This window comes from Rousettus aegyptiacus, unplaced genomic scaffold (genome assembly GCF_014176215.1).
Source record: "Rousettus aegyptiacus isolate mRouAeg1 unplaced genomic scaffold, mRouAeg1.p scaffold_m13_p_9, whole genome shotgun sequence".
Lineage (NCBI taxonomy): Eukaryota > Metazoa > Chordata > Mammalia > Chiroptera > Pteropodidae > Rousettus > Rousettus aegyptiacus.
The window spans coordinates 49,646,407-49,790,585 of record NW_023416312.1 but is presented as its reverse complement, the minus strand read 5'-3'; the positions used below and the strand labels follow the sequence as shown (position 1 = coordinate 49,790,585).

Here is a 144,179-nt window from a genome sequence, read left to right as displayed (position 1 = left end):
TCTGAAGAACTTCATATAGAATAGTTGGCATGCCGATTAATAGAGTACCAAGACATTCTGGATGTGTAACAATCTGACATGGTTTTATTTCTGTTGGACAATTTAAATTTCTGTTAAAATTAATTATCAGTTAAAAAATAATATAAGCTTTATATTATTAAAAACAAATTTCACTTAATGTTCATTGCCAGCAAGACAGTATGCTCATAAATTTCAAAATTTTTTTGTAACAAATGAAAGAAAATATATTAGGGATATTTTTCAGTTTTGATTTATTATATATTAATTATCTATAGAATTGTTTCTGTAAATAATTGACAATTAGAAATTAGTTCAGTATATTTCTATAAGAAGTTTTCAGTAATTCACCCATTGACTAAATAGCTATCAGGCACCCACATTATGAAAAGCATTATGGTAGACAAACACCTGGAGTTAATACTTGGTTTCAAAACTAGACATAACAATGTGCGAAAGATTGCTTTAAATACTTTACTCACTGTGATGTCTATCGGTACAGATGGTAAGATGAGAGAGCATGAAATACTCACTAACTAGTATTACAGCAAAGAAATACTTCCCAGAAAACACTCCTCATAAAAGGTACAAGTTAGAAGAAACAGCTTAGGGAAAACATATCAACAAATGTGGTTGGAATAAATTAACCTCAAAGATTTTTTTTACAATTTACAGTAATCATTTTGTGTCATGCTGTTTAATTATCTTTCTTGTTTTAAATGTATTGTGAGATAGTCTAAATCTATAAAAGACAATATAAATAATAAGAGCATAAAAATATCCTCGTATGCAAACACAGTTTAAGAAATTAAACTTTACATTATTATTGAAGTTTATAGTACAAATATTCTGTTTGCAATTCCTTTCTTCCTCAGAGATAATAGTTATAATTTGTTCATTATCATTATCATGTCTTTCTTCATATTTCATTTTTCTTAACAATAAGTAACATGTTTCGCATTCTTTAAAAATTTTATGTGTAACTCTTTGGTCTCAGCCACAGAAGCGAGATGACGAAGGGAACATCATCATTCAGAAAGCGTCACAATAAGACCCACACATTATGATGCCGCTGTGTCTCTAAGGCCTACCACCTTCAGAAGTCTACCTGTGACAAATGTGGCTATCTTTCTAAGTAGAAGAGAAAGTATAACTGGAGTGCCAAGGCTAAAATGCGAAGTACCACTGGAACTGATTGAATGAGGCACCTAAAAATTGCATATTGCAGATTCAGGCATGGATTCCATGAAGGAACAACCACCTAAACACAAGAGGGCAACTGTTGCAGCATCCAGTTCATCTTAATGATTTCAGTGATTAGTCACACAATAAATGTTTTGATTAAAAAATTATTTTGGATATTAGCCCCTTATCAGAGATATTGTTTGCAAATATATTTTCCCATTTGAATGGTTCTCTTTTTACCTTGATGACAATTATTTTTGCTAAACAGAAGCTTTTTAGTTTGATGTATTCCTATTCATTTATTTTTGCTTTCGAGGTCAAATTCATAAAATCCTTTTTAATTCCGAGGTCCTTGAGTTTAGTTCCTATGTTTTCTTCTAAGCATTTTATTGTTTCAGGTCTCATATTTAGGTTCTTAATCCATTTTAAGTTAATTTTGGTGTGAGATGATAGACAACAGTCTAGTTTCATTCTTTTGCAGGCAGCTTTCCAGTTTTCTCAGCACCATTTATTGAAGAGGCTTTCCTTTCTCCACTGTACGTTTTTGGCATTTTTGTCAAAAATTATTTGCCTATATAAATAAGGGTTTACTTCTGGACTCTCAATTCTGTTCTACTGGTCCATGTGTCTGTTTTTTTCTGCAAATACCATGCCATTTTTATTACTGTTGCTTTGCAGTATAATTTGAAGTCGGGCATAGTGATGCCTCCAGCCTTGTTCTTTTTTTACAGATGGCTTTGGCAATTCAGGGTCTTTAGTGACTTCATACAAATCTGAAGATTTTTTGTTCTATTTCTTTTAAAAATGCCGATGATATTTTGATGAGGAATTACATTAAATCAGTATAATGCTTTAGGTAATATGATTATTTTAACTATGTTGATTCTTCCAATCCAAGAACACAGAATATCTTTCCATTTCTTTGTATTTTTTTCGATTTCTTTTAATAGTCTTATAGTTTTCATTATATAGATTCTTCACTTGTTTTGTTAAATTTATTTCTAGATATTTTATTCTTTTTGTTACAATTGAAAAAGGAATTATTTTTTCCACTTCTTTTTTCTTACACTTCATTATTTGAGTATAAGAACGCTATGAATTTTTCAACATTGATTTTGTATCCAGAGACTTTACTCGATTTACTTATTGATTCTAGCAGTGTTCTTGTGGAGTCTCTAGGGTTTTTTACCTAGAGAATCATAACATCCACAAATAGTGACAGTGTGACTTCTTTGTTTCCTATTCGGATGCCTTTTATACAACTCATTAACAACAAAAAATAAAATGATACAATAAAAAAAATGAGCAGAGGACCTGAATAGACGCTTCTTCCCAGAGGACATACAAATGGCCAATGCATATATGAAAAGATGCTCAACATCACCAGCTATTAGAGAAATGCAAATCAAGACCACAATGAGATACCATCTCATACCTGTTAGAATAGCTATAATCAACAGGGCAAGTAATAACAACTGTTGGAGAGGATGAGGAGAAAAAGGAACCCTCCTACACTGCTGGTGGGACTGCTAATTGATACAGCCACTATGGAAAACAGTATGGAGGTTCCTCAAAAAATTAAGAATTGATCTACCATCTGATCCAGCAATCCTTCTACTAAGCATTTACCCCAAAGACTTGAAAATCCATATTCTAAAGATATTTCCACACCGATGTTCATAGCAGCATTATTCACAGTGGCCAGGACATGGAAGCAACTGAAGTATCCTATGATAGATGATTAGCTAAAGAAGCAGTGGTACATATATACAATGGAATATTACTCAGCTATAAGAAGAGATAAAATACTGCCATTTGCAACAACATTGATGGACCTCGAGATAATCATGCTAAGTGAAATAAGCCAGACAGAAAAATCACATGATATCACTTATACGTGAGATATAAACCTAAAATCAACAAATGATCAGGACAAACAAACAGAGACTCATGTACATGGACTATAGGCTAGTGGTTACTAGAGCGGGGGAGGTAGATGGCGTAAAGGGGTTCAAATATAGGGTTTATAGAGATAGTGAAGTGGGCAAAGGGGATCAAATATATGATAGCTGAAGGAAACTGGACTTTGGGTGGCAAACACACAATAGAATATACAGGTGTCAAATTATAACGTACACCTGAAAATTATATAATTGTATTAACCAATATTACCCCAATAAACTTAATTAAAAGAATAAAAATAAAATAAAGTCCAAAAATGTTAAAAATACAAAAATAAAATAAAACAAATTTATATGTAAAATAATGTGCACTTTTTGCAATATGTTTTTAAAGTACACATTATTTTTATGAAAATCATCTACATTTGTAGGTATAGGAATATTTCATTCACTTACAATGTTGAATAGAATTCAATTATATAAGTATATTAGAATGTATTGATCTTTTCTCTATTAATGTAAAGTGATTTTTAGCTATTTGTAATTATGAAAATGCTGATATGGACATTGTTAAATATGTATTGCTAGACATATGCACATGTCTAGAATTGGAATTGTAGTAATATGTACATATTATATTCTACTAGAATTTGTCTTTATTTTCAAAATTAATTAACTTCCCCTCGGGAATTTCTAAGAACTTTTTTAGCTCCACATTATGGTCAAGACTTGGGTTTCAGACTTTCAAAAGTTAAGAATTATATTCACATGGTTCAAAAATCAAGAGAATATAAAAATTTATACATTGATGTATTAGTTGAAATTAGTTTAATGTAGAGCTGGAAACAAGCCAATCACTACAGATAGTTCATGTGGGAGTTGAATCCATTAAGCAGGAAGGAGAGAGCAGTGATAACATCCTTCAGGAAAGGATAAAATAGTAAATGGTGTATATTGAACTAGTTACTTCTGTAGGCAATTAGGGCTCAAACATGCTGGGAATCATAAGTTACCATGTAGAATATGTTTTAATATTGTCATATGGATGATTGAGAGCAGTCCTTGGGGACATTCTCTACTCCAATCTTGAGCTGAGGAATTTTACAGGTCTTCAAAGAAAATCTCCAGTGGAAACACACAGGCTTTAGGTGAGACTCTATCAATAGGCATAGAAGCTATCCAGTAGAGTTTAAGCTGAAATCAGAGGTTGGTCAAGATGGTACAGCATAGGATACCAACGTATCTATTACATCACTACTCTCTTTTTCATACCTAAAGCATTTTCTAACTCTTTTAACCATCCTTATCCTTAATAATTTTTTTGTATATCTTATTAATTTTGTATGCATGGCCAAGCAAAATGAATATATAGTTTGTTTTCCATTTCTCACATAAATCTTCTATAGAACAGCATATTTTGTATTTTTTCCATTAATACGTGGCAAATTTTCTTATTTTCTGAACAACTGCATTGAATGGATATATTATATTTTCTAACCAGTACATTATAGATGTTCAATTGCTTTTTTAAAAAAGACATATTTTCTATTATATTATTGTAGTAAATAACCTTATTCCTAAGACATTTCATAGGCACATATGTAAAATATATCCTCAGTAATGGGATTGTTGGATCCAAGGATAAATGCATTTACAATTTTGACAATTATTTTAGAACTGTGTACTAGGAGTTCATATCCTATGCTCCATAAGAAAAGTATGGAAGAACTTGTTTTAATATAGCTTCATCAGTAATTGTTATTGTTATGTTTGTATGTTTTTGTTAATCTCATGGATGAGAATGACATTTCAATGAAGATTTAAATTGCTTATATTTTATTATAAACAATGTGAAATTTCACATCTGCCTTATATATTTAAAGGACAATTGTGTTTTTTATAGCTGCTTACTTCTGCCTTTTATTTTTTTGGGTTATTTGTGTTTATTTTTCTGATATATAGATTAAAGGATAGCTAGAAAGATGGACAGGTAGGTAGATAATAAATGAAAGAGAGAGAGAGAGAGAGAGAGAGAGAGAGAGAGAGAGAGAGAGAGAGAGAGAGAGAGAGAATGAGCACAGACCTAGGGTTCTGCCTTTATTGGAGTATAGGGTATGGTGCCTAGGGTTTCGCAGGTTTACAGTTTATTGTTAATTTAGAACACAAGAGCAGGAATTAAGGCATGGGAAGGGAAAAGCAAGTGATCAGTAAAATAGTCAGTTATCTAGGTCACCCAGGGCTTTCCTAAAAGAGGAACTTTGTGGGTGGCCTGGCTCTTTACTAGTTGTATAGTTTGGCAATGGGGTTATTGAAAATAAATGTCTTTGAACTAGATGTCTTGGCGATCAAAAATTTAATGTCAGGAACATACATTAAAGTCAAAAGAGCTAATTGTCAGACACATTACAGTTGCACAAAATAATGTTTGTCTTTTGACTTTGGTGTTTTTCATCACAAATAAGTGTTCATTATTTTTATGTAGCTGAATTTATGAATCATTTTCCTATATATTGAGTCATAATTAGTAAGAACTTTTTCACACTAGATTTTCAAAGAATTTTTTTCAATTTTAGCCAATGCATTTATGAGTCTCTTTTTGTTACATTTGTATATTTTCTTTAGTAGAATTTCTCCTAGTGTACAGAAAGTATGAAGCCAACTAGTTGTCCCAACGTTATTTATTTAAGTGCCCACCTAATCCCTTAGGAAAATGCATAAATCATTCTTCTCATGCTTTGAGGAAGTAGGCATACTGGATTTATAATGCTGTATGGCATATCACCGCAAACTTTGTGGCTTAAAAAAACACATTTGTTATTTCATAGTATCTGTGATTCAAGAATTCAGCATATTTTTACTGAGTTTTCTTTTCAGAGTTTCACTGGACTAAAGTCACAGTATTGGCTGAGCTATGTCCTTATCTGGAGGCTAAATTAAGGAAATGTCTGCCTATACATTCCATCAGGTTTTTGGAAGAATTTATTTTCTTAGGATGGTAGACTGAGGTTCCATTGTTACTTTGGCTATTAGCAGAGGGCTGCTTTCAGAAACTAGAGACCACTATCAGGTGCTTGCCACATGGTCCCTTACATCTCAGTAATAAAGAAACCCCCATGCATCATACTCCTTTAATAACCTGAATCTCTCTGACTTCTCCTTCTGCAACTAGATATGATGGGGATAACATCAGAGAGTGGAGATCAGAGAGGCTCATTACATTTTTGCCTACCATACTGTTTATATTCTTCCGTGAGATGGTCAGTCAGGTGTGACCACAAGAGGGGACACAGAAGAACCACAGGATAAGGAAGTTTATTATACTCACAGGTCCTAGAGAGAAAGAGTCATTGCGTGCCATGGAGATGCCGCACAGAGAACGTTATTAAGGGAGTGGGCTCAACTAAGCAGGTAGGGAGCTTAAAGAGACAGGGTGGGAATCCTTGACAAGGGACTGCCTTTTCACATTGGTATACCTGGTCACTTGGGCATGGTGCACACAACCTATTTGTGGGGATGTTGAAAAAGCAGGAAAATGTCAAGTGTTACGATTTATAATACACTCATATATTTATCTAGACTACAGGAAGATGTAGAAAGTTTTTCCTGAAAGATTTCTTTGCTGATAAATGTATTATTCCTAGTTGTCAGTTTCATTGAGGATATGGGGTTTCAAAGGTGCTAGCTATTTGCAAAGCTTCAGTTACAGCACCCTGTTCTTCTCAGTTTTAAGTCTTTGTCTTGTGGCCATTATATCCATTGAAACAATGCTCTTAGTTACTCAGAGCCTCACACAACATCAAGGAAGGTGGATATGTTTTATTCCTCTGATTCCATGATTGTCTTTATTTTTGGACCATAGAATTTTATTTTTTACTTTTGTAAAACTATAGCTACACATTTAATGACGTTTTCTTTGTAGTCTTAGAAAGCTTTTGTTTTGGTTATCCATATTACTATAAGGTAGAAAACAGGAGTCTCAATCATGTTATTTCACTTCTATTATTACCTAGATTATATAAGTTTCTGCAAGTATATTGTGTTGCATTTATTTTAAAAATGTAGAAAAATAAATAAATAACCCTTTATTAAAAAAAAAAAATCTAAGAGCCATTTCACCAAACTCACATTTGCAGTAATACAAGTTTCAGGTGCTAACATATCCAGATTTCAAATGTAAATGAGCCTGTATTTGTTTTCCAGTGAGCATTTCAAGCCAGTATTTTTTTTTTCACATAGTAGTGCAAAAACAAAGTATCATTTGAAGTGAGTGAAATAGCTATGTTCTATTACAAATAAATTCAGAGGCTGGTTTCCAGTCATACCATCTCAGAATATTTTCAGTTTAGGAACCCTTTGGAAGATAGTAGCTGGCACATGTGTACATACACATTCGCATGCAAACACACACACAATTCCTATGAGGCAAACAAAGCTTTTTCAAGTTTTATCTTATAGAAATATTAGTTCTATCTACATGCAACTGAGACAAGTGGCAGAAAGTGAAATGGTTATTTGCATAAAAATTGCAACTATTCCATGAAAATTTGCTCATGTCTTACTTTGAGCCATATGAAATTGCTTTTTTTATAGTTTAAAGAATGTCAATTACTGGCTATTTCATGTAGTTTAAATATATTTCATATAATTACTATAATATCTATTAAACATTTACTGTCAAAGCATGAATCTCTTTATAATAAAAGCTATAGTGTTTTTAAAAAAATAAATTTATTTATTTAAATTAGTTTCAAGTATACAGTACATTGGTTAGACATCTATAATGTTCATAAAACGATTCCCCCAATTGTTCCCTCCCTCCCCTGGCCCTGCACTTAGCCATCATATTAACACTAACTGCATTCTGCTGCCATGCTCCCCATGCCCAATAATCAACTACTAATTTGTACTTAAACCATTCACTCCATACTCCCAGCCTCCCGACCCTCCTCCCCTCTGTCCGTCACCAAATTGTCAACTATATTTGTGAGTCTGTTTTTGATAGTTTGTTCTTTTTGAAGCTATAGTGTTTTAAAATCATGTCAACCATTTAAAATTTGGTTGTTCTGTCTATATTATGATAAAAAAAATGTGTGGATTGAAATATTCAAACAATTCTCTGGATATCTTATCTACTTAACAAATAATAGTACTTTTTTTTTTTACAATATTTGAATAATTATAGTTATGACTTGATGAAAAGTTTGCCCAAATATGCTTTGGGGCTCTGATTTATTGTCTAAATAATTTCTCTTCTATGTTTTGTTTAACACAACTGCCGAGACTGTTTAACTGTCCTAAATCCAGGTGTTGTACAAATGTGATCTTAAGGGTAAAGGCCTTGGTCTATAGCCCAAACTTATGAGGATTTTTGTTTGTTTGTTTGTTTGCTTTTAGAGGACCATATTTTGCTCTATATTTCTCATTTTATAATCATAGTACTATAAGTCTATACAACCTTTGGAAAGCTATAATTATTCTCAAGGTTTAACATCATTAATAAAGTGAATTGTTTGGAAAAGTTTATACATAATATATCTCAGTTCTAATATTGTGCTGATGTTCTGCCATCTCTACCATGTGCGCCATACTGGGGAGAAAAGAATTGGGTGATGTTACCTAATGCGTATAAAGCTATATATTCCTCAAATCCTAAAATATAATTTAAACCCTTCATTCTTCCATGGACTATTACCTGCAAAATAAGCTCCTTCAGCTTCTGATTCTAAAATAAAACTTTATACATATAAATGTATCAGGCTACTGATGTGTAATGATTATGGGATTTTTATAATAGAATTACATAGTGCCTTATGTTTTTTGCTACTTAATACTTCAATGCTTGTCATAAAGCAATTATTTGATGACTATCTTCTAAACGTTTGTAATATTTAAAATCTTTATATAAATTGAGAACTGCTTGTATAGGAATTGTATATTTGTAATTTTTTATGTTAATCAACGCAAATATATTTCATATTGGAAAAGTACACATGTATAATCAAATAAATTAGCCATGAACATACTTTATTTATTCTTGTGTGAAACATTTTCTTTTGTAAAAAGTTAATTAAAAATAATTTTATTCACAATATGTGGTTAAGTTTGAAAATCGTATACTTATAATTAAATGGAATCCAGATGACATTTTAAAAATAGAGTTTTAGATATTTTGTTCTCTCATTTGCACCTTATATAATAGTACAATAGAGCAAATAAACATCTATTATGTGTGTATTACTTTATGCCTTCATTAAAACAATTATTTTAAATAGAAAAATTAAATTGCCAGTGGTTGCAAGAAAAATGTTATTTTTATAGATATCTTAAGGTATACAGTTATAGCCTGATATATCTGTTCTAAAACAGATATATTTAAATAACATTATTGCCAAACAAATTTGAAAGAATTATTTCTACACTTCATCATGTGCTCTGCTCTCTCAGAGCCTTGGCCTGCATGGCCAAGGTTGACCTGGACATGCCCATACACTTTAATGTCTGATGTCCTGTAAGTATGTGTGGAGGCTGATATTATTTAAAAAGGTGTTTTCCATAAAAAATATAGGTTGAAAATGTATCCTGAAACAATACCACCAGAACTAGAAGTAAATTTAAAGATGATGAAAACATTTTTTAAAATTTATTTATTTAAATTAGTTTCAAGTATACAGTACACTGGTTAGACATCTATATAGTTCATAAAACAATCTCCCAATTGCTCCTTCCCTCCCCTGGCCCTCCACTTAACCTGAGGAAAACTTTTATAAATTTCATTTTCTCTGGAAAAGAACTAACCTTAAACTATAACCCTTCAGGCTAGAATCCAGATAGAGATATTGATAGATACAAAATATGGAACCATAGTTTTCCTTGAGAAAGAAAGATAAAGGTAGAAAGACTAAGGTAAAATTTCTGTGTTTATTTAGCTTAACTTTTGCCACTTTATCTCCTGTTCCTAAATCTACAAATATAAATATAAATACAAATATAAATATATATATATATCAGAGGTGTATCTCACAAGTTTCCTTAGACTTACCACTGGACTCTCTCTCAAACACATGAAAGTATAAGAGACTGTCAGAAGAGCAAGCTACTAACTATATTGTGTTATTCCATAAACACTATCAAAGAGATTAAGTTTGAAGGGAACTATTATTTTGTGTAAAATAAATAATCTTTAAATATTCACTTTTTGAATGTGTTATAAAACTGTTGCTTTTTATTCGCTTTCCTTAAATAATTTTTCCTATCAAATATTCTGTCTTATATTTGATGATCTAATGAATTATTGCCTCAGTGACACATACTGGAAACTAAATTTTATTCCCAAGAAAGTGTCTGTCGAATTAACCTTTTAATTACAAGTAATTTATAATGCTGAGGTTGGCCTCTGGCAATCTTAGAGAAAGAAATTTATGATTGTGAAAGTTTGTACTCCAATAAAATAATCCAAATCATCTTATGGTATTACTTTAAGAAATCAGTTTACCACTAGCTTTATGTTAGTTGAAAGTATTTTCCAAATTGCATCCTTATATTTTCTTTTGATCATTAGTAGTATTTATAGTTCAAGAGTGTAAGAGAACAAACATGCAGTGGGGACATGAATGATCTCTCTTAATAAATGTTTTGGCTTTTCAACATTAGAGTCATCTAAGTGATGGAGACAGAGTATAAGGTGTTTACTTCCAAATATAAAACGTTTCCCTTTAGGACAAAGAAAATTATAAGGAAGAGATAAAAATAGGGGTTTGAGACAGAAGATATATGTATCCTCTTGGTATGTAAATATATGTGCATTTATAATATATATGATGACACATAATATATAACATTATTAACATTATCATATATAATAATTTCAACTGGAAGAAGCCAGAAGGCTCCTGGGACATCTAATTTCTATTGACAGAATGTATTAAGGGTGTATTTTTCACCCTTAATACATTCTCTTAATCCTCATAAATGAAGCCACCTATCTGAATAGCACTTGGAAAAAGAAGTTATTTTCCTCTAGGAGAATAATCTTGTAGAAATTATAATAGGCAAACGATAGAAAATTATCAAGATTTTTATTGTTTTAACTGGAAAATATCAATGGGATATTTATTTTTATTTGTATTTTTTTACTGATGAAATATTTGTGTAATATTTCTCATCTTTGTATTCATATCTTCTCCTCTGGTCTCCAAAAAGAGGCTAAGAACTCCTGCCAAACCCATTCCACATGTGGCAGCCTTCATGCAAGAAGTATAATTGACTAAGTGTTCCAGCTGCTGTGCTGAAATCCACTGATGTGTTTGCACTGAGGCCATGCTTTCCATGGGCCACTGCCAGCAAAGAAAGACTGAATTCAACTGGGATGTTAAGGTTGTCTTATTCCTAGGTAATTGCAGGTTCCTCCGACAGGAAAATTTGGCTCTAGGACTCCCTGTTCATCTTTCTGATTTTTCCTTAGAACTCATTGCAGTCTAAGACACTTTTACCTAAGTTTCCTTTCTGCTCTTTTATTCCACGTCATGCTTTGAATAATTTTACCACAGTTTGACTGCATTCCCAACCTCTCTCAGGTCCCTCCCCTTTTTCTTTCATAGACATTTCTCTTATTAAATTTATTACACACATATATGATTTTGATTTCAAATTCTCAGAGCACCTGGACTAACACACTCAGTCTGTGATGTAATGAGATGAGATCTTCTCTATTCTATACTTCTTTATTCTCTAGAGCACATTGAATTAAAACAAACAGGCATGCAAGAATCCAAAGCTACTATCTCTATCAAGCACTGCTACTAGAGTTTATGGTTTTCATTCTTGACTACATTATTTTACATGTGAGGATGACAGTTTCTAGGACTCAATATATCATTGCCAGTTGTCCTTGATTTCTTGCCTTGGAGTCTAGTTCCATCTGATATGTTCTAAGATGTTTAGATGTTTTCTGGGAGCTAAAATAATTAAACAGGTACAATAAGATGTGTTTGGCAGGGATTGAGGGAATAAATACTCTAGCTGCCTCAAATAACAGTGCTCATGACCTGAAACTTACTGGATTTCATTAACCAAGGTCACCAAAACAAAATAAATACATAAAATAAAAAAAAAATTGTTCATGAAGTACAGAAATGACTATCAGTTTTTTTTCTTTTCTTTTTATTTTATGTTTTGACCTTTCACCCATTTCTTCCATCTATCTATCCCCAACCCCCATCTGTGTAAATCACCAATCTGTTCTCTTTATCTATGAGCTTGGTTTTGTTTCATATTCCACAGGTAAGAGAGACCATAGAGTATTTGTCTTTTTCTGTCTGACTTATTTCGTTTAACCAAATGCCCTCAAGTTTCATTCATGTTGCTGCAAATGGCAAGACTTCATTGCCCTTTATGGCTGAATAATATTGCTATGCATGTACCACAGTTTCCTTATCTATTTATCAATCGATAGATACATTTAGGTTATTTCCATTTCTTGACTATTGTAAATAATACTGCAGTGAGCATGAGAATGCATATATATATATATACACATATATATATAATTTTAGTTAATATTTTTGTTTCCTTTGGATAAATCCCCACAGGTGTGAGATGATATCTCATTGTGGTTTTGATTTGCATTTCCCTAATAGCTAGTGATGTTGAGCATCTTTTCATATATTCATTGGCCATTTGTATGTCCTCTGGGGAGAAGTATCTGTTCAGGTCCTCTGCCCATTTTTTTATTGGTTCATTTGTTTTGTTGTTGTTGTCGTTGTTGTTGTTGTTGTTGTTATTGAGTCCTATTAGTTCTTTGTATATTTTGGATAATAGGCCCTTATCGGACGTGTTCCTTGCAAATATATTTTCCAATTCAGAGGGTTGTCTCTTTACCTTGTTGACAATTTTTTTTTTTGCTGACCAGAAACTTTTGAATTTGATGTAGTCCCATTCATTTATTTTTGCTTTTACTTCTCTTGCTTTAGAGGTCAAATTCATAGAATCCTCTTTAATTCCAAGGTCCTTGAGTTTAATTCCTATGTTTTCATCTATGCATTTTATTGTTTCAGGCCTTATATTCAGGTCCTTAATGCATTTTGAGTTAATTTTCGTGTGTGGTGATAGAGAACAATCTAGTATCATTCTTTTGCGAGGGGCTTTCCAGTTTTCCCAGCACCATTTATTAAAGAGGCTTTCCTTTCTCCACTGTATATTTTTGGCTTTTTTTGTTGAAAATAATTTGCCCATATAAATACGAGTTTACTTCTGGACACTCGATTCTGTTCCACAGGTCCATGTGTCTGTCTTGCTGCCAATATCATGCATTTTGATTACTGTTGCTTTGTAATATAATTTGAAGTTGGGTAGCATGATGCCTCCAGCCTCGTTATTTTTCTCAGGATGGCTTTGGCAATTCATGGTCTTTTATTCTTCCATACAAATCTGATGATTTTTTGTTTTATTTCTTTAAAAAATGTCAATGTGATTTTGATGGGGATTGCATTAAATCTGTATAATGCTTTAAGTAATATGGTCATTTTAACTATGTTGATTCTTCCAATCCAAGACCACGAAGTATCTTTCCATTGCTTTGTATCTTCTTCGATTTCTATTAATAAAGTCTTGTAGTGTTCATTATATAGGTCCTTCACATGTTTCATTAAATTTATTCCTAGGTATTTTATTCTTTTTGTTGCAATTGCAAAAGGAATTATTTTTTCCACTTCTTTTTCTGACACTTCATTATTAGAGTATAGAAATGCTATGGATTTTTGAACATTGATTTTGTATCCAGAAATTTTATTGTGTTTGCTTATTGTTTCTAGTAGTGTTCATGTATAGTCTTTAGGGTTGTCTATGTAAAGAATCATGAATAATGGGTTATTTCTCTGCCTAGGCATTAATGAAAATGTATTCTGCTTTTTTTCCAGAAAGGAGATTTATTATATATGGTCTCTCTTTAGTCTGTTGCAAAGAAGGCACTTTTGTTGCTTTCTAGTAGGTGGTGACTAATCCTTTTGGATCCTTGCTTTATCTAAAGCCTTAATAATGCCTTTATATAATTCCTTTATTTCTCTGTAGATATTTAATCATGCTCGCTACCCTCAGTTTCAGTCCCTTTTGGTTTTAATCACAATTTTGGTAGAGTTTGCTCAGATTTCCCTGGGGATCTGCAGTGATCAGTCTCGGAGAGTATGGGAGTGAGGGGCCCTCTGAGATGGGAGTTGGGGGCTGTGGCTTAGCCTCAGTTTTGCAACCATGCCAGTAAAAATCAACTGCTGTTATTCTGCCATCTTCACTTCTCTGCCTTTTGTCCTGATGACTAGGCCCTGCCGTCTGCAGGGAGCTCACAGCTTTCCCAGGCAGGGAACTCACTGCTCCTTCTCTCCTCCCCTTCTTTTTACATGAAACTCTGGGGATGAGAGGTAGCCTCTCTATTTCTCCCAGTCCACTCTATGTGTTCTGATTGGAGAACTTACTACATTTACATTTAAAGTAATTATGGATAGGTAATGATTTACTATTGTCATTTCATTGATTGTTTTCTTAGTGTTTTATAATTTTTTGGTTCCTTTCCTTTCTTAATCTCTTGCTGTCTTTGTAATTGGATATATATTTTTTATATAGTTGAGTGTTTTGATTCCTTTCTCTTTTTCTTCAGTATATCTACTAGATATATATGTATATTTTTGCTTTGTGGTTATCATTAAATAAAACGTCTTATAATAATAACAGTCTACTTTAAGCTAATAACATCTTAACTTTGATCACATACGAAAGGTCTTCTTCTTTATCCTCTGTTGCCCACATTTTATACGTTTGATGTCATAAATTATACTTGTATATTGTACGTCCATTAAAAATTATTACAGCTATTGTTATTTTTAATATTTTTGTACTTTAACTTGTATACTTGAGTCAAAATTAATTTATGTACTACCATTAATTTTAGAGCATTCTATAAATTTGACTATGTATTTTTATATGTTTTCAGTCATTAATTGCCATTCTTTCATTTCGACCTGAAGAACTCCTTTTCTATTTCTTATAAGGCAGATCTGGGTGATAAAGTCAACTTTTGTTTGGGAAAGTCTTTCTCTCCTTAATTTCTTAAGGACAGCTTTCCTGCATATAGTAAGCTTGGTTATTATTTATTATTTATTTTTTTAGTATTTGGAATATATCATCCCACTCTATCTTGGAAAGCACAGTTTCCGCTGAGATATATGTTGATGGTTATGGGTATTCTCTTTTATGTGAAGAGTCACATTTCTCTTGCTGCTTTCAAAATTCCCTTTGTCTTTGACTTTTGATAATTTGACTATAATATGTCTTCCTGTAATCATCTTTAGATTATCCTGTTTGAGAAATTTTGGATTTCATGAACCTGGATGTCTATATTTCTCCCAAGATTTGGAAAGATTTTAACCATTGTTTCTTCAAATAAGTTTTCTGCCCATTTCTCTTTCCCCTCTCTTTCTAGAACTCTCATAATGTATATTCATTTGATGGTGTCCCATTAATCCTGCAGGATTTCTTTATTGCTTTTTGTTCTTTTTATCTTCTGACTGGATAATTTCTAAAGACTCCTCTTTTGGTTCACAGATTATTTCTTCTGATTGATTGAGTCTCCTCTTGAAATTCTCTATTTCACTTTTTAATTTCATTTATTATATTCTTTAACTTCAGAATTTCTGGGTTTTTTTTTTGTTTTTTTGTTTTTCGATTTCTATATCTTTCTGGACATCTTGTTTCCATGTATTGCTTCCCTGATTTTGTTTAATTGTCCCTTGGAGCTCACTAAACTTCCTTAAACAATTACTTTGATTTTTTTGTAAATCAATTCATAAATATCTATTTCTTTGGTGTCAGTTATTAGACTTTTATAAAGAATAATTAAATAATAATAATAATAAATTATTTTATTATGAATGTCATGTTTCCTTGATTTTTCATGTTTTTGTAATTTTGTGTTGCTATTTTTACATTTGAAGAAACAATCATCTCTTCTGGTAGTTACTGACTGGCTTTAGGAGAAAAAGGCCTTCACCAATCAATCCAGCTGGGGATTCTGGGGATCTCTCAGGCCTTTTCTACAGATACACATATTACACTCCTCTTTTTCCCTGTTGAGGGAAAGTTTTAGTATGTAAGCCTTCACTTCATCTCACAAAGTCAGCTCTAGTGCTGAAAGCCTCCTATTTATTTCTCCTAAAACAGCACCCTGTAGTATTCAAGGTCATACACCTTTACCCAGTCCAGCAGAGTTGGTCCAGCTATTTGTGTGTGCTTGTGCATTATCTACAGAGACTTCTGTATCCTTCTCTGGGGTAGATATAGGGTTCTGGCTACAAATGGAAAGGGCATGTGGAATGTTAGGGCCTTGCATTGGCTAGCAGGATGGTCTGCAGGTGATATTTTCTACAAGGTTTATTATCAAGTTTCTTGGAAGAATCCACAAAGTCATTCTTATCTGTGGGTAATTGTCAAAATAAGCGCTTCTGTGGGGAGATGAGGGCTAAAAACTTCTACTCCATCATTGTGTTGATGTCACTCTCTGGCTGGTTCACTTCTAATGTGAAATAAAACAATAACCTTTCTATGTAGCATAGTGGACAATAACTTTGATTCCACTTACTTGTTATAGCCTTAATTTATCCACATAGAGTTTATTTTTAATGACTATGATCAGGTTCTTCCAGGTGATACATAACCATTTGTTTGAAATGAATTTTGTCTAACTCAAAATTCATATGTTGAAGATATAACCCCCAATGCGATTCTATAAGGAGGGCCTTTAAAAGGTAATTAAGATTAAATGAATCAATTGGACTCAACAAGATGACCTGTCCCCAAAGTTGATATTTCATTTCATGTTCTTTACTTTAAAAGATAATCATTTTATGTTTTATTTAATTATAAAAGTAGCAGATGTACATTGCAAAAAAAAATTCGAATGGTACAAAAGGGTTATGAACTAAAAAAGTGAGAAAAGAAATATTAAATGAGTCAGAAGAGTAGAGCCCTAATTCAACATGACTGGTGTGTCTGTAAGAACACAATTAAGACTGTAACAGGGAATGACTCAGTATTTGCCTCAAGTGCTTAATAGAAGGAATCAGAAAAAAATGTCTTGTAATTCAGAAATAAAGCCAAAAACAGTGGTTTTTATTTCAAAGGATTTAAACTTACTTTTGAATTCTTGAGTGGATATACATGATACAAATGGAAACATTTTACAACACATTTTAAGGGTACATAGTAGTTCCTTGGATAGTAGTTTCGTTACTACTCTATTCCTTTTAATAAGGCACCCAACAAGTTCATACCTTTGTGTTAATAATATTTTGCTTACCATGGTGAGGTGACACAATTTAAAATTTGATATAAAAATAGATAATAAATATATACTAACTGTATTAGACTGACTTGATTTGTTATTCATCTAGATATACATTAAAAGGTGATTTTTGATTAGAGGAATCCATACACATCGAGATTTTTCAATGGTCCAAATTAAGCTCCAGCTTCAGAAAATATGCTTTGTAGCATCTCATTTTGGATATACAACAAAGAGGAAGCTATGTATTAAAGTATTAGAATAGCAATAATTGAATCCCCTATTTCTCTATGGCCATCTTTGGATAAGTGGCATAATGCAGAAGATTTATGTATAATTTTTTAAATTATATAAGTAGAAATAATTGTTACATTGAGTAGAAGCACTGGTCAATTTAGCTACTAGCAAGGGTAAGAAAGCCACCACTAACATAAATCTACCAGGTTTATTGTGCTAATTTAATAAGTCTGTGTTTAGTTATTACAAAGAAACAAAGTAATTTTTATCTACCCCAAAGGTTTTTAATATGCTATTCATTCTCATACTTTTTATAATTCAGGTCAAACCTCTCTCTGGAGACATTATAGAACATTGGGCTGCTGCAGTTAGCAAGGGCACAGTTATGACTTTAATCTAGTCCTTTAAGATGGTTCAGAGACTGGATTTTTGGAAGCGAAATTATTACCATATAATTTTTTTTTATTCATCTGTGTATATTCAGAGATGTCCTTACTTGTTAATCCTTCTTCCTATGATAAATGTTTGCTATATTGGCTTTCTACAGAACATATAAAGGTTATATTATTACATTTATTTAATCTACAGAGAAAATAAGGTTTGATAAGGACTTCTGTGGTATGCTTCAGTGGCCTTCATATCTCCATATTTATGTGACCTAATATATGACTTAATGATAATAAAGAATTATTTGGTTATTGCTTTTCCTTATTTATTTAGGAAGCAGTTTATGACAGAACAATTGTAATTTTAAAATAGTATAATTTTAAAATGTAGACAATTCTCAATATATTCATTGCCTAATAAATTTTTTAAAAAAAACTTTTATTCTGAGACTTAAGCCTTTTTTTTTTATTCCACTTCGAATTTCAGCATGGGCTTGTTATAAGTATTAGGGTACATTTATAAAATCTGACTCATTCTAATGATTGCCATGGAATTCTACTCTAATTTGGAATGGTGTTTTTATGTACTTTGGAATTCCTAGCTCTGGGAAAGCCTTTATATTGGAATACTACAAACTTTGTAGAGATGTGATTTTTGTAGAGGAAGATGAAAATGAGCATCAATCACATAGACACATATCATCGATAATGCACCTTGTCACAGCAGTAGCTCTTTGACACAACATATGGCAACAGAATTACCTTTGTACTACCCAACTGAGGGATATAATTTATCCAGTCTGAGGAACTGTTGCGACAGGTAATACATTCAATGCTGCACATGTTCGGCATTCAGACACACAGGTTATATGTTCACAAGGGCTAACTGCAACAATGTAGCTCTGTTGTTGTTACTGTAACTGATGAATCATGAGATTTTCCTTTTATGGAAAAAATATCATCACAGATTACTAAAACAGTTTGGAATATCATTAGCTCTGATAGACAGTAAGGAGAAGTGTCTCAGCTTTGTTAGCCGAAAGCAGCTGAGATTTATAAACCACCTATTTCATTACCTGCATGATTATAAGTTCCACTTATATGATTTTAATATCAAAGATCAGAGAAGGATGAACCCTGTCTGACTTTAGGTATGATTATAGTTGAGTCTGAAGTATAAGCAAGATTTATCAGAGGCACATATTTATGAACAGACAATTAATAAAAATTTTCCTGGAAAGCTATGCAATATCCCTAAATTATTCTATACAATGATTGATTTAATGTGATTATACTCTTTCTATGTTCTAGTCATCACCTTAAGTTAATTTTCAAGTTTCTTGTATCCTGTCAATAGGTCACTTGATCAAATAATATCTTGACATTTTCTGTTAAAGTCATATGGTATTTATACAGGAAAAATAACTTTTAAATTACGTTCCAAGATCCATATATGTTCATGACATCTGCTTTTAGAGTCTCTTGGTACTTCAGAATCTAGATATATTTGGCTTGAATCTTTGCAATCATTTTGCTTATTAAAGGTAAAATTCTTCTATCAGATTTTTATGAAATACCTAAGGGGTATCAACTGAACTTCTTTCACAGTGAAGATTCTGCTAATATGCTGTATTGACTCGGAAGTAAAGCCTGCTCTCTTGATGGAGTTTTTTATTCTCTCTCTCATATTCTCATTCTCTTTTTCTTTGTCTAACACACACACACACAGACACACACGTGCACACACACACCTGATGTCATTTAAATCCAACATTACAGTCCTTTTGTTCAGTAAACTCTACTAAATTCGTGGTTGGCTAAGAGGAAGCTATAAAAGAATTTCTAACATCGCCTCTGATATTTCTATTAAAAGTCAATTACTTTATAATTTTATATGCTACAACAATTTAATAAGGTATTTTGTTTTTATTTTAATTTTAGATTATTAATATTCTTCAATGTTCTAATAAGCAGATTGCACAAAACTTAATAAACTGGTGAAAATTTAGAAAACTGAAAATATCTTTCCTTAAGGATAAAACAGTGAAAATTTTTATCATGACATATATTTAACAATTAATGTTCATATTAGTTCTTTATATTGAACTTGCAGTAACATGCACCAAAGGCATTTTTATTCTTTGATATCTTTTATTAAAATTATCACTGATTTCAATATATTCTTATTCAATTTTTTTCTGTATTATAACCTCAAAAGCTAAGAAAAAACTTTATAATTCTTTAGGCTATCTTTGGAATAAAAAGGCAAGAACTTAAGAAGCATTTTCAAAAGGATAGTAATAGTGATAACTAATAATAAGAAATAATAAAATGTTTCATCATATTATATAGTGAGCCAAAGCACTTACTAATCTCCAGTCAGGATTTTAATATCTGAAAACTATCTTATCCCATAAGGAGCAATCACTTGTTATATATGAGTGTAACAAGGAATTGCAGGTGGCAATTTTTAGAATATTTAGTAGAAAAATATTGGTCATGCTTATTATTATCTTTTACGTATAAAAAAATGCAAACTTAAAAGTTCCAGATGTCACCAGTATCATTGAGCTAATGAGAATTGTTGAAACAAAATAAAAACATTACTGAAAATGAAAAGGAGTTTTTTTTAAAAAAGTCAAAATAAGGGAGATGTTTATCATATTAAAATGTTTATCACATTTCCAATTTACATTTTATAGAAAGTATTAAGAACCATTCTTCATTAAGCTTATAGATTATCCTGCCTGGCATTCTGCCTATTCACATAGTAGCAAAAACTATATTGTGAAAGGTCAGAGTTCGCCTCATGTGTTTCATGTTTGATGGTTTCCTGCCAGTATATCTTACAATTGATCATGGCATAGTTATTTATGATTTTTTGAAGTTTTTTATGATTATGTTTTAGTGTGTGCCAATCCTTGATGTTCTAAAAACACAAAGTAACCTTCCATAACTATGAAAAAATAGAATATAGTTATATGCCATCTTATACAAAAGATCATATTCTTTGACTTGCTAGCAATCTACTTTTTACCTACTCCAAAGGATGCGACTTCTTTTTAACATTCTGGAAGTCAGTGGATAAACCCATGCTTACCTTGCTCTTATTGTTCTTATTTTAGCAAGATGAAATAAAAAAGCCAAAAGATTTAGGGCATATTTTTTAACAATAAACACTTAAATAAAGAAGTATTTTTCAGAAAGAATGATACAGGTGTCTAGGTCCTTGAAATATAATATAAAATGCACAAAATAACTAAAATAAAACAAATATGTGTTGGAAAATATTTGAAAACCAAAAACAGATGCTTTAAGGAACTGACATAAGAAAATTTACTGGAATGACTCTATAATAATATACAAAATATGCCCTTGCTGACTGGAGAGATTAGCAGATAGACTGAATATAGTCTTTGTTTTAGTCTTCACTAAATAAAATATCCAGAAGAATCCAAATCCTGAGTTTTCTCTTCAATGAAATGCATTGCATATATTAGAGCACATTATAAAAACGTGCAAGGCATTCTAGACTTCATAAATAAATAAGCGAAGGAAAATCTCTGATATAGCAAGTTGTGCTCTTGAGAGATATGAAAGAACACAAGGATGAATATATCCCTTGTGACTAAATTAGAAATGTGCTCCTATACCTGAAGATTAAAATACATTAATGTGACATCCCTTTATAAGAATATTTTTAATATAAAATTATGGGAGTATACATTGATGAGTCTCGCTTCTTCATCATCTGAGACAGAGAGAAAACACTGAATAGAGCAACTTCATTCATAACCAATTATGCCTTATTCCTTCTTAGAACCACCCCTATGGATTTCCCATTTATCGTAAAACTTTCTACAACATATGTCTCACAGTCCACTGACATTAGTAGAAAGCTTTCTTTCCTAAGAAATAGCCAAATCAAGCTGTTTTCTCAATGCTACCTTCACCTTTTTATTTCTATAAGACTGTGGTGTTAGAAACTGATATTTTTTTTTCTTCTGTCAGGTTTTACATAGTTCTTAAACACAAGCAACATGGAATTGGTGGTTAGGTTTAAAAATTGAAGTTTCTTTAGAAAATTATTTCCATATCTCTCCACAGAGTGTAGTAGATTAAAACTTTCTAATTTTTACTCTTTGAAATAATGGTAATAGAGAAGCTGCAACTGCAAAGTGGTTAAAGTCTGGAGGAATGAGAGTGTATCATCCACATATTAAAATCAATAAAAAATTATTTGACAGAAACACAACAATAAAAATTCTTTTTAAATATATTTTTCTTAATTTAACTGAAACAAAAATGCCTCTTCCCCATGTTTGCAGAACAAAACCAAAGCAAAAACCAAAGACTAGTTGCAACCTACTTCCTTCCCATACAATGAAAACCACGCCACCATTGCATATGATCCATCATTACAATGTGCACAATGGAAATGTATGACTAGCACTGTCATCCCAGCATATTTCCCTTAGAAGTGGTTCTACAATAATCATTCCACAATAATTCTACATGATTCAGCTTCAGAGACAAGCTAGAAGAGGTTAGACGAGAAGAAATTTCCTTTTCCAGATCCCAGTAGTAAAGTTGAAATAGCAGCAGTTCATTTTCCACTGAGCCAGAGAAAAGCCTAGAGATCAAAAACCTCTTGGACATACAAGTGAGAAGACAAAGTAGTTAGGATCCAGAATTGTATAGACTGAGCCTAAAAATTTTCTTTCTCACACAGATAACAAGCTTCTTTTCCTTGAAGAAAAGCCTCCTATACCTCCATATGAAGAAAATGGCTCAGATGAGAGACTATGAAAAGTGGTATGGGAGCTTCATTGAGTGTTTTAGGGACCCTTCTGAGTGAGGCTATAAATAACATTTTTGCCCTTCTTCTTTCTAAATCTTCCTGAATCTTTGCATGCTTTAGAAATTTTAACTTACTTTAATGTTTCAGAAATGGCAGTTTTGAGAACCTGGACCTCTTTCCTTCCTGGTAAAGTACAAAATTATAATATCCAGAGTAATAACCTGTGATTATTGTTTATTAAGATGTTTAAAAAAGGTAGGGTGTTTGATATTGAAAATTGCCGATAATCAGATACTAATTTTAAAAAATGGAGACTAGAAGTAGAGACCAAGTATGATCTATTACACTCAGGGCTGAAGCAGAAACTGAGGATACAGTCCAATTTATAGCCTCAGATTCCTCAGGTTTTAGCTCTCTAAAATCATGAACTTAAATTACAGCTTTCTGGAGGAATAATTTTCTGTTCTTATTGAAAATCTGTCTGGACTTGGGGCAGTGGGAAGAGCTGCCTCTACAGGACAATGGGATTATTTCCAAGTGGGAGCTGCGTGAAGCCTTTGTCATTTTTATCTCTACCCCTACCAATCCAAACACTTTGAAAGGAAAAACATGTGTTAAAAGGTAAAAACAAGTCCAAACAAAACAAGGAAAACATTAAAATACATTATCTACTTTCCCCCCCTCATAAAATGTTAAAGAATGATTCTTTTTTCCCCTGTATTTTTAAATTATCTTCCTCTATTCTGTTTCTTAGGTGAAACTTTTGGTTATTTTTTCTGCTTTTCATTTTTTGTTGTTTTTACCTTTTTCCTCTGATGCTGAGAACTAAACTTATAAAAAGTATTCTCTAAAACCCACTATCCAACAATCAACAGCAGAAAATTACTATTTTGAATTTTATTATTTTTACTGAATTTTGTCTCTCATGCTTATAACCCTACACAAATAAATTAGCTACTCTTTAATATTAATAATCAATACAAAGGAAAACAAAGTTAAAACTTTCACAGAAACTTCAACATTAAAATGAGGCCAGTTCTGTAATAGCCTTTTTAAAAAAGCCTTTCTTTTCCATCATGATAATAAACAAGGAAAGTTAGAGAAGGGGAGAAAGGAAAGAGGATTGACTTGGTATCTGCAGCAGTCCTTGGACAAGAAAAGCCAAAACATTCTTATCTGAAAAAGTCTCAGCACTGTGTCTAGTCTCAAATGAATTGGTGTGATTGTCTAAAGTCTTTAAATCCAAAAGGAAGCAGAAGAAATGAGAAGAGATCTTTGCTGCCATGTGAATCATGATGACAAATTTGTATCTTCCATCTGGTAACACTGAAATATCTGGTAAAACTGAGTCCCGATAGCTATTAATAGTTCTCATAAAACCTTTAAATGGAACAAAATTTCTGTAGAAGGTAAAGTGGCAAATTAGTTATGCGAGCATAAATGGATCTACCACAATAGACAAGGACCGACAATTTGTTTTTTTAGGGACACAGGAAATCATGGATTGGGCTCTTGCTTCTTCCTTAGTTCCTGTTCTGCAGCCTTTTGTACAGCGGCATCGACCAGCAACTGGAAGCTGCTAAAATCCTTGAATTCCTCTGTTGACATGGGTTCAGGAGAAGAGATAAACAAGGGCCTGCTAGAAAAAATCTCAATATTTTCCTCTGACTTGGCTTTCGGAGTGAGCTTCTGGCCTGGGGCTAACTCTGAATCCAGCAGCTTTCCCCCTGGCTCCTGGACCATTGGCAGGAGGCTCAGGGCCATCTTTTGCATGTTTTCTGGCCCTCTAGGCCCTAACTTGATCTTGATAGATGGATTGGTGCTTTCCCCGTGTACCATATCTGCAGCCTTGCTTTTTCAATGGTAGATAGTGATCTGGTTGGGGTCGCCTCCATTCTGCTGAAGCGTTTCTGGAAGAACACGTCTGCGGGCATTGATGAACCAGTTGGAGATCTGCATAAAAGACAAATGGGTCTGCTCTGATAGCATTCGTTTCTCTACTCCTGAAGGATAAGCCTTAAACCGATGTTCAAACAGCCAGTTGCAGAGGATGATCACAGCTTTCGCCGGCAAGTGCAATCTCTTCTTCCTCTTGCCCTCTCTTGAGAGAAAAACTTTATTTGTACCAGTGTTACTACTCAACACGATTGAAGTGCCTTGGGTCAAATGTGGGGTCTCCATGGTGCTTTCTTCCGCGACCTCCATCTTCATGAGATTTGTTGTCACTACCTTGAGAACCAGGAATGGTTGAGTTAGGAGTAATGTTAGGTCTGAGAGAACCAGTGAAAAAAGCTTGGGCAAGTCTCCAAAGGCAAGTTTCCAGCGACAAGTCTCATCTTTTGCTTCTCAGTCAAATTAACTGCTAACAGTTTTGAGCCAGCAGGCTTTGTGACGTCACATCTTTTTTCCCGTTTGTGCTGCACCTCAACTCCCACTTCCTGGTCCCCTCTTTCCATTGCTCATGTTTCCCTCCTCTAAAGGTTCAAACCCATTTGTTTTAACCCCATCAGTTTATAGCTCTCCTGAATTTTATTTCTCTGCTGTTACTAGGTTTTATTTCTGTTAGTTAAATTTAGCTTATGCATAGCACCTCACTTTCTTTCTTTTCTAATTTACTTTGATCTTATTCACTCCTTATTCCTTATAATTGCATCATTGGCTCGTATACATACACCAGAAACAACTTATCTATTAGATATTAACTTAAAAAAAAATAAAAAGAAGAGGCTAAGTGGTCATAACCTGACACCTTCTGTCCATATTCAAAGGAAGCCAGCACTAAACTCCCTTATCTGAAGGAGTGGTGGCAAATTATGAGTAGGTAGTGGAAGATGTTTTTGCAAATTCAGTTAATAGGCCCTTATTTGGAGGGACAAAAATAGGAAGTGTAGCATGATAATAAGAGAAAGAGACCAGTGGCATCCTAGAACCTTAGCTGAAAGAATGGAAATGTGTGTGTGTGTGTGTGTGTGTGTATGTGTGTCTGTGTATGTGTGTTGTATATATATTATACACAATCTAGGTAGCTATCCTTTATTTATTTAGTTTTTCTAAGATACATATATATTTTATAAATATACATATTTATAGAAATATACATATATATTATTTTCCAAGATATATATCTTTCAAAAATTAAATAGATCAATATACAAGGAGGAAATAAGAAATAAAATAAAATATCAAAGAATTATTTTCCAATAAGAGATAGAGCTAACAGTTAAATATTTAAGATTTTTCATAGCACAGATGTAAAGTAAATGTTTTGAAATTCTTGTATAAATCTAGCATGATTCCAATATGAAAATCCCACAAATTATGATAAAAACTAATCATAGCATATTCGCTTATAAAATTATAAATCCTAAAATAAAATTTAGATTCATATAAAATATAAAACATGAACAAATGGACTTCAAAAATCCAATCATGGTTTAACATTAGACTATATGTTTATGTAATTCTCCATATTAACATTTGAAATAAAAAATATCTTGATGGCAGTTGAGAACTCTTTTACAGTATTTAAAATCAATTTCTAATAAACATGCTATAATGAAGTAGATAAGAATAGAAAAATGCTTTCTTAACATAACATAGATTCATAAGGAGGTAAAATCACTAATACCCAGCTTTATCTTTAATAGGAAAACAAAAATGATTCTTCCTAATTTCATGAGCAAGGCAAAGATATCTATTTTTATTACTATTACATTGTTTAGAAGTTGAAGCCAATGGAATTAATCAAACAAAAAATAAATGTAATACATATAAGTAAAGGAGGTAAAATAGTATTATTTGTTGATGGTATGATTAGCTACTTAGGATATTTAAATATTAGAAATATTTAAAAATTAATTGAGGAGCTATTAGAAATAATAAGAACTAGGTGAGATGGTCAGTTACAAATGAATAAATGATAAGCTTTAACATAGACCAAGAACCATAATTTAGAAAATATATAGGAGAAATTATTTAGTTCATAATCATAACAAGAATAAAAATATAAAACACTTAGGCATAAAATAAGAAAGCATTATGCAGGACCCATGCTAAGACAAATATAAAATCCTATTGAAGAACATAAAATTAGATGTTAATAAGTGGCAAAATACTTTTATTTCTTTGATAGGAAATCTTAATATTTTAATAGTGTTAATCCTCTTTAAATTTACCTATGTGTCTTTTATCTATCAACATCACAAATGTCCTCAGTCTCATTTAACCTCTCACCTTATAATACATGTTGAAAAATATTTCTAAAATTCATCTGAAAAGACAAATATGTGATATGCCATGGTATTTTTTTTTGTAAAAACAAACTGATGTAGAAACATTTTTCCTACTAGATAATATGCTGTTTTAAAGTAGCAAGTAATGAAAACAGTGTAATAAAAAAGTAGACATAAACACAGCATCGAAACAAACAGAATATGGCAAGGGCCTTAATGGTACTATGTACATAATAGGTATGGCTTTCCATATCATTGGTGAAGGATTCTGATTCACTCTGAAAATAATGAAGGTTATCAAGAACATGCCAGAAACTTTGGATGCTTTCTGCCAGATATTTTATAATTTTAAACAAATTGAAGAAAAACATGGGAACCATCTTTAAAGTCATTGTACTAAAAGAGTGGTAGGGATAGAAAGTGTAGAGAATCTTGGCAAATTCATATAATATGCTTTAATTAGGGGGGATTAAATTGAGAGTGGCCTGACCATGAGAGAAAGAACAAGATGGGACAAATGACTGGCCATTAGAAAAAAGGAATATATTGGTTTTAACATTAAGTATGAAGTTGGGTATTGGAGATTTTATATTATTAGTACTACTATAAATTCCACCTTAATTTGCATATATGTGTGTATTGTGTGTGTTGTGTGCATACATGTATTTATGCACAATCATAGAAAAAGTATCATAAGGGTAAAGATTATTAGATGTGATTGTATAAATATTAGAAACTTCTGTATGAATAAACCCAACTTGCAGAAAAACAAAAACCTTTATAAACATATTTTTTACTGGTAAGAAATTATTGGCAATATATATGACAGGAAAGGTTTTATTGCAGTCATCATTTCCACAACCCTTACAAATCAATAAAGAGCAGATCACTTTAATAGAAAAATGAGTAAATAATATGAACAATTTAACAAAGAAAAATACAAATGACCTATAAATAGATAAAATTTTGATTAGCTTTCATAGTATTTATTAGCATGCATATAAAGCAACATTGGGTATGATTTTTTCCTATCAAATAACCAAGGACCAAATAAATTCTAAAAATGGTATTGTTGAAGGTCTGTCTGTATGTTGAAAAAAGTGTACTGATATACTTCTGGTGGCAGTATAAAATGGTAGAGCCTTTTTAGAGCTGTTCTTACAGGATGAATCGAAGAAAAATTTAACCTGGGGATGTTATTTCAAGAAATTGATCAGAAGAAAATCATATGATAAGATTATAAAGATAAAATATACAAAATAATTTTTGTAGAAGTGACTAAAATTAAGAAAAATTAGGAACAAATTTTCAACATTATGGGATCAATTAAATAAGATACTTCCTTATAATTGAAAAGAATGTAGCAGTTAAAATTTATGGCATAAACATGCATTAACATGAAATTAGTTAACAATGGAAAAATAATTTTAAAATGTCATGCAGATGGTTATTTATTTTTTGGAAAAAGAAATGGAAGAGAAGTATAACAAAGTATATATGTACATATAAACATACAATGTTCTTATCTTTCTGTGTGTGTGCTTGTGAGTACAGAAAAGCCCAAGAATTTAAATCCTCATTATCTTGGGTGATATAAAATCAACTTTTTTGAGAAATCCTCAAGTATACTAACAAGGCTCAAGAAAGACTTTACACACTTAAATGCTATATTTCCAAATAAATATGAAGAGTGAAGCATTACAGAATCAAAGACTAACGACCTCTTGGTCTTCTGCAACTTTACTTGGCATCAGGAAGATGTCTGCCTAGCGGAACTGAGAACTCTTGAAAATATTTTAATAAAGGAAAAAGGGTTCGGGGAACTTACTGTGACTCTTGGCTGCCCCATAAATCTTCACCTGCATCAATAAGGACATACACACATGAAGTAAAATTGCTTGTTTCTCAAAATTTTTCAAGAGTTAGCTAGTGAAATAGAACTAATACCACTTTTTCTTAGGCTTCTATGCCAGTCATCAGGGTAAAGCAGACACCCTTAAAATCTGCCTTTTCCTAATATACAACTAAATCTTGCCATTATTATTTACTTTGAATATTTGAAAATAATTTTATTATGCCATCTATCCCTATATTCACCAGAAACTACAAGAAACTGGCAAAATCAGAATAAGGTTTGTAGCTATTAACATTGTACACATGTCAATGTCCTGGTTTTGATAATGCTCTATGATTTTTAAGTTGTTATCATTAGGGAAAGATGAGTAAAGAGTACACAGGAGTTCTGTAAAATTTTTCAACTTTCATAAGCTTTAAATTATTTCAAAATAAAATAAGAAAATAAGTGGGCAATCTGTTTTCCAAAACAATTACTCCATTTTACATTTTTAACAGCAGGATATTATAGTTCTGTTTGTTCTACATCGTCACCATCACATGGTATGGTCAGTTTTTTTAACTTTAATTATTCTAGGAGATGTGAAGTGGTATCTAATTAAAAAATGTATTCCCTTTCTAATTATAACATAAATAAGGATCAGCAAACATTTTATTGTAAAGACCCAGATAGTAAGTACATTTGGTTTGGGGAGTCATTAAGCCCTGTTGCACAAACACTCGATTCTGTAATTGTGCAAAAACAGCCATCAACAAGAAGTAAACAAATTAGACTAGAAATCATAACATAAAGATAGGTGGAAAATTGCAAAATTTGTGGATATTAAGCAATATTCCACTAAATAAGATATGGAAATAAGATATGGGTACAAGAAGAAGTCTCCAGAAAAATGTTTAAAAATATTTTGAACTAAAAGAAAATTACAATAAACATATCAAAATTTGTAGTATGTAGTGAAATTATTATTAGAAGGAAACTGATAGTTTAAAATGCATACAACAGGAAAAAATGGCCTAAACTAATATTCTCCATCAGAATGCTAGAAAAAGATCAATTTAAGCCTAAATTTAAAATTTTTAAAAAAGAAGTAATAAAATTATGAGGACAAGTGACATCAGCAAAATGACAAAGTAGGAGATAATGGCCTTAGTATCCCACTTCGCCCCCTGCAGCGGAAAGCAAAACAAACAAAACAAACAATTAGATAGCTATCCACAAATGAAAATAGCCATGGGAAGGTTCAAGTATCCAATTAAGAACCCACAGCCACATGGTGGAATAAAAAACTGAGAATAACCCCACAGAAAGAATTTTTGGGGAGATCAGCTTTGCCAAAACTTCTGGAGATGGCTAGGAGCAAAGAAAGGTGGGTAATATTAATGTCAGCCTCTTAGGCCAGTGCCTTTAACATCCCCAGTAGCCTGCTCTGCAGAGAATTCTGGCTGCCTTTGCTTCTGAGGACCTCATCAGACACTGAGAGTTGTAGACTCTCAGAAGCTTTCAAAGAAAGGACCCTATAGTATTCATGGATGAGCACCCCAACAGCTTACACAGCAGAGAACATCAGCATTTTTTGCCACTGAGGTAGCCAACAGCCATTGTGGCTGTGGACCCTGAAGTGAGAGACACTGCTCTAAGAGCATTTGAATGTACAAATAAATAGTTGTGAGTGGCAGAGGGCAGAAATTTCAGTTCTATAAATTGCAGGTTTACATCACAAAACATGTTAAAACTCCAATTCTTTAGTCCATGATTTTTGTTCCTGTTGTTAAAATATAACCCTGAATATTATTTAATTCTTCTAAGATGTATATCACAAACCAAATTAGCAAAATGTGCATATTGGATGTGAATACAAGGTTATCTAAAACATTGCCATCGTTTTGCATACTGACCCATGATGTTTACCAAGTAATGCACTCTACTCTTTGTGGAGGACAAAAACCCGTAACAAGATAAAGAAGAAAAACAACATACATAACACAGATTATTCAAAATAATTACCTTGATATTGAAATATTTAAGATACTTATTATAGTATCAAGTCGAATAATGAAACTGCAATGGGAAAGTTTGGAGGGAACTGGAAACTCTTTAGCTCCAACTACCATCATTTCTATCCCCACCTTCTGTCTCTACCCTGCAGTAACAGAAAATAGAAGACCACAGTCCTAAGAGGAATTCAGAGCATTAGCCTGAAAAAAAAAAGGTAGTTAATTGCTATAGTTACACATTTGAGCATTTAGTTTAAAAGAAAAAAAGTAGCTTCTTGTATCTTCTGGACAAAAAATAAATAAATAAATAAAACAAAAAAATAAACAGAGCACTTATCTAAGTATGAAAAAATATAAATGAATCTTGGTAGTATAAGCAATTACACTATTCTTGCTGATACCAAATTTGTCCATATCATATAAAAAGTGTATGTTAAAATTTTTTTTAAAGTTTTAAATTCAAAAGCACTATCATTTATAACATAATGACTACAAAGAGCAATACTTTTCATACTTAAATTAAGCAATTTTTGCCAAGATAATTTTTTAATAATCACTATATAATATAATTACAATACTGAGGTTATTAATGAGAGATAATGAAAACATATTTTTCTAAATGCAGTGAATTGAAATAGTGATATAAATTCACTAAGAATAAAGCCATTAATGTTAATTTCATGGCCATTAAAACATCCAAATATTAATTTACTAGGAGTAAAATGATTAATGGATAAATAAGTAGAAACCAATTCTCTAAAATTTGTCAGCATTTAAAGTATGCTTAGAATTATTTTTCATTTTATTGTGGGAATTTTAATTTCCATGAGTTTTTATAAAGAACTTTATTTCCTCTAGTAAATAAGGATATCAAATTGTCTTCAGTCTAATTATTGCATTGGATGCTGAGAAAAAAATGACCTTTTTAAAAACAAAATATTTCAGCATCTACATGTGAATTTTAATTAAACAATATGAATAGATACTGTATTTTCTGAAACTGTGGACACATAAAATTATAAATTCGAAAGTTGGAATATTAGCCTCTTTTAAATAAATAAATACACACCATCAAGTGGCCTCGCTTTGAGTATAATCTTTATTTTTCACAAGCAGGGGGAATTATGACAAAACTAGCAATCTGCAAGAGAAGCCCTAGAAGTCGCAATAATCTCTTTCCCTGACCAGCCGATGAAGCCACAGATAAGTGTAACAAGCAGGAGGGATGCAGGCATATTGAGGTCTATTCTCAGAAATGCATTTTGTTCCTGACATTACCTGATATTGCCACTCTTCACCTACAGATACCAGGGTAGCTAGAGAGCACCATTAGGAGAATCCCCCATAACAATCGGGACTTCCAGGTAAGCTTCCTCATTCCAGCTGGCCTGGGCCTCCCTTCTCCCACTGAGAGACACCCAGTGGCCAGCAGCAGCAGCGACAAGTGGGAGCCCCAATACCATCAGATAAACTAAACAGAATAAAGTGAGCAGAACAAAGTAATACCATAAAAGTTGTGAAAATTAAACTATCGTTAAAACCACAGATCAGAAATGTCATTCAGAACTGGCATGTTAAACATAAACAGAATGAAGACCTACCAAAATAAAAGATTGAAATAGAGACAAGAATTTCCTAGCATCGTAGATAAAATATCGAAGATACAATAAAAAATTGTTAATTGCACTGCAGAAGGACCTAATACAAGGACCCTCATATTATGGGTCTCATGGTGTCCCGAGCCTCACCTCTTCTTGCCCTATAGCTTGCAACCGCACACAGACTTAATATGTTTAATATGTTTTTTTTTTCTCTGATTCAAGCTGGTTTTGCTCCGATAATGGCACTATGATTCACTTATTTTACCCTCCCACCAAATTTATAATCTGTATGCCCGCTCCTTTAATCATTAATCCTTAGGACATAAGATTAACTGAACCTCAGGTCTAAATTCATGAGGACAATAAGTTTCCATTGACATTTAGACTAAGGATATCATCTTAGTTTTAGATGTGTTTCAGCCCCAGCCTCATTGAGGCAGAAGGTCATAGGATCAGACGGAATGGCTACATGGCTGATTCCAAAACTGGACACAACGATCAACTACCACGACTTCCTTTAGTTTCCAAACAGTAGCACCCACAACACAACTTCCTTAGTTTCCAAAATGACTGATTTTTCCCTATAAAACCTGTGCTTCTGAGATATTCTGGGAGCCAGGTCTTTGAGTGTTATCTTGCCTGTGTCTCCAGGACTTGCAACTTTCTAATAAATGCTTATACTAAATATCTCAATTATTATGTTGGTCTTTTGACTGAGTGGCACAGGCGGTACAAACCCTGGACTCTATTGCTCTTTGGTTTCAATGCCAAGAGCCAAGGCAATTAGATCTTGAATGAGAAAAGACAAGCAACTATTGCCAGCTTTGAAATAAATCATATGTTGGAAAGCACTGACAAAAATTTTAAAGTAGGAAGCCCATTTTGTGTTCCGTGTGTTGGGTTAAAGTTAATTAATCATAGTATAAATAAGAAGGGGGGATTTTCTCCCAAGAACAATAACAATCCATTTTCTCTTGTGCTTAATCTGGTTGATACTCCAAATGTAATGGCAGCCTAAACTTTTTACATTTTTGATTGACTACATTCTATGTTTTACAATTTATTTGAACTGTGGCGACATGTGCTTTTTATAATTTGCTTGATAGTAAATATTTTTATCACTAAATAGTATGAAAGAGATTGTATATTAGTAATAGAAGTTATATTCTGTCATATTTTACTATGGTTATAATACTTATTTTATACTTAATTAAAATGTCATTCCTGTATAAGCCAGGATACACTTAATTAGATAAGTGTGCTGAATAAGCTTAAAAATTCAAACCACTGAAAAATGCTAAATTCACATTATGCTGACATTGCAAGTTGGCTAAGTTTTAATTGTTAGATGTGATGAGCTTGTATAGAAGTGATTCACATGATACCATGACAGTAGCATTCAGTGAGCATGCTAATATAAAAATAAAATTTTAACACAAATCTGACTTTAGTAAAATACACCTTGCTGCATATAACTAACACTGTATTTTGAAAAAAATAACCTCAGAAAAGTATAACACAATGGATTATCAATTTATAAAATCGCCTTTAATTTGAAGTGTACTGAGCTATACAACTATTCTTTGAAGATGCCTGAGTTTTGCTAACAGTTTTCCTTAAAAACTTTGTTATCAGTTATCAGCTGCCATTCATCATCACATTAGAGAAGTTGTGGAACATACTAGCATGTCAATTTATCCACATATCAAGCAAAATATATTAAGATTTTTTTTCACTTTTTCCAGGAAAATTTATCTCGATCTTTAAATCTATTTCAGACTACCATTTGTTTTTACTAATCTGAAAAAATTGACATATTGTAAATCAGGCCAGTATTTATATGCACTTACATTTATAGTTCTGGTATAATTTTATATAGAAACTCTATAATAATTGACTTACTAGCAAACATAAAAGTTTACACTTAAAGTGTTGAAGTTGCAGGTGCAGGGTTTTTCTTTAATATATACCAACAATTTTGCTATGTACTTTTGGGGTATATAGTAAAGAATAATTAACTATAAGAATTCCAAGTAACCGTTTGTCTTGTTGTGTCTACTTAATTGTGAAAAAATTTGATGTGACCAAAAAAAAGCCATCTTGTTCGATTTGTCACAGCTTTTAACCTATTTCCCATTTCGAACAACAAGAAGATAAAAAGTGCAGCTTGCTGCTAGCATTAATTTAATTTTACATGAACGCACTCTTTGAGCCTAAAGCAAATCTATTTTTCAATGTGAAATAAAACATAAAGACTTTTTTTAGAGTTATTTCTAAACAGAACTTGTTTCAATCTTAATGTAACAGAAATGTATACATTCATTGGATTCATCAAATGAATCTTTGGCTAACAACTGTTGGAGTATGATATTATCATGTGTAGGAATGCTTTGTTGTCTAGAATTTGACATTTTTGGTGATTGAGAATTACTATATTTTGTAAATTGAAATACTAAAAACAGAATTCTATAAATAGAATGATGTCATTTGTTTCCAAAGACTATTGATATATTAGAGAGATGCAAAAATAATAATAAAAGTGTGGTACATTGTGGAAAAATTTGGAGGTAAGGTTAGGACTGTAATCTGTGGGTTATCTCAGGGTTAATGATGCAGTTGAAAATGCTGCCAGTGAGTATTCTTGGGGCAAATGGAAAATGGGTTAATAATGAACAGTGAACACATAACCTTCTATAGTAATGCATTTTGATTCAATAAAAGATAATTGAATCCAAAACTATGAACACAAAGTATTTTTATAGTAAAGATCCATCATTTGCCCATATTTGTCCAAACACTAATAAACTTTTTGCTTCTTTCAGAAATAAATTTTCTTGTAAATTGTTTGATTCATTTTTGAATGGCATGCATCCAACTGGCACCAAAGCGCACATCAAAAGGTACAAAGAAAAACTACTCTCCCCAGTACAACTTTCATATTCCACTGTAAAAAATACTAATATATTATTATTTGTTTTTGTTTTGTTTTGTTTCACTTAATTAAATTTGTTGGGTTATATAAGGTTTAAGTGTACAATTCAATAATACATCATATATGTGTGTGTGTGTGTGTATATATATATAAGCATTGTGTATTCATCACTCAAAGGTGAATTTCCTTCTGTCACCATATATTTGACCTCCTTTACCCCTATCTACCATCCTCAACTCGCCCTTCTTCCTGGTAACCACTAAAGGCATGGAAACAACCAAAGTGCTCTTCAATAGATGATTGGATAAAAAAATGGTACATATATACAATGGAATATTACTCAGCCATAGGAAAAAGTGAAGTATGCTATTTGCAACAACATGGATGGATCTTGAGATTGTCATGTTAAGTGAGATAAGTCAGACAGAAAAAGTTGAGAACTATATGATTTCACTCATATGTTGAGATATAAAACTGAAAGCAACAAACATGACAAACGGACAGAGACACGTGGACACAGATAGTTGATTAGTGGTTACCAGAGGGACGATGGGGAGAGGGGTAGTAGATAGCGGTAAAAGGAGTCACATAACTGATGATGGAAGGAAATTTAACTTTGGGTGGTGAATACACAATGCAATATACATATGATGTGTTATTGAATTGTACACTTGAAACATTTTATTTTATTAACCAATTTACCTCAGTAAGTTTAATTTAAAATTTAATTAATTAAAATTGAGCATTAAAAAAGAAGCACTTTTTAAGTGGCACATGGTATTTCAAGACCATATGGGTACCTGGTGTTCTCACTGCTTCTGGTTTTGCTATTATTTCTATTGTTTATCAGTGAGCAGGAAATATATATCTATAAATAGATAATATATATCAATATATTTTAAAAATTAAGAAATGACTTATAGAATCATAATGATATTTCAAATTCAAATTCAGATTTACCAAGGTTTTTCTTTACTTCTTCTGTATTATTTTTCTAATAATTTTTCTTTCATGCTAGGAATGTTATTTCTCAAAGACAAGAAGGATGGTGGCGTGAAAATATTTCCTAATGAGGTATCATCTATAATATCTGAGGACATCAGCATTTATTTCTGAAACAGCAATAATAAAATATTAGGATGTTATCAAAAAATCATTTTTAAATGCTCTGGAAAATGACCAAAAAAAAAAAAAAAAACGTATTTAGAAACATTTATTCAAGAAAATCTATTGTATCTTAGTAACAAAACAGAATAAAACAGTGGGAGTCTATGCACTTTATCAGAGGCTTTCCCATCTTATTTTCTTTCCCCTAAATCCATGTTGTGAGAATTTTACCTGGGCAAACCATGAGCACTGGCGGTCTGCTACTCTGATGGAAGGAGCTGACTTTATATTATGCAAATTATAGAAAATTCTATTCCCGAGAGCATGTTGAAAACAAAACAGCATAAATCTTATTGGGAAATTGTCGGGAAGCCTAACATCACAGCTAGCTTACATTCATGATATGACTGAAGAAAGCAAAAATAAATTTCAAAAAGATGGGAATAGAAAACTATATAGAAATTTTATAGTAATATCTGGGAATAAAGTCAAAAGGTGGAAACAATCCTAAAGTCCATCAACAGATGCATGGATAAACAAAGTGTGGTGCCACCACGTAATGGAATGTTATTTGGCCATTTAAAAAAATGAGTATTAATACATACTACAATACGAACAAACCTTGAAAACATTGTACGAAGTGAAATAAGCCAGTCAAAAAGTCTGCATATTATGTTTCATTTATATGAAATGTCCAGAGTAAAGAAATCTGTAGAGACAGAAAGTAGATTAGTGTTTGCTTAGGATGGTAGATAGGGTAAAAGATGGATTATAGCTAATGGGTAGAGTGTTTCTTATTGAGGTGATAAAAATAGTCTTAAATTGACTGTGGTTATGGTTGTACAATTCTGTGAATACAGTAAAAGACATCAAATTGTACACTTTAAATGGGTAAATTTCTGGTGTGGGAATTAGATAACAATAAGTAAGATAAAAATTGTTTAAAATGTTTAGAATAGTTAAATATATAGAAACAGAATACAAGTTTTTGGTTGTCTAAGGTTGAAGTTAGAGAGGAGATGAGAAGCAACTATTAATAAGTATGAGGTTTCTTTTAAGGGTGCTAAAAAAGTTCAAAGTTTATATTGTAGTGATGGTTCCATAATTCTGTGCATATGCTAAAGTTATTGAATGTACCCTTTAAATGGGTGGATTTTATAGTATGTAAATATACCTCAATACAGTGGTTAAGAAAGAAAGAAAGAAAGAAAGAAAGAAAGAAAGAAAGAAAGAAAGAAAGGAAGGAAGGAAGGAAGGAAGGAAGGAAGGAAGGAAGGAAGGAAGGAAGGGAAAAGGGAAGGGAAGAGAAAGAGAGGAAGAAGAATCAAAAGGAGAGAAAAGGAGAGGAGTGGGGAAAGGAGAGAGGAGAGAAAGAGGAAGGCAACAGAAGGGAGAAAAAAAAGCTGTTGCAAGCTATATTAACACCAAATCAAATAGGCTCCACCTCTAGGTGTATTATTAGTGAGTGGTACTACATAATGATCAAAGGGTTGATCCTTAAAAAGGCATAATCATACCGAGTGTGCATGCACATGAAAATAGAGCTTCAAAACACCAAAACGACAAATCTAAATTTTAGAAATGGACAAATTAGAGTTTTAATTGGATACTTCAACTATCATAACATAATTGTCATTTGGAAAGATATCTAACATTCTGTTCAAGTAGTCATGGACTATTTTCTAAGAGAAGCTATATGTTTGGTCATAAAAATCTTAATGCATTTCAAATAATAGAAATCACATAGCATATGTTCTGTGACCATAACTGTAAAGACAACAAAAATTGTTTCTAAAAATAAGGAAAAAATTGGGATAAAATATTTTAAATAACATGGGTTGAAATGAAACCATGGGAAAACTATAAATTACTTTATTCTAAATAATAATGAAAGCAACAGCATATCAAAATATGTTAGAAGTTAAAGCTGTCCCTAGAGGAAAATGGATATCAATAAATGCTTGTATTAGAAAGAAATGTTTAAAATCAAAGATCCAAATTTTCACTATAAAATTATAAAATGAGAAGAGCAAATTAATTCTAAAAGAAGTAGAAGGGAATAATAGTCATAATAGATATTAATAAACTTGAAAATTTTGTGAGTTAATTATCTAATTGCATAATATCAGTGTTTGCTGTCTGCCCGGTTGCACTTTTCCTAAGATTTTAGTTTCTCAAGCTTGAGTTACCTTAACAGTTAGCTCTCTAATCTATTTTATTAGATATTAGTGTTTGTTTGTTTTACCTATGTGTTTTTGCTTTTGTTTGTTTTTAATAAAGCTGAAAGCTAACTGATCATATTAAAAAGATTCATCATTGCCAATTGTTTTGTGTGTTGCTGACTCAGATTAAGTTGTGGTTTATCAAGTTAAAAATGTTCTTGATAAACCATATATTTGAAAATAGTTATATTTTTTCAGAGATGTATAAAATGTGTGGATTATAATTTCATGAGACTAATTGGTGATATACTTGTTCTGTTGTTTTGTGTGTTGGGGAGCTCATTTTTTTGTTTGCACAAAGTGTTTTTTTTTTGGCTCAAAGGATATGTAGCTTCACTAAGCTTTTTAATAGTAATAATAATAATAACAGTAAGCAATGAAATAGTAAGCAACAAAATAGACTTACTTCTATTGTTTTTTGTTTTTATCAAGTTTCCAACAGATAAGAAAATTGTGACTCTGAGAGAGCGAGATTGTAAGTAATACACTTAAACTGTGAATACATATTCATATTACTTTAAAGACGAGACGTAGAAGAGAAGAACTATGACAAAATAAAAATTCATAAATGCCCTAAATTAAATTACAGTGGGATGAAGAGTGAAAGAGACAAAAGCGATTAAATAGTAATAGCTGTGGGGCAGCCACCAAAAGACTGATCACATTTCTTGATGTATGTTGGAGCTCTGAATCAACTACTGTAATGACTAGCAGATGCTGCAGCATCTTGCTTAAGAATAAACTTTCAGGACTATTGCCATTATCAATCAAAAGTAGTAAATATTTCTTTCTTATGGACTATGCATCTATCCTAGAACTGTCCTGACTTCACTTTTTTCCACCCACTGTATCCATCGTCAATGCAATTTTTTTCAAAGCAACTTACATCTTTCTTCCTCAAAACACAATGTTCAAAAGGACTCATCCACTCCAGGACAGAGGACAAGTTGTCTTTCCCATCTAGCACCGAGATTTCATGTTTTAGGGCCTGGTCCTTTTCTAGTAGCATTTGGCTTAATAAACCCTTTCTTTCAGAAAAGCTTTTAGCTATGAACATTTTTTTGTTTAGCAACTATAGATACATGTACCTGGTAACAGACAAATGTATGCACCTATGTATATACACTTCCAAATCAAAATTTTGTGAGACATGAGAAGATCATCTCTTGGAAAAATTTGAGAGGAGCGATGTCAGAAACATGGCAGAGTGAGAGGCATTCCCAGATCTCTCCCCTTGAAACAACAATAAGCTGACCATCTAAAACTCAACAGGAAATACTCAAACTGCACAGAAGCACAATTGAGCATGGGAACTGCGCATAAGAGTTACCATAGGTCAGAACCCTAGGAGTCGTGCGGTGGACTGGGAGAAATAAAGAAGCTGCCTCCATAGCCACCAGGGCTACCTATAGGAGGAGGGGAAGAAGAAAAGGTGAGGTGAATTACCTGAACAACCCTGCCTGGGAGAGCTGTGACCTCCACACAGAGGCAGTGCCCAGGGATCAGGGCAGATAGCAGAGAAGTGGGCACAGCAGAAAAGAGGGGACTTCAGAGAAACAATAGATGATTGTTACCAGCACTGGTTGCTAAACACTAGGCTTAGCTGCAGTCCCTAACCACCAACACAGAGGGCACCTCCACCATATCCTCCAAGACCAAACACTGCACAACTCCAGGGGAATCTGAACAAATGCTACTGAAACTATCACTGACACTGAAAAGTACTGAAAATGAGGGTAGCGAGCATGACTGAATACCTATAAGAAAAAAGGCATATTAAGACTTTATATTAAGCAGGGATCCTAGAGGCTTAGATGCCACCTACTGGAAACCAAAAGAAAAATGCCATCTTTGCAACAGGCTAAAGAGAGACCATTATATAATAAATCTTTCTGAAAAAACAGCAGAATACACTTCCATTAATGCCCAAGCAGAGAAATAGTACATTAAACACCATGAACAACCAAGGTGACAAGGCATCTCAGAGTGAAAGAGAAAAAACTCCAGAAAATAAGGTTAAGGACATAGAAATATGCAACTTAAATGACAGAGAATTCAGGATGACACTTCTGAAAAAGCTCAGTGAGATCCAAAACAATTCATATCAACAATTTCAGGAACTGAAAAAAATAATTGGATTGGCACAACAAGTTCTTTAGCAAGGAGAATGAAACCCTCAATAAGAAACAAATAGAACTTCTGGAGATGAAGAACACACTGACAGAGAGAAAAAAATGAAATAACAAGCTTAGGAAATAGAGTTGACCAAATGGAGGAAAAGATCAGTGATATCAAAGACAGAAATCTAGAAATAAATCAAAAGAAGAGAGAAACAAAAGAAGAAAAGATAATGAAAGAGAAATACAAGAACTAGCTGATAAAATCAGGAAGGAAACCATAAGAATAATGGACATTCTCGAAGGAGAGGAAAAGGAGCAGGAGTAAGAGAGTGTTTTCAGATAAATAGTTGGCAAGAATTCCCAAATCTAAGAAGTATGCTGGAGCTTGGAATTCAAGAATTCAGCAGAACATTCAATTATCTCAATCTATAAAGGCCTTCTCCAAGACACATTGTATTAATATTATCAAAAATCAACAACAAAAAAAGAATTCTCAGAGCAGCCAGGGAAAAGAAGATGGTAACCTTTAAAGGAAAACCCATTAAATTATCATCTGACTTCTCAGCACAAATCTTTCAAGCCAGAAAGAAGTGGAATCAAATATTTAAACTATTAAATGAAAGAAACTACCAGCCAAGAATAATGTATCCAGTAAAGTTCTCCTTTAGATATGAAGGAGAAATAAAAACTTTTCCAGACATGCAAAAATTGAGAGAATTCTCCACTATGAGGCATGCATTACAGGAAATATGAAAATAGATTAGCTCACCTAAAACAAAATGACAAAAAAAGTACATAACTAGGAGTTAGGTGACTAGCAGGCAGTTAGAAGCAGAGAAGTGCAACCTTTAATAAGAACAGGACATTATAAGCTTAAACAATAAGAAGAGATTTTTTATTGCCAGATAGCAATGAATGTTTAGCACATATAGGGACATAGTGAGACAACAGTGTCAGAAAATAGAGGATTTAAAGATCTAAATTTTCAAAGGGGAATGGAGATAAGACACACAGAGAAGAAAATGGACAACTATATATGTATAACTATCTTTTACATATTTGTAATGGTAACCATGAGCCAAGATTCAGAACTGAACTATATAAGATAAAACAAGAAGAACCATAAGGAAAACCCACAAAACCCAAGTGTCAGCCCTGAGCAAATAGAGAAGGGAAGGTTTCAGTGATAAGACACTCAGTTGGAAGAATTCACAAAAAGCTGACATGAGAATGGAGTAGCATGCACCAACTTTACTCCAGGGAGTACGTTCCTGCTGCCGTTCTTCTTCTGCTCCTGTTCTTGTACTCCCCTTCTGTTCTCTAGGGAACTGCATGGCTTCACATATATCAGAGTACAATAGTGGCATTTAACTAATCATGCATGATACAATAAGCTGAATTATGTTTACATATTTTGGGTGCAATAATAATGTAACATTCTAAATTTAGGGTCCTATTCCTAGCTGCAAGACTGGATCACAGCTATATGTGGCACTACACAGGCCGAGGATCCATGCCATCAAAAAACCAAACTCTCCCCCCCAAAACAACAACAACAACAACAAAAAGAAGAAACACAAGGACAAAGAATCAATGAAAAGAATGAGCTATCAGAAAGCAAAAGATGAAATGGTTATAGGAAAACTTCACATTTTGATAATCAGCATAAATGTAAATAGACTGAACTCACCAATAAAAAGGCACAGAGGTTCAGATTGGATTAAAAAACAAAACTCAACCATGTGCTGCCTCCAGAAGACATATCTTATTTCCAAAGACAAATATAGACTCAAAGTGAAAGGGTGGAAAATAATATTTCAAGCAAATGACATTCAGGAGTAGTGGTATTATTATCAGACAAAATAGACTTCAAATAGAAAAGGTAATGAAAGATTCTGAAGGATACTTCATAAAAATAAAGGGAATCATGCACCAAGAAGATATAACATTTATTAATAATCATTCTCCCAATTGGGGAGCACTGAAATATGTAAAGCAATTATTAACAGAACTAAAGGGAGAAAGAAACCAAACACTATTGTAATAGGGGACCTAAATACTCCACTGTCAGATATGGAAAGATCATCAAAACAGGAAATCAATAAGGCAATAACATCTTTAAATGACACATTAGACCAATTGGACATAATTGACATTCACATAGCCTTCCATCCCAAAATAGCTGCTTTTACATTCTTCGCTAGTGCACATGGAATATTCTCAAGGTTGACCATATACTGGTACACAGAGATAACCTCAAAAAATATGAGAGTTGAAATCATACCAACCATATCCTCTGATCATAATGCTTTGAAACCTAGAGATCAACTGTGAAAGGAAAAAGGAAAGGTCCACAAATACATGGAAATTAATCAACATACTACTGAAGAATAACTGGGTCAGAGAAGAAACAAAAAGAGAGATCAAGAGATACATAGAAATGAATGATATTGAGAGCACAACATATCAAAACTTTTGCGACACAGCAAAAGTGGTCATAAGAGGAAAATCCATATCATTACAGACCTAGCTCTAAAAACAAGAACGAGACCAAATAAACAGCCTAATGTTTAATTTTACAAAACTATAAAAGGAAGAACAAATGAGACCTAAAGTCAGCAGAAGAAAATAATTAATCAAAATTATATCAGAAATAAACAAAATTGGAAACAACAGCAACAACAAAAAAAACGAAACAATAGAAAAAATAAATGAAAGAAAGACTGGTTCTTTGAGAAGGTTAATAAAATTGACAAACCCCTGGCTAGATTCGCTAAAGAAAAAAAGAGAAATTACACAAATAAACAAAATCAGGGATGAAAGAGGGGAAATTATGACTGACATCACAGAAATACAAAGGATCATATAAAATACTATGAAAAAGTATATAACACCACATTTAATAACCGAGAAGAAATGGACCAGTACTTAGAAAAATATAATCTTCCTAGACTGAATCAAGAAGATTGGAAAAATGTAAATAGACTGATCAGCAGTATGAAAATTGAAACAATCCTCAAAACCTACCAAAAAGTAAAAGTCCAGGACCACGTGGCTTCACCAATGCATTCTACCAAACATTCTAAGAAGATTTAATGCCTATTGTCCTCAAACTCTTTCAAAAAATCGAAGAGGAGGCAAGACTTCCTAATTCATCTTATAAGGACAATATTACCCTGATACTAAAACCTGGTAAAGATAACACAAGAAAAGAAAACTACAGACTGATAACTGTTATGAACACAGGTGCAAAAACCTTAAATAAGATACTATAAAAATGAATACAGCAACATATTAAAAAATATATATACCATGATCAAGTGGGATTCATCCCAAAGGCACAGGGATGGTTCGACATGCACAAATTGATTACTGTAATACACCACACAAACAAATTAAAAAATAGCAGTCATATGATCATACCAATAGATACATAAAAAGCCTTTTATAAGATACAACATCCATTTACGATCAACACACTTAAGAAAATAGGTATAAAAGGAAAGTACCTTAACATAATAAAGGGTATATATGACAGACACTTAGCCAACATTACGCTAAAAATGGTGAAAACCAGAAAACATTCCCTCTAAGATCAGGAACAAGACAAGGCTGTCCACTATCACCACTGTTATTCAATATAACATTGGAGGTCCTAGTAAGTGCAATCAGGCAGGAGAAAGATATAAAAGGCTTCCAAATCAAAAACGAAGAAGTCAAACTCATTATTTGTGGATGACATGATTCTCTACATAGAAAACCCTAAAGACTCCACAAGAACACTACTAGAAACAATAAGCAAATACAGTAAAGTTTCTGGATACAAAATCAATGTTTACACATCCATAGCCTTCCTATACTCTAATAATGAAGTGTCAGAAAAGAAAGTAGAAAAAATAATTACTTTTGTAATTGCAACAAAAAGGATAAAATATCTAGGGATAAATCTAACAAAATATGTGAAAGACCTATATAAATGAAAACTACGAGACTCTATTAAAATAAAGAAACTGAAGAAGATACAAAGAAATGGAAAGATGTTCCATGTTTTTGGATTGAAAGAATCAATGCTGTTAAAACGACCTTATTACCTAAAACATTATACAAATATCATGCAATCCCCATTAAAATCCCATCAGCATTTTTTAAAGAAATAGAACAAAAAAAATCATCATATTTGTAGGGAAGCACAAAATACCCCAAACTGCCAAAGCCATCCTGAGAAAAAAGAACGATGCTAGAGGCATCACTCTACCTTACTTCAAATTATACTAAGAATTGACAATAATCAAATGACATGATATTGTCAGATAAACAGACACACAGACTAGTGCAACAGAATTGAGAGTTCTGAAATAAACTTATGTTTGCATGGACAAATATTTTTTGACAAAAAAAAAAAAAAGCCAGAAACATACAGTGGAGAAAAGAAAGAATGGTACTGGGAAAACTGAAAAGCTACTTGCAAAAGAAACTAGACTGTTGTCTATCAGCACACACTAAAATTAACTCGAATGAATTAAGGACCTGAATATAAGACCTAAAACAATAAAATGCATAGAAGAAAAAAGAAGAATGAAACTCTGGGACCTTGGATTTAAAGAGGATTTTATGAATTTGACCTCAAAGGCAAGGGGAGTAAAAACAAAAATATTGGACTATATCAAACTAAAAATCTTCTGCACAGAAAGAGAAACATCAACAAGGTAAAGAGACAACCATCTGTATGGGAAAATATATTTGCAAGCAATGCTTCCAGTAAGGGCCTAATATCCAAAATATACAAATAACCCATACAACTCAATAATAACAACAACAACACAACAACAACAACAAATCCAATCATGAAATGAGAGGAGGAGCTGAAGAGACACTTCTCCCAAGAAGACATATAAATGAGCAACAAACATGAAACGATGCTCATCATCTCTAGCTATTAGGGACATGCAAATCAAAAGCATAATGAGATACCCTCTCATACATGTTAGAATAGCTGTTATCAACAGGACAAGTAATAACAAATGTTGGAGAGGTTATAGAAAAAAGAAACCCTCATACACTCATACACTCTTGGTGGGACTGAAAATCGGTACAGACACTATGGAAAACACTATGGAGGTTCCTCAAAAATCTAAGAATCTATATACCATATGATCCAGCAATCTCTCTACTGGATTTTTACTCCGAAGACTTGAAAACTCATCTCTTGAAAGATATTTGCACACCAATGTTCACTGCAGTATTTTTTCCAGTAGCCAGGACATAGAAGAAACAGAAATGTCCAATGATAGATAATTGGATGAAGAAGCTGTGGTACATGTATACAATGGAAGATTACTCAGCCATAAAAAGAGATGAAATACTGCCATTTGCAACAATATGGATGGACCTCAAGATAATCATGCTAAGCGAAGTAATCCAGACAGAAAAAAAGTTGAAAATCATATGATATCACTTATATTTGGGAAATAAACATAAAAGCAACATATGAAAAGGAGAAACAAACAGAGATTTATGGACATAGACAATAGACTAGTTGTTACCAAAGGGTAAGGGGAAGGTGGGAGGAGGGTGGTAGATGGGGTACGAGAGGTCAAATATATGGTGACAGATAGAAATCTAACTATAGGAGGTGAACACACAGTGAAATTTTTATACATATGCCTTACTGTTAAATTGTACACCAGAAAGTTAATGAATTTCATTAACCAATGTCGCCAAAAAAAATTAAGAAAAAAATTTAAATGAGGATGAAATTTATATTCACTGTCCATGACTGAACTTCACTCTCTATTCCATTCTTCTGATGTTCCCTGACTCATTAATGTGTTGTGTTGTAGTCCATAATTTAACAATTTATAATTATTTTTCTGATATCTTCATATAAATTTAATGGCTCATCTTCTGAACTCTTATATACGCTGATAAACTGACTGAATATTGAGGGAGATTAGAGTTTGCCATCTCTAAATATGCCTTTTGGGATATTGATTTAACTGGTTGCTTTTAAGGAATAGAAGACAGAAAGAATATGCAATCCTCTCCCTTACCTGACTAAAGGAATGCAAATAAAAAAACTGCTTTAAAAAGATAGCTATTCACCTTAGGTATTCACCTTAGCTGAAATGAATTAAGTGTGGAAGGCAGGAAGAATCTAGCAAAAGACTTCCCTCTGTGTCTCATTATTTTGGGTGGCTCAGCAAGATTTTGTTTACCACATATTTGCTCTTTCTCATATTCCTGTGAATTGCCTACTTTTCCTTTGAAATTCCAGACCCCTACCTCCCTCTCCTTATTCTAGAATGGCATAGAAGCCTCAACTGATACATGTATCCTCATGTCTCATATTCTTATAATACCCCCATATGTACATATGTAATGAATTTTGGATATTTTCTCTTATTAATGTGTCTCGTATTAGCTTGTTTATTAGCCCATACAGAAGAACTTAGAAAGGTCATCAGAAAATTACTTTTACACCCCCACAATATCATGCAATAATGGCTCAATGATTTCTATTTTGGATAATGCAGTTATATTCCAAGAGAAACATTCTGGTGGCATAATGCCACTGTATGAAAGGCAGAGAAGTATAAAAGTTTAACTGTATACGTGGAGGTATACTTATGTAGAAAAAATACAGAAAAGATACTGTTTAAATGTAGCCAAATATCAAGTATGTGATTTGGTTTTATTATTTACTTATTTATTTACTTCATCTGTTTTGGTGATATTCATATTGCTGAGAATACCTTTAAAATGATTACTCGGATAATACTTAGTTACTGGTTTTCTTACTGGAAATAAATGAACACAACGAATAAGCATCTAAGTTACCAAGAATTGGATATCTGAACAGTTTATTAAACTTGGTGAGTTCAAACAAGCTGTTCAAAATCTTTGCTTACCGTTAAATGTATCTTTCATTTTTCTCTACTATTTTACATCTTATAAGATTAAGAAAGCTATATGTTCTATATAGTGACCTGTTATTAAGTTAGTTTAGGTGAAAATATTTGTTTAATTATTTATACAATAGTATAAAAACATATTTCTTTTATATTGTTAATGATATTCTAAAAACTAAAATTATGCCATGACTTAAAATAACTACAAAAATTTTGGTGTATAAGAAGTTACATGCTACTTATTTTAGTTTATAAAATTTTATTCCATATGTTGAAAGTCTTTGCTTATACAAAAACCTCTGTGAACAAAGAAGGAAGTGTTGATTCTTAGCTTTTTTAATAGGGAGGGAGAAGAAAGAGGAACAGTTTCATTTCGGAAGTACATTCTATTGAATCTCAATGATTCAGTTCAACTGAAAACTCACTTTATTGATTCTGCTTATCTATACTTTCAAGAAAGAGAATAATTGTTAAGGAGTCCAATGTAGCATGTTTTAAATCTATATTTCTATTTGAAACTATGAAAATTCTAATTAATTGATTTAGAAAATTTAGTCTTATAACGTGAAATCAAATACACAAGAGATTTTAGTTCTTTGTTGTTGTTGTTGTTCTTAAAGCTCCTGGAGTATTGTCAACATTTTGAATTACCTCTTCTTACCATAAATTCCACTTTCCCTCCACTGTTTTAAATTTATTCAATTCCTTTTCTCCTGACCTTTTTGTTATTAAATGCCTTTAGAAGTAAAGTAAAATAGAAATGCATCTACACAATGCCAGAAAACTCAGTTTAAAAGAAAATATATAAAACAATTCTCTTCACAAGACATTTATACATTGTTTAATGAAATTTGTCTTTAACATAATGTTTTGATAAGATATATTTTTAAATGTAGGTAAGCTGCATTTTTCTAACTAAATTGTTGAAAACAAGTAATTTTTTGAATGTTTACATCACTGTGAGTGAAAAACCACCATGAGAAAACTTAACCAATTAATGTAAAGTAGTTTTATTTGTATGTCATCTATTCTCACAAAGAACATATAGATTTACCTCAACATATAATGTGGACTATCAAAACCACTCACTTTGCATTATCAGCAGCAATTTGAGAGTAATGATAGAAGTGGGTAGAAGATTAAACCTAGACTATAGGGCTAAAAATTAGTCTGCATGAACTAAGGTGATTCAGAGTCCTATAATTGTTGATTTTAGCATGGAAGATAAAACCCAGCCTCTGTTTTAACAAATGTAACAAGAAAAATTTCTATAAGAAAATCTTAAGTAAATAGGCAGACGAATCCCTCAACTTTTAACTGTGGAAAATGTAAAGATGAATAAAATTAAGAATAAGAAAAAATAGTGCTTGGAATAGAAAACATGCAAAATGATGTACATTTTGTGTTGGAAAATGTAACAAGGGAAAACCACATGCATTATTATCTCTTTAAAAGGAATATACCAGTGTTGACATATTTTAAAATGTTAACACTCAGTGCCAATTACCATCAGCAACAGAATCCATAATGTAGGCCGTTTCAACTTAAAATAAAATATATGGTGTTGTTTTTAAGTTAAAAATCTCTTCTTAGACTGGAACTCAAGTCATCATAATTCATAGACATAAGAATATGTAAAGAAGAAACGATCACGTTGCATATGAGAAAAGATGGTAGGCTCACATCACTGTATGCTTTAGAGAAGTAAAAGAATGTTTCTGTACTTTTTTACATAATGAGATTAAAAAAATAACATTTATAAGTTTTAGCTTTATAAAATTATTGTGAAGATAATAGAGAATACCTGTATACCACACATCCAGTTTACCCTATTCTTAACATAACAACTTACATTGGTATGGTACATTTCTCACTAATAATAAATCAATATTGATACATTATTACTAACTGGAGTCTATTCAAATTTTCTCCATTTTTTTCTTTTTTTTTTGTTCCAGGATTTCATTCAAGACACCACATTATATTTAGTCACTGTGTCTTATTAGAATCGTCTCAGCTATGACGTTTTCTCAGATTTATTTTTTGTTTTTAATGGATTTTACATTTTTTAGAAGAACTGGTCAGATATTTTGCATAATGTCTGTTGGAATTTTTCTGATGTTTTTCACATGATTAGACTGTAATAACATGTGAAAAGCTAGAGAGGTAAAACATCATCTTTCTCACATCATATTAAGGATACATATTCTCAACGTTATACATACTGTTAAAATTAACCTTGGTCACCTGTTTAGGTGATGTTATTCAGTTTTCTCTCCTGTAAAATTATTGGTTTTTTTTTCTATCTGTATTGTATTGTTTAGAAAATTGTTACTATATGAAGCTCACATTCACAGAATAAGGAATTGTGCATAATCCCCTTAAGAGCAGATTATCTACATAAATTATTTAAAATTCTTTTGCATGAAAGATTTTTCTATTTTTCCCATTCATTTATTTATTTATTCAATCATTTATTTAATTAATATGAACTTGTAAGTATTTTATACTTTGGTTTATAATCCAATACTAGTTAATTTATTTTGTTACTCAGTTTTTTAGCCTCAGCCATTGGGGTCTTCTACTGGGTATTATATTTCTTTGATCAATCCCACACTTTGTTAATCTTTAAAACACTTTCTTATTTTCTGGAGTGTCAAGATGCACCACACTTGTCTTGTGTATTTTCTGCCCTATGCCTAGAATGAGCCACTTCTTTAAGGAGAAATGATTCCTTTTATTGGAGAATTGTATTAAAAAACAAGATATGGGTACTTGGTGTGCTCCTTGCTACAAGGGTGTCATTGCTTCTAGGCTCTCTTATCTGACAGAGCAAGAAGATAAAGTTGCTAATACTAACCTGTGTATATACACATGTCTATAAATATTTTATATGTATTAATCTCAATCCATATTAAAATAAATGAGTTTATATGAATGTTTTCAACTTAAATCTGTTACCACATACATAATTATAGCCAACTCTGCTTGTTTATAGGTAATCTCTATTGCAATAACAAAAAAAAATATGGTTCTCACATTTCACCAACTACTTACTTAATTGCTCAATTCCAGTATACATGTATAGTGGTTTAAGAATTGTTAATTCTTAATCCTTATGAAAAATATATTTTTCCACTTATAAACTGTTTATGCACAGTTTCTTTTGCCTTTAGTCTTATAGACTTCAGTCATTTCCAAAGTCACTTAAGTCAAAATCTTTTTCTCCCTACTTCCTTGAGTAAGGTCATTTTGCACGTTTGTAATACATTTAGATTATTTTCTCATATTCTGAATTTTATTCCTGGAACCTCAACTTCATACACACACAATTTGTATAATTCAGAGTTATTATTTGTGCTGAAAACATTCTATGGGTCTTGATAAATGCTTAAGGTTACAAATTCATCATTACATACATACATAATAGTTTACATACATAATAGTTTCAGCACCCAAGAAAATTACTTCTACTATATCTATTCAAACCTAACTTTTCCATCTTAAGAAAAGAGAAAAATAGAAAGAAAGAAAAAGAAAGAAAGAAAGAAAGAAAGAAAGAAAGAAAGAAAGAATCTGAGCCCAAACCAAACAGAAGGAAGAAAATAACAAAAAGTAGAGTGCAATAAATAAAATAGAGAATAAAAGCAATAGAAAGAAATCAAATAAACCAAAGTTGGTTCTTTGGAAAATCAACACATTTGACAAACTTTTATTTTGAATGACAAAGGAAAAAAAATGACAAAAAGCTCAATTTATTAACATCATAAATGAAAGTGGGGATACTTTCACTGACAATACAGATATTTTTAAAAAAGGTTATAAAGGAATAGTATGAAAAAATGTATATCAAATATAAGATTATCTAGAAAAAATAAATAAATTCCTAGAAGAAATAAACTATATAAAAGACTAAAGAAGAAATAAAAAAGAATAGAGATATTACATTTTTAAAAGATTAAATTAACGATTTTTTAAAAGTCCCACCAAGAAAGTGGAGCCCCAAACATCTCTCCTGGTAAATTCTACCAAACACTGAAAGAGGCATTAACACCAAATTTTCACAAACTCTTCCCTAAAACTATAAGAGGAAAGAAATGTTTCAGTTCATTTTATGAGTCCAGTATTTTCCTGATGCCATAACCAGACAAATGCATTGTAAGAAAACTACAGACCAATATACCTTATAAATATATATGAAAAAATTCTCAATAAAATACTATTCAACTGAATTCTAATCAAGATGACAGAGTAAGACAAGTCTTTGTCTGTCTCTTCCCATGACCACATAAAAATTACAACTAAATTATAGAACAATCAACTTGGAGAATCATCTTAAGACTAACTGAACTTAAGTTCTGTAACTAAAGACATAAAGAGGAAGCCATGTCAAGACTGGAAGAAGAGACAGAGAAACAAAATGGGCTGGTCCCACACCTACATGTGGCAAGTGAAAATAGTGAAGGATATCTCAACTGCAGAGGTCACTTTTTATGAGCAAAGAGTTGTAGCCCCACACCAAACTCCCCAGCCCAGAGCACCAGTGCCAACAAATGGAGCCCATACAACATCTAGCTATGAAAATCAGTGAGTATTCTGGTAATCTGGGTGAGACAGAAGGCTGTTAGAAACCCAGACATCCCCTTAAAGGGTCTGTGCATCAACTCTCTAGCCCCCAGTCAATCACCCTGAGATCCAGCAGAGAAATGGCCATAGAGTTGAGCCCTTCTCCTGTGCAACCAGTGAGTGAGCACCATCTTTCCTGTCTTGTAGAGATCTACATAATAAAAAGAAATAAACACAGAGAGCCAGCCAAAATGAAAAGATAAATAAATGTGTTCCAAAATAATAATATTAACAATAATTAATAATAATAATAGAATAAAATAAAACAAGAAAAATACTCCAGGAAAAGAAAAGCTAAACAAAATGAAGGCAGACGATCTACCAGAAATAGTTCAAAACACTTGTTATAAGGATGCTCAAGGGACTTAGTGAAAATTTAAACAAAGAGATATTAAGCATGAAAAAGGACATAGAAACCATAAGACATAGAAAATACAAACTGTCAGAAATGATGAATACAATAACTGAAATAAAGAATTCATTAGAGGGAATCAAAAGATTAGATGAAGCAGAGGATTGAATCAGAGGTTTAGAAGATAAGGTAGCAGAAAACACCCAATCAAAACAGTGACAAAAAAAAATCATCCAAAAGAGAGAGGATAATTTAAGATGCCTCTGGGACAACATTAAGTATATATCATTCCCATATAAGGGTACCAGAAAGAGAAGAGAGACAGAATGAAATTGAAAAACTATCTGAAAGAAATGGCAGTAAACTTCTTTAACTTTCTGAAGGAAATAGACATATAAGCTCAGGAAGTGCAGAGAGCCTCGAACATGATGAATCCAAAAAGGCCACATCAAGACACGTCATGATTAAAATACTAAATGTTAAAGAGAATTCTAAAAGCAGCAAGAGAAAGGCAGATAGTTATTTTAAAAGGTACCTTCAGAAGACTGTCAGCTGATGTCTCAATAAAGACTTTGCAGGCCAGAAGGAATTGGCAGGAAATATTCAATGTGATGAAAAGCAAGGACCTTCAACCAAGATTACTCTGCCCAGCAAACCTATCACTTAGAACTGAAGAACAGATAAAGAGCTTTCTAAACAAGAGCGAGCTAAAAGAGTTCATTACCACCAACCCAGTATTACAAGAAATGTTGGACAGACTTCATTAAAAAGAAGAAGAAAGAAAAGAAGAAGAAAGAAGAAAAAGAAAGAAGAAGGAAAGAGGAAGGAGGAAGGAAATGGAGGAGGAGGAGAAGGAGGAGGAGGAGGAAGAGGAGGAGGAGGAGGAGAAGGAGGAAGAAGAAGAAGAAGAAGAAGAAGAAGAAGAAGAAGAAGAAGAAGAAGGAAGAAGAAGAAGAAGAAGAAGAAGAAGAAGAAGAAGGAAGGAAGGAAGGAAGGAAGGAAGGAAGGAAGGAAGGAAGGAAGGAAGGAAGGAAGGAAGGAAGGAAGAAAGAAAGAAAGAAAGAAAGAAAGAAAGAAAGAAAGAAAGAAAGAAAGAACAGTAAACAAAGCTCAAAATGACTAGAAGGAAAAAAAAAACAATAAAAATCAGAGTGGAGATAAATAAAGTAGAGTCTAAAAAAATACAAAAGATTAATGAAACCGAGAAACAGTTCTTTAAAAGATAATCAAAATTAATAAACTTTTAACTAGGCTCATAAAAAAAAGTGAGAGGATCCAAATAAATAAAACCAGAAAAAGAGGAAACATGACAATCAGCACCATCAAAGCACAAAAGATTATAAGAAATACTACAAACAATTATATACCAACAAATTTAACAACCTGGAAGAAATAAATAAATTCATAGACACATACAATCTTCCAAAAGTGAATGAAAAAGAAACAGAAAATCTGTACTGATTACTACTTATGAAATCAAGTTAGTAATCAAAAAACTCCCAAAAAAGGGAGGATAAATAAATGGCATAGATGATAGAAGCTCTGTTCATCCCTCTGACAACCAAATCAAAGTTGTGAAGGAAACAAGGAACAAGCAGCAAGGAAAAATCACCTGGGATCTAGATGAACAAGCCAAACAACTAGGAAAAAATCCAAGAAATCACCCTGCAATGGCAGAAGCTAGAATGTGGCGAGGACATGGGACTGACCAGGGTCGAGTTGCTGAATGAGATGGAGGCTGAGGCAGCAGTAGAAGCCTCTTAAAGGAGCTGCGTGCGCAAGCAGGTTTTCATGGTGATGGACCTTTTTGTTCTGAGCACCAGTGCCAATTAGGCTGTGCACAGGGGGCACCAGGGGCTCATAGGTAGACATTGTCAAAGTGAGGGCCGAGGTGAGACTTACTCTGTACAGGAATGCGGTGGTATCCATTTTTCCCTATTGAACCCTCCCCTGTCTCAGTGTGCCGGACACGGTGCCACCACAGTCATGAAGTTATCTAACTGGATAACAGAGGTTGCTCTGCCTAGAGGATTCCCTGAAACCCCGCGTACCCCAACTCACGGACCCACCCAAACCACATCCAAGTATATCCTCAGCAAGTCAGGTGCTCCTTGCTGAACAGTGTCTAGGCTTACACTGGAGACAGCTGGCCTTGGTTTCTGATGTGGCCTTTTGAAGCAACTATAAGCATAGTATCTGTGGATTGCTTGCTGAAACTTAACGGATGGCCCCGGAGGGGTAGAGGCTTAGGTTAAGTTTGGCCTGCAGCTGAACCCCTCTCAGGACTATGTCACTGAACATCTACTACAGAAATCCACACTAATAAGACCAGGAGACTTAGGAGCTTTGCTTAGTACATAGAAACAGACACAAAAAGTCAGCAAAAATGGGAAGACAAAGAAGCAGAAACCATATGAGAGAACAGAACAGAGATCCAGATATAATGGAGTCAAGTAATCTAACAGATGAAGAGTTGAAAACATTGGTTATAAAGATGCTCAATGAACTTTTGGGAAGTGTAGAGAACTTTAATAAAGAGATAAAAATGGAAATGGCAATTATAAAAGGGAACCAGTCTGAAATGAAGAACACATTATCTGAGATGAGAAGTATATTAAATGGAATAAACAAGGAATAAACAGAGTGAATAAAGAAAAGGATTAAATGCCTTATCTCGTGGATGAGAAAGTGAAGGACACTCAATCAGAATGGCAAGAGATAAGATGCCAAGACTTTAAAAATAATTTAAAGGACATATGGGACACTATTAAGGGTCCAAATATCCATCCGATCGGTGTAACTGAAGAAAATCAAGATGTTAAACAGTTGTTTGAAGAAATAATGATGGAAAACTTTCCTAACTCGGTGAAGGAAATGGACATAAAGCCCCAGGAAGCTCAGAGAATCCCCAAAACCAGGGATACAAACAGGCCCACGTTGACACATCATAATTAAAATGCCAAAGGTTAAACACAAAGAAAGAATCTTAAAAGCAGCAAGAGAGAAACAGATAGTTATCTATAAAGGAACACCCATAAGACTGGCAGGTGATTTCTCAAAAAAAAAAAAAAAACTATGCAAGAAAAGAGGGTTTGGCAAAAATTATTCAGCATGATGAAGACCCAGGATCTACAACAAAGGATATTTTAACTAGCAAAGCTATTATTTTGAGTTGAAGGACAGATAAAGAGCTACCAAGACAAAAATAAGCTAAAGGGATTTATCACCACCAAGCCAAGGTTACAGGAAATGTTGGAAGAACTTCTTTAAGAAGAAAAAACATGTATCAAAAACAAAAATAAAGAATGATAACAACTACATTCTTATCAATAAATACCTTAAATGGAAAAGAATTAAGTGCTCCAACCAAAGGATAGGGTGGCTAAATGGATAACAAAACAAGCCCCTTACATATGCCGGCTACAAAAGACTCACTTCAGATTAAAAGACACACACAGACTAAAAGGAAGAGGATGGAAAAACATACTTTTGATGGACCTAGAAGGTATTTAAGTCAGAGAAAGATAAACACTATATGATTTCACTTATATGCAGAACCTAAGGAATAAAAATAACAAACTAATCAAAACAGACTCATAAATATAGTGGACAATTTGGTGATGGACAGGGTGAGGGGGTTTGTGTGGACTTGGAGAATGGGGTGAAGGGTAAAGTACTTCAAATTAGTAGGTGATGAATGGTCATGAGAACGGGGAGCACGGCATAGGGAATACAGTTAGCATTACTATGTTGACTAGGTGGAAGATCAGGGGAGAGAGGGAGCAATTGGGGGGATCGTTTTACAAACTATATAGATGTCTAACCAATGTACTGCATACTTGAAACTAATTTAAATAAATAATTTTTTAAAATTCCCCAAAAACAAAAGTCCTGGACTGGATGACTTCACAGGTGAATATTACCAAACATTCAAAGAAGAATGAACACCTATACTTCTCAAGCTATTCCAAAAATTTCAAGAGAAGGGACAACAACAAAGCTAATTTTATGAGTCTAGCATTACCCTAAGTTCAAAACCAGACAAAAAAAAATACAGAAAAAAAATTATATGCCAATATACCTGATGAACATAAATGCAAAAACTCTCAATAAAATATTGGCAAATCAAATGTAGCAATTCGTTTTTAAAAATCATACATCATTATCAAGTGAGATTTATTCCTGGTATGCTGGATTGGACAATATCCACAAATCAATAAATGTGGTACACTACATAAAAAATTTGAGGGATAAAAATTATAAGATCAAATCAAATGCAAAAAAGTCATTTCACAAATCCAGTATTCATTTATGATAAAAAGTTTCAGCAAAGTGGAAATAGGAAGGAATATATCTCAACATAATAAAAGGCATATATGGCAAACTCACAGATAACATCACACTCAACAAGGAAAAGATAAAAGTGTTTTCCTTAAGGTCAGGAATGAGAAAAGGATGTCCACACTAGGAAAAAATGGCATCCAAATTTGAAAGAAAAAATTAAAGTTGTCATTATTTGCAGATGATATGATACCATATATAAAGAACCTTAAAGATTCCATACACACACACACACACACACACACACACACACACACACACACACACACAAACTGTTAGAACTGATAAATGAATTTAGTAAAGTAGCAAGATACAAAATTAATATTCAGAAGTTGGTTGCATTTTTACATACGATGATAAATTATCAAAAAGAGAAATCAAGGAAACAATCCTATTTATAATTGCATCGATAACAATAAAATACATACGAAAAAATTTAACCAAGGAGAAGAAAGACCTACACTGGGAAAATTATGTCATTGAAAAAAGAAATTGAAGAAAATACAAATAAAGGAAAGCATATACAATGGTGTTGGATAGAAAAAAAATCAGCATAATTAAAATATCCATACTACCCAGAGAAATCTGTAGATTCAGTGCAATCCCTATCAAAATACCAATGACATTGTTCACAGAAATCTAACAAATAATTCTAAAATTTATATGAAACTTCAAAAGACCCTGAATAGCTATAGCATTCTTGAGAAAGAAGAACAAAGCTGAAGGTGTCATGCTATATAACATCTAACTATACCACAAGGCTATAGTTATCAAAACAGTATGGTGCTGGCATAAAAACAGAAACAGATTAATGGAATAAAACAGAGAGCACAAAAACAAACCCACATGTACATGGTCACCTAATCTATGACAAAAAAGGCAAAAATATACAATGGAGTAAAGGCAGTTTATTTAATAAATGGTGTTGGGAATACTGAATAAATACATACAGAAAAGTGAAACTGGATCACCTTCTTACACCATATACAAGAATAAACTCAAAATGGATTACAGACTTAAATGTAAGACCTGAAACCATAAAATTCCCAGATGAAAACATAGGCAGTAAGCTCTCTGATACTGCTATTAATAATATTTTTTTTTCTGATATATCTCCTCAGGCTAGGAAAACAAAGAGAGAAAAATGGGACTATATCAAACTGAAAAGATTTTGCACTGTAAAGGAAACTATCAACAAAATGAAAGACAACCTACTGAATTGGAGAATATATTTACCAATGATACATCTGATAAGGGGTTTATATCCAAAATGTATAAAGAACTCCTACAACTCAACACCATAAAAACAAACAATCCAATTAAAAAATGGGCAGTGGACCTGAATAGACATTTCTCCAAAGATAAACGGATGGCTAATAGACATAAGAAAAGAGCTCAACATCACTAATCATCAGAGAAATGCAAATTCAAACCACAATGAGATGTCAAATCAAACCTATCAGAATAGCTATCATCAATAAATCAAAAAACAAGACACATTGGTGAGGATGTGGAAAGAAGAGAACCTTTGTGCACTTAGTTGGATTGAAAATTGGTACAGCCAATATGGAAAACAATTTGGAGGTTTCTCAAAAAATTAAAAATAGAACTATTGTATAACCCAGCAATTCCACTTTTGAGTATTTGTCTGAAGAAATCCAAAACACTACGATATATATACACCTTTATGCTTATTGCAGCATTATTTACAATAGTCAAGACATGGAAGCAACCTAAGCACCCCTCAACAAGCTATTGTATATTTAAAAAAAAAAAGTGGTACATATATCCAAAGGAATACTACTTAGACATGAAAAAGAATGAAAACTTACCATTTGCGACAACATAGATGGAATTTGAGGGTATTATGCTAAGTGAAATAAGATAGACAGAAAAAGACAAATGCCATATGATATCACTTATATGTGCAATCTAAAGAACTAAATAAATGAACAAACTAAACAGAAACAGACTTTTAGGTAGAGAGAATAACATAATGTTTGCTAGAATGGAGAGGGGTTGGGAGGTCTGGGTGAAACAGATGAGGAGATTAAGAAGTACAAACTAGAAGTTACAAAACAGTCGCAGTGATGTAATATACAGCATAGAGAATATAGTCAATAATATTGTAATAACTATGTATAGTGCCAGGTGGGTACTAGACTAATCAGGAGGAATCGCTTTGCAAATTACATAAATATCTAATGATTATACTGTATACCTGAAACTAATATAAAATAATATTCAACGTCAACTGTAATTTAAAATTAAAAAAATAAAAAAATATATTAGCCAACCAGATCAACAAAAATATTAATAGAAAATATTATGTACGATAACTAAGAAGATTTATCTGATGAATCCAAGGTTTTTTAGCATCCTAAAATAGTCAATACGATATCCATATTAATAGAATAAAAGACAAAAAACACATCATCTCAATAGATGCAGAAAAAGTATTAAATGAGTCAAACATACATTTATGATTTAGAAAAACTAGGAATAGAAGGGAATTTCCTTAACTCGATGAAGGACATCTATTAAAAAGTCATAACTAAGATGATACTAAACAATGTAAGACTAAAATTTTCCCCTAAATTAGTCATAAGTCAATGATTTCTGCTGCAACCACTTTTATTCAACATTGTACTCAAGGTTTTGGCCAGGATAACCTTTAGGAAAGAAAAATGAGTACAAACAAAACAAACAAAAAAAGAACCAAAACAAGAATTATCTGGTTGGTAAAGATAGACACAAGACTAATATTTGCACATGACATCCTAAGGAATGCATTTTGAATGACTGCCTAAGAAAATCCTAATGCATTCACTAAACCTTATTTGAGCCAGTGAATGAATTCGAAAGTATAAAAAATATAAGATCGTCATATAAAAATCAATTAAATAGTTATATACTGGCAATGAACAATAAAATAAAAGATAGACTAGAATACAATAGAATATTTAAGAATGAATTTAACGAAAGTGGTGCAAGATTTGCACACATAGTAATATGTATCATCAATAAAAGAAATTATATAAGATCTAAAGAAAGGGAAAGATATCCCAAATTCAGGAATTAAGATAGTTAATATTTTAAGATAACAATATACCCATATTTATGTACAGATTCAACAGCATCGCTATTAAAATCCCAGATTTTTTTCTTGCCAGAAATTGGCAAGATAATCCTAAAATCCAAATGAAAATGTGAGGGACCAAAAACAGCCAAAAACACTTCGAAAAAAATAAGATAAAATTGAAAGACTCACTTCCTGATTTCAAAACTTATTGCAAATCTACAATAATTAAGACTGGGTGTCATTCCAGTCAAGATGGCAGAGTAAGTAAATGCTGCACTTACCTCTTCTCGCAAACAGATCTAAATTACAACTAAACTACAGAACAACCATCATTAAGACTCACTTGAAATCTCAGTGAAAAGAAGTCCTATAACTGAGGATACTTGAGAGGCCACCTCAAGACCAGTAGAAGGGGCAGAGACACAGAACAGTCTGATTCCATACCCCAACATGGCAGTTGAGAACGGAGAGAAAGTCTGGGTTATATAGCTTCTCCTGAAGGAGTGAGGGGTCTCAGTCCCACATTGGGCTCCCCAGCCCAGGCTTTCAGTGTTCGGAAGAGAAGTCTCCACAACCTCTAGCTGTGAAAACCAGCAAATACTGTGGCTGACTGAGTGAGAGGGCTGCCTCTTTAGAGGCCCACATACTGAATTACTCACCAATGAACTCATTTTCTCTGAGCTCCAGCGGTAGAACATCAGTTTTGGGGGTGCTAGGGACATATAGGGAGTAACTGAGTTGTCTGGCTTCAGGACAAGAGTTGGAGGGACAGATTTCTCCTAGACAGAAGTGCTGGCAGAAGCCATTGTTTCTTTGTTGAGCCCTTCCCCTACCCAATTGCAGATGCAGGTAGCCACCATATCTGAGTCTCCATCAACCTGGCTGCAACAGGTTGGCCCACCCTGGTGATTACCTGAGATCCAGCCCCATCCAACTTGTGGGCCTACCCCAGCCTCTTCTAGTGGCTTTTGCATTCAAATGGTCTGTCTTGGCTCATGCTGCAGACTTCTCTAAAATCTCTCAAAGGTTCACGAAAACTAAGTAAGCATCGTCTAGCCTCAGCATGCCCTATATCTCTTGTTGAGCAGTCCCAAGCCTGGCACTAGCAACAACTGGCCTTGGTTCATTACTTGGCCTCTCAAGGCACCTCCAAGCCTTGTGCAGGTGACAGTCATCTGTGGATTGTTTGGTGGCTCACGCCAGGTGGCCCCACACAGGACACCAGCACTTTGGGTGGCCTGTTTTGGGCCACACTGGAGCGCCACATCCAAGGACAACATACCCAGAGGGTAGACTGGGCAGGCACCAGAGCCTTGCTAAAGTGAATCATGTTCTATAGGGTCAGCTCCTGCACAAAATCTCCTCCACTGGTCATGGTTAGTCCTCACATCCAACCAGCCCTAGGGTCAATCCCTCTCATTGATGTGCAAACAGCAACCAAGGCTCAACAATAACAGGAAGATACACTCAACCCATATGAGGGATACACTTGGAGTACCCAGTTTAGGTGACCAGGGAGACTGTGCCACTGTGTCTCACAGGACACCTACTCTGTAAGGCCACCCTACTAAGACCAGGAGACATAGCAGCTCTATCTAATACATAGAAACAAACAGAGGCAGCCAACATGGGAAGATGAAGGAACATGTCCCACATGAAAGAACAAAACAAAGAACTAAACAAAGAATTAAACAAAATAGAGACAAGAAAACTACCAGATGCAGAGTTCAAAACACTTGTTATAAGTATGCTCAGTGAATTGAGGGGAAGAGTAGATGAACTCAGTGAGGGTGTTAATAAAAAAATAGAAAACATTAAAATAGATATAGAAAACATAGTTAAATCCAGGCAGAAATGAAAAATACAATAGCTAAAATGAAGAACACATCAGAGGAAATTAACAGAGATTTGATGAAGCAGAGGATTGGATCAGCGATTTTGAAAATAAGGTAGCAGAAAATACCCAATCAGAACAGTAAAAAGAAAAAAGAAGCCGAAGAAAAATGAGAATAGTATAAGAGGCTTCTGAGACAATATCAAGCATAATATCATTGATAATATAGGGATACCAGAAGCAGAAGAGAGAAAGCAAGGAATTAAAAACATATTTGAAGAAATAATGACTGAAAACTTTCCTAATCTGGAAAATAAAATGGACATACAAGCCCAGAAAATGCAGAGAATCCAAAATAACATGAGCCCAAAGAGGCCTACACCAAGACACATCACTAAAATGCCAAAGGTTAAAGACAAAGAGAAAATCTTAAAAGTAGCAAGAGAAAAGAAATTAGTTATCTACAAGGGAGCATCCATAAGACTGCCAGGTTTTCTCAACAGAAACTTTGCAGGCAAGAAGTAAATTGGTGGGGAATATTCAAAGTGATGAAAAGCAAGGACTTAAAATCCTAGATTATCCAGCAAAGCTACCCTTTAGAATCAAAGGACAGATATTGAGCTTCCTGGACAAGAAAATGTTAAAAGAGGTTATCAACACCAAAATAATATTACGAGAAATGTTAGAGGGATTTCTTTATGAAGAAGAAAAAATAAGATTAAATATATGAATAATAAAATGGCGATAAATACTTATCTATCAACAAGTACTTTAAATATAAATGGATTACATGCTTCAACCTAAAGATAGGATGGCTCAGTGGATAAGAAAACAAGCCGCTTGCATATGCTTCCTTCAAGAGACTCACTTCAGATTGAAAGACAGACACAAACTGAAAGTAAAGGAATGGAAAAAGATATTTAATGAAAATGTAAACTAATGACCAAAAGAAGCTGTCATACCAATACTTATACCAAACAAAATAGATTTAAAACAAAAATCATAAGAAGGGACAAAGAAGGACCCAGTAATCTCACTTCTGGGTATTTATCCAAAGAAATTCAAAACACTATTTCAAAGGGATGTGTAAATCCATATGTTCATTAAAGCATTATTTACAACAGTTAAGATATGGAGGTAACCTGGGTGTCCATCAATGGGTGAATGGATAAAGACTAAGTGGTACATACATTTATCTATGCAATGGAATATTATTCAGCCATAAAAAAATAGAGTGAAATCTTACCATCTGCATCAACATAGATGAACCTAGAGGGTATTGTGCTGAGTGGAATAAGTCAGACAGAAAAAGACAAATGTCATATAATTTCACTTACATGTAAAATCTATAAAACAAAATAAACAAACAAAATAGAAAAAAATTCATAGATACAGAGAACATTTTGATGGTGTCCAGATTGGGGGGCAGTGGAAAAAGGGAAGGGATTAAGAAATACAAATTGCTAGTTATGAAATTGTAACGAGGATGTAAATATAACATAAGAAATATAGTCTATAATATTGTAATAACTAAGTATGATGTTAGATGGATACTAGATTTATCAGGGTGATCACTTTGTAAGGTATAGAAATGTCTACTCACTGTTATACACCTGAAACTTATAATATTGTGTGCCAACTGTAATTGAAAAATAAAATAAAATATTTTTAAAAAGTGATATGAATAAGGGAGAGTCTCTTATGTTGGTGTACTTTTTTTTATTCTAGTGGTCTTCAAATTAGACATAAACAATTTTTACTGGAAAGATGTCAAAATCATCAGATAATCTTTTCTAAGGAGGATGCATATTAGCTTGATTTTCCAGGAGTAGGGTATAATCAGTGTTACTTGGTTTTGAGGGATAAAAGGTGTAGATCATAATCCAAAGATCAGAGGTCAAAGATAGGAAGATAAGACATTTAGTCCCATAATTTCTTCAATTTATTAATCAATTCTAATCTTGAATTTGGGGATAGTTTTGTATACAAGCAGTAACAATACACTGACCTGGTGAAAGCAATGCTGTTAGCACACTTTTCACTTGTACTTAGATAGTAGCCTATGTAGAGAATCCACTCTGTCTTTTAAGGAATATTCAGATCAGGGCAGCTGCTATTTCAATATCAGGTATCCACTCTATGGTCAGAGGTAAGTCTTCTTACTAACTTCTGTGACCTAGAGTCTTGAGCTCCAGAGTCCATATTCTATTAATTAACTAAAATTATCAGTACACCATGATCCAGAGAAGGACAGAGGACATATTTCTGATACACATTGTTTCAGAGAAAGCTATCTTCCTACCAGAATTTATGGTCCTTCTATACAATAAAATTGTTATGGTGGAGTGGCTACTCAGTCATGAACAACACTTCTCAGATGCTTGTGAATCTACCTAGGTCAATATAATTAGTTCTTGCAGATAAAACATGAACGGAAGTGATTAGTGTCACTTTAGGGCAAAGGCACTTAAGAGGCCAGTGTGCCTCCACCTTACCTCTCTTTTCAAATAAGCCAGCTAGAGAGGGCTCAAAAGTCCTAAAGAAACACAGAAGATGCAACATGGAACAAGACTGGATCCCTAAAATAATACATACAATATAGCAGTCCATCTATTATAAACAAATACATCTAATTTTATATATAAAAATACATAAAATTCTATGTATATATGGCCCTGAAATATTACTCTTAGCTGTCTTGTGGGTATAGCAAATGCGATAGAAAACATTGCATAAATTTGGGACCACACTGAATTAGAAAATCTGAGCACTTCTGCACCTCAAAGAGTAGGAGGTAAATTGAAAGAGGATTTGAACAACAAAGATCCATTGAGAATTTTTAGTTAAACAAAGGAACTCATTTTTTCTGTGTAAATAAAGATCATATTAAGATCTTTCTGTTCTGGTCTGTTACTTCAGAAGACATTAAGGTTCAAGTCATCAAGTTTAAAGAGTTTCAAGGGAGCAAGAAGATCACAAAATAAATTGGGCTTGAAATGTATATCCAGGGGAAAAAATTTTTATATAGTTATTTACACATGAAATTAATTAAACAAAATATATGGAAAAGCTACTAAGGTTTTGAGGAAGTTTTTCCTAAGACATGACTGTTAACAGTAAAATACACAAATGTGTTTGTGCATTCCAAAGGAAATACATCTTCTCACATCTCAAAAAATGGAGACTAGTGATAGTAGGAGACAAAATACTTCTCAGAGTGTAGATCCAGGTATCAATGGAAAGAGAAACATCTCAGATTATAGAATCAAGCAAAACTTATACTATTGCAATATCATTAATAAATCCGGCCTTTGAAATATGTATATAAGATTAAGTTCCTTCCTTCTGGATCTGGATCTACTTCTGGTAGTCTCCAGTTCCAAACACATTGGTAGAATGTTTTGTTCTTCAAATGACAGATGAGTAGAATTTTTAGTGCCTGAATCTGGCATTATGAATAGATTTTCTGTTTTCCTCTATTCATTTCTGAGATGTATTAAGCATTATTAGATGCAAAGAAATAAAGGTATTCGAAAATTTCTAAAAGTGTCAATAGTAACCTATAGGATCACCATATTTCTACAACTTCACATTACTTCAAAATCAGTTGCCAACACAGACATAAAGGTGCCTGCGCAAAGACACTGATGATTCTTTGATATATATCATAAGCCATGATATTCCCAGGAAACTCTAGAATCTTATCTACAACTTTATATCTCCACTCAGGCATCAAAGAGATATCTAAAAGTTATTGTGTCCAAAATTTAGCCTCATAAAAGCTTTTTTTTTTTTTGCAGATTTTCTAATATCAATAAATGGAAACCCCATTTTTCTAGTTGATCAGGCCAGAATTCTTGATTCCTCTTTTTTTTCTTACACTCCACACCTGGACAATTAACAAAATCTGTTTTAGGCTCCAAAATTTTTAAGCATCTGACTCCTTCTCACTATCTCCATTACTATTTTCCTAGACCAAGTCGCCATCATATATCTCCTGAATTACTGCAGCCTTCCAATTGATCTCTCTGATTGTGTACTAGCTTCTTTTTGGTTTATTCCTAAAATATATGTAAAGTCATTCCTTTAATACATAAATCATATTATATTATTTCTCATAAAATATCCAATGTTTTTTTTTTTTTATCATACAAAAACTAAAAATCAGAGTCACTATAATGACTTAATAACTTAATCTGGCTACTGCTTCACTCTGTAAATTTGTAACCCTATAACTTTATTTCTTATTATGGTACTACACTACTCCAATCTTGATCAAACATGACACTGATGCTGCTATTAAATTTATTTAAAATTGCTGGTCCCTCTGCCTAAATGATTTATCCTTAAACAGTCATTTCATAGATTGTCCTTAAAGAGTCATTTCATATAGTCTTTCCTTAATTTTATTCTTCTTAGCGCTTAAAGATTTTGAATATACTGCATACTTTATTTACCTTATTTATTTATGTTTGTTCATTTATAGTATGCATTAGAATGGATATTCCATGAAGATGTGCATTCCTGTTTCTTTTGTTCACTAGATGAACTTCAGTACATAGAACAATAATTGATATGTAGTAGGCACTCTATGAATATCATTTCTTTCTAATTACCACAGTTCTCTGGTTCTGTTGTCTGAATAGCTACCTATTCCTATTAGTTCTAATTTAAAATCAGATAAATTTTTCTTAATTCTCTGAAATATGTATTTTCGAACAGTCAAAATGAGTACAGCCTCTGCACAAATTAAAATTTTAGTTTTTGAAAAATCAGGGTCCATGAATTTAGTACCTGTTTTCTTTTATGTAATGTATTGTTTCAGGTCTTATATTTAAGCTTTTGATCCATTTTGAGTTAATTTTGGTGTATGGTAACAGATATAAATATAGTTTCATTCGTTTGCACAGGACTTTCCAGGTTTCCCAGAACTATTTATTGAAGAGGCTATCTTTTCTCCATTGTATGTTTTTGACTCCTTTGTCAAATATTATTTGTCCATATATATGTGGGTTTATTTCTGGGCTCTCAATCTGTTCCACTGGTCTGTGTGTCTTTTGTTGTTTTGTTTTTTTTTGTTTTGTTTTGTCTTTTGTTTTGTTTTGTTTTGTTTTGTTTCCAGTACCATGATATTTTGGTTATTGTTGCTTCGTAGTATAATTTGAAGTCAGGCAGTATGATATCTCTGGTCTTGTGTTTTGTTTTGTTTTGTTTTTCTCCTCAGGATTGCTTTATCTCTTTGGAGTCTTTTGTGATTCCCTATAAATATGATGATTTTTTTTTGTTTTATTTCTTTAAAAAAGTACCATAGGAGTTTTGATGGGGATTACATTATATATTGTTCTGGATAACATGGCCATTTTAACTACGTCGATTCTTTCAATCCATAAATATTTTTCTGTTTATTTGCTTTAGAGAAGTTTTTGTGAATTTAACCTTGAAGGCAAGAGAAGAAAGAGTGAAAATAGATGAATGGGACTATATCAAGCTAAAAAACTTCTGCACAGTAAAATAAACAATCAGCAAAACAAAGAGGCAACCAACTGATTGGGAAAAGATATTTGTAAGCAATGTCTCTGATAAGGGGCTAATATCCAAAATATACGAAGAACTCATACAACTCAATAACAAAAAAAAATCAATCAAATTATAAATCAGCAGAAGACCTGAACAGACGCTTCCCCCAAGAAGACATACAAACAGCCAATAGAAATATGAAAAGATGTTCAACTTCACTAGCTATTAAGGAAAATGCAAACCAAAACAACGAGATATCACCTCACACATGTAAGAATAGCTATTATCAACAAGACAAGGAAGAACAAGTGTTGGAGAGGTGATGTGGTATAAGGAACTCTCATACACTGCTGGTGGGAATGTAAATTGGTACAACCACCATAAAAAACAAAATGGAGGCCCCTCAAAAAAGTTAAGAATAGAATTATCATATATCCAAGCAATCCCCGTTTTACATATCTATCCCTCAAATTTGAAAACATTTATCCATAAAATATATGTACCTCAATGTTCACTGCAGCACTATTCACAGTGGCCAAGACATGGAAACAATCAAAGTCTCCTACTATAGATGATTGGATAATAAGACGGTACATATGTACAATGGAATATTACTCAGCCATAAGAAGAGATTAAATACTGCCATTATGACAACATTGATAGATCTTAAAGTAATCATGGTAAGGAAAATAAGACAGATATAGTTGAGAATCATATGATTTCACTCGTACGTGGAATAGAAAACTGAAAACAACAAATGAACAAGACAAACTAACAAAACCTCATAGACAGAGACAATAGTTCAGTGGTTACAGAGGGAAAGAGGGCAGTGAAAAGGTAGATAAGGGTAAAGGGGGTATGTAATATAGTGATAGAAGAAGATTTGACTTGGGGTGATGAACACACAAATTTACAGATGATGTATCATAGAATTGTACACTCGAAACCTATATAATTTTACTAACCAATGTTATCTCAATGAACTTAATAAAAAGAAAAAATACATTTTCTTAGCTTTTAGTTTAAAATTACTTAATTTTTATTTTGAAAAATTCAAAAATAAGGTGTTTTGAAAATAGAAATAACATGCTAGTTTTGAAATTAGTGTGCTCTTTTATTTCTAGGTTCTTAAGGTATAACTTTAGGTTATTTATTTGATACCTTTCATCTTTTATAATGTATGTGTTTCCAGCTATAAATTTAACTCTGAGCACTGCTTTTGCTATATCTCATAAGTTTCTCTATATTATTTCACTGGCAAATAAATTATATCCATTCGGCAATAGAATCCAGAAATCAGACTCTCTGGGTTTGAATCCTGTTTTTATATTAACAGATGTGTAAATCTGAAATAATTATTTATCCTCTTTATATCATAAGTTCTGCATCTGAAATGTAAGGTTGTTGGAAGGGCTAGATGATATGGTATCTTAGTCACTACCCATAGGCAAATACATGAAGTTCAGTGATGAATTATCAACTGAAAAGAGAAGTAGTGCCTTTATATACACAGGTTAAACGATAGTGGCACAAGGCCAAGTTATAGGAGCCCAAGCATGCTGACAGAGCACTTAGTTACATAAGGGGAGAAATGCCGACTCACTTCCGCTCGGAAGTGTTGGGAGACAGCCTGACTTGTAGCCTTCTTTCTCCTCACCAACCCTCAGCTGTTAATGATTGACATCATTATCTTAACTCAGATTTTCTGTTTCTATGTTTTGTATTCTTTCTCAATATTCTATCTTTCTTTCATCAATTAGAAAGCGTGTGACCTTAGGAAAGTCACTTGATTTTACTGAGCCTCATTTTCGACATGTCAAATGAAAATAAGAATGCTTATTCTACAAAATTGTAATGAAAATTAAATAACATATATAAAACATATAGAAAATGTTTTACTCAGTCTATGTTATATAAGAAATGCTGAATAAATACTGACTTACTTGTAGGAAAGCTCTTTAAGTACTTGATAATTAAATTTATTAAGAATAGGTTAACCCTGGAAAGTGGAATATATATAAAGTAAAATTTATGGTTTTACATAATTATTGTTTCCTAAATATAAATTGTATTTCTATATTTTTACTGTGGTGAAAACACAACATAGCATTTACCATATTAATGACTTTTGAGTGTACAATACAGTTGTGTTAATTATATGGATCTTATTGTGCAGAAAATATCTAGAAATTTTTCATCTTGCAAAACTGAAACTCTATACTTATTGAACAACAAATCACCTTTTATCCCTTTCTCCAGCCCCTGGCAACTATCAATTAACTTTTCATTTCTAAGCAATAGACAACATCAGATCCTTCGTATAAGTTGAATCATGCAGAATTTGTCTTTTTGTGACTGGCTTATTTCACTTAGTGTAATGCCTTCAAGTTTCATTCATGTTGTAGCATATGGAGTAATCTCTTTTTTAAAGCTAAATAATATTCCATTGTATGTCTATATCACTTTTTCTTTATCTATTTAATCATGGATAAACATTAAGGTTGTTGTTGCAAAAAATATGAGTGTGCAAAAATCTCTTTAAGATCCTGATTTTAATTCCATCTAATTAATATTCAGATGTGAGATTGCAGTATCATATTGTAACTTTATTTTTAATTCTTTGAGGAACCTCCATACTGTTTTCCACAGTGGTTGCACCATTTCACATTCTCACCAAAAGTGTACAAGGATTCCAGTTTATCCACTTCCTTACCAATAGTTGCTATTTCCTGTGCTTTTGGTAATAATCATTCTAATGAACATAAATTAGTATCTCATTGTGTTCTGTTTTTCCTTTTTATGCTGATATACACACTTTATTAGTAGGAAGCCATGGTCTGGAAGAGGGGAGGCTGGAATGGACTAGACTTGTTTCTGTCTCTGGAGGTTTTCCTGGACATCAGGTATTCCATACAGGTCTAGAAGAAACACCACCATGAATGAAATCCTCAAAAGGCAGCTAGCTCTGTGACTGCCAAGGAGCAAGGGTAGGAGGGGCACTCTAGGTACAGCTGGGCCCCTGGGACAGCAAGACTTGGATATCAGGCTCCATGTTGATGGTTGGATGGTAGGAAAATATCCGGGCCCATCAGGAACTTCTTGAAGTCCCAAGCAATATCATCACAACACACCAGAGACCAGGTAGTAATCTTAGGGTCAGTCATTAATGAAGTGGCATTCTCAATGGATATGGGCAGAGACTTCCCTAAGAAGGCAAAGAGTAGGTGTACCTGAGAGCTATTCACGTCGCACTTCTTAAACCTTAATTAAAATAACATGAAGTGTGGTGCGGGGTGGAGTAAAAGTATAGAGTTTTTGTATGTAATTAAAGTTAACTTGTTATCAATTTAAAACAGATAGTTACAAGTACAAGATAATTTATGTAAGCCTCAAAGTAACCAAAAAGAAAAAAAAAACAATAGTTACACAAAAGATGAAGACAAAACAACAAAGAAAATTACTACCATAAATTATCAAATAGTGAAAAACATAAAGCAAGGAAGAGAACAAAATAACTGCAAAATCTAGAGAAAACAATTAACAAAATGGCAATAGTAAGTGCTTACCTATCAATAATTACTTTAAATGTAAATGGATTAAACTCTGCAATCAAAATAAATATAGTGGCTGAATGCATATAAAAAATATTTAGCTATATTTTGTCTATAGAATAATTTAATTATATTTAAGGGCACATATAATGGCTGAATGTAAAAGGATGGAAAATGTGATTCTATGTAAATACTAACCAAAAGGCAGCAGAAATGACTATATATATATCAGATGAAAGTATCTTGAGACTAAAGAAAACAAAAATGTAGCATATCAAAAATTTTGGGATGCAGCAAAAGCACTATGAAGAAAATTTGTTGTGATAAATGTCTATATTAAAAAAGAAAAAAATACCTCAAATAAGCAACCTGAATTCAAACCTCAAGGAACTGAAAACATAACAAATGAAGCTCAAAATTAGCAGAAATAAATTAAATAGACAAAAAAAATTAAAAATTAATAAAACTAAAAGTTGGTGTTTGAAAAGGTAAACAAAACCCACAAACCTTTAGCTGGTCTAAGGGAAAAAAAGAAGACTCAAATAAATAAAATCAGAAATAAAAGATGAGACATTACAATGAAAATTAAAAGCATGATAAAGGACTATTATGTTTAACTATTTGCCAACAAACTGGATAACCTAGAAAGATGGATAAATTTCTAGAAACATACAAACTTCTAAAAGGAAATCAAGAAGAAATAGAAAACCTAAACAATCAAGTAAAAAATGAGGAGATTGAATCACTAATCAAAATCCTCTCAACAAAGAGAAACTCAGAAATAGACAGATTGGCAGGTGAATTATACCAAATATTTAAAGAATTAATATAAATCTTTACACTCTTCCAGAAAATAGAAGAGAGAACAAATTCAAATTCATTTTAAGAGGCCAGGATCACCCTGATGACACCAGAAATAGACCCCAAAAGGAAAGTACAAGTGAGTATACCTAATAAACATAGATGCAAAAATTCTTAATAAAATATCAACAAATAGAATTCAACAATACATTAAAAGAATTATGCATCGTGATGAAGTGGGGTTTATCCCTAGGATGCAAAAATAGTTCGACATACACGAATTAGTCAATGAAATAAACCCTATTAACAATGAAAGACTCCATATTAACAATAAAAGAAAAAAACACATTATATTATCAATAGATAAAGAAAAAATATTGACAAAAGCCAATATTCATTAATGGAAAAAGTCTCAACAAAATAGTTATACAAGGAATATAATTCAACACAGTAAAGGCCATATATGAAAAGGTCGTAGCTAACATTATAATCAATGGGGGGAAAAAACTGAACCTTTACCTCCAAGATCTGATACAAGACAAAAAAAATCACACTTCCTTTATTTCTACTCAACATAGTACTGGAAATCCTAGCCACAGCAATTAGATAAAAATAATAAATAAAAAGCATCCAGATTAAAAAGAAAGAAGTCCCAACAACAATAACAACAAAAACTGTTAGAATAATAAACGAATTTAGTAAAGTTCCAGTGTATAAAATCAACTTACACAAATCAGCCACATTTCTATACACAAATAACAAATTGGCCAAAAATAAAGAAAAACAATCTCATTAACAAAAAGAATAAAATGCTTAAGAATAAACTGAACATAAAAGATGAAAATTATGAAATATTAATGAAGAAAATTAAAGAAGACATAGTAAATGGAAAGGCAGACTATGTTGAAAGATTGAAATAATTAATGTATTTTAAATGTTTATATTAGCCAACGATATTTACAGATTTCATCTAATCTCTATAAAAATTCCAATGGCCTTATTTACAGAAAGAGAAATAAATTTTAAAATTGATATGGAACCACATTAGATCCAAAAAGGTCAAAATAATCTTGGGAAAGAAGAACAAAGCTGGAGGCATCATACTTCCTGATTTCAAAGTATACCACAAAGGTATAGTCATCCAAACAATATGTTGCTGGCTGGCATTAAAACAGATATATCAACCAATGGAACAGAAAAGAAATTCCAGAAATAAATCCACACATTTACAGTTAGCTGATATTTGAAAGGGTGTCAAGAACACAGAATGGGGAAAAGAAAGTCTCTTCAATAAACAGTGTTGTAAAAAGTGAATATCCACACAAAACATAATTCATCTAGACCTTTATAACATACCACATACAAAAATCAACTCAAAATGGACCAAAGACTTAAAGACCAGGGACTTTAAAACTTTCACAAGGAAGCATAGAGAAAAAGCTTCTTGACATTGGTCTGGGCAATATATATATATATCAATATGATGCAAAAAGCTCAGGTAACAATAGCAAAAATAGACATGTGGGATTGCATCAATCAAACTAAAAAACTTCTGCACGGCAAAGGAAACAAGAGAGTGGGAAGGCAATGGGAGAAACTATTTGTGAATCATATAACCTATGAGGGGTTAGCATTCAAAATGCATGACATTTTATAATGCAAGAGTAAAACAAAAACAAAAATAAAAACAAAACAATAAAAAAAAAAAAACGGGCAAAGTACTTGAATAGATATATTTCAAAGAAGACATACAAATGACCAACAGGTACATATAAAGGTGTTCACATAACTAATCATCAAGAAAATGCAAATTAAAACTGCAATAATATATCATCTCACACCTGTTAGGATGGCTATTATCAAAAAGGCAAAAGATAACAAGCGGTGGCAAGGACGCGGAGAGAAGTGAACCCTTGTATAATGTTGGTGGGATGTCAATTTGTATATCCATTATGAAAAACAATAGATTACTCAAAAAATTAAAAAAAAATAGAAGTACCTTATCATCTAGCAATCCCACTTCTCTATATCTATATGATGAAAATAAAATCAACATCTCAAAAAAAATCTTCACTCCCGTGATCATTGCATTATTATTTATAATAGCCAATATCTATCTATTATCTATCTAGCATCTTCCATCTATCTATCTATCTATCTATCTATCTATCTATCTATCTATCTATCATCTTTTTCCCTATGTCTATCTGATTTTTCCTGTTTAATTTAGTAGTTAGTGTGTGTGTGTGTGTGTGTGTATTTCGTAGTTAGTTTATATATATATATATATATAAATCGATAGATAGATAGATAGATATAGATATAATCTATCAATCTGCACTCTGCAGACACACATACACATACACGCAAAATGTTATAGGAGCCAGTCTTTTTTAAAAAAAGAAAGAAATCTTGTGATTTGCAGCAACATGGAAGAACCTGAAGGACACTATGTTAAATGAAGTATGCCAGGCACAGAAAGACAAATGCTGTATGAGCTCATATGTGAAACCTATAATAGTCAAATTTCATAAAGTGCAGAGTAGAATGGTGGTTATCAGGTACTGGGGGATGAGAAAATTAGGAGATTTAAAATGATGAGTATGAAATTTTATTTATCCAAGATGAATATGTTCTGGAGATCTAATGTATAGTAATGAGACTATAGGTAATAATATTCTTACTACATACTTGAAATTGCTAAATGGGGTAGATCTTTAAAGTTCTCACCACAAAAAAGGTAAGAAAATGTTAGCTGTGTGCGATGATGGGTATGTTAATTAGTTTGATTGTGGGAATTATTTCACAGTGTATATGCATATCAAAACACTGAGTTGTACACCTTAAACATATACAATTTTTATTCATTAATTACATCTCAATAAAGTCGGAAGAAAAATAAAACAGGAAAAATTATATAGACATATTTCCTAACCACCCCATGCTTAAATCGTAGTCCCTTTTCCCTAATTAATCTTGCACTTCTCTAATGATGTTCTTATTCTATATAATTGATACATTTTACTGCTTTTTTTAATCTACTACTAGACTGAATGTTCCTCAAGGGGAAAAAAAAGCTCTAGTCACACTTATTCTCCATAATGTAGTAGAGTACCTAGTTCAATAAAGGTTTCTCGAACTAAAATAAATGAACATAATACTAATAGAACTACTTTTACGAAACAAAAATGGAACTTGTCCTTGTGTTCGGTAGCTAGTCAGACATGTGTGACAGGGGAAACAAAGGGATATGGGTCCAACCTAGACACTGCCCAAAGAACATCCTATTGATAGAGAATCCTTCCTGCGTCCCAGGGGACCAAGGACAGGAGGGTCATAGTCTTAGCTAGCCTAATCTGGCTACAGAAGCCCTTGCAGAATTTACTACCCTAATTTGCCTACAATTTAAATTTCATTATAATACTATTTTTATGCCTGGAAGTTTATGAATCTAGTTATAACAGACTGCATTCTGGGTAACCACATGCTCACTAGGTGAAAAGTTATACAGCAGCCAGAAAATCAAAATGACCTCACTTGCTAATCACCAAGGAATGCTTTTGGAACCACCTATTAAGGCTCAAATATAAGGCAAACATTCCCACTTCTGGGTCACTCTTTTTTATGGTATTTTTGTGGCCTTTTTGTGCCCCCTTTGTATTGGTTACAGCACTGAGATCATGTGTCTCCTTGGGGGATACTTTGTCTTTATACATGTACCTCCTTGGAGCATTCTTTGTCTTTCTAAAATATACTTTTAATAAATCTTTTCTAAATCTCAGTGACCTGTAATTCTTCACTGCTTCCTCAATTGAGGAAAAACAGGGAAAATGGTAACTACATTTCTACGCAGTCATTACCCCTTTCCCTCCCACCCCTCTGCCACTGGGGTAGCACCAAACTCCAAGTGGTCCTAACGGTAACACTTGGAAGGATAAAAATTTGTATCAAATGTTTTCACTGAAATGAAAGAATGTATATTTTTAGTTATTGTAATTAGTTAGTTGTAATGTTACCAGATAGCATTCCAGCAAAAAAACTTTAACGAAAGACTTGGTTAAGCCTTATCTAAATTTAAACAAAAAATTACTAATTTCTTCCCTATACATTATAATATTCCTAATAAAATACAAAAACAGTTCTGCGTAGTTTATAAGTTTGCATTAACTTTAATACAATGTCAGCTACACATAGCAAGAAGAATGTTAAGCAAAACATGCCATTTTGACTTTTAATATCATTACATGAGCCTCATTGAGAGGTTCATAAATCATATCTAAGAAATGTGTCATTATTCTGACAAGTCCAGTATCACTCAAAGCTTGGAAGCAAGAAAATATTTAATATTTGATAATACAATAATTGTTTGAAGAAAAATAAGTAAATAATAAAAGTGACATTATAAATTAGTTTATTCATCTTTTTAAATTTTTATTTCAAATAAACCATTTTAAGAAAAGAAATATTAATTGTATATTTATTAAAATATTATATGAAAATAAACACCACATTAATGCATATACGTACTCTCAAACTTTATATCCCATTTAGTTACCACAAGTTCAATAATTAATAATTATATGCTAATAAATTTTAAGGCCACTATCTATGTCAACCTTAATTGATATATTTAAACTTAATGAAAAACAAAATATTAATACAATTGACACCCCTATGTATTGATTGAAATTTTCTAACTCCTAAGTATTTATAGTCCTGATATAAACACCATCCCCCAAACAAAAAGAATAGACTGGTAATATCACTGTTAATATCACTTTAATTTCAAAAGTATTTGCCCATTTCTATAGTTAGCAAAATTTATAATGTCTATTATTGCAAAATGTCTTTCCAAGATTTCACTGAGATGTGGCTATCACAATCAAACACAGATTGAATCTGAAAAGATGTATTGCAGAATTAGGATATCAGTATGACCTCTACTTTATTCAGTTCATTTTCTATAATTTGTCATCCGACATTCTCCTGAATAAACTTTTATTATTGTAGCAATGTAAGTGAAACAGAAAATTCTCCAGTCTAAAGGTTGTTCAATAGTAATGTTTTTCTTTTAAAATAATAGATATGCTATGATTTTAAAAACATTGTAAATGATATTGTAGCTTGGGCTGTGGATTTGAAGTTACTTGGGTTATAATTTAAGAGATATTAAGTAAGTTAAAAAACCTTCCTTGTTTTGCTTGTTCACTTAATTGTAGATCAATATTTAAAACTAGCATGCTTCACAGAGATAACAGCTGCTCTTCATTAGTTTTCAAATTAATTCCCATTAATTAATTATTTGATATCAATTATGTATTGTGATGCCATTAAGTAAAAAAATTTAATTGTACTACAATGAAGCGGATATTCAGAACTTTGAGTAATTGTTTCAGATATCTGTTCTAAGCGGGGGACATAGATATTTACAGTGATGTATGTTTACAATAATCAATCTGAGGGCACAATATTTCTCAATATTGCTTTTAGGTCAGCATAAAATACCTGAAATATAGTATATTAAAGAAGGGCAGTGTTTGTGTGTGTTATTCTATGATAAGATTTTCGAAGGGATAATGAATATGAAAAATTGAGTCCCAAGCCTACAGATTTTCCTTTGAAATATTTCTGTTACTCATTAATTTAAGCAATTTTTACATCTCTGAACATTTCTACTTATTTCAGATATTCAATTGCAATGCAAGCAGCTTGAGTCAGGACAATAGTACATGTCCCCCGAGCCCCTCCCTCACTGGAAGCTTTGAATATAGGTAATCGATTTGTTATTTTTATCATAGTAAGAATTTTTGAGAGTGACATCAGGAAAGATGGTAGAGTAGGAAATGCAAAATCTGTCTCTACCAGATAACAAATGTACTGCCCAAAGCTGCAGTTTTTTACTATTGTGAATAAAGCTGCTGTCGTCAATACATGCTATTGCATGTATTGTCATTCATTCCTTTTCATTTCTGAGTTGTGACCTCTTATATAGATTTATCAATTTGTTTGTTCATTAATTATTTTATGGGCTGTTTCCAGTTTTTAGATATTATCAAAGCACTTTTCTGAAAACATTTATGTTTATCTTAAGTATATTTCTAGCAGTAGAATTGCTGAGTAAACCTGCATATATTTTCATTGTAGCAACATATACATAACATTATATTTATTTATCTATCTATTTATTTATTTTTAAATTAAGTTTATTGGAGTGACATTGGTTAATACAATTATATAATTTTCAGGTGTACATTATTATTTCACATCTGTAAATTCTATTGTGTGTCCACCATCCAAAGTCCAGTTTCCTTCAGCTACCATATATTTGATCCCCTTTACCCACTTCGCCCTCTCCCCACCCTCCCCCCTATATTTGACCCCTTTTATCCTGTCTATCATCCTCCCTCCTCCCCCACCCCACTAGTAACCACTAGTCTATAGTCCTCTGGTAACCACTAGACTATAGTTCATGTCCATGAGTCTCTGTTTGTTTGTCCTGTTTGTTACCTTTAGGTTTATATCCCACATATGAGTGATATTATGTGATTTTCAACATTTTCTGTCTGGCTTTATGTTGCTTAGAATGATTATCTCAAGGTCCATCCATGTTGTCACAGATAGCAGTATTTTCTCTCTTCTAATGGCTGAGTAATGTTCCATTGTATATATGTACTACAGTTTCTTTAGTCCATCATCTATCATAGGGCATGTCAGTTGCTTCCATGTCCTAGCCACTGTGAATAATGCTGCTATGAACATTGGTGTACAAATATCTTTTCAGATATGGGTTTTCAATACTTTGGGTAAATGCCCAGTAGAGGGATTGCTGGATCATATGGTAGACCAATTCTTAGTTTTCTGAGGAACCTCTACATTGTTTTCCATAGTAGCTGTACCAATTTGCAATTCCACCAGCAGTGTATGAGGATTCCTATTTCTCCATATCCTCTCCAATATTTGTTATTGCTTGTACTGTTGATTATAGCCATTCTAACAGGTGTGAGATGGTATTTCATTATGGTTTTGATTTGCATTTCCCTAATAGCTAGCGATGTTGAGGATCTTTTCATATATTTGTTGGCCATTTATATGTCCTCTAGGGAGAAGTGCCTGTTCAGGTCCTCTGCCCATTTCTTGATTGTATAGTTTTTTTGCGTGTGTGTTGTTATTGAGTCGTATGAGTTCTTTGTATATTTTGAATACTAGACCCTATTGGAGGCATTGCTTGCAAATATAATTACCCATTCAGATGGTTGTCTCTTTACCTTGTTGATGGTGTCTTTTGCTGAGTTGCATTCATTTATTTTTACTTTTACTTCCCTTGCCTTTGAGGTCAAATTCATAAAATCCTCTTTAAGTCTAAATTCCGTGAGTTTAGTTCCTGTGTTTTTTTTTCTATGAATTTTATTCTTTCGGGTCTTATATTCAGATCCTGAATCAACTTTGAGTTCATTTTGGTGTGTGGTGATAGAAAATAGTCTAGTTTCATTCTTTTGCAGGTGGCTTTTTAGGTTTCCCAGTGCCATTTATTGAAGAGGCTTTCCTTTCTCCATTGTATGTTTTTGGCTTCTGTGTCAAAAATTATTTGCCCATATAAATATGGGTTTACTTCTGGACTCCTGATTCTATTCCACTGGTCTGTGTGTCTGTTTTTCTGCCAATACCATGCTGTTTTGATTACTGTTGCTTTGAAGTATAATTTGAAGTCGGGCAGAATGATGCCTCCAGCCACATTCTTTTATTTTTCAGGATGGCTTTGGCAATTCGAGGTCTTTTGTGCTTCCATACAAATCTGATGACTTCTTGTTCCATTGCTTTAAAAAATGCCAATGAAATTTTGATGGAGATTGCATTGAATTTGTATAATACTTTAGGTAATATGGTCATTTTAACTATGTTGATCCTGCCAATCCAAGAATACAAAATATTTTTCCATTTCTTTGTATCTTCTTTGATTTCTTTTAATAGGGTCTTGTAGTTTTCATTATGTAGGTCTTTCACATGTTTCGTTACATTTATTCCTAGATATTGTGTTATTTTTGTTGCAATTGCAAAAGGAAGTATTTTTTTCTAATTCTTATTCTGACACTTCATTATTTGAGTATAGGAATGCTATAAATTTGTAAAAGTTTATTTTGTATCCAGAGACTTCGATATATTGGCATATTATTTCTAGTGGTGTCCTTGTGGAGTCTTTAGAGTTTTCTATATAGAGAATTCTTTCCTCCACAAATAGTGACACTTTGACGTCTTCATTTCTTATTTGGATGTTTTTTATATCTTTCTCTTCTCTGATTGCACTTGCTAGAACCTCCAATGTTATATTGTATAAGAGTTGTGATAGTGGACAGTCTTGCCTTGTTCGTGATCTTAGAGAAAAGGTTTTTAGTTTTTCACCATTAAGTATAATATTGGCTGAGGGTTTGTCATAGATGACCTTTATTATGTTAACATACTCTCTATGCCAATTTTGTGAAGTGTTTTGATTATAAATGGATGTTGTATCTTGTTAAAGGCTTTTTCTGCATCTACTGATATGATCATATGATTCTTATTTTTTAATTTGTTTATGTGGTGTATCTTATCAATTTGCGTATGTTGAACCATCCTTGTGTCCCTGTGATGAGGCCCACTTGATTGTGGTGTATAGTCTTTTTAATATGTTGCTGTATTCAGTTCGCGAGTATCGTATTTAGAATTTTTGCATCTGTGTTCATAAAATATACCAGTCTGCAGTTTTTTCTGTGTGTGTGTTATCCTTATGAGGTTTGGTATCAGAGTAATATTGGCCTCATAAAAAGAGATGGGAAGTATTGCCTCCTCTTCAATTTTTTGAAAGAGTTTGAGAATAAGTATTAAATCTTCTTGGAATGTTTGGTAGAATGCACTGCTGAAGCCATCTGGTCCTGGACTTTTACTTTTCGGTAGGTTTTTGATGATTGTTTCAATTTCCGTACGGCTAATTAGTCTTTTTAGATTTTCCAGTTCTTCTTGATTCAGTCTAGGAAGGTTGTATTTTTCTAAGTACTGGTCCATTTCTTCTAGGTTATTAAATTTGGTGTTATATACTTTTTCATAGTATTCTTGTATGATCCTTTGTATTTCTGTGATATCAGTCGTACTTTCCCATCTTTCATATCTGATTTTGTTTATTTGTATCCTTTCTCTTTTTTCTTTAGTGAGTCTAGCCAGAGGTTTGGCAATTTTATTGACCTTCTCAAAGAATCAGCTCTTCGTTGAATTTATTTTTTCTGTTGTCCTTTTGTTTTCAATTTCTGTTATTTCTGCTTTAATTTTGTTGACTTCTTTCCTTCTGCTGACTTTAGGCTTCATTTGTTCTCCTTTTTCTAGTATGTTTTTAAAGATGAAGCATTAGGTTATTTATTTGTTCTCTTTCTTGGTTTTGAAGGTAAGCCTGTAATGATATGAACTTTCCTCTTATGACTGCTTTTGCCATGTTTCAAAAGTTTTGATATGTTGTACTATCATAATCATTCATTTCTGTGTATCTCTTGATCTCTGTTTTTATTTATTCTGTGATCCAATTATTCTTCAATAGCATGTTGTTTAATTGTCATGTATTTGTAGTTCTTACTGATTTCCTTTTGCAGTTGATCTCTAGTTTCAAAACATTATGACCAAAGGATATAATTGGTACAATTTCAACCCTCTTATATTTCATGAGGCTATCTCTGTGTCCCAGTATGTGGTCGATTCTTGAGAATGTTACATGTGTACTAGAGAAGAATATATAAGCAGTTGTTTTGGGATGGAAGCCTCTGTAAATGTCATTTATGTCTAGTTAGATTAAAGTGTGATGTAAGGATGTTATTGCATTATTAATTTTCTGTTTGGATTATCTGTCCATATCTGGCAGTTGGGTATTTAGGTCCCCAACTACGGTGGTGTTTTGGTCTGTTTCTCCCTTTAGTTCTGTTCGTAATTGCTTTACATAGTTCAAAGCTCCCTGATCGGGAGCATAGATATTAATAAGTGTTATGTCTTCTTGGTGTGCAAGATTCCCTTTATCATCATGAGGTGGCCCTCAGTATCTTCCTTTATCTTTTTTATTTTGAAGTCAATTTCGTCTGATATTAGTACCACTATTCCTGCTTTTCTCCGAATGCCATTCGCTTGAAAAATCTTTTTCTATCCTTTCATTTTGAGTCTATATTTATCTTTGGAGCTGAGAAGTGTCTCCTGGAGGCAGCATATTATTGGGTTTTGTTTTTTGATCAATTCTGCAACTCTGTGCCTTTTTATTGGTGAGTTGGATCCATTTACATTAAGGATGATTATTGAAATATAAGGTCTTCTTCTAGCCATTTTATCTTTTGCTTTCTGGTAGCTTAGTGTTTCCATTGTTTCCTTGTCTATGTGTTTCTGTTTTCTTTATTTTGGTTGATTTTTGTGGGTTCTGCTTCTGGTTCTTCTTGTTTCATGTTATATATTTCAAAATAGTTCTGAATCTTTGGCGTATGCTTACCATTATGAATATGTAAAGGATAGTTATATAAATACAGTCACCCATTTTCTTCTGCATGTGTCTTATCTCCATTCCCCTTTGCAAATTTGGATCTTTGAGTCTTCCCCTTTTCAGTCATTGTTGTCTCAATTTGTTCCTATGTATGCTGAATGTTCATTACTATCTTGTTATAACAATTCATTTCTTATTATTTAAGCTATAATATCCTGCTCTTAAAGAGGGTTGCACTCTTCTGCTTCTATTTGTCTGATAGTCACCTTACTCCTAATTATTCATTTTTGTTGTTATTTTGTTTTAGCTGAGCTGACTCCTTTTAGTTTTTCCTATAGTACAGGTCTCGTAGTGGAGAATTCCTTCAATTATTTTATGTCTGGAATGGTATTGATTTCTCCTTTATATCTAAAAGAGAGCTTAGCTGGATACATTATTCTAGGCTGGTAGTTCCTTTCACTTAATAGTTTAAATAGTTGGTTCCATTTCTTTTTGGCTTGTAAGGTCTGTGCTGAGAAGTCCGATGAAAATCTATTGGGTTTTCCTTTATACTTTACTGTGTTCTTCTTCCTGGCTGCCTTGAGAATTCTATCTTTGTCATAGATTTTGATAATTTTAATACAATCTGTCTTGGTGAAGGTCTTTTTGGGTTGAGATAATTGGGTGTTCTGTTAACTTCTTGAATTTCAAGCTCTAGCTCATTCCTTAGATTTGGGAAATTCTCGTCCATTATTTGTCTAAAAATGCTTTCTAGTACCTCTTCTTTTTCCTTGCCTTCAGTAATGCCCATTATTCTTATGTTTCCTCTCCTGATGGTATCAGCTTGTTCTTGTATTCCTCTTTCATTATTTTTCATTCTTCGGTTTCTCTCTTCTTCCTTCTAATTTATTTCTAGATTTGCGTCTTCGATATCACTGATCTTTTCCTCCATTTTGTTGACTCTCTTTCTCAAGCTTACTATTTCATTTTTTAACGTTTGCAGTGTGTTCTTCATCTCCAGAAGTTCTATTCTGTTCTTCTTGAGGTTTTCAATCTTTTTGCTCTGCTCATCTAGCTGTTTTTTTTTTTAATTTCTAAAGTGGTTGATATGATTTATTTTGGATCTCATTGAGTTTTTTCAGAAGTACCGTTCTGAAGTCTCTGTCATTTAAGTTGCATAATTCTATGTCTGTAAGCTTATTTTCTGGAGATTTTTCTTTTTCTTTCTGAGATACCTTGTAGCCTTGATTGTTTGTGGTGTTTAATGGACTATTTCTCTACCTGGGCATTAATAGAAGTATATTCTGCTGTTTTTTTTCCAGAAAGAAGACTTATTAAATAAAGATTTCTCTTTAGCCTGTTGCAAAGAAGGCGCTTTTCTTTGGTTTCCAGTAGGTGGCGTCTAAAGCCTCTTGGATCCCCAGCAGTTTCTGTAGCATTTGATCAGTTTCCCCTGGGGCTCTCAGGTGATAGGTCTCAGAGGGTATGGAGTTGGGGGCTGTGGCTCAGCCTCAGTTTTGCAACTTCTGTCAGCAAAAATCAACTGTTGTTTCTCTGCCTTTCCACCCCATGCCTCTGTTTTCTGCCTGATACTGGGCCCTCCGGTTGGCTGCGTACAAGCACTTCCAGGCAGGATTGTTCAGGAAAGTCGCTGCACCTTCACGCATCCCACTCCTCCTACAGGGATCTCTGGCAGCTGCAAGAGGCAGCTTCTTTATTACTTTAAGTCTACTGGAAGACCCCCTGGGGTTCTGACCTGTGGTAGCTCTTATGCATAGATCCCACACTCAGACGTGTTGGTGTGCAGTTTGGTGTTTTTTTTGTTGCGTTTTAGATGTTCAGCTTATTGTGGTTTTAATGAGAGAGATTTAGGGACCTCTCTGACTCAGACATATTTCTGCCGAATCCTAACATAATATTTATAATATTAACTATTTGTAAGTGTAAATTTAGCTACATTAAATATATTCACAATGTTGTATAACATTCCTCACTATCTCAATACATAAAACTTTTTAAATTATTTTTCAACAAAAATTCTGTATCCCTTAAGAAAGAACTCTTAATTTCCACCCCTCGGTAATAAATCTTTCATTGTATGTATACACAATAATTTTTAAAAAATAATAATATGCATGGGTTTACTCAGCAATTCCACTGCTAGGTATATAGTCAAGAGAAATGAAAACATTTGACCACAAAAGTGCTTTGATACTAGTCAAAAATGGGAAACTCCCCATAAAGAAGTGAATAGATAAACAAACTGTGATACATTCTTACAAGGGGACACTACTCAGTAAAAAAAAGGAATGAACTACTGATACATGCCATAGCGTGTAGTGTATGAATCTCAAGAACATTGTATCTAAGAAAGAACAAATACAATAAACAAAATACATTTCATTATTCATTTATTTGAATTGTTAGAATAAGCAAAACGAGTCTATTTTTAGATAGATTAGAAAATCCATTACCTATGGCATGTTGCAATGACTAGAAGATGAAACAAGCCAATTGTCCAGAAGCTCAAAATAATTGATATCTTAAATGGGGTAGATGTTGGTTACATGGTGTAAAAATTTTCAAAACTCATCAAATTATGTAATCATAATCTGTGCTTTGTACACTGTATAAATTTTAACTCAATATAATTATTGTAGATAACATGAAAATAACAATCAAAATATTTTTTGCATATGCATCCCAGTATTGTTTTTCTATTTTAGGGAAACATTGGGAGAAATGCTATAAGATCTATCACACAAATTCTCTCCTTGAGGAAATCATATTATCTATCACCAGACATGGATGGATGCTGAAAAACTTCGTATTACTTCTCTGAGAGTGGCTTATAAATCCTTGCCATGAGAGAGAAATTATTAAGTACTCTTTGAGGAACTGTTGGAACCCTCGGGGAGTTTCTTGTCCTATCCTTCCTCATTCCTTCTATTCTCCTTTGAGACACAGCATCTGGATTTGAAGATTAGTATAAGAAGACTTTTGCCACAAGCCCATGGAAAGGTGTCAGAGAATTACTTCAGGAATACATGACTATTTCAGAAGCCATTCGAATTTAGATTGGTGGCATATGGAATAAACAGTTGATTCATTATTCCAGAAAGCATCAAATAAAAAAGTCTAGGGCATTCTATTTAACACCCCCCTAGTACATGATCCAAACTTATTGCTTGAGATTACTCTCCATTTTTTACAAGCTTACACCGGAAGTATAGTTATAATTAACCTGGACTTCTTTTGTTTTGAAGAGGAATTATAATGGTGAGAGACATGTGAAGCAATAGAGATATTTACAATTTGTTGACTCTCACATATGCATAAGGTGAACTAGGAGAGTAGAGCAGGGGTATATACATAAGACTAAGCAGTAAAGAAAGGCTTCCAGAGGAGATAACATTATCCGAGTCTTTAAGGATAGGAATCAATGTACATAAATTGGTATCACAATTTATGTGCTTATATGCATTTGTCCTCACTAAAATGTGTTTTGTATAGACAGCTGTTGTATATTATCTAGCTTTACATATTATTATCAATGTCCGTACATGAAGAGTTTTTATAAATGTTTGTTGAATGATAATATGAAATTTTAAAAATTCATATGAATACTGGATCAAAATTCAGTCTGTTAACTTGTTTGATAAACAAAACACTAAATATCCCAGTAGCTTAATTTTGGTAAATACTGTTATATCCAAATAATCCTTCCAATTTTGATGAAAAATATCACATTATTTAAAAAAACAATGCCACTATATGAAGTTGTATGCTATGATATTTTCATCTCCTCTCTAACTTACACATTCATCCCCTTGTAATTATTAGAGCAAACATTACACATTGATTTAGTAAATCCTCAATGATAAACAGGTGCAATCAAATATTTATGCTTAGAGATAGACTGCTGACAGAAATATGTGGTTGAAAATATAATTATACTGCTCAAACAAGCTATCAAGATTCTATGATAACAAAAAAAAATTCTAAGAAATTTTAGAATGCAAAATACAGACAGGTTTCACATATATTTTTAATATCTGACAATTATATACTAAGCAAAAATAGAAAATGAAACTACATAAAATTTAAAAACTTCTGCACAGCAAAACAAACAACATAGGGAAAGGTGACCTACAGAATGAAAGAATGGGAGAAAATAATTGCAAATCATCTGTCTGATAACTAGTTAATATCTAGAATATAAGGAACTTCAACTCAAAAACAAATAAACAAAAAAAAATCCAATTTAAAAATGGCCAAATGACGTTAATAGACATCTTTCTGAAGATGACATATGATCTTTCTTTCTTTCTTTCTTTCTTTCTTTCTTTCTTTCTTTCTTTCTTTCTTTCTTTCTTTCTTTCTTTCTTTCTTTCTTTTCTTTCTTTCTTTCTTTCTTTCCACATCTGGTCTTCCTAGGTGGTCTCCCATCCAAGTACTAACCAGGCTCAACCGTGCTTAGCTTCCGAGATCAGATGAGATCGGACTTGTTCAAGGTAGCATGGTCATAGACTTTATTTATTTTTAATTTATGAGATATTGGTTAATAATATTATATAAAGAGAGTTGGGGGAGGACAAATTGAGTAAAGGGTGTCAAATATATGGTAATGGAAGGAAACTAGATTTTTGGTGGTGAGCATACAATAAAGTATTCAGATATTGAATTACAAAAGCTATAAAAAATGTATTGCCCCAATCATTAAGTCCCTGCTCATTTTTTCATGTATTTATATAATTTCAATGTAATCAAAAAATCCAAATTAAAATCGAAGTAAAGCCTTTAAAAAAATCCTATTGTATTATCTGCTTTTATTGTTTAGTCTTTTTGGCACTAAAAGAAATTTTCAGTGTGAATATGTGTCTATATATATGCCTATATACATGCTTATTTTCATATATATATATACATGCATACATATATATTTTATGTATTATATGAACTTGTGGTTGTAACTAGTAATAATTCTAACTGAGACATTATTACTGAGTCAGAAATGTAAAATTAATGTACCAATATCATTATCTGTCTTTTGCTAGATGAATTTGGTCTTAATTAATATTAATATATTTATATTAATCTTCATTGTTGCTGAAATTTCAAAATAGAATCAAACTATAAAATTTTATATTATCCTTTTCTTTGCACTGTTTCTTTTCTCTAACTCAGAAAACAATATATTTCTATCCTAAAAAAATCATTTGAGCTAAGTATATTGAATATTTTCAATATTCAGTGAAAAAGGAAACAATGAAATCAAACACTTTATGCTGTTTGTGTATAAAAAAATAAATACAGAGATGCTAATAATATTCTACAAGTCTGTTATGCCTCTTTTATAATGATGTCTTTATAATCACAAATTCAGAGATCTTTATTTGAATGGTTTTGGATTGATCAGTGACTGAGATTTCTAGATTCTCTATCCCACATCTGATATAAATAATTTTGCTAAAATTAAATACAAGAGGATGTAGAAATTTTTTTGACGTAATAGTATAATGTGAAACATTTTTATAATTATCATTGTTTTCACTGTTTAAATGTTAAGAATAATACAGAAATGATTATTATAAAGTCCATTATGCATGCATCATCATGTTTTCAAAATCACTGAACAAATATAATTTTCATATATCTCAATGTTTATAACATTTTTATAAAGTGGGAAAGGGATTAATTTTCATTTCTGAACATATGAAACCTAGTCAAAGAGGCATTATGTGACCTGTATAGAGACTAATGAAGAGGAAGTAGCAGAACTTTTAGAACTAAGACTTATGTTCTCCTTAAGTGTGACTAAAAACTGCACCCAAATATTGGACAACTAATTTAATAGTTAGGCTAGATTTCCAGATGTATGCTAAATTATTATTTTTTTCTAGCAGAATATGAACTGGGTTAAATTATGTTTGTGGGACATCTTAATTATTGTGGTCTGTTAAAACTAAAACAATTTTCTAAGCATCTGTTTAAATGATGCTTAACTATTTAAGCAATGAATACTGGTATTGTTTTCCAAAACAAAATATTAAACATTCCCAGGGATATATATTCTATAGTCACCTCTCTATTCAACTGCTTGGGTAAATTGGTGGAAAAGAACACAAAGTATTATATTGTTTACTTAGCTTAAATATAATGAAGTCTATTTCATAAGTTTAGAGTTTATTTGTATAGCAGAATGATTAAGAGCAGGTATATATTAACTATGAGACCCTGGGCAAATTACTTAAATTATCTGTATTTCAGTAACGTCATCTATAAAATTGGAATATTAATAGCAATGATAACAATAATAATATCACAGTGTTGCCATGAAGGTTAAGTGAAGTATCAAAGTGTTAACACAGTGCCTCTTATGTATTAAATATGCTATAAATTTTAGTTTTATAATTTGTTTTTAAAAATCTAATTTTGACTATCTTAGAATTAAAAATCTTTGAATTCCTAAATAATAAATTTCCACCTTCGAGATATCAAGGATCACATCGTGTATGTGTGTGTGGCTAAATTTGTATTACACTTGAACTGTGTTATTTTATCATAGAAAACTGGACTTTGAAGACTTTCAGATTATTCCTTTCAAAATCTTTGTTATGCGAGCAATAAATTCAACTGTTTGTGGGTCTCAGATGATGTTACTTAATCTTCTTCTTTACTGTTATAATTTCAACAAAGTTTGTTGTCCTAATGAGGCAATTTCTATCTGCTTAGACAATTAAGAGATAGATATGTACTTAAAACCCTTTAGACTGAGGGGAAGATTGTCCACTATAGGAAATATAAGTCATTCTCTATAGCTTTCTGTGTATCATCTTCTCTATTACAAGTGTGGGCAAAAAAATTATACATCACTACTATAGTAATAATAATTGTGCCTTTTTAACAATGTTTTTACATACCTTTCTAAATACCTTGTTGCCAAATAGTTGGAATTTCTATGCCCCACTCCTCACGTAGTTCTTTCAACTCACCCATCTAACAGAGATCCATATGCAAATTCACCTTGGTGTTACTATTCCTTGCTCTTTTTCTCTTTAAGGTACAGGTATGCAGTTTAGTTTCATTTCAGTTACACATTTTTATCTGATATTGATTTATCACTCAATTGTAGTCAAAGATTTCTTAGTCTGTATTTCCAACCTAAGAATGCTCCTTGAGAATAGAGGGAGTTTTTTTTTTCATTGATTTCCCTAATCTCTAATACAGCAGGTTTTGTTAATTTAATTAAAGGTTAATTATCAATTTCCAAAAATAGAACTTAGAGGACAACATATTTTTTTTCTATGTAGTTGTGTCGACTTTTCATGGACACTCAAATTCCCAAAGTATGAACAAAAGCACAAACAATTTGCAAAATCACCTTGTAACCACTTCAACTCTGAGGGGAAGAAGGGAAGAGTCCTCAGGCAGGCCAAGAGTGGAATTGGGAGTTCCATTTTTTTTCCACTCCAAGCAAAGCATGGTTGGTGCATATAGCATAATGGAAATGAAGATGTTAATGTTATCTAATTTTCTATGAGCAGTCAGAGGTATTAGTCATCATCATTTTAACAAGAGAGAAACATAATTTTCTTGGTGAGTTTCTTGCCGGTGTAACAGCAATGGCAGAGGATGATAAGATATTCTGTCTCATTCTGCTGCCTAAGAGAGAGGCCTATCAGCCCACAATTCCACAGCTTATATTTACTTCTTTATGAGCTAGCTTAATATAATTACACTTTTTCTTTTGGGATATACATGATAAATTTTATAAAAGATGACCAGGAACATAAATATTGAGATATTTAAATGTACCAGAGGTTTTCTGAGAGTCATAATCACTGTTTTAAGAACCTTGAGGTAAGTAATCTTCTCATAAATATCTGGAAACTAGAAGGTAGAATTCAAACATTGGCAGCATAATTTCTCAGTCCAAAAGTTTGATCACTACACTGTACTGCCTCCTGTTAGCCAATGTTATAAAAAGGTTGTTGATTAAAAATGGTCAAAATGGAATAAATTTATAACAAGTTTCACTTATACACAAACATCCACTGTCATTAAAATAATACTAAAATATTATTTTTGAAAACAACCAAAGTATCCTTTGACAGGTGATTAAATAAAGAAGATGTACATATATACAATAGAATATTACTCAGCCATAAGAAAAGATTACATACTGCCATTTGCAACAAGATGGATGGATCTTGAGATTATCAGTCTAAGTGAAATAAGTCAGACAGAAAACGTTGAGAATCACATGATTTTATTCATATGTAGGATATACAACCAAAGGCAACAAATGAACAAGACAAATAAACAAAAGTTCATGGACACAGACAGTGAATCAGTGGTTACCAGAGGGAAGGGGAGCATGGAGGAGTTAGACTGGAGTATCTAATATTTGATGACAGAAGGAGATTTAATTTCGGTGGTAAACACACAATGCAATATACATATGATGTATTATTGAATTGTACTCTTGAAATCTATTTGCTTTTATTAACCAATCTCACCCCAATAATTTTAATTTAAAAATGAATCACTTACTTTAGAATTCACTTTCAAAAATCATAAAATAAACTTTAAAAAAAAGAAACTTGGACAACAAAAGCTACATATCCTAAAATATTATTTTTAATAGGTGTTTTGGATAAATAAGTGCACTAAAATATGGGATAATTTAATATGTATCCTTCTTATAACTCTCTTAATAAAGAAAGTCTCATTAGAAAAAGATACTATACTCTTATCTGTATTCTCTATCAATACTTTATTTTCAAAACCTAATATTGTTGGGTAGTGATATTAATTTTATCTATCAGTAATAATGAGCACAACTATATATATATATATATTTCTTTTAAAGTATAATAAAAACCAGCTATAGTTAACACTGATCTATATGTTGACAAATAAATTCATATCTAACTGATTAAAATTGTTTTAATTGAATCGCAAAAATATTTCAATAATTACATTATATGAAAATGATCCTGTTTCCAATTCACATGTCACATTTACTAAAATGAAATTGCTATATTGTTTTTATAAAACAACATTTTTACTTCTCAATGGAAATGTACAACCTCCTAATACTTGATTTTTTTTTTTTTTGGTGATTTGGATATGTGTTGCTGTCACAAAGTTTGATAGAATCAGGTCTACAGTAAGAAACAATTATCTTAAAATTCAACCCAGGCAGTATCAATCAGATAGTATCAAGAGAGGTCTGATATAAAATGTGATGCGAATGTTAAATTTTAAATATTAATTTTAAATTTAAGTTATAGTACAATTTTAAGGGACTTGTTTATTCTACAAGCCCTCATGTGGAATTTTCACTTGACTTTTTCAGTAAATCATTAATATCTCCATGCTTTTTGCTTCATGCTTGTCCCATTTGCTAAAACGCTGGCTTCATAAAACTGACTTAGTAAATACAATAAAAGTATTTTTACAACTGTGAAATTTATTTTTATAACAAATATTTTGGATGTTTCCAAATACAAACTTATATTTAGGAAGCTGACATATCAACTGTAACATTGATAAAAGTTTAAAACATATATACATGGAAGAAAAACTTACACATTCTTGAAAACCACTGGTAATAACTGGTGGTGTCAGACCTTAAAACAATGCCATCTATAATATAATTTATCTGAAAAAATTTTAAAAAGTTTTCTTATTGTTATAGTTTTCTACAATGTCTTCAAAAATAAGGAATGCTTAATCTTAGTGAAATTACTTGGAAAATCTCCACAAAGTTGGCAAAGTTCACCCAAATTTTTGGTATAAAATTAAAATCATTTTCTGTGGCTTTATTCTTCATAGGGTAAAGCTATATACATGAATGTGCTCATAATGAATTTATCACAGTTAGATCTCTTATTCAGTTTTCAAAAAAACTAGGTAGTTGATAGTACATATATATATATTAAGTATACCTATATATGCATATGTAGTATATTATGTATGTATATCTCAAGATGACAGAATAAATCTGTCATATATTTCAGAACTGGTTACCTCTCATTATTTATATGAGTATGAAATTAAATTTTTCTCCATTAGAATGATTTTTATTTGTGCATTTTTGTATCATTTCAGCTTTACTCTAATCAAAAGTGATGCAAATAGGAGATCCTTCGGAAACATGGCAGAGTGAGAGACACCCTCAGATCTCTCCACTTGAAACAACAATATAAGCTGATTATCTAAAACTCAACCAAAAAACACTCAAACTGCACACCAGCATGTCTGAGTGAGGGATCTGTGCATAAGAGTTACCACAGGTCAGAACCCTGAGTATCAGATGGTGGACTGGGAATAATAAAAATACTTCCTCTCACAGCTGCTGGAGCTCCTTGCAGAAGGAGGGGGAGGGATGAAGGTACAGAAACTTCCCTGATCAGACTGCCTGGAAGTGCTAGAACTTCTAGCAGCTGGCAGAAGGATCCACAGTCATCAGGGCAGAAATCAGAATAGTGGGATGGGAATGCAGAGGAACAACAGTTGATTTTTACCAGACCTGGTGGCAAAACCAAGGCCCCAACCCCCAACCCGGAGGGCCCCTCCCACATGCCCTCCAAGACTGATCACCACAGAGCCCCAGGGGAATCTGAGCAAACACTACTGAAACTGTTGCTAACACTGACAGTGATTGAAACTGAGAGTAGAAAATGTGATTAAGTATGTACAAGAAAACAAAAAAGACATTTACGCTTTATATAAAGCAGGGATCCAAGAGACTTAGATGCCACCTACTGGAAACCAAAAGAAAAGCTCCTTCTTTCTGGAAAAACAGCAGAATACACTTCCATTAAGGCCCAGGTGGAGAAATGGTCCATTAAACAATATGAACAACCAAGATGAAAAGGCATCTTAGAAAGAAAGAGAAAAATCTACAGAAAATATACTTACGGACACAGAAATATGCAACTTAAATGATAGAGACTTCAGAATGGTACTTCTGAAAAAACTCAATAAGATCCAAAACAAATCATATCAATAATTTTGGGACTTAAAAAAAATAGCTAGATGTGCAGAGCAAGGAGATTGAAAACCTCAAGGGGAACCAAATATAACTTCTGGAAATGAAGAACACACTGTAAGACTTGAAAAATGAAATAGCAGGCTTGGGAAATAGAATCAACCAAATGGAGGAAAGGATCAATGATGTCGAAGACACAAATCTAGAAATAAATCAAAAGGAAGAAGAGAGAAACCGAAGAATGAAAAATAATGAAAGAGAAATACAAGAACAAGCTGATACCATCAGGAGAGGAAACATAAGATTAATGGGCATTACCAAATATAAGGAAAAGACGCAGGGATTAGAAAGCATTTTCAGACAAATAGTGGACAAGAATTTCCCTAATCTAAGGAATGAACTAGAGCTTGGAATTCAAGAAGTCAACAGAACACCCAATTATGTCAATCTAAAAAGGTCTTCACCGAGACATATTGTATTAGTTACCAAAAATCGACAAAGACAGAATTCTCAAGGCAGCCAGGGAAAAATAGATGGTAACTTATAAAAGAAAACCCATTAGATTACCATGAGACTTCTCAACGCAAACCTTACAAGCCAGAAAAGAATGGAATTAAATATTTAAACTATTAAGTGAAAGGGACTACCAGCCTAGAATAAAGTATCCAGCTAAGCTCTCCTTTAGATATGAAGGAGAAATAAAGACCTTTCCATATGTACAAAAATTGAGGGAATCACAGTTAGACGAGCCCTACACTACAGGAAATGCTGAAAGGTGTCAGCTCGTTTAAAACAAAATAATAACAACAACAAAAATACATAATTAGGAGTAAAGTAACTATCGGGCAAATAGAAGCAGAGGAGTGCAACCCTTACTAAGAAAAGGGCAATATAAACTTAAATGATAACAAGAGAATTGCTATAGCAAGATAGTAATGAACGTTCAACATGTATAGGAACAAATTGAGATGACAATGACTGAAAAGGAGAGGATTCAAAGATCCAAATTCACAAAGGGAAAAAGAGATAAGGCACACGCAGAAGAAAATATATGACTGTGTATATATATGTGTGTGTGTATATATATATATTTTCTTATATATATATAAGACAAAATATATATATAAGAAAATATATGTATACACACACACATATATATACATATATATGTGTATGTGTATGTGTATGTGTATATATACATATATATATAAAACTATCCTTTATATATTCATAAAGATAACCACACACCAAAAATTCAGAACTGAAATATATAACATAAAACAATAAGAACCAGAGGCAAAACCCACAAAAGCCAACCAAAATAAAGAAAACAGAAACACAAGGACAAAGAAACAATGGAAACACTGAGCTACCAGAAAGCAAAAAATAAAATGGCTATAAGAAAACCTCATATTTCAATAATCACACTAAATGCATATGGACTGAACTCACCGATAAAAAGATACAGAGTTGCAGAATGGATCAAAAAACAAAACCCAATAATATGCTGCCTCCAGAAGACACATCTCAGTTCCAAAGACAAAGATAGACTCAAAATGAATGGGTGGAAAATGTTATTTCAAGCAAATGGCATTCAGAGAGAAATGGGAATAGCGGTACTAACATCAGACAAAATAGACTTCAGAATAAAAAAGGTAAAGAAAGATACTGAGAGACACTTCACAATGATAAAGGGAATCTTGCACCAAGAAGATATAACATTTATTAATATTTATGCTCCCAAACAGGGAGCCTTGAAATATGAAAAGCAATTACTAACAAAATTAAAGAGAGGAACAAAACAAAACACTATCATAAGTAGGGGATGTAAATACCTAACTGTCAGTTATGGACAGATCATCCAAACAAAAATCAATAAGAAAATAAATTCCTTAAATGACATATCAGAGCAACTGGACATAATTGACATTAACAGAGCTTTCCATCCCAAAACAGCTGTTTATACATTCTCCTCTAGTGCACATGAAACATTCTCAAGGATTGACTGTTATTTTAAGAGGGTTAAAAATATATTAACCATATTCTATGATCATGATGCTTTAAACTAGAGATCAACTGCAAAAAGAAATCAGTAAGAACCACAAATACATGGAGATTAAACAATATGCTACTGCAGAATAACTGGGTCACAGAAGAAATAAAAACAGAGATCAAGAGATACATAGAAACAAATGATAATGATAATACAACATATCAAAACTTGTAAGATATGGCAAAAGCGGTCATAAGAGGAAAGTTCATATCATTACAGGCCTATCTCCCAAAACAAGAATGAGCCCAAATAAACAACCCAATGCTTCATCTTAAAAAATTAGAAAAGGAACAACGAATGAAGCCTATAGTTAGCAGAAGGAAGGAAAGCGTCAAAATTAAAGCAGAAATAAATGAAATTGAAAACAAACAAACAAAAAAAAGAAAAAAAAACCAAATACAACAAAGAGCTGGTTCTTGGAGAAGGTTAATAAAATTGACAAACCCTTGGCTAGACTCACTAAAGAAAAAGGAGAAAGGAAACAAATAAATAAAATTAGGGATGAAAGACAGGAAATTACGACTGACATTGTAGAAATACAAAGAATCATGCAAGAATACTATAAAAAAGTATATAACACCAAATTTAATAACCTAGAAGAAATGGACCAGTACTTAGAAAAATACAACCTTCCTAGACTGAATCAAAAAGAACTGGAAAATCTAAAAAGACTAATCAGCAGTATGGAAATTGAAACAATCATCAAAAACCTACCAAAAAATCAATGTCCAGGATGAGATGGCTCCACCAGTGAATTCTACCAAATATTCCAAGAAGATTTAATACCTATTCTCCTCAAATGCTTCCAAAAAATGAAGAGGAGGCAATACTTCCCAACTCATATTATGAAGCTAATAATACTCTGATATCAAAACCTGATTAAGATAACACACACAAAAAAGAAAACTGCAGACTGATATCTCTCATGGACACAGATTCAAAAAATCCTAAATAAGATCCTTGCCAGCTGAATATAGCAACATATTAAAAAGAGTATACACCATGATCAGGTGGGCTTCATCCTGGGGGCATAGGGATAGTTCAACATATGGAAATCGATTAATGTGATACACCACATAAACAAATAAAAAAAATAAGAATCATATGATCATATCAATTGATGCAGAAAAAACCTTCAACAAGATACAGCATCCATTTATGATCAAAACACTTCACAAAATTGATATAGAAGGAAAGTACCTTAACATAATAATGGCCATATATGACAAACCTTCAGCCAAAATTATACTTAATGGTGAAAAACTGAAAACCTACCCTCTAAGATCAGGAACAAGGCAAGGCTTTTCAGTATCACCACTGTTATCCAATGTAACATTTGAGGTCCTAGCAAGTGCAATCAGGCAAGAGAATGATATAAAAGGCATCCAAATAAGAAATGAAGAAGTCAAATTGTCACTATTTGCAGATGACATGATTCTCTATATAGAAAACCCCAAAGACTCCACAAGAACACTACTTGAAACAATAAGCAAATACAGTAATGTCTCTGGATACAAAATTACTGTTAAAAAAATCCATAGGGTTCCTATACTCTAATAATGAAGTGTCAGAAAAAGAAGTGGAAAAAAATTATCCCTTTTGCAATTGCAACAAAAAGAATAAAATACGCAAGAATAAATTTAATGAAACATGTGAATGGTCTACATGATGAAAACTACAAGACCCTATTAAAAGAAATCGAAGAAGATACAAAGAAATGGAAAGATATTTTGTGTTCTTAGATCAGAACAATCAACATAGTTAAAATGACCATATTACCTAAAGCATTTCCATGAAAACTTAATTTTTCCATTCTCGTATTAATGAAACTTAAAAGCATTTCTATAGTAATCTGGTCTATGTCAGGTTAATATACCTCTATATTAAATAGCTGAGCATTATTTCACTGAAGATTTTCAAATACGAAGATTCCAAAGTATCATTCAGGTGTTCATTACATAGGTAGCTAAAAATTCTTCCTCAGACATCAAATTAAACCAAGCTTCCCTTAGCTCATTTCTGCATGTTTATTATTCCAGAGATATAGAGATTAACTCATAAATATTCTCACCAATTTTCACACATATGAAACTCGGTATCGCTTACTGATATTTGGCCTTTCTTTTTTTTCAAAATAAATAAAACCGATTGATTAAAATTATTATTTTTTTTATTTCCAAAGAAGTTTTTATTTCTCACAAAGCTGGCCATATTTTCCTCTTCTACAATTCCAAATTATAAACTTTTTTATTTGAGGTCATTGACCACAGCTCAAAACCATTTCCTATATGCTCTTTTCATTCATTTAAAGCATTATTTTGAGCCCTCTTCAGAACAAACATTGTTATACTTATTGACATGTGATCTGAACTTGCAACCTAATGTCCAATTCTATTGTTTATTGTCAAAGAACTGAGCTGACCTTACTTTATCACTCAGAATGCAGAACATTTTTGGTTATACTGGCCAACAATATCTATAGACAATCATCGGGTTTGCCTTTCAGCTACAATGTTCAGTAATATAGAGTACGAGGGCAATCCATGCTATTGTGTGTCTTTGAAAAGTCTTTTTAAAACTTTCCTTTTCAAAATCAGCTTCCTTCATCACACATACTGGCTAAACAAAGTAGATTTAAATTTTCAAATGTTCATGAGTTAATGGCATTTTATTTACCTTGTGCTTCAAATCTTGAAGTTACTTTTCCGATATTTAACAACAGAAGTTCTTTTTTAAAAAACCTTTTTCTCTATCTTTAATCTCATATTGGACTTGATTTTTAGGCATAGGAATTGATGTCAGTGTGAAAACGGAAGAGGAAATTTGTCAGGAATATATAATCTTGTAGATATGTTGGGTTAAACAGCCTTTTTTTTTCTTCACTAAATATTTGAATAGACTACTACCCTGAAAAAGTAACAGATATAACTTATTTTGTTTTTAATATGAACATTGAGTAAATTGATGATTGCCTTGGTACATTTTTGCCCCATTTATAGTCCTGGAAGTGATCTCGCACATTGTACTATCTTTCAAGTAGATGATTCAGTTAAAAGAGGCCTTACTTCAAGGAACTATGGAGCTTATTCTCTCTGTATTAGATGTGAGATATGGACAGCTGGAAACTTACACATGTGGATGCTTTATTTACCAATGTGGTATTCAATTACAGTTTGCTTTTCTTTTTCATTTCCGCTTAAATGCATAAATGAAAATGTGTTCTGCTCGCCCAAGTAGGAAGATTGGATGCAGCCATCATTAAAGTAGCGCAAACTCTGTACCAACTGCTGCAACTAGTCCCAACTTTCAATGGATTTTTTTTCCTAGTAGTTTTTGATTTAGAGTACTACCTATTCACTTTAATTACACATTTTTGAATTTTGCATATTTTAAGTTTCTAGCCTCAAGAAACTACAATATAATGTAAATAAGTTATTTCTGTATTTTCTTCTGAATTAAAAATAATTCACAACATATGTGTCTAAATTGGTGTGATGGACTAAAGAAGTGGCATTTCACATTTGTTTTCTACAAGCCATTATATTAAAATAATTTGAAATATTAAATGTAGTCAAAATAAAAATTTAATGCATTCTAATTTATCAGCTGAAATATTTTCCCAGTCAATAGATGAAACAATTAATATTGCTTGAATAGACAGTCATAAAACAACCACAGACTAAAAGACAAAAAATTAAATTTGGCTAGACATTTGTTTCTGTGTTTGTTTGTTTATTTTGTTAGGTTTTATTTTTTATCAATTAATTTTTAGAATTGTTATTTTAAAATGTGCTGCTGATAACACCCTTACCTAATGATTAGAATAATGTTAAATTACTACCATTTAAAACTCAACAGTTGTCATATATGAAGATGCTTTAATATAGTTTTTTAAAAAATATATCAAGATATTTATGTTAGAATAAGAAAATATATGTGTGCCTAAGGGCTAATCACTATTGTCGGTTCTTTTCTAATTATTGGTAAATTCAAAATGAAAAAAATATAGATGTATTTGTTTTCTAAGGAGCATCCCTTACTATTCGGTTTATTTGATACTACCAATGATTAGAGAAAAGATCATTTATTTGGGTTTATAGTTGAAAATCCTACTACTTGACTTAGTTCCAATGAACAATGCTCTTGAAACATCTAAGTAGAAATCCTCATGGTTCATATATATAAGTTTAGCTAAACTTGTTATTTAATATGATAATTAAGTGCTTTAATTCAGAGTGTGCAGCCTTTGATTGAATTTAGGCTATTGGCAAATTCGTCTTCTTTTTTATCTGCATTCTGCCTGAAGAACATAAGCATAAATAATTATAATCAGAGATTATGATGTATTGTCAGCACTGCTAGTATCAACCATTATGATTAAGATGCATTGAAATTTTCGACCATCAAGCCTAATAGTTTTCTTTACACAAATGACAATTTATGTATTACTGATTCTTTTTATGACTTTTATTTCCACATAACAACTGATTTTAGAAATGTTTCCCTTTCAGAATATAATAAAACATATAAATCTATGTACTTCCCGTTAATAGGTGCATAATATTTTACTGTATGAATTTGTCAAAGCTGACTCATAATCCTATTGAAAAATATCTAAGCTTTTCCTTGAGCTTGAGCAAGTATTAGCAATGACACATAAAATGTAACTGTATACTTATATATTGCATACATGTCTGCATGCATCTGTAGAAGAAATTCCCATGTATTAATTGCTTTATCAAAGGCTATGTACTTTTTAAATGTTACAAAATTGTCTTTAAAAGGTCTTTCCAACATACAGGTCTACGTATAATACGCATTTTCTCACTCATAACAGAAAATGTTTTTAAGCCTTTAATATGTCAATATGATGAATGAATGTTATATTAAACGTGATTTGGACTTATTTTTCATTAAGAATAAATTTCAATTATTTAATAATAATTAAATTATTGGCCTACTATATTTACATTTCAACTTACATTTCATCTTAATAATCCCTATGAATCTGGCAAGTTTTCCCTTATGATCTCTGAGGCAATTTTTTTGGCTTCATGCATATTTATTATAATTTAATAGCTGTTTTTGATTATATAATTTAGTATTAAAAAGAACTAAATAAACCAAAAACAAAGTCTAAGAGCAAATTAGGAAACTGAAAATATAAACTTAAAAGTCAAAAGCTCTGAAACAGAAGAATAAAAATATGGGTTTAGAGTAATGGTAATATATGGTACAATTTTCTAAATGTAGAATTCCAGCTACTGTGGTTCATTTATATAATAATTTAATATCTCCTGTCAGGATGGGAAAAGCTCCCTGAAGTGAAGTACAACAAACAAAAGCTTGATAAGAATTCTTCTAAAAACTTTATTATGAAGCATCAGGAAAAATAAAAGTATGTGTGGTGTGAAGACTGGAGGTCAAGGGGTTATTCAGAGACACATTTTTGTAATTTTACATATTTGTATTTGTAATTTTACATAAGAAATTTCCTCAAATACCTATAGCTAGTTTAAATTTAGAAATCGACTCATATAATTATGCAATTGTCGGGGTTGGCAACTTTGAAATCCTAAGGGAAGGGTGGCAGGTTAGAGATTCTGGCAAGAATTAACATTGCAGTTTTGAGTTTGAAGGCCAAATTTTTATGTTGCAGTCTGGAGGTATAAATTTTTTTTCTTTAGAGGTCTTCAGTCATTATTCTTAAGGCCTTTGACTAATTAGATGAGGCCCACCCATAGTATGGAGTATAATCTGCTTTACTCAAAGTCTACTATTTTAATGTTAATTACATCTAAAAAACATATTCACAGCAACATCTAGACTGGTGTTTGATCAAAGAACTGGGAACCAAAGTCTAGTCAAGTTGACATAAAATTAAGCATCACACTGGATTTTTGATTCATTATATCAGAAGGCAAATGCTGACAGAGTTTATTTAGATTATTTGGATAAGATGATATAGGCCATATTTTCCCACTGTGAAGCTTAAATTTTACTCTTTGTAAAATTAACTTGTGGGTATATACTTTGAGATGAGAGAAATATACTATTACTTTTTAAATTTTTAGACATTAGTTTTATCATCATTTATGTTTGACTAAATTAATTAATAGTAAAATGGCTAGGAAACACTGATTTTTTCCAATTTCATCACTTATTCAACATTCGATAGTTCCTTTAGCTATTATTAGGGAGAACTTACTTTTGGTTCCATTCATTTATTTATTAATTTATTTATATCAATGTGGACTCATGAGTACTTACTTTATTTAAAGTAAGATAGCAAGGACAAATTCCTTAGTATTATTATTTCTTTCAATACTCAATGCATCCCCAATGTAACAAGTGGGAGCAGCCCCCTTAAGATGGTTCTTGTGTCTTTCTAATGATTCTTTGAGCACACACTTATTTTTTAATTGATATAACATAAATTTTGCCAATTCAGTCTCTTTTTTTTGTATATTTTTTATGTTGCACCACCATGACCACTCTCTTATGCTAGTTAATTTCCATCACCCCAGAAAGAACTACACATCTCTTAGCTGTCAGTTTTAATATCCCCTATTTTTATTATTTGACAACCATTAATCTACTCTGTATGGATTTGCTCATTCTGGAGATTTCATATAAATGATATCATAAATCCAGACACATCTTTGTGTTCGATTTCTTTCACTTGGTATAATGCTTTAAAGGTTTATCCATGTTATAGTATTTCATTCCATTTTATAGCTAAATGATAATCAATTGTATGCATATGCTACATTTTGTTTATCTTTACAAGAATAGATATATAGTGGGGTCATTTTCACTTATTTTCTATTATGAATAGTACTGTTATAAATATCGGTATACATGTTTTTGTAAGAACATATGTTTTTAATTATTTTGGACATATACCTAGGAGTAGAATGAGTCTTAAGGTAACCCTACATTTAACTTTTTGAGAAACTTTTTTACCTTTTTAGCTGAAGATGTTTTAGGCTCATTTTGTATTGTCCCTGCCCAGCCGTGGAGTCAGTTTTTCTTCAAGAAGCTTGTGATAGGCAGTATGATCCCCCAAAGGCATTCACTTTCTAATCTCCAGAACCTATAACTATTATTCAAATTGTGAAAGGTTCTTGACATCCTTTGTTGACTTGAAGACAAAGAGTACCATGTGTCAAGAAAATGGATATTTCGATCCCCTAGTCACAAGGAACTGAATTTTACCAAGAAATTAAATGAGCCAAGAAGTATGTTTTCTTCCTAAGACTACAAATAACTGACCAGGCCTTGTGAGATTCTAAACAAAGAACCCAGTTAAACCATGTGTGTGTGCGTGTGTGTGTGTGTGTGGGGTGTGTGTGCATGCATTTACATGTGCCTACACACACCCACAATTTCTATCTTTTTCTATATATCTACATATATGCATATATTTAAATCCCGTGGATAACCAGTGATAATTCCATTTCCAATACAACAAGCAGAGATGATTCTACGATTTTCTTTTTCTATATTGGTTAAAAACTCTTTTCTCTCACAATGTGAAACCTAGCTACAATAATCCAAAATATGTTGATGTATTGTTTCAGTCCCATAGTGTACAAAAAGTAGTTTCAGAATTATCTTATGTGGCAAAAAATAAACCAGCAGTTAGAGTTAAATATTTGCCTAGAGCTGTTTTTTTTGTTGTTTTCTGAGAGAATATAATATAACTAATGCATTTAACTATTACTTGAGTTAATTAACTATTTTTATTTTTTATTTTAATAAAATGTTATAAAATCTTTTGACAAATTTTAGTCTTGCCTATAATTTGAATCTCAGTAAAATATTTCAGTAGAGACACAAAATGTATAGTCTTTCATAATTCCACCATATTCATGACTTCAAAATATTTAAAAAAAATAAACTTGAGAAATGCAAAATTGGTGTTTTGGGTTGAATTGTGTCTTCCAAAAAGATATGTTGAAGGTATAATTTCTAGTATCTCGGAATGTGACCTTATTTGAAAATAAGATTATTTCTAATGTGATTAGTTAAGATTAAGTCATATTGTAGTAGAATGGGATATTAATCTAATATTACTGGTGTCCTTATGATAAGAGAAGAAACACAGAGGAACATACACATGATGTGAGAATGACATTTGGTGACAGACACATGATAGGAGAATGACATTTGGTGACAGAAGCGCCAAGCCAAGGAACACTAAGAATTGTAAGCAAACCACCAAAAGGTAGAAAAGGAAAGGAATGATTTTCCCCTATGTGTTTCAGAGGGAGCATGGCCCTACCAACACCTTGACTTTAGACTTCTAGCCTCCAGAACTGTGAAATAATAAATTTTTATTGTTTAAAGCAAAGGAAAAAAACACAAAAAATATTAATAATATAGATTTCAGTACATGGAAGAGGGGTGTTGCTGTAACAAAATGCTAAAAATGCAGAAGTTAATTTAGAGCTGGATAATAAATAGAGGCTGCCAGAGTATGGAGGCACTTGATAGAGGGTGCTTAGACTGCCTTGGAGAGATTGGTGGCAAAAATATGGATGTTGACAGCATTTCTGATAAGGGCACGAAAATAAATGGAGAAGAGCTGCAGAGACAACTTATATCATATTAGAGAATACATATATCATTATAAACATAATGTTGCTATAAATATGAATGATAAGGTATTTCTGGTGAATTTTTAAATATAAATGAGGAATATATTACTGCATGCTATAGGAAAGGTGATGCTTATTATAAAATGGCAGAAAACTTGTATAAAAGTAGAATTTGCAAGTGATGAAATTTGATATTTGGCTGTGGAGAATCCCAAGAAGAATATGGAAGATTTTTCTCACTGCTTGCTATGGATTAAATTTTGTCCCCATAAATTCATATATCAAAGCCTTAATCCCCAATGTGTTGTTATTTGGAGATTGAACCTTTGAGAGATACTTACATTTAGATGCGGTCTTGAGGATGAGGCCATCATGATGGAATCAGTACTTTTATAAAAAAAGAAACACCAGGATCTCTCTAATTGCCATTTGAGGAAACAATGAGAAGGCAGCCATCTGGAAAACAGGAAGAGAGCGCTCACAAAAATCAAATCAGCCAAAAGCTTGATCTTGGACTTCCCAGCTTTGAGAACTGTGAGAAAATAAATTTCTGTTCTTTAAGCCAAACATTCTATGATATTTCGTTATGGCAACCTGAGCTGACTAAAACTGCACTTATAATAAAATGTAAGAGAAAAGACATAAATTGAGAAAGAAAGCATTGAGAAGAAAGGAAACAACATATTATGATTTGGAAAGTTTCAGCCAATTCAGATAGGATGATCCGGAAATAGGTCCAAGGGTATGGATGAACCACCATGTACAACCATGTGCTAAGGGTGGAGTCATGTGACTCATGGATCTAAACAACCATTTCAGTAGAAGCCAGAAATAGAGATGTGGTTAGCCAGGAAAGATCTGTGAATGACCCTCTTGTCTGATTTCTTGAAACTTGACTTACACAAGAGAACAAGGTTTTTGAGAATTTTATACCTGCAGAAATACTATAGACTAGATTGGAAAGTATAGAGACATGAAATGAAGAAAGAATGACTCAAAAGACAGAGCCATAGATGCATAGGCCTTGGAGCAATGGGACATTTTTTGGCCAGGAGTGCAGGGCTACCATTTCTGTGGGCTTAAGGAATGCAGCCCTGGTAGGTCAAGAAGATGGAGCTGTCCCAGAGGGCCAAAAGAGCAGGGCCATCAAATTAGCAAGCCCAGGGCTTATTCTCAAGCCTTTAAATCTAATAGAATTTGCCTTGATGGGTTTCATATTTACTTGAAACCTGTGATCATTTATTTTCTCCTTAATTCTCCATTTTGGAAGCAGATAACTTGTTTTCTGGTTTTGCAGATTCACAGATGGAAAGAAATTTTGTCCCAGGATGGACAATACCCAGAATCTCACTCATGTTTGATTTAGACCAGGTGTCCCCAACCCCCGGGCTGTGTAGACTGGCACTGGTCAGGGACTGTTAGAAATAGGGCTGCATAGCAGGAGGTAAGCAGTGAGAGAGCAAGCAAAGCTTCATTTGTATTTGCAGCTGCTCCCCAGCACTAGCATCACTGCCTCAGCTACACCTCAGATCATCAGGCATTAGATTTTCATAGGAGCCCTGGTCTCTGGTGCCTGAAAAGTTGGGGACCACTCATTTAGACTATTTTGATAGTGAGATTGGGAACTTTCTGAGTTTTTCGCACTTAAATGAAATTTTGGAGACTGTTATTTGTTGAATTGAGTCCCCCCAAAAAGAAATGTCCTAACTCCCAGTACTGCAGACTGTAAGTTTATGTGGAAATAAGGTTATTACAGACATAATTACTTAAAATGAACTTTCGGAATCCAGAACCATGAGACCATAAATTTCCGTGGTTTTACCCTACCCTCTCCCAAAAAACTAATATAGCTGGTCTACATTTAAAAGTTGTATTGACATGTAACACACACCCAAGACAATTCACTCATTCAAAATATACAATTTAATGTTTCTCAGCATATTTGGCCTTTACTAGGGTGATAGAACATTTGAGAAGAGGACAAATCATACATTTTGGGTATTACCGGGCATTAGCCCTGAATAAACACTAATTCCAGGAGACCCAAAATATCACTGTAATCCACAAGTTAGTCAGAGTAAGAGGATATGGAAATCAGGTGATCAATGGACTTTTATCTCAGGTTCATCTCACAGTGGATCCAATCATTCCCCAAATCCAATCTGTTGTTATTTCCTCAGCTCCAGAATGCGTAGTTGAAAGAGATTTACTTGACTCCTGGCAAAAGCCTTACATTGGTTCTCTAACATGTGTAGAGGGGACTTTTAACACAGTGAAGACCAAGTGAAAGCCACTATAACTGTTTCTACCTGTGAAAATTATAACCTAAGAGCAATACTGCACTCTTGAAGGGATTGAAAATTAGTGTTACTATCAAGGACTTAAAAAATGCAGGTGGTAATTCCCACCACATGTTCATTTAACTTGCCCCTTTAACATGTGCTAGGTACAAACAGATCTTGGAGAATGATGGTGATTATCAAAAAGCTTAATTAGGTGGTGCCTTCAATTGTGTCAGCTCTACTAGATGTGGTTTTATTGCTTGAGAAAATTGACACACCTGTTATGCAGCTATTAATGTAGCAAATGCCTCTCTCCATTCCTATCAATAGGAACACAAGAAGCAGTTTTCTTTTAGCTGGCAAGGCCAGCAATGCACATACACTGTCCTACTTCAGGGGTGTAATCAACTTTCCAGTATTATGTCATAATTTAGTTCACAGAGATATTTTACTATTTTAATGTTCAATTACAATTGACATTTAATATTATTTTATAATAGTTTCAGGTGTACAGCATAGTGGTTAGACATTTATATAATTTACAAAGTGATCCTCCCAATTAGTCTAGTACACATCTGGCACTATACATGGTTATTACAATATTATTGATTATGCTATTAGTTCAGAGAGATCTTGATCATCTTTCCCATTCATAGGTATCACACTGGTTCATTACCTTGCTAACATGCTATGAGATCAGACCTACTGATGAAGAAGTAGCAACTACTCTAGACTTACTGGTAAGAAATTTGCATGTTAGAATGTAGGGAGTAAATCTAACTAAAATTCAGGGGCCTTCTACCTCAGTGACATTTCTAGGTGTCCAGTGTTTTGGGATATGTTGGGATATACTTTCTAAGATAAAAGATAAGTGTTTGTGTCAAGCCCCTCCTACAACCAAAAAAAAGCACTATAACTAATGGCCTTCTGGATTTTCGAGGAAACATATTGTTCATTTGGGTGTGTTACTTTGGCTCATTTACTGAGTGACCTAAAAACAGTTAGTTTTGAGTGGGGCACAGAAAAAAAAATAAGGGTTTGCAGTAGGTCCTGGCCTCTGTGAAAACTTGGATCATATGACTCAGAAGATCCAGTGATGCTTGAAGTGCCAGCAACACATAGGGATGTAGTTTGGAGCCTTTGGCATTGCCCTGTAGGTGAATTGTAGTATGGACCTTTAAGATTTTGGAGCAAAACCCTTCAATCATCTACAGGTTAACTACTCTCCTTTTTGAAAAATAGCTGTTGTCCTGCTATTAGGTCTTAGTAGAGTTTGAATACTTAACCACAGTTCACCAAGTTACCATGCAAGCTGAGCTGCCCATCAACAACTGGGTGTTTTCTGACCCATCAAGCCATAAAGTTGAGCATGCATAACACCATTACCATCAAATGGATTTGATACACACACACACACACACACACAATTAGGCCCTGAGGGCACAAGTCAGTTACAGGAAAAAGTAGTTCAGATGCTCATGGTCCTCACTCCTGTGACATTAGCTTCTCTTACTCAGCCTGCACTTATGACCTCATAGAGAGTTTTGTATAATCAATTGACAGAGTTTAAACAAAAAGACTCTGGCCTGGTTTACATGACATGCTGACACCACTTAAAAGTGAGTAGCTGTATCACTACAGCCCCTTTCTGGAACATTCCTGAAGGACGGTAGTAAAAAGATATACTCCAAGTGGGCAGTACTTTGAGCAGTGCATGTGGCTATTTACTTTGGAAGAAGAAATGACCATAAATGCAGTTATATATTGATTCATGTGCTATGGCTAATGTTTTAGCTGAATGGTCAGGGACTTGGAAGGAATATAACAGGAAAATCGATAACAAGGAACTTAGGAAAATAAACTTGTAGATAGACTAAAGACGCTTGGACTCAGGGACCCCCATCACCCAAGCCGAGCCCAGGGTAACACTCCAAGTGGCAGGTAAGTCTATTGATTTCCTGATAGATACGGGGGCTACTTATTTGGTTCTCTCCTCATTTGCAGGGCCTCTAACTCCTTCCCAGATCTCAGTTATGGGGATCGACGGGATTACTACCAAACCCCTCCAGACCGGGCCACTGCTCTGTCAGCTCAGGGATCTCCTTTTTTCTCATTCCTTCCTAATCATCCCTTCTTGCCCAACTCCCCTGTTAGGAAGAGGCGTCCTGTCCAAAGTTCAAATGACTTTACAGTTTCCCTGCTTCCAGACACCCTCCGAGGTCCCCTTGCTGATGGCCATGATTGACTGCTCTTCCTCTTCCCCAACACCCTCATCCCCGGTTCCCAAATCCTCCCAACCCATTGACCCCATCATTTGGGATACTTCCACCCCCATCATCGTGGCTCACCATGACCCCGTCCTCATCAGGCCAAAGAACCCTTCCTTTCTCATGTTCTCCATAATCAGGAATTTTCTTCCGCTTCATCCTTGGACTCTGAGGGGGAAATGAGTTCTCTCAGGACCCAACCTATGTCATCGATCCTTGAAATGTGCACACCCAGTGAGGTTACAAATACTGATGATGGGGAAATATGAGTGTGTGCATGGCCTCTGATCTATATTTGTCTGTGTTATATGTAATATGGTAGTTCAGTTAAGAATTCTAATTACGATGGAAAAGAAAATATGTTTTTAGTAACAGAAGGTATAAAGTATGGAGATTTATTTTGAAGAGAATTGAAGGAAAGGTGTTTGTCTTAAAGTTGGTTATTTCTGAGTGAGTGAGAAGAGGCAAACTGAAGGAATGAAGAAAGTGGTAGAAAGTTTGTGAAGAGAAATCCTGAGAGGAAAATAAAGGACAAGAACATAAGTGAATGAACATATGAAGTTGTAAAGGAAAAGAGAAAGAGAAAATCTTGTTTTAAACAGTCAAGTTGGCTAAAATTAAACGTATTTAAAATGAACTTTAATATCAACAGTGTACTGACACAAAACTAGAGTTTGGATTATTGGTCTGTAAAAGATTTTCCTTTACCTGTGAGCAATACACTAAAGAAGCAAAGATTCTATATTTTATAAAAATAATTTATTTTACCTTATAGTCTTTATTATATCTGCTCCAGCTCTTGTTAAACAATATTTTTCTAAGTTCCGAGACACCCTGGCCTCGGCACACTCTCTCACCCTACCTAACCCCTCTGGACCCTTCCACTTATTCACTGATCAACGTTACCTGTAATTCCCCAACCACTGATCTCTTATCTACCTTCTCTCTCTCTCCTCCGGAGCTTACTCAGGCAGCATGGAGACTCGTGCCTCCCAGCCCCTACAACAGACCCAGCTACTAGACCAGCTTCCTCAAATAGTGATCTTCTGTCTCCAGGGGACCAGATACTCCTCAAGGAGCTACAGCCTGGGGCACTAGAACCTCAGTGGTCAGGTCCACACACTGTTATCCTGACCAAACTGACAGCTGCCGAACTCCTTGGTCATCAGTGCTGGTACCACCTCAGTCGCCTGAAGCGTGCTCCACCCTGCGATGCATGGAACACATCCACGACATCTCCCGGATCACAGTGAACCAGCTACTTTTACATCCATATGCTCACCTCCTCACTGAAGTCCCGGCCTCAGACCTCCCCAACCACTTTGCCCCTTCTCAGTAGGAAGTAGCTATAGATTGAGTTGGCACCCTATTACACCAAACAGGGTGGGATGTAAGGCCAGCGCTCCCAGAAAAGACCCCAGAGGCAAGTCCCCACCCCTAGCTCCTGCCTTCTGGCCACCTGAGGCCCATGGACCAATCCACGGGTGCCAGGACTACACCCATGGCACCAAACCGCTGCACCAATGAAAGAGCCCCACGCTATGCTTTTGTCTTTTTTGAATCTTCCCCTTCCTGGACACGACCCTTAAAACCCTGCCCTGCCCCTGCCCAGGTGTGACTTCTTTGGCCCCTTTCCTCGGGACCAGAGAACCTCACCCGGGACCGCTTGCCTTTCAATAAAGGATGCCTGTTATTCCTGAGTCAGACTCTGTCTGTTAAGCGGCCAAACGTTTGTGGTCATCTGGTACCTCCTGTTGAACACCTTCTGGGCTATCTCCACAAGTTGAGTTCATCCCTGAAAAACCTTCTAATTTTTGTAACTTATGCTGGATATCAGGGGTTTCCTGAGTAGCAAAGGCTACATTAATTACCCGCTGGTTCTCAGGGACCTCAGGATCAATGGGGGTGTATACCCGGTATGCCTCATGTAGCCATTCAAGAAATGCCCCAGGAGATTCCTGAGGTCCCTGTATACCTTCAGTCACCTTAGAAAGGTTAGTTGGCTGGTGAGCAGCCATCCTAATTCCTCCAATTAGAATCTGGTGGTACCGATCTAATGCCATTCTCCCTGCCTGAGAATTGTGTCCCCAGTCTGGGCAGGTAGAGGGAAATTCCTCCTCAATCTGTTCCCATGCTTCCTCAACTCCCCTTTCTCCTGCAACTATCTTTTGTGCTTCTGCCCAAATGCCACCGTGCTCCTCCGCAGTGAAGAGAGTAACTAAGAGCTGTTGAAAATCATCCCAGGGGGGCGGTGAGTCTGAAAGACACTCTCTAAGAGTCACATTAATGCCTAGGGTTTCTCAGAGAAAGGCGGATTCTGTGCCTTCCAGTTGTACAGATCACTAGTTGAGAAAGGCACATAAACCACCATAAAGGACCTGTCTGCGTGCTGCCCCTGGGGCAGCGCTTCTCGCAAGGGGAGAACGGCCAGGGTGGTGGTGTGGGCTGGTGTCCTGCCTGGAGCGGGAGCAGGAGGCCCATAGGGGTTACCTGCTGGCCATCCGAGGAGGTAAGGCGGTGCTATTTGGCCTCTGTTGTCCTGGATTATAGGGTTGGGGAAGGACACTGTCCTCCAGTGGAGATTGGAGGACGGAGGGACTGGGCTGTTTTGGAGATTCAGTTGCTGCCTGTCTTGGGGTGCCCACAACTAAAACCTGTGCCCCTAGAGAGAGAGCACACCGGCAGAGCCAAGGAGGGAGGTTCTGAACAAGGTGTAACCATTTATCAATGCAGGGAAACTGATCAGGATGTCCCAGGTCTCCCGTGACAACTTTCCAAACATTCCTCACCAAACCCTTATCGAAAGAGCCCTCTGGTTGGCAGTTTACACCAAAAGCCAGCCACTCACCTTCACACAATGTCCTTAGTCTACCTGGAGAAAACTTTATGCCATAGTCAGCCCCCTCTACAAACCTCATCGCTTGCGCAGAAAACACAAAACAGACAACACAAAACAGACACTCAGACAAGAGCAATTACTGAGGTGCAGGTGGACCCAGAGAAATCTGCCACCTACAACCTAGACAGGACCAGAGACAATAAACAGAACCCGACAGCCGTGCACAGGAGGCAGCATCCCATGGCCTGGCCATGGTCCAGGAGATATGACTGCATCCAGTCTCTCCACGGACCCCCAACGACTGCTCAACAGAACCAGGAAGGTACCTTTTATCCAGACACCGAGGCCTCAGAGATTCCAGATTCCTGTTGGGACCAGGAACAAAGAGTGTGTCCTGAAAGTTGCGTCCCTGTCAACTGCATTAACCCCATCATGGCATTCAAGGGCCCTGTAACATCTCAGGTTGGCCACCCCTTTGAATCTGTGACAGAGACAGCAACCGCTTTGGAGGCTGATCCGGTCATAGATCTCAGGGCCACTCCCTGAGATATTGCTGGGGCCTCCAAATGTTGGAGCCGCCAGCCCCCGTAAGATTACCGGACCAACAGAACTCAGTGAGTGAGTTATAGGAAACACTCTTTATTCAGCCAGCTGGGTCTGCCAGGGGTACACAGACCCCAAATTAAGCAGCCCCGTAATGTAGAGGTGCAGGGTTTTTAAGCCCCAAATCCCATTCTTCATTCTGTCTAAACACAAAGGTCTATTTTTCTTCTATTCACTACCTGTCAACTCACAGGTCAGGTGTGTAAGCAGGGGTGCAGAAGTAGAAAGCTTGTTTAGAATGTTATGTTCTTATAATCAAAGGCCTACGTGCCCATAGTGATAATCAAACAGCAATTTCCAGTAAGAGTCAATTTTTCAGCCACCACATTCCCACCTTATTTCCTTGAAATTTTGTATCCAGCTGGCTATGCTCCTGCAATTAATTTTAAGTAAGAAAACTCCAGGGAGTTAAAGTGGAGAGGATTCCCCTTCCACCTGGCTAGTATAATTTTACTTTGGTTAGGTTCTTATCCTTGGAGAATAGACTAGGCCTTTGTTCTGGAGAAGGCTCTGGGCTTGTATTATCGCCTTTACTGTTTCCAGAGCCATGAAGGGTTAATTTTTGGATTTTAACTATGAGAATCTGCCAGGTGTACCTGAAGAAAAGCTACTGAAAGCATGGAAGTCTCCTTTGTGGCTACGGTGTCCAGGAGATTATTAATCTCAGATTAGTTCACATTTAAGGTGCTAGCAACTTGTTAGCATTACCATTCAAAATCTATTAGTTAACTGCTCCAACAGCTACTGTTTCAGGCAGGCATATCTTAGTCGCTCTAACTCTCTGGATATGCCTGTTTTTCCAGTTCTGAGTGTTATGGTGCGATAAAATCCAAGACCCACGGAGCCAATTGTGAGCCTTTATTAGCTGGCCTGCGAATGACTCTCTACCAGGCAGGGTTAGAAAAGATCAGCCCCAAGCTCCCAGAAGAGGCAGTTTATATAGCCACCAGCACATCCCTGAGCACATCACCACACCCTGGGTAACAGTTGGCCGTCGGCATATCCTTGATCAGATTACCCTGGTTAACAGCATCTCCTTGATTAGATTACCACACCCTGGTTAACGGAATCCCTGATCAGATTACCACATCCTGGTTAACAGAATCAGAAGTAAATATTTAATACTGGCTTACTGGAAAATTGTCCACCCATAACATTCCCCACTGGTTTTCTAGGGGAATTCAAATCATTGAACAGTAGGTCTAGGCCTCATCTAAAGCCATACAAAGACCCCCTCATTTTAGGACGGAGAGAATCAAGACAGTCCAGACTGGACCCTTGATAGTCTTATTTTAGTGGGTACTCTGTCCGATGCAGAGTCCATTGTTCCGATGTCTGTTGTGGATGCACAGCCTTGATTCTGATATGGTGAATCCAATGACGGCGTCCAGCTACCTTGGCCGCGGTTGGTGTTGTGAGGATGACAGGAAAAGGTCCGTCCCAGTGGGGCTCAAGAGAAGCAGGCTGTACCTTTCTCACCCAGATCCAATCACCTGGAGCATAGTTGTGTGGCAGGACTAGATATTGAGCAGTTGTTCTGGTGGCAGAGACCAGTTGGTGGGTCTCCTGCCATACAAGAGAGAGCTTGCAAAGATTTAAGCAGTGAAAAATTACGAATTTCCGTTAGCTTTTCCTCCCCTAACTTGGGGAAGAGAGGTGGGGGTCTTCCAAACATTTCATAAGATGTGAAGCCCTTACAATAGGGTGTGCACCATGCTCTTAAAAGGGCAAAGGGGAGGAGACTCATTCAGTTTTCGCCAGTTTCCAGCTTGAACTTAGTTAAGGTTTCTTTCAAGGTCCTATTCATCCTTTCTACCTGTCCTGAACTCTGAGGCCTATAAATGCAATGCAATTTCCAATTGATCCCTAATGCCTTTGCTAGAGATTGGCTGGTCTGGGCAATGAACGCCGCGCCATTATCAGACCCCAGTGTTATGGGCAGGCCAAATCGAGGCACTATTTCTTTGCTACCACCTGAGCGGTCTCCTGCTTTGTAGGGAAGGCTTCAGTCCATCCTGAGTTGGTGTCTATGAACATAAGCAAGTACTTGAATCTGAAGTTTCCTGGGCTGACCTCAGTGAAATCCAACTCCCAATGTTCCCCTGGTGCTTGTCCATGAAGTCTCGTCCCTTGTTGTATTTCCTTGAAGGGCTCTGGCTTCACTTGTGCGCAGATGTGGAACCAGGCTGATATCTGCTTGGCCATTCATTGCAGCCCCGGAATGTAATAGTCTCTTTTTAACAGTTCAGTTAACTTGGTTCCTCCCAAGTGTGTGTGTGTGCGTGTGTGTGTCCATATATACACACACACATATATATTCTCCCAGGGAATTTGTCAAAAAATATAAAGACAAATTTTTAAGATCGATAGGGCTTTCTGTAAGCTCAGAAAAGATGTGAAAAAGCCTTAAATCCTCATTTTGGGCTAGCCTTCAGTATCTATGAAAGCAGAAAGTAAAGGCTAAGACAGATCTGTAAACTGACTGAGTATAACACAACATACACACAAACTGGGTAACTTATTAGTCTCAAATGTTTAAGGAAATCTATATCCAATCATTAGCTGATGACTGAGCTAACTGAGCTAAGTGGTCACGGGCAAAAAATACAGAAATTTCAGCATTAGTTCATTAAAGTCAACACACATACAAAAAACAAAAACACTAATAAAAACAAAAATATTAAATATGGAAAGAGAGGGAATCCGATTTCTAAAGTTGTCACTTCACATGACTTAAAATATCTAAATTTCAATAAATAATATATCTGAAAAAACAAGAAGCTATGTCCAATTAATAAAAAAATAAAAGAGACAATAAACAAATATGTGGAACTTAGACAGTATGCTTGTAAATTACAAATAGGTTAAAAATAAATCACAGAAAAATAGAAAATACCTTGAAATTAATAAAATTAAAACACAAATATCAAAAATGGGATGCAGTTAAAGCAATGCTTAGAAGAGACTTTACAGATGTAGATTTCATAAAAAATTGAGAAACATATCAAAACAATAAACTGACCCTCCACTTTAAGAAACTAGAAAAACAGAGCAAACTAAACTCAAATTTTACAAAAAGAATGAAATAATGACTATTAAAGGGGAAATAAAAGAAAATAGAAAAACAACAAAAAAGTATTCATGAAAGAAGTTTCCTTAAACATAGCAACAAAATTAGCAATCTTTTAGTTAGATGATTAGAAGTGAAAGAGAAAAAAAAATATTTAATAAGTAATGAAAGGTGACATAACACTACTGAACTTACAAAAATAAAATATATCATAAAGAAACGCTATGAAAAACTGTATGCCAACAAATGATCTAACCCAAGTAAAAAGAATAAATTGCTAAAATCCAGTAACAGAATGAATTTATTGATGAATTGTACGAAATATTTGGATAAAATTGAAGTAAATTCTTCACAAAATCTTCCAGAAATAAAAGAAGTAGAGACATTCTTCAATTGAATTTATGAAATAGGTGTTAACTGATACTAAACCCAGAAAAAGACTTTATTAAAAAAAAATGATAACTGACTTTCTGAGAACAAATTGATGATTGCCAGATGGGAGGAGGGTTGGGGATGCTGAGAGAAAATGAATAAAAGATTAAGAAGTACAAATTAGTAGTTACAAAATAGTTACAGGGATATGAAGTAAAGCATAGGGAATAGTGTCGATAATATTATAATAACTATGTATTGTGCCAGATGGGTACTAGACTAATTAGGAGGATAACTTTGTAAACTATATGTGTTAACCACTATGATGTACACTTAAAACTAATATAAAATAATATTGAATGTTAACACTAATTTAAAAATAAAAACAAAAAAATCTACTAACCAATATCTTTTATGGATAAAGATGCAAAAATTCTAAAAAAAATACAAGCTTACTGAATCATTCAACATATAAAAAATGTCATACAACATGACTCAGTGAGATTTATTCCAGAGCTGTACTTAATATACAATTAATCAGTGAAATATATCATAATAATAGAATGACAGAAAAAATAAAATAAAGAACAAAAAAGATTCATAATCATCATAATTTAGAAAAAAAGAGAACATGCAAAAATGCATTTGACAAAATAAAATGTTATTTCATTATAAAAACACACAACAAGCAGGAAGAGAGGAGAAATTCTTCATCCTGATAAAGACATATACAAAAAATTCCAAAGCTAGCATTCATGCTTAATAGCAAAATTCTGACTGTTTCTCCATTAAGATCAACAATAGGAAAGGAAAGTGCATTCTCGCCACTTTTATTCGAGATTGTACTAAAGTTTTTAGCCATGGCAGTAAGATAATAAAAGAACAAAAGCATTTTGATTGAAATGGATGTAACAAAAGTATCTACATTTATATATGCTTTGATCTTGTATATAAAATTTCTAAGGACAACACAAGAAAATGCATTAAAACTCATAAACATGTTTAGCAAGGTTGAAAAATATAGGATCAATATATACAAAAAACTGTTGTGTGTCTATACATTATCAATAATCAATCAATATGAAAACAATAAACAATTTCATTTACACTAACACCAAAAATTAGTAAATATTTAGAAATTATTTTAACAAAAATTGTAAAACTTCTACATTAAAATCTAAAGCAAAAGATTATTAAAAGGAATTAAAGAAGATCTTAATGTGCAAAAACATCCTATGTTCATGAATTGGAAAACTTAATATTGTTAAAATGGCAATAATCCCCATGAATTAAGAAGGACTGGCACATTTCCAAAGCTGAACACTTACTTAGAAAAAAATCTCAGAAAACCCTACTTTGGCAGACTTTTAGACTTCACTCTAGCAAAAAGTGAAGGCCATGGCAGAATTGCAAATAGTCTGGGTAATAATTGAAAGAATGTCCCAACACAGTTAATCTGAAAAAAAATAAGAAAGTGTTGTAGTTGTTTGTTGTTGTTATTGTTGTTGCTGTTGTTGTTGTGGTGGTGGTGGTGTTGACTCCAGGGATTTAAGAAAACTTCTTCAAATCACTAGATAATCATGTGCAAATGGAACTTCACACATGACAAAAAAATCGTTTTTACCAAATTAGTTTTTAAAAGTCACTGAACACACAACCGCATCCTACAACAACAAAAAATAACCTGAAAAGGGAGAGACTTGAACTGCCAGACTTACCACATCATTATATGAAAAAATCCAGTATTCGACAAGGAATCACAAGGCAAAGAAATAGTAAAATATAAGGCAGTCATAAGAAAGAAGTAAATCAGTTAATATAAACTGTCCCTGAAGAAGCCCAGACATTAGATTTACTAGACACAGATTTTAAATCAATTTATTTTAATATGCTTTAATAGAAAACCATGGTCAAATAACCAAAGAGAAATAGGTCTCCCTATAAGGAGTATATCAATAATTAAATGCAAATTATAAAAAAGGACTAAATAGAAATTCCAGAACTGAGAATTACAGATAAAATGAGAAATTCACAAGAGGTGACTAACAGTAGATTGAGCAGACAGACAAAATGTTGGGAAATTTGAACATTGGTTAATTAAGATTATCCAGTCTGAGAAAAAGAAAAAAAAAAGCATGAACAATAAACATAATCCAAGACTTGTGGAACACTATATATATATATATATATATATATATATATATATATATGAGTCATAGATACATAGAAGAGAGAAAAGGGGGCACAGAGTATTGAAATAAATGGCATACGTTTCCCAAATCGATGAAAAATTAGAATCTACATATCCAAGCTCAGCAAACTCCAAGAAGGATAAACTCAAAAAGTCAATCATAATCAAACTGCAGGAAGCCAAAAACAGATTTCACTCATACGTAGATATAAAACTAAAAGTAACAAACTTGACAAACAATCAGAGACTCATGGACAAAGACAGAGGATTTGTGGTTACTAGAGGGAAGGGGGAGGGGGAGGTAGGTAAGGGTAAGGGAGGGTCAAATATTTGGTGGCAGAAGGAAATTTAACTTTGGGTGATGAATGCACAGTGCAATATATGTATGACATGTTATTGAATTGTACACTTGAAACCTATTTGATTTTACTAAGCAATATCATCACAATAATTTTAATGAAAAAGCCAAATAATTTTATAAAGCAGCAAGAGAAAAAATGACTCCTAACATATGAGAAATTTCCAAAGATCAAAGGCTAATTACTCATTATAAATCATAGAAGTCAGAAGGCTGCGAGATCACAAATCAAAAGTAATAAAAGAAAAAAAGAAACTGTCAATGAAGACTTTGTTTTGAAGAAAAAATTAAGATATTCCTAGGTTTTTTAAAAAATCTCAGGGAGTCTGTTGCCAGCAAACCTACTGAGTTAGAAATACTTAAGGGAATCATAGGAGCAGATATAGAAGCCCACTAGAAAGTAACTAAAACTTATAAAAAGAAATAAAGAACACTGGGAAAGGTAATTTCATAGTTAAATGTAAAAGCCAGCATTATTGTATTTTGCATTGGTTTATTTTTATTAGTTATTAAGTACCTTTTCAAATTTTCTCCATGTGATTTAAAATACACATAAAATAAAAATGCATGAAACAATAATGATAAATTTATGTTAATAGGCACATAAATTATAAAAATATGTTTTTACAAAACAACTTAAAAAAATAGAAACTATGTAGGGTAGAGTTTTCCCTATTATTAAACCTAAGATAGTAGTAATTTAAACTACATTGTTGTAGATTTGAATTATTAAGTCTAATCCCCAGAGTATCCACAAATAAAGTAACTAAAATATACTGGAAATTAGAATAAGAACATATTTAAGATGATAAAAAGTATAAAAAATATATAATAAACATAAAATAAGTAAGTATGATGAAACTAAGAAACAAAAAATAAAAAATATATAGGAAACAAAAAAATGGCAGAAGTCCTTTCTTATCAGTAATTACTAAAAATATAAATGGATTAAAATTTCCAATTTAAAGTTAGAGTTTTCAAAATAAGGAAAAAATACAAAATCCAACTATGTATTATATACGAAGATTCCATTTAGACTTAAAGACACAAGTAAGAGCAATATAAAAGAGTAGAAAATATATTTCATAAAAAAGTAAACAAAAGAGATAGGTGGCAGTTATATTAATGTCAAACAAAACACATTTTAAATTTTAAAAAAATAGATGAGAGAAAGAAATTATACATTCATAGAAGGGACAATTCACCAAGAAGATATAACAATTAAAAATATAAAGGGAATGAGTTTAGTATCATGGTGACATGAGTTGTTCCTCTTTTCTTTCTCCTTTTCTTCTGATGATTAGACATAGTGTATCATTATATTTATTTTAGTCTTTTTAAATATTTCTTATTAATGTTGTGTAGTTTACAAAACATAAAATTTTATATACTTTGTTAGATTTATACCTTATATAGATTTTTACTATCTATGTAGATTTGTGTTCTTGATATGCATAGTATTATTTTTAGTTTCAACTTTTAGTTGTTTGTTGCTAATATATAAAAATAAAATGATAATTTTATATTTACATTTTATGTTGGCAACATACAAAAAATTTTAATATGTGTTTTTATGGATTCTTTGAGGTTTACTACATAGACAATAATGGTTTTAAGAGCTAAGTAATCGAGAAATAATCAAAATGCACTAAACCAAAATAGTAGGGATTCCACATGGAATTACATGGTGAGTATACTTGAGAATAACATATAAACCAGGGAAGTGTTTTATAACGTTTTCGAGGAAACCACATGAAGTCAGAGAATCATTGATTGGCTAGGTCTCAGGATTCTAAATAACACAAAGGAGAAGCTCCTTACTAAACAATAATAAGTGGGAGTGAAATTCATCTTGATCAAGAGAGGGATGCTATGAGTGGAGAAAAGTAGTGATTGAGAAAATAAAAGTGTAAAATATGTGAGAAATATTTTACAGCATATAAATTACTGGATAGTTAAAATTAGGAGTCATATGTGTATTGCTTTATCATGATAGTAGAAGAAGTTCTAGAACAATGCATACACAAATGCTCACATTGTTGAGCCTGCCACCACCCTCTACTCTCTCTATAGGAATCTCATATAAAAAAAGGAAACCTCATCTCTTATAGCTATGAAAATAAGTGAATGATTTTGTTCAAATTTTACACAAACACAATTTTAGAATAGTGGGATTAATTATATAAAAAATGTAAAATATAAAACTATAAACCAAAAACTATAAAAGTTTTATCTATGGGTTTAGTGTAATCTCTATCAAAATTCTAGCGAGGTGTTTTATTAGACTTAGACAAACATAATAAAATTTATATGGAAAGGCATTGGTCCTAGAATAGATAAAATGATCTTAACAAAGAAGAATAAAGTATTAATAAATGTATTACCTGATATTAAAGCTTACCATCAATCTGTAGTAATCACAACAGTGAGATATTTGCAGAAGTCAATGGAACACAATAGAGGATGCAGAAATAGACCCACATAAATTTGCCCAACTGTTTTTTGATAAAGTTATAATATCAAGTCAATGAAAAATAGAGAACCTATTTAACACGCGTTGCTCAAACAATTGTACATTGGTGGGCAAAAAATACATTTCAAGCTAAGTTTTACTTCTTATTAAAAATTAACTAAAAATGAATTATAGACATAAATATAAAACATGAAACTAAATAGTTTTTAAAGAATAAGTGTAGAAGAACAACATCTAGATCTAGGGACAGACAAAAAGTTCTTAAACTTGAGGAAAAAGTATAATTACAAAAAGAAAAATACAGATAAATTATAAATTTTTAAATTTTTTGTTCCATGTAAGATTATGTTAAAAGGATTAAAAGAAAATGTCCATGTTGGGGGAGAAATATTCTAAAATATATATCTGACAAAAGACTAGTAACTGGAATATATTTCTTAAAAACATTAAAATGTCAATTAAAAAGAAATTCAGCTAAAAAATGAGAAAATAAAATGACCAGATATTTTCTAGAAGAGCATACATAAATGGCAAATAAAAACATAAAAAGGTGTTCAATGTCATTAACCATTAGGGAAATATAAGTTAAAAAGTACACAACTATTGGAAAGGCTAAAATAAAATTAACTGTGATAACATCAAACACTGACAAGGAGGCAGAGAAATTGAATCACTCATAAATTGCTGGTAGGAATGAAAGTAGTACAGCTACCTTGAAAAACATTTTGGAACATTCTTATGAAACTGACACGCAACTACGACATGATCTAGCAATTGCAGTCTTAGACGTTTATTGCAGTGAAATGAAAAATTTATGTTTTCACAAAATCCTGTACATAAATGTTCATACCAGCTTTACTAGTATTAAACAAAAAACGAAAATAATATAGATGTTCTTCAACAGGTGGATTGTTAAACAAACTGTGGTACAAGTATTTAATAGAATACTAATCAGTAATAAAAATGAACAAATGGTAGAGCTAACTTTTGAACAACGCAGGGGTTAGGGGCACATGCACAGTCAAAAATTCACACATAACTACAGTAAACCCTCTGCATGTGTAAACTTTCAGTAGTGGAGTTGACCCTAAAACAACATGAGTTTGAACTACACAGGTCAATGGAACTGCAGTCAATTGAACTGTGTAGGTCAATTGAAACAAATCCCCATAAGTGGACCTGTGAAGTTCAAAGGCATTTAAGGGTCAGCCATACATGCAATAATAACCTGAATGAATCTCCAGGGAATCCTGCTAAGTGGAAAAAGAAAAAAAAAAAGACAATCTCCAGTATTATAATTTTATTTGCATAAGATTCTTGACATGGCAAAAATTATATAAATGGAGACCAGATTAACAGTTGACAGGGATTAGTTATGGTGGATAGGTAGAGTGGCTGTTAAAGAGTACCACAAGGTGTCTTTGAGGTGATGGAACTGTTCTCAATTGCATTGGTGTATACATAAATCTACATATGTAAGGTAATTGTATAGAACTAAATACACACACAAATTAAGCACAAGTAAAACAGAAATTCTCAACAGACTGGCAGTTTTATTAATGTTATTTCAGTTGTAATAGTGTGCTACTGTTTTGTAAATGTACCATTGGTGGGTAAAATGTACATGTCAGCTCCATTATTTCTTACACTGTATAATTAGGTATGAATCTACAATGATCTCAATGAAAGATTTAAGTAAAATATTACTGAGTAAGAAAAGATTTGAGACTTAGGTAGAAGCCAATGACAAAAATATACAGATAAATAAGATAAAAATTAAATACAAATTATTTTTCAGGTCTTTCATGTAAGGAGCTTGGAAGCCATCAACCACATTCTCACAGGGGAAAAAAAAGCTGAATAGACTAAAAATCAAAAACTCCTCTTAGACTTATCAGAGCATTTAATGTCATAAGGCAAATTGCTACCCCCAAAATTGAAGAGACAGACAGGAAGATAGAGAATTGCAACTTACCAAAGAATAAAGCCAGGGGCAGACCTATGGTGACCAGTACAAGGGTAGAAAAAAACTGAACTATAATCAATGAATTGCTGAAGTCTCAGTGTGGACAACTCCAGATAGTTAAAAACTTCGGGGGAGGGGCAGTTTTAGGGATATGTCACAGTTTTGTGAGTTTACCTTCAGGAGCCATACTGGGTTCTTACAGAGAAGATTAGATAAAAAGAGTCCTCATGCTCTTCCGGCAGGGAGAGGGAGAAAGTAACTATTTTGAAATATACTTGGAGCACCTTTTTTTTCTTTTTTTTTTAAACAAGGCCTGCCCTTAAGAGAAACTCTTTACGGTACAAGAGGCTATCTAACTGGAGTTTTACCAGAGTCTAACTGACCAGAAAGAAGGGAAAAATCTTATAGCTTTCTCTTGCTTTCCATGTAGGGGAAGAGAAATACACAGCTCCAGTCACTCTTAGTTTTCCTGTCTCACCTAAGGAGAAAACAAAGCGAAATGAAACTGGAAATCATTTGGGGAAGACACTGTCAGCATGGGCTCACTGAAAGATTGACACATAATCATAGGACAATAGAATGTCCACCATACCACCACATTAATAGGTCTCTTGTATAATATAATTGGGATGCAACCAAAAGAACTCCGTGTCTTTAAGAAGTCTTTAAGAAAATTAAGAAAAAAATCAATGGAAAATTTTAAATAGGTCACCAGAGAAAATTTATCCACTGAAACCTACAACTACAACATAGAGCAAACAACCTAACATCAAGATGGCTAAAAAGCCCCAAAGCCTATTTACTTCAGGTTTTTTCCCCAGTACATTACAGTCAACTTTCACCAGAAAGTACAAAACATACTATAGACAAAAAAAAAAATGTTTGAAGAGAGAAAGCTAATATCAAAACCAGACTTAGATATGGCAGAAGTATTAAAATGATCAAATTATGGATTTAAAACAACCATGACTATTATGGTAAAAACTCTAATGGAAATGGTAAAATCATGTTAAAACACATGAGTAATATAATAATAGAGAGATGGAAACTCTAACAAAAGATCAGAAGGAAATGCTAAAAATAAAATAAAATAAAAACTATAATAAAAATAAAGAATACTTTTGATGACTTGATGGCTCTTCAATAGATTGGGCTTTGGCCAATATAAGGATCAGTGAGCTTGGGAGTTCTGGTCAAGATGGTGGAGTAGGTGAATACTGTGCTTACCTCCTCCCTTGATAACATTAAAATTACAACTAAATTATAGAGCAATCAACCTAGAGAACCATATGAAGACTAGCTAAACAGAAGTCTTGCAACTAAGTATATAAAAAGAGAAGTCATATCGAAGTGGTAAGAGGGGTGGAGATAGAAAACAGGCTGGCCTCACACCGACAGTTGAGAATTCAATGGGTTGTCTCAACTGCAGAGGTCCTCCCTGAAGAGTGAGATGTCCCAGACCTACACTGGGGTCCCCAGGCTAGAGCACTAGTACCAGGAAAAGGAACCTCCACAACATCTGGCTGTGAAAATCAGTACAGATTCTATCCCTCTGAGTCAGACAGAAGGCTTCTAAAAACCCAGGTACATAGACTCTCTCACTCTGTGGTACTCAACATGGGCTCCAGCAAAGGGAGAGCAGCTCAGGATTTGCCAGAGACATAGAGAGGGAAAGAGATTGAGTTGTGTGGCTCCAGGATGAGGGCTTGAGGGACAGCAACCATTATCCCTGTGTTGAGTTGGCAGGTGCAATCACTCCTGTTTTGAGGCTTTCCCCACATGGCCAGATCTGAATCTGCATCGGGTTGGTAAACTCTGCTTGCTTCATTCTGGTGACTCCCTGAGACTCTGACCCACGAAACATGCCCTCCGCTTAAGGCTCTTTTTCCAGTGAGAAGCTAGCATTCACTTATGCTGCAGTTTTTTTAAACAACTTCTGGGGATCTGCAAGCCATACTCAGGAGGTAGCTGTCTTTGGTGTGTCCTGAGTCAATTGCAGAGTACCCTAGGTTCAGCACTGGTGCCAAATCTGAATCTGCATTAACCTGGTGAAAACTGTTCCCTCTACCCTGGTGACTCCCTGAGACTTTGTCTCACCCAACTGGCCTCCTGCCTGAGGCTCTTTCAGTGACAGAGACTTACAAGCACCTGGCAGGCAGCAGTAGGCCTCAGGCTACCTTGAGCCTTTTGATGAGCTGCTCTAGTTTGATACTGGTAGTAGCCAGACTTGATTTGAAGCCTCACCACTCTTATGAGCCTCCAGATCCAGCACAAGAAGCTCTTATCAGGTAGCCCTGGGCCAGTAACAGACAGCAGCTGACCTTGACCTACATCAGAGCCCTTCCCTAAAAACCCCAAAACCAAAACACCCAGCTACCAGCTTCAAACTATAACAGAGCATGACTCAATAAGCCCACAAGTGGCACACCTGAAGGATGTTCTCAGCAATCAATCACCAGAGACCACTGGGACAAATTCCTCATTGTGAGGTAAACCCACAGACAGCCAGTCAGCCTGAAGTTCAATTTCATTCACTGATGTGCTAACAGCAATCAAGGCTTAACTACAACAGGAGAGTACACACAACTCATGCAAGAAATACAAGTGATCAGGAAAACTATTCCACTGGGCCACACAGGGCACCTAATACATAGAGCCACCTGGCCAAAACTGGAAAACATAGAAAATCTACCTAATACATAGAAACGAACACAGAGAGGCAACCAAAATAAGAAAACGAAGAAACGCATCTCAAAATAATAGGAGAAAACTCCAGAAAAAGAACTAAACAAAATGGAAGCAAGCAACCTACCAGATACAGAGTTCAAAACTCTTGTTATAAGGATTCTCAATGAACTTAAGGGAAGAGAAGATGAATTCAGCAAAAATTTTAACAAAGTAATAGAAAACATAAAAATGGAAATGGAAATTATAAAAGGGAACCAGTCAGAAATGAAGAATACATTATCTGAGATGAAAAGTATATTAAGCGAAATAAACAGAGTGGATAAAGAGGATCGAAAGACCTACATAAGGGATGGGGAATCCAAGGACACTCAATCAGAATGGCAGGAAAAAAGAAGCCAAGGATATAATAATAATTTAAGGAGCCTACGGGATACTATTAAATGTACTCATAGGAGTACAGGAAGAAAAATAAGATATTGAAGAGCTATTTGAAGAAATAATGATGGAAAAATTCCCTAATCCGGTGAAGGAAATAGACATAAAACCTCAGGAAACTCAGAGTCCCAAAAGCCAGAAATCCAAAGAGGATCACACTATCTCAAATGGAAAAGAATTAAGTGCTCAAACCAAAAGATAGAGTGGGTGAATGGATAAGAAAACAAATCCCCTACATATGCTGCCTACAAGATACTCAATTCAGATTAAAAGATACACACTGCCTAAAAGGAAGGGGATGGAAAAATGTATTGCCTTGACAGACCTAGAGAGTATTGCGCGGAATAAAATGGGTCAGGTAGAGAAAGAAAAGTATCGCATGATTTCGTGTACATGTGAACTCCAAAGAACAGAATCAACAACAACAGCAACAAAAGCAGAAATAAACTCATAGATACAGAGAATATTTTAAGTGATACTAGATGGGAGGAGATGGGGGGGACAAAAAAAAGGGCAAAGAGATTAAGAAGTACAAATGGATAGTTGCAGAATAGACATGGAGATGTAGAGTGTAGCATGGGGAAGATGGTTATTAATGTTGTAATAAATATGTAAGAGGGAAGGGGGTACTAGATTTAGCGGGGTGATCACTTTACGAGCTATGTACATCTCTGATTACTATGCTATACAACTGAAACTGGTATATTATTGTATGCCAACTATAATTGAAAAAAAAGCATAGAATTGTGCAATGTAATTATGAGCAAGAAGAATTCTGTTCTAAATCTAGCAGTTAAAAGTAATTAACATATTTTAATAAAATAATTTGTAATGTTCAAAAAATTTTTAAAAAATCAGCCAGAGGAAAAGTAAAGAGATAAGAAACATAAAATTGGAGATTGAAAACACAAAGGGAATCTGTCAGAAATGAAGAATACAAATCTGAGATGAAAAGTACATTAGAGGGAATTGACAGATCGGATGAAATGGAGGGTCGAATTTTAGAAGATGGGGTAGTGGAAGACACCTAATCAGAACAGCGACAAGAAAAAGTAATCCAAAAAAATGAATATATTTTAAGGAGCCTCTGGGACAATGTCAAGCATAACAACATTCATATAATAGAGGTACCAGAAGGTGGAGAGAGGGAGCAAGAAATCAAAAGCCTATTTCAAAAAATAATGACAGAAAACTTTCCTAACCTGGTCAAGTAAATAGACATACAACCTCAGGAAGCTAGGAGAGTCCCAAAAAAGATAAACCCGAGAAGGCCCATGCCAAGACACATAATTAAAATGTCAAAAGTTCAAAACAAAGACAGAATCTTAAAAGGAGGAAGAGAAAAGCAGTTAGTTACCTATAAGGGAGCTCCTATGGGATTGGTAGCTGATTTCTCAAAACAAAAACAAAAACAAAAACAAAAAACAAACAAACAAACAAAAAACATTGCAGAACAGAAGGGCTTGGCACAAAATATTCAAAGTGATGAAATCCCAAGATCTACAACCAAGATTACTTTAACCAGCGAAGCTATCACTCAGACTCAAAAGACAGATAAAGAGCTTCTCAGACAAGAAAAAGCTAAAGTTAATCATCACCAAGCCAGCATTACAGGAAATGTTGGGGGGACTGCTTTAAGAAGAAAAAACAAATACTTGTAAACATGTATGCACTCAACATATAAAGTAAATATTGACCAACATAAGGGGATAAATTAACAGTAATACAGTCATAATAGGGAACTTTAACGCTCTATTAAGTGTGGACACAGATCTTCAACAGAAAATCAACATGGAAATAGTGGCCTTAAATGACACATTTGACTAGATGAATTTAATTGATATTTTTGGAGCATTTCATCCCAAAGCAACAGAATATACATTTTTTTAAGTGCACATGAAACATTTTCCAAGATAGACTACATATTAGGCCACGATAAACATCTTAATAAATTTCAGAAGATTAGAATTATATCAAGCATCTTCTCTAACTACAGTGGTGTAAAAATAGAAATCAAAGGCAAGGAAAAAAATGGTGAACGCACAAACCAAAAAAGAGGCTAAATAGCATGAAAGGTAAAAGCAACAAAATGTCCAGAAAATAACAACAAAAAAATATCCTCAATACTCTGATGTATGGAACTATTTTTTAAACAGAAAACAAAAAGCACTAATTTAAAAGAAAAATTATTCCTCAAAACCCCCATCGAGAGAGTGAAAAGGCCCATCAACATAATAAAGACCATATACAACAAACCCTCAGCTAACATCATACTTAATGATGAAAAAGTAAAAATGTTTCCTCTAAGATCAGGAACAAGACAAGGCTATCCCCTATTACAATTATTATTCAATATAGTGTTGGAAGTCCTAGCGAGTGCAATCAGGTAAGAGAAAGAAATAAAAGAGTTCCAAATTGGAAATGAAGTTTAATTGTCATTTTTTTTGCAGATGATATGATTCTCTATATAGAAAAATCCTAAAGACTCCACCAAAAATCTATCACAAATAATAAACAAATACAATAGTTTCAGGACACAAAATTATTGTACAACAATCCATAGCATTTCTATACTCTGACAATTTATTTTCAAAAAAAGAAATTAAAAAAAAATATTTTTCAATTGCAACAACAAAATACTTAGGAATAAGCCTAACAAAATATGTGAAGGGCCTATACACTGAAAACTATTATGTAATCATGAAAACATTATTAAAAGAAATTGAAGAAGACACAAAGAAATGGAAAGATATTTTGTGTTCATGGATTTGAAAAAAAACAACATAGTTAAAATTACCTTATTATCTAAAGCACAATACAGATTTAACGCAATGCTCATCAAAGTCCCAATGGCATTCTTTAAAGAAATAGAACAAAAAAATCATCAGATTTGTATGGAAGTACAAAAGCCTCCAAATAGCAAAAACCATCCTGAGGAAAAAGAACAAGACTGGAGGTCACTCTCTGCCCGACTTCAAATTATACTACAAATGATCAGTAATTAAAACAGCATGTTATTTATAGAAAAATAGACACACAGACCAATGGAATAGAATTGAGAGTCCAGAATTAAACCCCCATATAAACAGACAAATAATTTTAGATAAAAACATATAATCAAGAAAGAAAACCTCTTCAATAACTAGTTCTAGGAAAACTGGAAAGCCTCCTGCAAAAGAATGAAACTAAACTGCTTTCTGTCACCACACACCAAAATTAACTCAAAATGGATCAAAGACCTAAATATAAGACCTGAAACAATAAATTGCAGAGAAAAAAAAGTACTAAACTAATGGACCTTGGATTTAGAGAGGATTTTATGAATTTAACCTTGAAGTCAGGGAAAGTAAAAGAAAAATAAATGAATGGGACTATATCAAACTGTGAAGCTTCTGCACGGCAAAAGAAACCATTATCAAAACAAAAGACAACCAATCAAATGAGAGAAGATATTTGAAAATAACGTCTTCGATAAGGGCCTAATATCCAAAATATACAAAGAACTCATACAACTCAATAGAAAAACAAATAATCCAATTAAAAAATGGGCAGAGGACCTTAACAGACAATTTTCCCAAGAAGACACACAAATGGTCAACGGACATATGAAAAGATTCTCAACTTTCCTAGCTGTTAGGAACATGCAAATCAAAACCACAATGAGATACCACCTGACACCACTTAGAATGGCTATAATCAATAGGACAAGTAATAAATAGTTTTGGAGAGGTTGTACACAAAAAGGAACCCTCATACACTGTTGGCGGAAATGTAAATTGGAATAGAAAAACAGTAAGGGGTTACCACATGACCCAGCAATGCCTCTTCTAAATATTTATCAAAAATTATTTGTCCATTTATATGGGGGTTTATCCACAAAGATATATGTGCCCCGATGTTCACAGAAGCGTTGTTCACAGTGCCCCAGACATTTGGAAACAACCGAAATGTCCATTGATAGATGATTGTGTAAGGAAAATGCGGTACCTATGTACAATGGAATGCTACTCAGCCATAAGAAAAGATGAAATACTGCCATTTGTGACAATATGGATGGCTCTTGAGATTAGCATGCTAAACAAAATTAGTCAGATAAAAAAAGTTGAGAACCATATGATTTCACTCATTTGTGGGGTATAAAACTGAAAGCAACAAACGAACGTGACAAACGAACAGAGACTCATGGACACAGACAGTGGATCAGTGATTACCAGAGGGAAGCGGAGGAGGGGGAAGGTAAATGGGGTAACGAGGGTCAAATATTTGGTGACGGAAGGAAATTTAACTTTGGGTGGCAAACACACAATGCAATATACATATGATATATTATCGAATTATATACTTGAAATCTATTTGATTTTATAACCAATTTTATCCCAATAATTTTAATATATGTAAAGAAAAATAGATTTTAAACAAACAAACAAGAAAAATTGCTGAAAGTTTCAGTGATTGCTTGGTGTAAATATTTTTCATTTACCAAGAAATCTAAAATGCATATGTGAAAAAATGATGAAATTATTCTCCTTAAATATATAAATCTTACAACAAAAAATAGAAATAGTTGTATGATTCAATAGACGACGATGAAAATGTTGATTTAGTCACTTTCACAACTTGGGATGACAGAACTTCTAAAAGAAGAGTTCATAAAACCTGGTTTTAGAATAAAATGTCACTGTAAACATATGTATACTAATTTGAAAAGTGTTTGCCAATATTTAGCTTGGCCAAAAAGCAAAGTAAATTCTATTCTCTGCTAAGGAAGTAGGTTTAATGAATAACCTAGATTTTCTCTTTTTGTGAATCCCAGGTCATTATTCATTGAAATGAAAATACTTTCTGGATATTTTAAATTAATCTTTAGCATATTTTTTGATATCCTTATGTTTTAGGGATAATACATATACAAATTGTGGACTTGTGAATATCTTAAAATACATCTGTCATGAATGTCAATTAGGGTTCTTCTGTAATTGAAAACTCTAGACATCTTTTTAAAAAGTCATTTTAATTACCATATGAAACTACATAAGTTTCTGTAGCTATGAGTCTGTTTCTGTTTTTTTCATTGTGCCAGTTCGGTATTAGACTTATTGAGGGGATGACATCATAAATTATATAAATATCTAACTATCATCTGTATACTTAAAACTAATATAAAATAACATTGAATGTCAACTGTAATTGAAAAATTAAAAAATAATAAAAATAAAAATAAATATTGCAGATCGAATTGTTCATTGACTACATTTATTATCCAATAAAAATGAAGAAAATTCGAAGAAAAACTTTACATAAGTTGGAAATTTAAAAACTATTTCCAATAGTCAATGTATTTCTATGACTATTCATGTACACAAAATCCAATATTAAGATAAAAATTAAGACCACAACATAATGCTTTCATATTAGAACTTGAAGAAAGAAATGGACTAATACTACTTATGTCACCTCATTTTCCACAAATTCTAAAGACACACAGTTATTACAGTTATTTAGTGTTTTTACTATTCACAGAGTATATTGAAGCATGTGTTTTGGACTTAGTTTATATTATGCACATTTTAGCTGTGCAAAACATTTCTAAAATTCCTTCCTTCCTTCCTTCCTTCCTTCCTTCCTTCCTTCCTTCCTTCCTTCCTTCCTTCCTTCCTTCCTTCCATGAGGCAACCCTTGGTTGACCTCACAGATTGCAAGGACCTTGTCAGCTTAAATCTCTTATTTTTATGTATTTATGTGTTCGCTTATTATTTATTTATTTATTTATTTATTTATTTATTTATTTATTTATGCCTACAGCACCTGGTCTTCCTAGATAGTCTCCCATCTAAGTACTAACCAGGTCCGACCCTGCCTAGCTTTTGAAATCAGATGGTATCGGGCTTGTTCAGGGTAGCCTGGCCGTAGACGCATTTCTAAAATTTAGATTTAATTCTAGATACTACAAAGAGCTTTCCAAAATCAGTTTTGCTCTTTTGATCTTCTTTTTCAAAAATCTTATAACACATAATCTTTACCACACAGTCAGGATAAGCTCTTTATTTCTATTAATTTTATTATTATTGCATATGTCCTATTTTTCTTTAACCATATTCACTTTAAATTTTATTAAAAGTCCAATAGCTAAGACAACATGTGTTAAACAAAGAGTAAATGTATTTAGTAAAATTATGTAAATCATAAATATTTCATCACAGGGAAATGAGAAGCATGAAAGCCAATAAGAAGAAAAGTAGAATAAAATATTTTTAAATTTTTATTTTTCCTTTTTTACGGTTATTAGAACTCATTTGGAAAGACTAAGAATGTTACATTTTTCCTATAGTAGGAAATTTTTCTTCATCTATCCCTATCATTTGTAAGTTTTCTTCATATTTCTTCATATTTCTACTGAGAAATGCTAAAGGTAGGCATATCAGTAATACTTTGGCTCTAAAGTTTCTTAGTGAAATGATGGTATCTCATTTTTCTGGTTGAAAATTTTATCAAAAAAAATAGTATAGATTACACTCAAAATTATCATGATTCATAGATTTAACAAAAGTATCAGATTAGATTAGTGTTCCAATTCTTTACTCCTTCTCTAACAAAAGATATATGTGTGTGTGCATATGTGTGCATGTGTACCTTTGACATAAATTTTGCAGTGTCTTCCCAATGTGAGTGTAATATATTTCCTCATGTCTCGATCTGAGGATAAAGATAAGTAGATGAAAAATGATAGATCAGTGACTTTCTTAGGTCAGTCTATAATTAGAAGATATGATATAATCAGAAGTTTGAAATCATTTGAGTTAGGTTTGCTCTGTAATCACCATGGTGGGAAAAAAATACTTGTACTAGTTCATTTATCCCATAAAGAGGACAAAAGACAAAAAGGAAGAACTGAAATGATCCAGCCAAAGCCAACCTCAGGTTAGAGAATATGACCCCCAGAGAAACCTCAGGCGCATAAAGGAACCTAGCAAAATTTAGCAGAGACACCCAGACAAGTCCAAATCAACTAAATCAACTGAACTACCAGTCTATAAAAATAATGTTTGTTGTTTTAAGCCATCATATTTGGGGAAATTTGTTGCACAAAAATTATGTGACAGAACTAAATAATAAAATATATATTTTTGGTCAAGTTCTATAAATGATTATTTATTATCACTCACATATTTGTTGTTGTTAACTATTAAGATTAACAACAACAAAAATAACACAAAACAACAATAACACATTTTAACTCACTTAGCATTTATAAATTCCTCCTGTAGTTTCATATTTTTTCTTTTTTATATAACTCAGTATTATAAGTAGATTTAAAAATAGAGATATAGGAATTATGTAATTTACTTACTGTCCTATGAAAAATTAATGGGAAAATTAACTAGACACTGGATACCTTGGTTTTCAATCTAAACTCTTTTAAAATTCTATTTTTCTAAATTATTATTAGCAACAGAAATAGTAATTTTTGAATTTATATTCTTGATCACCAATAGAATTCTTGAACATCAGCATTTGATGCCCAACTTCTTGAAATATGCAATAAATACTTAATGTGGATTGCATTAAAAAGTAAACTACAAAACATAAAATTTCCACACAAAGAAGGAAAAGGAGTGTAGTTACCATGTCAGCATGAGTCTTCTTACGTTCTACCTCCAATCCCAAAATCGTTGTTTAAAAGAAATGTGATGTACAGAAAAATTATTTTTTCCTAAATACTGTATCGTACCTTCTATCAGAAAACACTTTCAAATGTACCTGCAGATTTTGATTTCAATACATAACCTGATTAAAATCATTGTTAAATAATCACAAATATTAAGTAGAAACAAAAATTCCTTTGCTTTTTTTCATTCTTTGATCAATGGTTAAGGTATGTATCTTAGTTCTGCTGAAATTGATACTTAATCAAGAAATCAAAATGCCAGTGGGGTTTATCTTCTATAATGTAAAACTGTACAATGATAATTATTTGTTATGCATACAATATGAGCTATGCAAATGAGAAAATACATTTCAATATGGAAGAAATATCACATTAAAAGTCTATTGCTGCAGCTCATAGTTTATGAGAAAGTTATTTTAGCAACATATACTGCAATTTTATAACAATATTGGAAGCTGAAATTATGGTACTTCCAGTATAGTATGTAATCTTAATTAAGATACAATACTCATTTTGTATGAGTTAGTCATTTGAGGACACTACACTAACTTGTTATACTTAACCCACATGCTTGATTCAAGAAGAATTTATAATTTAAATAAAATGTTGGAAATTATGGCAGACACTTAAGAAGCTTTGTACCTCCTTCAAAAATGACATAACTATCCTTACTTATTTTTTTAATGTTTGACTGTGATTGCTTTTTTCTATAATTAATAAATTTCCAGGTTATATTTTATAGAAGCATAGCAAGAGAATCATTCCAGAGACTTAGATTTAGATGTGACTTAAAGAGATTACCTAGTGCATACTATGCAGTCCAGAGAAAACATAAGTAAAGATCTTATATTTAAAGCAATAAAGGGAAAGATAGATCAATATATTCACAGAAGTTCATTTGGGGATTTTAATAGTTTTGCTATAATATAAATGTTATTTTAGTCTTTTCTTATGGTATTTTTTGCCAGTTTTGACAAGTTTATAGATCTTAATTTAACTTGTGTCATTTATGTAATCGATTAAATAGTATTTTATTTTTGACAAATGAAAATATTCTAGAAAGTGTAAATAATAAGCAATTTTATAAAAATTATGCAAGCATCAGTAGCAATATAAAAAAGTCGCCCCCAAAATTCATAAGAAACAATCAATTTAAACAAATAATTAATTAATATTAGTAGTTGCCATCTATCATTGTACCAGAGTGTGCATTAGAGTTTTAAAATAATTCCTGTTATCAATAGATTACCATTTATCTGGAGAAATAAGATTTATATACAAAAAAACATTTTTTTAAGTTAGTGCTATAAGTCTGATAATTATGTATATATATGGAGAGAGAGAGAGAAGGAGAGAGAGAGAGAGAGAGAGCGAGCAAGCAGCTCAGCCATAGAGGAACAGAACTGACAGGCCTTAGTATTGTTAGAAGTCTACTTGTCATTCATAATTAGGCTGTTATTATCCTGATAAATATGATATCACAAGATACACTATCAGATAAGGTCACTCGATGATCATAATAAAGTGAGACAAGACACAAAACCACTTTATACTTTTGTCTCAGTGTAGATAAAATCTAGCTCACTATGGACACACCCAAATTATCATTCTCTTCTCTTGGCTAATACAAGCACATGTTGCATCTTTATAAAATCTTAGTCTCATTTTAGTCTTCCCTCAGTATATTAAGATTTACTAAGATACCTTATTAAAGAATTATCCCTTCTTCCTGGCAACACCTAAAACAGAGTGAAACCCCACTTTGTTTAGCTTTGCCAAGATCACCTGATTAAAGCCTAAATCCTATGTAATAAGTCCTTTCCGACACTCTTATACTGAAACACTCCATGATTCATCATGGTATACTGTCTCCTCCATTGAGATAAGTAGTAAACCCAACTTGTTTCAACTACAAGTGTTTTCTTGGTGGTCTTCAACTGGACACCAGTTTGAGGTATAAAGCATTAACAAATAATTAAGCAAATTTATTTGTGCTAAACCACACAATGAAAAAAAATTCAAGTAACCTAAATCGAGGTTTTTTAAAACTTCTGTAAACATTCAGGGATCCTAAATGAAGCCAGAATTTTAAATGACATAGATAGGGATTTATTCTTATGAGTTATTTATTTTTCATATTCTACAATATCAAATTAGATTCGATTACTACAATGTGATATTTATTATTTCTGGAAATCGAAGCACAAATGGGATGTTGGATATTTACAAACAATGAAATGTCTGATTATGGTGGTAAATATGGAGATGGTAATCATACAGGTAGGATACTTGGGAAGACTCGTAAGACTCCACAGAGTATAATCACATAAGACTTTAATAAAGGTAACAGTGCAGCAGGAGAAAAAAGGCATAGTTAAATATAGAGGAGTCTGAAAATTTCCAGGTACAGTTCCCAGGACTTTCTCAGTTGCAAAGGATGTGTTTTATCTACAGATTACGGACCATCAAGAAATGTAAAAGGAACCTTGGTCTCAGGGGAAACAAGGTACATATTTACTAACAGATTTTTTAAGGTCCAATGATCAGGTAGCTACAGCCAGGCTTTTATCTAGTTGAACCAAGTGCAAATTATCTACATATTTTCAATAAGCAATGCAGAAAGCTAGTACAGGTGCCTCCTGAAGAGTTTTGAGTTTTAAACAGCTTTTTGCTAGTCATTAATTACTACATTTCCTCTTTATCTTGAAGAGACTAGTGCAAGCCTAGACCAAGTGTTAATTTACTGATCTTATATAATGTCTTACACGAAGGAAATTGTATCAACCACTTCAAAGAATTGTAGTCAATATGGATATATAAGCAGACCGGAACTACACGCTCTTTCAAAATTACACTCTAGAATTGAAGAAAGATCTTTGAAAATGTGATTGTCTTTGAAAGATATCAGTACATGCTTATATTGATTTGTATTTCCAAGCACTCATTCTCACAGATTATTTACTATACAGAAAGAATATGACTCGAAGTTATCTTATAAATCATAAACCTATGGAATATATACTTGTAAGTTAGCTGAGAATTCACATAGTCTACCACTAACCACGTACTTCCATTTTGTAGATTTTAACTAATTCTAATTAAGTAAAAATATGGCATATTTATTTTTATTCTTTGATTATCTAGAAAGATGTTTCATTTCTCTGTTACACTTAATAGTTCTAATCACATACAGACATCGTATTCATTTCAGGATTAGCCAAGGTCTTTTACTAAAAGGTCAGAGATAAATTTCAGTAGGAACTCTTTTTAGACTAGCACGCTTGAAAATCGACAATATTGGCTGTAGTTTTGGAGGACACTAAAAATGTTTTGTGAGATAGTGTGAGAAATTGTAATGACCTCTCACAGTAAAATGGAAAAATAAAGAAAGTAAAATAAATTTTAAAAAAACTGAGTTAAGAAACCTAAAGTCTATTCCTAGTTCTATTAATATCTCTGCTCTTTGTGAGCCCATAAACTCTAAAACAAAGTTTTCTCATTTACAAATTTCAGAGGTAGAATAAACTATCCAAAATTTTGCTTTCCACTATACATTTCTATTATTCTTTTATTTAATTTCATTGTCAATAAATTTAAGAAAAAAACATTATCAGTAACACAAATGGAAGTAAGTTGAAGTATAAAAGTTTCATTCAGTGCTCCCGAAACAATCACCTTGTTATGTTCATCTTTTTTTCTGAGATATTTAATACTTTCATTATCTTTTCTAAATTCTCAAGGATGCTTAATAAAATACCTAAGAAGCTTAGTTGTACTCCAGGCTTTCACTTTTCCTTCAATTTTACTTGCCGCTGTCAGGTATACACTCTATGCTCTATCAAGATGCTGAGAAACTAAAAAAATTGATGAAGTATATGCATATATTTATAGTCTGGCTTACTATAGAACCAGTACTATTATGTATAGGTGTTTTATGTTTTTAATCATTTGTAATTCTCATACTATGCACCAGTTAAATAGTACTGCATTAAAAAAAATAAAACCTGAACACTAAGTGGCTCACAACAATTATTTATTATCACTCACATATCTGAGGACTGTTTGGGAAGCAGCCTATTTAGGCTAGGCTCAGCTGGGTTGTTCGGCTTCAAGATGTAGATATGATTGAGTTCCTTTGTGAGCACCCATCTGCTCTGCATCATTTTTTCTTGGGCCCAGGCTGAGATGTCAGCAGCTATCTATGGGAATCTCTTTTAAATGTGATAAAACAGTTACAAGAGCACAAGCCGAATCTCACAAGTATGACCTTTAGTTATGTCAGTCATGCTAACATGTTTTGACCAAAGCAAATTTCTTGGCCATTTAGTAAGCTCAGAGGTGTGATTGTATATTCCATTTGTGGAGTTAAAGAGTTGGAAAGAAAGTGGATATTTCAGAAGAATTTTTTTAGCTGAATACCCAATAATCATACAAAGTCATAAAAATGAACTCTGTGATGCAAAGTCAACATTTTCCAGATGAGAAAATGGAATTTTAGGTAGAATAAATAAATTGCAAAAACCACACAATAATTAAGAGTAGACACTGGGATTGAGAAAAAACATGCATCTAATTTTATAAAGCTCACTCAGTTTAAACTACACCAAGCTATAAAAAAAATTAATCATCAATAATGGTTTAATGTTGTCCTCTTAAAAAGAGTCTTTTACATTATTTACCAGTCACTTCCAGTATGTAAACCTGAAATTCACACTAATGGTGGGAATTCTAGGAACAGTATAGGGAACTACTGAATTAAACACACCAGTTGGCACCATTTTCACAGTACCCTTTAGCCTCCCCTCTACAAAGTAAAGTTCAGACTATGAGAAAAACTGTGTTTATACACAATTATCAAGAATATATACATTAATTCTGAGTACCACCATTTCCTGAATAGACTTGCTGCGTAAAAAAATGGTGTCCCACATTTAGAATTTTTTTAAATGTGAATTTAATAGGTACTCATTATAGATAGCATTAAAATATATCTGGACAAGAAAGTAGTTATTCTATAATTTCATAACCAAGAAATGACCACTGTTATTAATTAGTGTGTTTTCTTACAGCTTTTTGAGATGTATAATGCATTAAGTATGTAAAAGGAACTGTTTTTGCAAATGCCATAAAGATATGGAGTCTCAAATAAAGACAATTCTAATAAATATAGTATAAATTTAGTAATCGACATACATTTAATTGATTCTCTTTTCATCCTATAAGTGCAGTATTAATTGTGTAACAAATAGAATGTATGTTTTTTATTACTTGCACCCAAAATTGTGATGTCATATAAGTAATTTAGTCCTTAGATATTCATTTTTAAATAAATAATTTAAAATAAGTGAATTTTTAAAATTTAAAGGGAATGAATTTAGATATTTATTTTAAATAAATAATTTTATCTAAATTATAAATTTTAAGCAAATTTATAAGCACATTTAACATATTTAATTATGGATACAATGACTTCTTCTTAAAGTAATAAATTACTTATTTTATTTAGTAAATAGTAAATAACTTTTATCATGTGAAAACATTTATATGCTGATATATCATATTTTTATGGATACTGTTGATACTCTACCAAAATTTCCCTTGCTTTGTTGGTATGCCCATGCCCCAAATGGTGTGAGTTTTGGCTGCTAACAGTTCACAGCTTTTCCATTTCTTGCCCTTATTCAAATGAAGTCACTAGTCTCAAACAAGAGGTTCCCTTTTCTGCTTTGGAAACACTGACAGCCAAGAATGACTGAATGACACAGAAATACAAAATACTAATTTTCTGCCTCAAAACGGAGCACATTCTGTGGTGTGATTTGCCCTCCAGAATGTCCTGGATGACCAAACTAAAGCTAATCTCTAGCTAAGACCACATTCTATCTAAAATTTCTTGCCATGATATATCTTGCTTTCATTGCTCTCTTTTTCATAAGAGCATTCCTCTAATAAATTACTTCCATAAAGACCCCCTATCTTTTTCTGTCTCTCTCTCATATAAACTTTACACACATATACAAGTATATATATAACTATATGTATCTGTATATATATACATATACATATACATATATGTACATAATTTATATGTATATACATATATATTAAAATATAGTGTAAATTTGTATGTATATTATATTATAGTGTAGAATATATATACATTACATATGTGTGTATATTATCGATGCATGTATAATTTATATGTATATGTAAATATACTGTAACATAGTATACTATATATAATATAGTATATATATTCACATATGCTGTATTACATTGTAGTATATATGTATATTATATGTGTATATGTATATATTTATATATGTATAAGTGTTTATATTTATATCTATAATATGTCTTTCTTCAGTCTGTTTTCCTAGAAGCTGAGTCAGGGACACTTGTGAAAAGAATCTATTATTTTATTTTTATGTTATTATATTTATATATATATTTGTAAATCACATATATGCTGATATTGCACATATGACTTTAACAAAGGGTGTGAAGGACCTATCTAATGAAAACTATGAGACATTATTTTTAAAAATTTAAAGAATATGCAGAAATGAAAAAAAAATTCCATGTTCATGATTGGAAGAATCAACATAGTTAAAATGATATATTACCCAAAGCAATCTACAGGTTTAATGCAATCTTTATCAAAATTCAAACGGCATTTTTTAAAGAAATAGAACAAAAAATTGTCAGATTTGTATAAAACCACAAAAGACCCCAAATAGCTGAAGCAATCCTGAGTAAAAAGAAGAAGCTCAGAGGTATCACACTCCCTGACTTCAAATTATACTACAAGGCAACATGGTATTGGCTGAAAAACAAACACACAAACCAGTAAAAGAGAACTGAGAACCCAGAAGTAAATCCATATATATATGAGCAAATGATTTTCAACAAAGACGTTAAAAACATACAATGGAAAAAAGCCTCTTCAATAAATGGTGATGGGGACATTAGAAAGCCACATACAAAAGAACAAAACTAGACCGCTATTTGTTATCATACACAAAAATTAACTCGAAATGGATCGCAGACCTAAATATAAGGCCAGAAATAATAAAATACATAGAAGAAAACAGGTACTAAATGTAGGAACCTTGGTTTTAAAGACAATTTTATTAATTTGACCTTAAAGGCAAAGTAAGTAAAAGCAAAAAATAAATAAATAAATGGAACTATACCAAACTAAAAAGTTTCTGCACAGCAAAAGAAATCATCAATGACAACAACAAAGATAACCAACTGAATGGGGGAAGATATTTGCAAACAACACCTTTGATAAGGGATTAACATCCAAAATATACGAAAAACTCATACAATCAACAACAAACAAAACCAATAATCTGATTAAAAAGTGGGCAGAGGACCTGAACAGACACTTCTCCCAAGAAGATATACAAGTGACTAATAGACAAATGAAAAGGTGCTCAATTTCATTAGGGAAATAAAAGTCAAAACCATAATGAGATAGGACCACAAGTATGTTTAAATGGCTATTACCAAAAAAAGTAATAACAAGTGTTGGAGAGATTGTGGGGAAAAAGGAACTCTTATACACTGCTGGTGGGAATGTAAGTTGGTACAGCCACTATAAAAAAAGCAGTATGTAGAAAAAATTGAAAACATTTATTCATAAGGAAACATGCACTCCAATTCTCATTGCAGCATTGTTCATGGTGGCCAAAACATGGAAACAACCAAATTGTCCTACAGTAAATCACTGGATAAAAAAGATATTGTACATATATATAATGGACAGTTACTCAGCCACAAGAAAAGATGAAATACTGCCATTTGTGACAACATGGATGGATCTTGAGAATATCATGGTAAGTGAAATAAATCTGATGGAAAAAGTCAAGAACCATATAATTTTACTCATATATGGGATATAAAACTGAAAGCAACAAATGAACAAACAAGACAAACAAAGAAAAATTCATAGACTCAAACAATGGTATGGTGGTTACCAGAGGAAAAGGGAAGGGAGGGGTGCAAAAAGAGTAAAAGGGATCATCAAATGTATGGTGATGGAAGGAGACTTGACTTTGGGTGCTGAACACACAATGCAATATACAGATAATGAATTACAGAATTATGAACTTGAAACCTATATAATTTTATTAACCAATGTCACCCAAATAAATTTAATACGATAAAATAGTGGGAAAAAAGAATAGTACCATTTAAATTGACCTGATATTTATTTAAAATAATTGACAATCTCTTCTAATGGGAATCAACTTTATCTTTTGCACGATACAATTTTATTTTCATATACACATATTGTGTGGAATTTAAATTCATTGAAATGTTTGAAAAAGGGAATACTGACTCTGATGCTGTGTATGTAAAATGTTTACTTCTATAGTTGCCTTCCTCTTTTTATATGCATAAGGTTCATTGAGCTAGTCAAGCATAAATACATTCTGTACACATAGTTTCAAGACAACTGCATATCAATTTCGAGCTGAAAAATCTTTTTATATATGTGAAAGTTTTCTACCTCCAAATATATCATGATCGTCATAAATTTTTTGGTATATTTCATCTATTTAATATTCATCCAAATATTGTCTTTATTTAAAAATTATAGAAGTCTGTTAAAATCGAGTTAATTCCCATATCATTTTCATTATGTCATCCTGCAACCCATGCTCTCACACAGGGGATTTATATTGAGACATGAAACTATGTTATTGTCTACTCATTTCTCTGGCCCTTTGAAATATAACACATACGAACCATACGTATTCACACATAAACTAATTTTAGCATACAAATAAATTAATCTCAGATAAGTTAGTTTGTGTCTTAACATTATGAGAGATTTGAGACTTTCTGGTACAAAATAAAGATAATTCATACATTTTATTGCATGTACTGTGAAAAAGCCATTTGGTAACAGGTAAACACAATTATTTTAAAAGGGCTCTTTCTTTTACCCTCCCTTCACTTTATTCCTGTCTTTTTCTTGTATTCATAGAGGAATATAATTTTAGAATTAATACTACTTTAGAAAAAAATGATAGCTAATATATTTAAGGTTTTATCAAGTACCAGACACTATGTCCAGCACTTACATCATCACAGTTAATACTCAAAACAACCCTAGAAGACAAATATTATAATTACAATATGTCCATTTGAAAGATAAAATCACTGAGACTTAAAGAAGTATATTATCTTTCCCAATACCATGCAGCTACTAAATGATAGATCTGAAACATGATTTTAATCTTTTTCCATATTCTGAGCTCTTAGCCACTATACAGGCATACCCTGAAGGTATTTCTGGTTTGATTCCAAACCACCACAACAAAGTGAGTATCACAATAAAACAATTCATAACTTTTTTGCTGGTGGAGGATTTTTCCTTCAATTTGTAAAAAAAAGGCAACATCTGTAAAATGCAATGAAGTCGAATCACAATAAAATGAGGTATACCTGTACTGGTTTTTACTTGTACTACTTGTTTTAAAGAAGGAGAAAACAAGGCCTGACAAAAAAGTAATTTAGTCTGGGTCACAAAATTTTACGTTTATAACATAGGTCCCCTGAATTATATTTATTAACCTAACTCATTTACCAATTCTTCTTTCCTTTTTTTCTGTTGACTTGGAAAGATGATTCACATTATTTCTCTTCACAAAAAGGAGAATTATGACAATAATTTTACTTTTCCATGTATTAGAAACCAGGTTTTTGTCTTCTTCATGGTTGTTGTTACTTCACTGAGTGACTTCACCAAGGTGGCAACTTAGGTGATTCCTTCGACTTTGTTCCTCCTCATAAAAACAAGTAACAGTATTTATGGAAAAGATACCATTAATAAAATGTTAGAACAAGATAAGGGTAGAGAGAGACTCAAGTACTCCCTGCACCACAGAGACCAAAACAATGCATTAGAAGGGCAAGAGGTGGGGTCGCATGCTCACTGTGTTGCCTCTACCCCAGACTGGCACAGCACTGCTTTGAGAGTACTCCCTTGAGCCCACAGTTCCTCCAGTAGGAAAAGAGAACCCATGGTGAACATCTAGCCCCTCCCCCCAGGACTGTGGGTTGATTTTTTGGAGGCCCCCCTCTAGGCTTGCTTCATGGGGCTGGAGGGGCAAACTGCAAGGCTTAGACACTGGGAATGGGATTCTTATGAGAAAGCGGAAAGGGCTTCTAAAAACAAGCATGGTGATCTTGGCAGATTGAGTTCCTACTTACAGCACCCAAGTACTAGTCCCAACCAGCAACTTTTCTCATTTGCACAACCGAGAGAGTGGTGCAGTCTGACCAGGGAATTAGGTAGGGTGCAGGTCTACTTTCTCTGCTTGCGCCCTAGTCTGCTTCCCACCACACACCCAAGCAGAAAGCTAAATCATAACCCTTCCCACTGTTGTGTAACTCCAGGGCCCCACTTGAGAAGAGATAACTGCACTCCCAAGTTCATAGCAGCATTACTTAGAAACAAGCTAAGACATGGAAACAACTTGAGTGTCCATCATAGGATAAATGGATAAAAAATTTGTTACATATATAATGCGATATGTACATAGTACACAACCATGCAAAGAAGAAAATTCTGCCATTTGAAACAATATGAATGAACTTTTAGGGCATTATGCTAAGGAAAATAAGACAGAGAAAGATAAATGCTGTATGGTATCACTTATATGTGGAATCTAAAACAAAACAAAACAAAAATATAGAAAAAAATAATCAGATTTTTGGTTACCAAATCCAAGGATTTAAGAAGGAATTAGAAGAAGGCAATCAAAAGGAACAAACTTTCAGTTACAAGACACATAAGTACTGGAGATATAATGCACAATGTAATGACTATAGTTAATACTGCTTTATGGTATACTTGAAAGTTGTTAAGAAAGCAAGCCTGTTCTTTTTTTTTTTAATTTAATTTATTAG

General features: G+C 33.0%; 1 long non-coding RNA gene and 1 pseudogene across 1 annotated transcript; one reads left to right on the top strand and one right to left on the bottom strand.

The window, feature by feature from the left end:
- The first annotated feature begins 1,028 nt into the window (after positions 1-1,028).
- LOC107497188 lies at positions 1,029-1,323 on the top strand (annotated as a pseudogene).
- A 27,386-nt stretch (positions 1,324-28,709) lies between these two features.
- Positions 28,710-104,488, bottom strand: LOC107497196. Its single transcript, XR_001593758.2, has 3 exons — positions 104,382-104,488; positions 30,943-31,078; positions 28,710-28,942 (listed from the first exon to the last, which is right to left on the bottom strand). It is a non-coding gene; the product is annotated as an uncharacterized LOC107497196 (long non-coding RNA).
- Between the last annotated feature and the right edge of the window lie 39,691 nt (positions 104,489-144,179).